The following is a 117,268-nucleotide window of genomic DNA, read 5'->3' on the forward strand; positions in this document are numbered from 1 at the left end:
CGGCCCGCGGGAGGTAGACCCAGGACGGGGGCTGCGGTCCCGGAACCACCATAGGGCCGGAGGGGGCGAGGAGGTGCGGCGGAGGAGCGAAGGCGGAGACCATGGGGTTCCGCATGAAGGAAACGGCGGCGTTCCGGCTGGCTTGCAATTGAGCTCGCTTCAGCTGTTGCCTTTCCTTCTTGTGGGCGTTCTGGTGGCCGCCCAGAGCCTGCGAGTTGGCGAATTCGCGGCAGCAGTACTGGCACTCGTATTTCCGGCCGTCAGGCGGCGGAAAGCAGGCAGATTCCGGCGACCCAGATGGAGTCTTGTTGGAGTCCACTTCTTCGTCTTCTGAGACGTTGAAGCCGAAGAGCTTTAAGCGTCCATTACTGGCTGTTGTATTAGGGTTCAGTTCAGCCATGAAGAAAATAATTCAGAAGCAGTAATCAAAGAAGAGAAAACTGTGAGAGAGAGAGAGAGAGAGAGAGAGAGAGGTACGTATGGTGATGAAAGTGAGACAGAAAGAGGGAGATGGAAATAGGGGACGGATGTGTTCAAGGGAGTTGTTGCATGTGTGAGGTATTTATACAAGTTAAAAAGGGATTAAGGTTAAAAGTTTCTCGGGAGAGAGAGAGAAACAGAAGGAAAGGAAAAGAAAATATATAATGATATGGAAAGAAAGCAAGATGGTTGCGGACATCCCAAGGAGAGGAAAGAAAGTGAGAGAGAAACAGGGAACAGGACCCAAGCAAGAGACCACTTCCACTTGGGGACCCAATGGATTGCACTTGTCTTCCAGTATCATCTTCCTTCTGTATTCGCTCTCTCCAGCCATCTCAATTTACTCATTTGCCCTTTTGACAAAAGTTTCATCTCCCTGTTCCCACTTCATTCAATCTAGCTCCTTATTTTCTCCATCCAATCCAAGGTTAAACAAAGATTACTAAAAAAAAATCAGGACGAATCCAAGAGCAGATCTCGGGGAAAGACTAATCTTCGATCCATAGGTCATTTCAATCCTCCCAAAAAATCCGCCCCTACAAAATTGTCTTTGATATTATATTCTTTTATTGCCTAAGTTTTGAATATTAATTATATCACAAACTCTTTTAACTCTTAGCTTAATTAGGATGGATGAGATGAGATGGGAGTACTTCTGATAAAAGCCACTGGCTTTGTTTCCAATTAGCTCACATGATTTATTAATTAGGGGTGGGGATGGGATGGGATGGGATTGGATTGTCACTTCATTGGCCTCTTCTTTATTAGGTTTTCTGGGGGCTATTAAACTTAGGGTTAAGAATGTGATGCATGTGAGTGTTGTAGGTTGTTGATCTATCAAAATGATTTAAGTTTTTGTACACTCTTTCCAGCAAACTTCGTGCTTTAGTTTCTTGCTTCCTCTTCTTCAAATCCATATCATTTCCATGACAAGATTGATTAGCTTCCTAATTCATTCATTCGTACACACAGGCTGGAAAAGTTTTTTTTTTTTTTTGGTTTGTTATAAAAGGGCGAATGCTTTAATTAGAATAAATTAAACAAGCCCCCAAAACATCCAATTTTCATATATTATTATTATTATTATTATTATACTATGAACACAAGTACAGCATTAAGAAAGAAATTGAAATGTTGCTTTACCAGACAAATTAATTTCTATAAAAATGAAGTTAATTATAATGACAATTTTCAACACATTATTTATAATCAATGTGATGGGTTATTTACTTTAAAATTATAGAATTCCTGCAGTCGAATGGAATCTTTGTATTATTACTGGCATTGATCATTCTCTTAACATTCTATATTTAATGTCTCTTGATTTGTTTAATTCCAAAAACAAAAATGCATGTTCACAATGTCATGAGATCATAGGCTCTTGCTTTTGCATTTGCCAGATGAAACACCAATAGAAAGGAACCAGAGAAGCATCCTATGACCGTATACATACACATATATATATATATATAGGTTGGCATTCAACCATTATCAAGCTCCACTCCACTGATTAAGCTTTTTGTTGCAACAATTAATATTTAAATCTTGTGTCCTGTATGCCCAAAAGAATTAATTTTTGTTCATGAAAGAAAAAAAAAAAAAGATTCTTTGCACCATCGATCGATCTTAATAAAAATAAATATGCTACTGCAATGTGTTGGGAACATTGGCCACATTTAATTAATTAATTAATTAATCAGTGATTAGCCAATTGAAGAGATATTTGCATGCCGAACCAAGAAGAAGTTGACATGATCATCCAACCAGTAACAAGCTTGAAGCTTTTGCCTCATCAGATGCCAAATTCAATGGAACACCAATGAATTTACTTTGCTTCTTTTTATTTTTACTACGCAAATTCAACTAATGCAGTTATTTGTAGATAAGGACGTTTCTGTATTTTCATATTCTGAGAGCTTGAGATAAAAAGGAACGAGCCCCAATGAGCTACTGTGAAGGCCATCTCTCTCTCTCCCTGCTCCTCGCTGTCTTCTTGGACTGCAAGTGCTTTGGAAATGTCTTTCCAATTATCTCTTATATATTTATTAATTCCCATATTAAAATATGATTATTTTATTTTTAATTTTAATAAAAGATATAGTGATTATTCATTTTGATGCATTTTGACTCGCAATTTCAACTGAAATACTCACTAAAATTAAAAAAAAAATTAAAATTATTATGGAAAACCTTGATGTTGTACTGTTGTTTGCTGGCATTTTCTCAGATCTTTCTGGCACTTTCACTCTCTCTTTCCTCTCCTATCCATGTATGGATAGAAAGTCAAAACAATCTATGCATGAATATAATGCATGGACAAGGGCAGTGTCTGAAAATGAATACCCGCCGTGACACAAGTATCTAACCTAAGATACTGCCTTGGAGATCACATCACAGCCATTGGATTATCCCAGCAGCTTAATCATCTCTCCGTAGGCCCCGCGTGTCAACATCATAACGGCGGTGCAATTGCATTTGCATTTGCAAACCAACAACTACTAGTCCCCCGTGTTTCTCGCTATCCGAAATGCATAAAACCCAATCCCTCTCTCTCTCTCTCTCTCTCTCTCTCTCTCTCTCATTTTATAAACATAATAATAATTGATTTCACTAACTAATCATTATTTTTCCAAAAAAGAAAAAAAATTAAGAAAAAGGGTTGAGACTAATTATTTAATTTCAAGAAATACTAAAAATGGTAACTTGAATTAGTTTGAGGATAAAACACAGTGCCGGCCCCCCTCTCTCTCAATCTATCATTTAAGAGATCAATCATTCACGTCATCCTTTTAAATAATAATAATATTATTTACTCGTTCATTTTTTTTTAAATAGAAATTAAAAATTTTCATAAGAGGAAACTAACTACTTAAGACTTTGAGAAAACATTTAAAAATGAAAAAGACTCAAATGGGGATGCCACCTACGGCCCATCCCATTATTTTATGGATATGATTTTCATCGACGGAGTTGCAGCAAGAGTAATATTGTTCAGGTGTTACAACTTGGAAGGGAGCCCACCATTACGTGCTGATGATGAACTTTGCTTGGGATGTTTGCGTGATTGACGTTGAGATCTAATATTAATGTATGGTTTTCTATGGCAAAGAGATCTCTCCGAATCTTACTAACTACAAGTGAGAGAGAAAAGCAGAGAGAGAGAGAGAGAGAGAGATCGGTCATCTTAGAAAGCATATACATAAATATATATTTATATATGCATCCATGTCCATGTGTTTGTCTGTCCAAAATAAAAAAAAAAATTTGAATCATTCGAGAGCCCTTCCAAAGTCTTCACCAAAACTCCAAATGTGGCCCATCTTGTCCCCCTTTTCTTGTTTGGGTTCTATTCATACCTTCTCTCGCCCAAGTCAAATTTTCCCATATAAGAAAGAAAATTTTGATCTTCTCCATGATTAGATTATATATATATATATATAGATGTTTGAGAGAGAAGGGAAAAAAACAAAAAAGAAAAAGCTCATGTTCTTTTTAGTGGTTAAGACTCTTGATCATTTATCATTGCCTCCATTATCCTTAATTAAGCCTCATTTTACCACTAAATAATTTTAGAATAATTAATCCATTACCCCCAATTTTTTTCTTAAATAATTTATAAAAATAGAGATTATAATAAGGTGTTATTAATTAATTTACCACTGATTTCTTAGCAATTACCAGTTTCCTTCTAATTTAAAAACACGTCCTGTATATTCTATCATGTATAAAAGTTCTATTTCTGTACCAAACGTTAATTAATTATGTGGCTAGCTATTCTGCTATTGTGCATATGATGAGGGAGAAAATATATATACCAAGTCAACCTCATGTTGATAATTATGCTTATTTAGACTGTTCCATAGTGCTCAAATTACACATTGGATATATTGAGCCAATATTTTATTAACAATAGATTCTGAATAATTCAAAGAAGATAGAGGAGATGGGATGGTTATGACACCAATTCATGAATGATATATTTTGTGGGACCAAAATGGGGTGGAATTTTGAGTCCCTAAGTAGGCTACAAGGAGACCTGAAATGATGGCTATGGATGATGAGTTAAGAGTGGGGATCTTACAAAGAAATCAAATTCATGAGTTCAGTTAAGAAATTGAATGGATGTTTTCCCAAAACACAGCCACCTTTTTGCTTTATCGCGTGGATCCAATGATTTTTGTCCTTGGCTTCTTATTCTTTGGGAACTAGGGTTGGGCCACCAACACCCACCGTGGGGGGGCTCAAGGAGTTTGGTCTGACTCATAAAGGAAAATTGCATGAAGTGACTGACCTTAGTTCTCTCAATATTAATGTTAGTCCCACTCACAAGCTTTGCAAGTTCACTCACGTATGTATAGGGGTTGTTGAAACTAGCTAGTGCAAATATGGCTAAGATTTCTTCTTCATTTTTTCAGCCAAAAAGGGTGGAGCTTGATGGGTTGAGGCATGTATGATGATTGTCATATATATAAAATATATAGCAAATTTTAATTATTAATTATATATTTAGATGAGATGGTAGGCTAACTAATAGGTATTAATTAAGTATTGATGAATTTAATGTCCCAAGTTTAAATCTTATAAGTTTCATAACTCTCTTCCTTAAGTCGCCTCTCACTATTGCAAATTAACTTTTAAAATTAATTAATTTACTTAGTAAAAATGGATATAGTAGAAATGGATAAATAGTAATTTCCTCTACTATTAAGGTTTAAACCTCTTGAACGAATGTACTAATAATTACAATTTTACGTGTTCAATGCACATTATTTATAAATGATTAATTATATGTATCCAATTTAAGGATTATCTTTGCTTTATATAACTATTATGGTTTATTTTTTTTCACTCTGTCCATATTTTGTCAAATATAATATAATGAATCATTAATTTATATTTTTTTTCAAGATTTGTAATATAGTTTAATTTGTGTTGTCTCAAAGAAGTTAGGCAAAAACATGGGGAATTTTCCATTTGGAGATGCCAAAATTTCATATTTAGTGATTGGCAATTAATGTAATTAAGGCATCCTAATTAAAATAATTTAAATATAAGACAACAAACTTGGCCTAAAAAACAACCATCGGGGCCAACCTAGCTAGTGGGTGAGAACTTGCAATCCTAGCTAGGTAAAACCACTCTTCTCTTCTCTTCTCTTGTAATTTAAGAATAACGTAACTTCTTATCAATTGGAGGGCAAAAGAAGTTGGCCTAGAGAAAATTATACGGCCAAGACTATGGATTAAAATGATGAAATCTAGCAACTATATATATATATATATCCAAACCCTAGTGTTTTAGGGTTTTCATGCAAGCATTGAAAAATTGTGGATCTTGGATCTCCCCTTGTTAATTAGGCAATCATGTAATAAGGAAATGGAACAAATTCCACTAAAGCGCATTGACTTTGCATATATGCTTAGACACAAGGGGCTGTTACTGATTAAAAGAGCTTGCTAAAGCAAGATTGGTGGGAGATAAGAGAAAGAAAATGCACATTATTGTTAGATTAACCACCATGAATATACATATATATTTATATATAATTAATTAATTAATTCTGGTGGAGAAACCTTGAGTAGTAATTGCATGTGTCAATGGTATAAACTAATAATCGTATAATCCAAATAGAGATATATAAGTAAATCCTATATATGCATTAAGTCTCCCGAACCCACAAATTATAATATCAAGATATATATTATGAATCTATCAAAAGGGTAACCTAAGATATCTAAGGCTCTGATCCTTTGTTCTATTTAGATACTTTTTCATGAACTTATATACGATTCATAACTATGACTTTGACTTAAGTATTGGACCCTTTCTAAGGTAATACCCAAAAAAACTCTCTTTCCTAATTGCAAATAGATCTCAATCAACAACTGTTAGCGCAAAGACACATATATCCACCAAACATCCAACCACATTAATTGATCTAATAATAAGTATAGTCGACTTGGCAATTTTTGCACGTAGCTAGGTCATAAATAAGCTAGCCCAGAAAGATTAAAAAAAAAAAAAAAAACAACAAAAAATAGCACATGGTGAGTCCATTGATGTAGGGAAAAACACATGTGAGTGTGCATGGTCCAAACTGTTGAAACACACATTGTAGATTGGGGGATGTTGGGACCACTTGTGCTAGATTTATGGTACTCTCTCTTTCTCTCTCTCCCTTGGTCTGATAGAATTTAAAGGGGGTTGGGCAATGAAACTTTAGAAACCCTTTTGTGTTGATTCATCAACAACACCAACAACAATGGTTTCTTCTTGTAATGGTTTCCACCACCACCACCAAATATTAAACTCCTTGTAGGAAGCTTAATCATGCTTTTTCTTTCATGGTTGATTGAAGTGATGCCGATGTTATCATTTTAAGATCGACCGAATCGCGATGATGGCCCGCCAAGTTGTGCTTATCAAGGAAAATCAAGGAGTGGGGGATAGGGGATTATAATAAACTATGGAGATTTAATTATAAATTAATTAAGCATTAAGATTACATGAGACATGCATGATCCCCCCGTAATCCCATTAGTTAGCTTTCTAATCATCTTTGTTTTTCGTTTGTAGCCATTGCTTTGGAAGGATCCAAAAGGGATCAAAAGATGAGCCCAAAAATGTGACTTGGTTTTCAATTAAGCTGGAAATCCCTTTTTGGAGATATGTTTCAAAGCATTTTTAAACTAAATTAATTAATTAAGTGAAAGCCCCTCCATGCAATATGCATTCAAAGTGACACAACCTACTTCTTTTTATATTCAATTAAAGGTGGAGATTGGAGATTGGGTAGACTTAATTTGCTTTTAAGTCATGTGAAGTGACTATATATTTTTTTATTTAATATTTTTGTATATACCCAAAAGAATTAATTAATTTAAAGGACGACATACCAATTTATTAACTTTTATTTTATCCCATAATAACATGTATCTGTTTTTTTTTTTTTCTTTTTAATTTTTCTTTTTCTGAAACATAAGTAAGATCAGACTCTCTCTCTCTCTCTCTCTCTCTCTATATATATATATATATCACCCCAGTGGCAGTGGATATCTAATTAAGGACCATCCATAACCATAAGACCAACTGTAACATGTAACATGCCAATAGATTATTATGTTCCTTGATTAATTAATTAATTTAAAAAATTAAATGGCATTCATTGGGTTTAGAAATATCGTTTGGGTTAAGTTAAGTTATTATTATAATCATATAGTCCAAAGAAACATGAAGCCTACCCCTAGATTGCAGTCTAGAACGTCTAGATTTTAATAAGCAATATTTAGCAAGCAAGTCTCATCAAACTTTTGGAGTGATGAGTTTAATTAATTAATATATATATATATATATATATATAAATGTATGTGTAACACAATTGAAGTCCCGTGAATTGAGAGTTTAATTGGGTGCTGGTCAATCAATAAGACAAGCTCAAAGTGCTTTGGGTTGCCAATAAAGTAGACACTTAGACGGCTACATAAGCACCACATAACGTGTAATATTTCTAAAGCTGCCAAAATCCCCATTAGTTGGCAGACACTTAGCACATGACAACCCATCTTCTAAACCCCCATTTTTATTGCTTCAATCATTCTTTTGTTATTATTTTACTTAATTAACTTCCCCCGCCATTTTTTAGCCACGTGGACAAGTTCAACCATCATGTAATCCACTTGGCAAGCTTCCATCCGGCTTCTTCTACAGAGCCAGACATAATGGCAGAGGGACTTACCGAATGGAGATAAAAATATAAAAATGCCCTCGCTCACTTTGCAAATTTGCTAAGTGGGCCACTGCCTTACACTCTCCTCTCCCTTCCCATGGCCCCTGCCTTCGCCTCGCCGTCATCTCCTCGCTACCATCGTTGCCTCGCTTCGCCTTGTCGACCGTAAGATGCAGCGACTGTTGACGAGACAAAACGAGGCGAGACAACGATGGCAGCAAGGCAATGGAGGACAGGCGAGGGCAACGAGGTAGCGACCATAGGAAAGGGAGGAGAGAGCAAGTCAGTGACCCACTTTGCAAATTTGCAAAGTGGGAGAGGACATTTTCATATTTTTACCCCCATTCGATAAGTCCCCTGGTAAGTCTTTCTGGCCCTCAAGACTTTTTCGCTTCCATTCTATTCCAAGTGTACAAATGGCTGTCCACATCAACTCATACATATGGCATATGTATTTCAAGTTCTCCCCACTATTTTGTGGAAAAAAATAATAAATTAGTAATTGAATCACTCAAATCAATCACACATACAAATTAGTTAAATTTGTAGTTTCCTCACCCATAAACAAGTAAATACTCTTAGCAAGAACATAAAAAAAAAGTAAAATATGATATAAAAATAATAATATAATTTGATCTCACTATCTAAGTCAATAATTTCTGAAACAATAGGACGACTAGCAAAATTTGTGGTTTTGTAAGAGAAACTACACTTACAAAACTACAAATATCCCAACTACAATTATTCTATAGAGAACTAGTCATACACTCCCTAAGAATTCTGTTTATCTAGTTGTGAACACACATGTATATTAGATAACTACAGTAATTAATCTATTATTTTATATATTATTGGTGGGGTTACTCTACAACTCAATTATAACATATGATGATAAATTAAACTTTAAATGGATTAGGTTTTCAATACGTGTCTCTATTCCCTATCCTCATATTTGGTTTTATTTAAGAAACTCAATCTCTAACTATTAATTTGATATTGAGTTATAACTATTACAAAATAAATATTTATAAACATAATTGTGTGTGTGTGTTGTGTAAGGTAACCATAGCAGTTGGCTCAGGGTAACAATCACATGAAATAATGAATTTTTCGTTCTTCAAAACATAAAGTGATTAAAAATGTACTGATTCTAGCTAGGACCCCTAATGTTGGGTATTGATATATAGTAAAAAGAATTCAAAGACTTACAACTAAACACAGAATCTAAACATGTTTGAAGTATGATTTAAGATCTAAACTTATTTATATATATATATATATATAGAGAGAGAGAGAGAGAGAGAGAGACTATAGTATAGTATATAGATGGGGGACTAGGTCATATATAGAATGTGGATAGGCATCTCCTTCTCAACATGATGAGATTACTTTTAAGTTAGCCAGAGCTTGACATAATAAATTATTTTTGGGGCTTTGGGGGTATATGTCTTCTTAAAGAATCCAAGTACATGCATGTATATATATATATATATATATAGTATGGTTAGCTGCAAAATGGTTCAACAGAGGTCAAGACAAATTGTCTGGAACTAAAGAATGAATGGCCTAGGTTGATGAGTTGTTTGCACAGATTAGGTAAGCACCTTAATATTCGTGTAGAACCATAAATATATGGATGTTAACGTTGGGATCTAAATCAAGGCAAGACAATTTTCATGGAACGGATAACCTAAGATGGCCCATTTGTTATTAATTGCAAGTCAATAAAGAGTATTTGAAGCCACGAAAGAATAAAATGGACCAAAGCTGATTGCTGATTGCTGATTGCTTAAAGAAGTGGACTAGTTTTTGCATGTTGAGCCAGTCGATCTGCTGTTAGGTTAATATAAAATGGGTTGGGCGGCCGGCCGAGTTGCTTTGTTTTTTTTAAGGTCTTAAGAAACTATGGGGAATCTATTTTTATGGAACACACAGAGAGAGAGAGAGAGAGAGAGAGAGAGTTATACTGCATGATTGAGGTGGTTGCACATCTAGTCATTGCTCATTACCTTCCTTGCATACAGGGTATAAAATAAGCCTGCTTGTCCCTTAAACCTAGAGATTGATGGACCAAACAAACTGCTAAATCATTCATTCTTTATAAGGAGTTTCAATTTTTCCTTTCTTTTCTTTTGTCTCACAACACTCAAAAGTTTGATCTCCATTTAAGTAGACTTTTAATAAGGCTATGTGCAATCATTTACAGATCACAAGTGTCGACTACAGAATCAAAAATTTTGTAAGTTAAAGAGTCTACTCCTAGTCCTAGGGCTAGGGCCACTCTTTTTAAAGTTTTTGTAAAGAAAATATATTTATATACCAACAATACCAAGTTGTTTGACCGATTTAGTATCACTGACTAATAATAGTATGATACATGTGCTGTTTGTTCTTTTCAGATACAATACTACACTTGCACTACATCATGGGTGTTGTTATTCTCACTCTGAAAGGAAGTACATGGAAAACCACAAAACAACCAACTCAGATGCTACCGTGAAAACTTGGAAGAGTAAGTAAATCACATCACAACTTCTGTTCAAGCTATTCACTTCCTTGAAAAAATAAGAAAATATGAGGCTGATTCTGATACAGATACAAAGATGAGAGTGTTTGCAGATACAGAGCAGGACAAACTGTAAAGAATCCACTTGGGAGGTATCCACAGGGAAGATATCCAATAGGGGGTATACAAGAGCAGGCAGCATCAAGCATGCAAAGCAATTCCAAATCTTTAAAGAAGAAAAGAAGACTATCCAAACATTCCCTCCCCATCAACCCAATTTCTTATCAGATCCTTTCAGGTTGAGATTGAACCATTTCTTCTTGGATGATTTGTCCTTTCCATCGGAATTTCCATCTTCCCCTGGGCTCTCGCCCTTAAAATCTTCGCTAGGGACTTTACTACTACTGCCGTTGCTAACACCACCGAGGATGATTGATCTAGCCACGGTGGTGAAGGAAGAGTGGATGGTGTCGCGCTGTTTAAGCAGCTCGTCAACCTGTAGCAAGAGTAAGTGGAAGTTAATTTTTCAGAAATAATAGAATTGCTGAAATAAGAGGAATACATTGGTAGCTGGTGTTGGATATCCGTTCGAATGAAATTAAAAAAAAAAAATAATTTACTGCAGAAATTTCCTAGTCATTTGGAATTACAAGAAAGGACGACCTAATACTACGGGCTCTTAAAATGTTTCGCAAATGTATTTAGACCCAAAAATTATACAATTTTGTAAGGTAGCATGATCAGTGAGTGCAATTGATAAAAAGATGTCGATAACAGGCTGTTGTCTTTTTCAGTACTACAATTAACCCGTTCTATTTTGTGTGCACAAAACTGTTATGGAGAATCTTCACAAGCAGCAAGATGCATCAGCAAAAAAAAAAAAATCAGTGCTAAGTGCTAAGCTTTAAAGTCAGAAAATTCTATCGAAATATGAGGCTGTCTAGAAAGACTTACTGACTGCTTTTCCTGGCTGTATCTATTTGTCACTTCCTGAAAGCGTGCCAATGCCTGTAGGACATTCAAAGATGCATCCATAAATAAAACCAATAAGAGGATTAACTAGAAATCAGCTGTTGTATGGAAAAGAAAATCAGCTGTTATTACCTTTCTGTATTCGGTCTCAAATTGGCGAAGCTCATTTCTTTTCCTTAAAATCTGAGCCTCAATATCCTTGAGCTTATGTGTAGTGTCTTCATATGACTTTGCACATAGAGCCTCAATGGAATAGCTAGCAGTTTTGAAGAAGTTGTCGCCTGTATAAATCAGACTATTAAGTTCTGGGATAGACTTCATTCCTCTAAGAAATTTGCAATTATACTAGCAGCACCAGAAACCAAAACACAAAAGGAAAAAAGTAAGCAGGAGTAAGAGCTATTCAAACCATAAACAGCAAATATGTGAGTGCCAGCTTTTAGTTCTGAGACTTCACAAGGTTGAAGGCCTTCCAACCTTTTGAAGAAAGCAGCTTCAGGGTCCTTAGCCATAGCCAACTGCACCAGCAAAGTGACAAACTCATTATAAAATAAGTCATTACATAAACTTCTTTGGAGTAAAACGGAAAGCAACAATGCCAGTCCTTACTGCATTCAGAGTCGAATCCATTCTGTACACTTGAAAATGTAAGAAATACATTCCTGCAGATGTCACTTTCCCAGTCTTCTCACTATCTTCCTGCATGCAGACGTGATATATTGCATTAACCAGTTCAGCCACACAATGTCAATCACAAGATTACAAAATGCCCCGAGGCAAAACATAGACTCAAGGATATGGCAATAAAAATAGGTTTCAAATGAAAAGGGGGGGGGGGGGGGGGGGGTTAGAGGAACATTAGCGCATGGAAGTAAATTCATAAACAATCTCCCCAATACAATAAAGAAGCAGATAAACTTTTAAACATAGTTGTTAAAGGCACACCTAGGCTCAAGGCTCAGCTAAGGGCACCTCACTCTATAAGGTGCATGCCTAGGTGCTAAGGTGAACCTCACCCTGAGGTGCAATTCACAAACCATTTGCTTCTTTTTTATTTTTTTCTTTTTATTGACTTGTTAAAAGAAATTTGAGAAAACAATAAAACACCCCATTATTTCATTAAATACTGTTGGTTATTTGTTATTTATAATTTTATAAGTTTGCATTCCTCTTTATAGGTATATATTGAAAATAATGATGTATAAAAAATTTTATACTTTTTTTAAATTTGCGCCACACATCCAAAGGGCTCGCATCTGCGACTTGCACCTCATGCCTAGGCTCCAAGCACTCTTGCACCTCAATACACCTTGTTGATACTTCATAACATCAACGGGATTTGATAGGATGCACATCTCATCTATATATACAATTATCTTGAAAAATAACAAAACTCTCTATCCTACTTAAAGGGTAGTACTAGGAACAATTAAGTTTGCTGCAATCACTTTAGGAAGACAGTAAGGACATTAAATATCAATTCAATTCAATTCAAATTAAATAGAACGCTAGACAGAGAACCCTCTCACTGTTTGTACCCCAATAAATGAAGGGGGAGGAGAGAATTTTATGCTCAGGTCCAATTGCTAAAGAATGATAAGTTCAGAAGCTACTACATGGACTTAATATGGGGTTTGGGAAAATTTTAGGTGAAGATGTAATGCCTAGCACATTGCCCAAGCTCTAGTTCGCATTCTGCAATGGCATCTATGACAACATGAATCATGAAAAAGTGAACAAAGTGTCCAAGAGGTATAATTGTGAGGCAAAAAAAAAGTAAAATCAATTTTGGCAAGAGAGGTTTTTCTTTTTTCCTGTAAATTTGGCCAGAGAGGTTGGCATAGGACCAAAAGGATTAAAAAGATGAAACGGAAGAGAAGAGAAGGATGAGGATGCTTTTGGTCCTTGATAGGATATTTAGATTTTATCTTCTATTTATTTTGTTAGGATAATTACAGATAGGATAATATCTTTTAGTTGGGACTTCAATCAGAATAAGAGACTAAGCCTTGGATTGATTTTGATTAGTTCCCTTCCTTCCCTCCCTCTACAGTCCTCTAATTAAATTAAACTTCTTCATCTGTTATTCTTTTCTTCACCAATTCTTCTCTTATTCTCTCGTCATAAAATAAACAACCAAGAAATATCTGATACTTCAAAGGTTGCCAAGATATACTTTAGTAAAATTGTCAAACTATATTGCCTTCCTACGACCATAGTTTCTGACTTAGATGTTCAATTCACTAGTTATTTTTTAAAACCACTATGGCATCTAACGGGCACCAAGCTGAAATTTCCACTGCTAATCATACGCAAATGGAAGATGAAATTTGTTGAGGTGCTTAGTGCAAGACAACCAAAGAAAGTAAAGAAAGTGGGATTTCATTCTCTCCACTGCACAATTTGCCTATAATAGCCCTATCAATAGGTCTACTGGTATGACTCCATTTTATGTTTACAACCCTAAACAGCCTTTAAACCTCACTCTCATGTCACCCCATGTCCAAGTGCCAGAATTTATTGAGATCTTTGCAGAAGACATTAGTGTTATATGTTAAGAAAAAAGGGCAAAGTGCCAAATAAGCCACTTAATGATGTTAAAAAGACATCAATCATCATGGCTAGTGTGGCCTCAAATTTGAAAGTACAATGGCTGGCTTGGCACTTTTTAAAAAACAGTGGCCAGATTGGTCCCAAATCTAAAAGTAGAGTAAGTTACTTGGCCCTTCTTAAAGTACAGTGGCCAATTTAGCCTCAAGGCCAATGTACAATGGCTTATTTGGCACTTCGCCATAAGATCAATAAACAACTTGGGGTGAGTAATGAATTATACAGACCTCGAGCTGACACTCACATACATCAAGTTAAATTCAATATTGGTGATTATGTGATGCTTTATCTTAGGCAAAAGCAGTTTCCTCCAAGACTTTTCTCCAAGTTGTAGTCTTGAAGTGTGGATCCTTTTAAAATTTTAAAATGAGTTGGAGCAAATGCTAAGGAATTGCTATACCACATAACTTTGGTTTTAGCTCCACATTTAATGTTGAGACTCTCTCTCTCTCTCTCTCTCTCTCTCTCTCTCCATATTTGAGATATATATATATATATATTCTTACTTCTTGGCCAATAGATTGGAGAAGTTATGGAACGGCTTTGCTATCCTTGAGGACCATTAACATTGAAACATTTGGTTAGTCAAGATAAGGTTTTCACTCTCTTCATAGGAGATAAGCTGGATATCAAGAAACTCAACTTATTTAGTAAAGGCCATAAAAGTAATTGGTTTGTTAAGTTTTGCTTCTAACTGTTTGTAGAGGGAAGTTGTTAATGATAAGTCTGGGTATCTTGGGGAGACTGGGCCAAGGATAGGGTTAGGTAGGGTCATTGAAAGATATTATTGTTATCTCCCAGTGGCAGTTTTGTAATTTTTTTGAATGAACTTTTGTAATAATCAATAGCCCACATGGGCCCCTTGTGGTAGCGGGAACTAGAACTTTCCTAATGGTTATAATATTAACCGTAGGAAGGGCCTATATAAGGCCGATTCTAGGAGGATGGGACTTCTATGTTGAATGAGAAGATCTTTCCCTCTTGAATTATCTCATTTCCCTCTCAAGACGATTCGAGGGGAGCTACACGAAGATATGGAAGCCTCTAGAGAGGGAGTCCAACGAGAATTAACGAGGAACCGAGAGAATATGGAGCAATTTGGACAGAGAATCAACAACAAGTTTAACATGCTGTCATCCTTGCCTCAATTTCGCTTTTCCACCGAAATTCCCTCCCAGAACGAGTTCTGAGCAGGGATTGGCGAGACCAGGAATCTTCCCTTGGCCACAAAGAGTCAATGAAGTGGGAAATTCATCCCACGAGGAGACTAGTGTAAGAGAAGTTAATTCCCCTAGATCCAATCAAGGCCCCATGCCGAGATTGGAGATCCCTCTCTTTGAAGGATCCAAACCATGGTGGTGGATCTAAAGGTGTGAGAGGTTCTTCTAGTTTTATAGTGTAATTGAGAATCAAAGGATCAATCTAGCTACTGCCTATCTAAATGATACGGCTGATGCATGGTTCCAAGGGTGGTATAGATCGAGGGGGATGAATGCTAGGTGGATAGATTTTGTTGAAAAATTATGTGTAAGATTTGGTGAGAGAAACATGACGAATATAGTAGAAGAATTTAACAAGCTCAAGCAAGAAGGATTAGTGACTAAATATCAAGAGAAGTTTGAGGAATTAGGGGCACTGATGTGGAATACACAACCTACCTTAACGGACCAATACTTTGTGTCTAGCTTTATTAGCGGCCTCAGGATGAATTGAGGTCAATGGTAAAAAAGATAATGCCTACCACAATTAGGCAAGCTACTGAGAAGGCTAGACTCCAGGAGATGACGTTGGAGGCAATTTACAAGAAGAACAGGACAATGGTCAGACCCCTACCACCTAGCAACCCTTCCTCAATGGGAAATACCCAAGCCTTAGTGGCTAGAAGGGCAATAGGAGGGCATAGGGCCAATCCAAACCCCCTACAATCCCCTACTATGGAGCAAAGGAAGCTCATGGGGTTGTGTTACAAATGTGGAGAGAAGTTTGGGCCGGGGCATAACTGCAGGAGACAATTGTTGAATATGGAAGCGAAGGAGAAAGACAAAGGTGAAGAAAGGGAGGATGGAATAGAAGGAGGGCCTAGGCAAGACGTAATAGCAACCTCTACCATCAAAGAAACAGAGCAAGAAGGGGTAGAAATCTCATTTCATGCTCTTAGAGGGGGTACAACAAAGAAGATCATCAAAGTGCAAGGACAAGTGGGAGAAAAGAAGCTACTAGCGCTAATAGATAGTGGCAGTACACATAGCTTCTTAAATGAAGCTACTACCTTGGAGTTGAGATGCAAAATGATTGCCACAACCCCATTATCAATGGCAGTGGCTAATGGGAGCAAAATGTACAGCCACAACAAGTGTGAAGGGTTTAAGTGGTTCATGCAAAGGCAAAAGTTCCAAACTGATTTGAGAATCCTTGAACTGGGAGGGTGTGATATAGTTTTGGGCATTGATTGGATGAGAACAGTAAGCCCTCCCACATTTGACTTCAACAAACTAGAAGTCACATTGGATATGGGGGGTACCAAATTGACTTTGAGGGGCATCATGGAGCAAGGAGAGTGTAAACTGATAAAAGGGGGTAAGTTACAAAGGTTAATGCAAAGCAAAGGGGGGTAGATTGCTGAATTATTTTCTATCCATGCGCGGGAATGGAATGGATAGGAAGGAAGGGAAGTGGAGTATGAACAACTGAAGGAAGGCAACACGGCCGTCCTACAATCCCCTACTAAGGTACTACTTCCTGATAGCTTAAATTTACTCTTGCGAGAATTTCAAGACCTATTTGCTGAGCCCCACTCACTACCACCCAAAAGAGCCCTTCACCATTCCATATACCTTAAGCCAAACTCACTTCCCATAAACCTACGTGCATATAGATACTCACCCATCCAAAAAGTTGAGATAGAGAAGCAAGTCTCTAATATGCACCCTACTTCTATTATCAGACCGTCTCAAAGCCCATTTGCCTCCCATGTTTTACTTGTTAAAAAAAAGATGGATGCTAGAAGTTTTGTGTTGATTATCATCAACCCAATGCCAACATCATCAAAAACAAGTTCCATATATCCCTCATTGATGACCTTTTAGATGAATTGAATAGGGCACAGATTTTTTCCAAGCTAAACCTGAGATTCGGCTATCACTAGATTCGGGTGACCCCTAATGACATACCAAAAACTGCATTCGCTACACATCAATGGTTGTATGAATTTGTGGTGACTGGTGATGCCCTTTGGACTCACCAATGCCCCAGCCACTTTCCAGGCCCTAATGAACCAAGTTTTTCAGCTTGCCTTGGGGAAGTTTATCCTAGTTTTCTTTGATGACATCCTCATATACAGCCCAAACTATGAACAACACCTAGACCACCTTCGTACCACCTTTGAGGTCTTGACTTCTTACAAGTTGTATGTTATGCTATCAAAATGTACTTTTGCTGAAAAAGAAGTGGAGTATCTAGGCCATATTATATCAGGAGAAGGGGTGAAGACTGATCCCAATAAGGTCACAGCCATGGTGGGGTGGCCTAGGCCATAGACAGTAAAAGAACTAAGGGGCTTCCTAGGGTTAACAGGGTATTACCGAAAGTTCATACAAAATTATAGCCCCACCAGTAAGCCCCTAATTGAACTCCTCAAGAATGACAACTTCCAATGGAATCCAAGGGCAAAGTCAACCTTCTTGACACTCAAGAAGGCCATGACAAAGGCACTGATGCTAGCTCTCCCAAACTTTTCTAAGTCATTTGTGGTAGAAACAAATGCATGTGACAATGGGATAGATGTGGTGTTAATGCAGGAGTGAAGACCCCTGTCCTAAATCATTAAAGCGTTGGCTCCAAAACACTTAGTCCTAAGTGTGTATAACAAGGAGCTATTGGTCGTGCTAGGAACTATTGAGAAGTAGAGGCACCTAGAAGCAAGAGCCTTCATTATCAAGACTGGCCACAGGAGCCTGCAATTTTTATCCCAACGAAGGTTGCACACCCAATTGCAGAGGAAGTGAGTATCCAAATTAATGGAGTTGGATTATACTATTGTGTACTATAAGGGAAAGGAAAATGTGGTAGCTGAGGCCCTGTCAAGAAGGAAAGAAAAAAGGGAATGTCAATCTATAACGTCTGTAGTGCTGGAGTGGGTTAAGGAGGTGTTAGGAAGCTATGACCAAACCCCATGGGTGCAAGACCTAATAACTCAGCTTGCAGTTCAGTCCACAGAAAAGCTAGGGTATTCCCTTTCCAATGGACTAGTAAGATTCAATGGTAAGAGTAGTCGTGGGAGAGGATGAGCAACTCAAAAGGCGAATCATAGCCTCTTTACATGTTTCTCCAATAGGCGGCCACTCGAGGATACAAGGCACTTATCAAAAGGTGAGGCAAATGTTCAATTGGCTGGGACAAAATAAAGTAGTGGTAAGTTTTGTGCTATCGTGTGAGGTTCGTCAAAGATGCAAACATGAGAACATGGCTTATCCAGGTTTGCTACAACCCTTGGTAGTGCCAGAACAAGCATAGGAAGGGATCTCTATGGACTTCATAGAAGGGCTACCCAAATCAGAGGGCAAGGATGTGATTTTGGTTGTGGTAGATAGACTGACTAAGTTATCCCATTTTATCAATCTAACCCATCCCTTCTCAGCACAAAAGGTAGCAAGGAAGTTCATGGATTCAGTGGTTAAGCTACATGGGGTTCCTAAGTCAATTGTCTCGGATAGAGACAAGATTTTCACATGTATGTTTTGGCAAGAATTGTTCAAGAGCATGGGGGTAGGGCTGCACATGTCAACAGCCTACCACCCCCAAACTAATTGTCAAACCGAGAGAGTTAACCAATATTTGGAGGCTTATCTGAGGTGCATGTGTTTCAATAGGCCAAGGAGTTGGAATCGGTGATTGTCATTAGCTCAGTGATGGTATAATTCCAGCCACCACAATGCCATCAACAGGAGCTCTTTTGAAGCAATGTTTGGAGATAAGCCACTCCTCATCCTAGCCCTATCAAGTTTTACAACTACTATGGCTTCAATGGAGCAGTACTTACAACAAAGACAGGAGGTTTTGAAGGTATTGAAGAGGGAGTTGGCCACAACACAAAACAGGATGAAACAGAATGCCGATAAGAAGAGGAGTGACTGGACCTTTGAAGTAAGGGACAAAGTTTATTTGAGTGTGAAGAGGTCTTTGCAACAGCCATTCACATCTACCATCCAAGCTAAAAGCCCAAAGTACTTTCGGCCATATACTGTGGGGAGGGTTGCCTACAAGCTCAAACTGCCACCACGGGTCCACATGCATCCTATATTCCATGTATCTCTGTTAAAGAAATCCATTGAACCACGGGCAACAGTTACTTCAGAGATCCCTACTGTGGATGAGGAAGAGGAAGTGATAGTGGAGCCACAGGCCATTTTGGACAAGAGAGTGATCTACCAAGGTTCTTTGCCCCTAACACAAGTGCTAGTCAGGTGGTCGCACATGGATCCTTATCACACCACCTAGGAGTATCTATCGGATTTGCTGACCCAACTTACATATTCTTGAGGACAAGAATGCTTTCTAGGGGTGGGGAATGTTATGTCCCAATGGCAGTTTTGTAATTTTTTTGAATGAACTTCTGTAATAACATTAGCCCACACGGGCCACTTGTGGTAGCGGGAACTAGAACTTTCCTCATGGTTGCAATATGAACCGCGGGAAGGAATAAGGCCAGTTGTAGGAGGATGGGACTTATATGTTGAATGAGAAGATCTTTCCCTCCTGAATTCTCTCATTTCCCTCTCAATTCTCTCATTTTCCCTCCCAATTCTACCCCCTCCTCTCTCTCTCGATCCTTCTAATTTTTTGTACTAAAAGTCTCGTGTCTAAGACTTGACAATTATAATGATGAGGGATGAGTTTGTTGAGTTCCAACTCGATAAAGGCACAAGATTTAAGTTTTTGACGAATAGTTGGAGTCGTTTCCTAACTTATTCCAGCCAACCAATAATGAGGAGGCTGTCATTAGTGAGTCTTTCCATTTCACAAGGTGTATTGTTCCCAAGTTCATTTGCAATCATCAGGATTTGAGAACTAGATTCTTTATCGGATTTTCCTGCCATACTGTTTAATTACTACTCTTCAACTTATTAGATGGGGTAGCAACTAATTGCATGTGGGGCCAGTTTCCCTCAACCCTTTCGTAACACAAATATGAACATCATTCCCTATACCCAACCCATACGTTGGCTTTTGTCTTGAGTACCAATTTGTCTATTTGTTACTAGAATCCATATCCACTAATACAAGTTAAATGGGTTCCAAGTGGTACGGGGTCGAGTAGAATACCAGACACTAACAAACGTAATAGATTGTAAGAAGTTTTAATCTCATATTAGGGGAGCATCTTGGCCTTAACAATAAAATATAAAGATAATTTATAAATAAACACTTAAATCTGGTCATGTTTGGAAAAAATAGGTCATACACATTGGATTTTACTAAAATCCTCATAACCCACCCCATATCCATATGGTGAACTCCTATTTGCAACCAGAGGGAGCAAGGCTTCTAATGATAATAAGTTACTAATTACGAATTTTTAGACTTGCATGCAATTGCTCTTTTTTTCTGGGATGTGGTATCACGATTCAGGCTAGTTTTATTTTATTTTATTTTTTGCAAAATTGTACTAGTCAGTTATTTACAGATTAGAGATAGTTGTGTAGTGTTTCGAAGCAATTACCTCTAGTGGGGGAGTGAAAATTGCCACAAATAACTATTGGTTAGCCTCCTAAATTAAGTTGTAACCTCTTGGCCAATTTTATGCTTTTGGATAAATTAAAAGTTATTCCCTTCTCTCTAAAATTCTCCCTTTCTCTATCAGTTTCTCTTTAACTCTCTCTATCTTCCTGTCTAATTCCCCATCTCTCTCTCTATTATTCTCCCTTATTCTGAATGGTCCGTCCTTCCTTATTTCTCCATATTTCTCCTATTCTCTTGATTTAATCTTCAAGGTAAACACAAGTCAGGCTCGAGTCCTGACATGTGGTGGTTCCCAAGAGAGAGGAATATGAGGCCTTTGTCACAATCCAAGGGCAATTTTGAAATTTTGTTGTTAAGGCAGTAGCCACTTGTATTAGTTAGTTGTTGCTTTGTTGATTGTTTCCCCCTACAGGTATGCTATTAGCCGGTGGGAAGAGCCTCTATAAGGCTAAGATGCAAGAGGATGGGAGTTAATGTTGAGAAATAACAAAATTATTTCCCTCCTATTTCTCTACCCTCTCAATTCTCTCTTTCAAATTCTCCCTCCAAAACTCTCTTCTCTACCTCGATCTCCTTCTAATCTCTATTTTGTTCAAGTCTCATCTGAGAGACTTGACAACCTTTAAGTGTGCCAAAGTAGTGATACATTGCTTGAGAAGAACCTTTTCTTTTGGCGGGTAGGAAAAATTCTTTTGAGAAGAATCTTTGATATCCTTCTTTTCATGTTCAAAGAGAATACTGAATTTTCTCTTTCTCTTAGGCAACGTTTGGATAGTTGTAGATGCTTGTAGAGGAATGGGCGTTATTATCGTTTGTTGTTCAGCAATCATTATATTGGTTTCCCCTTCTCGTATGGTTTTTTATAATGGATGTCGTTGTGTGAAATATTTCTATGTATGTAAATTATAAATTAGTCTTAAAGAGTGAACTTCAAAGGTTAAAAGATATAATAAACTTTCGGTATACAAAAGAAAAAGTCAATTCTTTAACAGATTTAATTAATATTATTGATTTGAATGTTAAAAAATAGTTTAGTAATTCATAGATCATAGAAAATGGAAATTCAATAAAATAATGAAAAACAAAGACAAAAAAGATCAAATAGATGGGGTAGGCAAAACCCTGTTGTTGGATGAGTGGAGGAGAAAATAGTTCAAACCCTTATTTAATTACACACTAAATCCTGCATGGATCAGAATAAAATGCATAGTTAGTTGTTTATAAAACCCTTCCAAAATAGGAACTATCTCATGAATATCAAATAACAAATTAAAATAAAAAGATAAATGGAAAGTCAACTTCAACTAATCAATGACACACATTTTAAAAATATGCAGAGTACCGTGTAGTTGCCTCTTGGGAGGGAAAAATGTTACAGGCAAGCACTACCTTTTCCATGTGTGTATTAAATATATATTGCAATACTATACAAGAAACGTAATACTTTAAGATTTTATTATGTAAATATCCTCATATTCATGTCACGAGCAGACACATTGAATCAAGTGACATAAAGCCACTACGAAACTCAACTGAGGTATTAACTGGCTCAGGGACAAGGATCTACTAGCTCAATGCTTCGACCATCAAATCAAGTGGTTAAACTATTGCACGTTGATAAACATTCGACATTGCATATTTAGACTTATATTAGTTTGTGCTTCAATATGTCACTACTCATTACTAATTTGAGGTGTCTAATCATCAGAGGGGGACCTAAGGGTAGACTGGACATAGTTTAGACCAGTAAGTGCATTGCTTAGGAAGATGGAGCCAAGAAAACAAGTGCAGAAATCCAGTGCCAATCCAAATGAAACAGAAAAAAGTTCAAACAGTGTCGATCAAACAAGTAGCTATAGGGTGTGTAAACAGAAAAAGAGATGTTCAAACAGCACATTTGACCAAGCAATAAACAATATGAACCAAGGCAGAAAATTTGCTATCCAAAGATGGTTTATTTGTTCCAAAGCAGACACAACCATCTTGGCTTATCCTTGAGTTTTCATGTGTGTATAGCACCTAATTATATCATCAGGATGATTATTCAGTATTACAATCTTCTTGTTTCTTTTCTACCATCAAGGGTCTAGGTTTCTGCCTAGACTAATAGCTCATTTGGAATCAATTCCAACGGAGTCAATGTTCTAATTCCATAGTTTTAATGATGCCAACAAAATTAGAATTCTAATTATTTCGTTTAGAACAAAGCACTAAACATTAGAATTGAAATCAAATTCTTATGTTTGGACTCAAGATGGAAATGGAATTAAATAAATAGTTTCACCATATTACCCCTTAACAACTCAAAGTGAAAAGTTAATATACAATGTTAAATAATTGGTTTTAATTTAAATGTATTCTACAAAATAAATAACGAGTTACATACTCTTATATTGATAATCTAACGAACTACACCACTCAACTACACAAAACAATTAAGGCTAAACAGTGACAATAAAAAAATATAAAAATCAAATGCTAGATATACTTAAAATTGTATTACAAACAAACAATATGATTGCCTTTACACATACCTTAGATGTGGCTATTTGTTATTCCACAATGAGAAATCTACTAGGATGGAGAAGGAGAATGAAAATATAAAAAATAATAATAAGTGAAATCCAAAATTCCAATTATTTATCTAACAATTCCGACCAACTTTGATCAGAATTCTAAACCAGAGTTTAAGAGTCAATGGAATTCCATTTCTTACCCTTTTTTAGTTCCAAACACAAGAATTCACTAAAACTTTGGAATCAGAATTCAAATTCCACAGTTTTTGAGGTTTCCAAATGGGCTAAAGGGTTGAAGCCATTCAACACCATTGCAAGTATTTGATTTATTTAACCTCAGTACAATATCAAATGTACTAATCTTCAAATTATGATTGTTCTCCTGTTCACAAATATGATTGAGTGAGAAATCAGAGTTAGGAGATTAAGGGTAAACTACTGATGTTCCATTTGGAATTTTGTGTGATTTTATGTTTGTCTAAAAGGGTAATGAGGCCAGTTAGCTCTTAGTAACAGTTTCTTAACTGAAATTGCCCCTTATGATTGGTAAGGGTATACATGTAACACTATTTAAATAAGGGGGAATCAATTCTTGTTTGAAGTTATTAGTTTTATTGACCCTTAATTCTTACAAATTTTTTAACATGATTAAGAGAATGGGCTTGGTCATCTTTAAAAAATACATATGTATAGGAGCTTACAGTGTTCAAAATGCGGCCTAGGCGGCTACCTAGGCCCCATCTAGGCATTAGGCAGCCCTTGGCCACCCCGATTAAGTGCAAATCGACACCCCTAGGCACTGGGCCCGATCGGCGCCTAGCCACCTGGGTCGCATGCAGCCTGCGCCGATTAATCTTTCCCTTTCTCTCTCTCATCGGTCGTCATTGTCCCGTTCTCTCTCTCGTCGCGCGCCACCTGGGTTGTCTCTCGTGGCCTTGTCGCCACCGCCGATCTCATTGTTTCTATCTCTCATTGCCGATCTCATCGATTCTCTCTCTTGCTGCTAATCAGGCCGTTCTCTCCCTACTGGTTCTCACTCTTCTTCTTCCAGTACGTATGGCCATCTTCCTCCTTGCTCTTTGTTGCTTGGCGTCGCTTAGGCACCCTAGGTGCTAGGCCCTCGTCTGGCGCCCAACTAGCGCCTAGCGCGTTTTAGAACACTGGGAGCTTATAAGCTTTTTATAACTTCTAAGAGGCTATTTGCTATAATTTGTTAAAGGTTTAGATAAAGAGCTTTAAATGAGGGTAATTTGAACATTTACATGGTCAACACTAGTTTATTTTGATGTGGAACTACCAAAAAATAAGGTAGGATTACAAATTACAAGCTTACAAAGAAACTGTTGGAAGAGCTCATTAGCTTGGTAGCTTGTAAGCTCTTCATAATTTGCCAAACAGGAAGAAAAACTTTTAAGCTCTTGAAGAGCTTATAAGCTCCCTATGACCAAAATTTATGCTAAGCCAAACACCCTCTAAGAATAGTGTCCAATTAAGGTCAATAAATATTAGAACCTCTAAACAAAAGGTTTAAAGGGAAATGTTTGCTATCATGACATACTGACAACGCTACTAGCAAGGATGAAAAAAGTGAACACTAATAAAATCAATTACCTAAGATATCTCCAATGACGAAGCTGAAGAAACGCATGGTTTATCCTTATCCTTGTGTCTCTCATCTTCAACTTTCCACTTTTCTGTATTCACCCGTATATTCTAGATTTTTGTTGTTTCCAAATCTTTGCTGTTAAAAAATGGTAACACTGTTTTGTAATAGGTGTGGGCACAACTAATTGTTTCGTAATATTTATTGTTTTAGTGATTTCGATGTATGTCAATAAGTTTTGGTGGTAAACATTAAAATTTCATTTTTCCACAAATGTTTCTGGTCAGTTTCTCAAGAAACAGAAATATTTCAGTTGTCCCAAATGCAAGAAAATTAAATTTTGTTCCTTGAATCATAAGTTCATCCTACAAAGTGGGAAGCAACGCCTGATTATTTAGATCTATAAGTAATATTTCTTCAAAATAGATTAACACAAGGCTACAAAGTTGAAGGAAATTAAGCACTAATTACCTTCAAGCATACTAAGATTAAGAATAGCACATTTTTTGTTACTCCTCTTTAGCAAGAAGGCAAGTATAATAATTCAAGATCATAACTATACATGTCATCCATAATATTCAGTTCATACTTTAAAAAAAAAAAAGAAAGAAAGAAAGAAATGGTCGATATGTGAATGATATTTCCAAATATAGAGCCTAAAAAATAATATATGAACTTACTAACTCCAAAGCCCTCTTTCTTACCATCTCACAGCAATGAAAAGCTTTAATAGTAATTTGACATGCATGCCATGGATTACAAGAAGATGAAAGAAAAAAAAAAAGAAATGATTGTCTAAATACAGAAGAATATTCCTGAAATCAGAGAAGGTGGCTTGAGCATATTGCACACGTGGAAAGGAAGAGCAAGAGGGGTAATGTTTAAGAAAGCATAGACCACGGCAAAATAAAAATAAGGGCATTAAAATTAAAAACCCTGAGGTTCCTTAGTAATGCAATCTCCTCCATCTAGTACTAGAAATTACAAATACACTCATCAAAGTTTCACATTAAGTGGAGCAATTGGAATCTGATGTGACTACCCTAGAACTTAAGAAAAATATAAATCTATACATATATGTATACTCACAAAAATGGGAAGCCTGGTGCACTAGGAGTGCCTTTTATATTGATGAATAAATATTTGTAAGTTAGGCCACTGTATAAAAACCATTTGACTCAACCTCCTATACCCACGTGTGTGTGTGTGTGTGTGTGTGTGTCAATTCCCTACTACCACCATCACTTTTCCCTTTTATTTGATAACTGCCACCAAAAACACTTTTAACTCCCATGACCAAATACCTTTACCACTATCACCACCATTACCATCATGAACCTACCACAACTCTATTACGACCCTAGGGTTTGGCTAGGGTTTGGATGGTAATTTGGAAGAAATGGAGGGAGATTGGACTGAAAGGGGAAGAAATAGCAAGAATTGGAGAAGATTTACACAGAGAGAGAGAGAAGAGGGAAATTGAGAGGGGGAAAATGGAATTCAATTATCATTCATAAGCATACCATTCTCTAACTACTCAAGCCTATTTATAGGCTTACAATTGGATATACTAACAGCTATAATAGCACTACAATCAAAATAAGAAACTTATAATTCATATGACTATTATATCCCTGGGGATTCCTTGGGGTCGTGACAATCCCCTCCCCTTCAAACAATTCTTGTCCCCAAGAATTGGCAGCTGCTCACTCTATTCTTCAGCCAATTCCAGCCTTAACAATCTTGATTTATTCTTCACTTGTTCTTGTTCTTATCTCTTATCTTCCTTTTCTTTTGCCTTTCTGTGTCTTTTTCTTCAAAAAAACCAGTATTATGATTTGTTGCAACACCTATTTCAGCCATCCACCCATTCCTTCTTGCTCTCAAAATTAATTCTAATTGACCTGTCACACCTTCCACCATATCCTCTCCAACAATAGGGTAATTCCAACTGCTCTGTAGGCCAAAACCCGATTCGATGCTGCCGCTCTCCAACAGAAATGTGAACAAGCAAAGCAGCAAGAGTCTCATTTCCTTCCACAAAAAATTCCTCCACTTTCTTCCCGACATCTTCTCCCTCCTCATCTTTAGTAGAGGTATCCTCAATTGGAGTATCTTTTACTTCTTGATTGCCAGTGTACACCAAAATCCCACTTTCAGTAGATTTTTCCTCCAATAGAACCTTGATAGCTTCTTCAATAATTACCATTACTTCCTTGGCAGCCTGAATTGCCTGATCCAATTCAGGTTTTTTCTCATGTTTTGCAACTACCATCCTTATACCTAGAACCTTATCAGCCTCATACTCTTCCTCAGCTGCAAGGACGCCATCACCATCGCAATCCTTCTCTTCCAGTGCTAATACATCAACCTCCGACAAGTATGAACAGTGATCCCCACCGATATCCTTGTCCGAGATCTCTTCCTTGCCAAAGTCTTTCGTTACAATTGACCGGTCCAACTCCAATTTTTGTTCAGATTCAAGCTTGACATGATTTGCAACCTTAGAAGCTCCTTCAATCAGTTGGTTTCTCTTAGTAGAACTATTGGGCTGCAGCTCTTGCTTCCTAAAAATGGTTTCCAAGGTGAATTCCTGCAACCTCGCTTTCTCGGTCACCTCTTTCACGGTTGTAGGCATCATCATTTTAACCATTAATCTCAGTTTGTCCTTCAAATCACTAACAAATCTCGATACAAAATAGTGTTCTATGAGCTTTATCCTATCTCGAAAGTCATCATGAGTACTTGCCACATGTCCCTAGCTTGGAGACTAAGCAAACTTGGAGGCTAAGTCTTGGATTCCAAAGTGATTCAAAGGTGGATTTAATGTTGTTTGAAATCCAAAGTTAAATTAAAATGTAAACTCACATACGCACCTTCTCAGCCATTTACACATTTGCCCTGCCACCTCATGCTTTAATTCGTGTCTCATCATGACTTCTAATGGTTAGTTGGCCTAGTTCGTTACCCTAGTGGCCCAGTCGCGAAGTTCCAAAAATTACACTTTGGCCCAAACTTTTTAAGTAATTGCACTTAGATCCTTTTCAACTTGGTCCCGGGCCAATTTTTAATTACATTTTAGTCCCTGGAGAAATGATTAATTACGCTAATACCCCTAGTTTTTAAGTAAATTACACTTTTACCCGAACCTCAATAATTATGATTTTGCCCCTGATTCAAAAACTGAACTTTTGTCTCAAGACTTCCACAATCCCTTGAAATGTCTTATTTCTTCAAATATCTAAATCTAAAAATCTCGAGTATTACATTATATTTAAGTCTAAAAATCTCAAGTGTTACATTATATTTGCCTCAAGATTTTTATATTTGAGTATAAAAATCTCGGTGATAAGGTATTCTTAAAAGTTACACCCATAAAAAGAGTCTTACGATTTGGGAAGAAAGAAAAGCTCAAACCTCGGTTTATAGGCCCATTTGAGATCCTAAAGAAGGTTGGGAACGTTGTTTATCAGCTAGCCTTACCACTAGAACTTTCAGCAGTACATGATGTTTTCCACGTATCGATACTCAAATATAATATAATACCTGAAATTTTTAGACTCAAATATAATATAATACCCGAGATTTTTAGATTCAGATACTTGAGAAAATAAGACATTTCAAGGGATTGTGGAAGTCTTGAGGCAAAAGTTCAGTTTTTGAACTAGGGGCAAAATCGTAATTATTGAGGTTCAGGTAAAAGTGTAATTTACCTAAAAAGCAGAGGTATTAACGTAATTAATCCTTTCTCCAGGGACTAAAATGCAATTAAAAATTGGCCCGGGACTAAGTTGAAAAGGATCTAAGTGCAATTACTTGAAAAGTTTGGGTCAAAGTGTAATTCTTGGAACTTCGCGACTGGGCCACTAGGGTAACAAACTAGGCCAACTAACCATTAGAAGTCATGATGAGACACACAAATTAAAGCATAAGGGGGCAAGGAAAATGTGTAAATGGCTAAGAAGGCGTGTATGTGAGTTTACATTTCAATTTAACTTTGGATTTCAAACAACATTAAATCCACCTTTGAATCACTTTGGAATCCAAGACTTATAGCCTCCAAGTTTGCTTAGTCTCCAAGCTAGGGACATGTGGCAAGCACTCATGATGACTTCAGAGATAAGATAAAAGCTCATGATGACCTCGCAAGGTGCCCACGCATGATTGGCTATAGAAGTTTGCTTAGCCTCCAAGTCTCCAAAATCTTATTCTTAAGAACATGTGGCAAACAACCATTGGATTTCTTGGAAGCAAAAATAAGGCCTCATGATAATGCATAATGACTCTCTTGAAGTGGCAGATAAGACTCATGATGACCCTTGAGGTGGCAGATAAGACTCATGATAACCCTTGAGGTGGAAACATGTGATTGGACGGAAAAATTTATAGATAGGCCATGGGTGGATTTGAACTAAAGTATTCCAATTTGGTTTTCCTTGGAATTTCAAATCCATGGCTATAAATACCCTTCTCCCTTCCATTTACTCCTCCAACTTTCTTCCTTGCTACAACCTAGACAACAAGGTGCGACGGTTTTGTTAAGAGAGGAAGCATTAAGATTTACTTTCTCATCCAACTAACTTTGAAGGTAAGTACACAATGAACTATCTACGATGTTTAACACGCTCATGAATCATATTTATGTGGTCCCTCATGTTCTGTTTCAAGCAATTTTCATATTCTCAAACAAGTTACTGGACCGAGGTTTAGTAGCACTATGCATGAAGGTTCTTACCCCTGCAAGTTGGTAGAACATATCGTGTCCCCTTATGTTATACGTTTATATTTCAAGTTCATGTCATGTCATGTTTAAATACACCTGATGGTTCTCTTGTACTTACTGAGATTCGCATAATCTCACCCCCTATGTTTATCTCTCCCCCCCCCCCCCCCCCCCGGGTGATAATGAATAAGGAGATAGGGTCGTGGAGGCGGAGCGTGGTGGCTTGTTAAAAGGAATTTTCAAGAATTTAGAATATTGATTTCTCTGTTTTGTTTTAAAAAGATTCTCAGTATTGAACTCTTATGTTATATGTACACTATTGCTTTATCGTATGTCTTTAAAGCTTATACAAGTTTATGAAAACGCCAAGTCTTGTTAACTTTACTTAAGTTTATAAAAGTCTTGTTTTCTGCACTAAACCTTGGAGTTCATATAAATATTATTAATATTAAGCATGTTATTAAGTTTCGGGTGTCACAACTAGAACCTCACAAAGCAACCTTGAACATCCCTATCCTGATTCGCTTAACTCCCAAAGCAGCCACCTAGATGCAGCCGATTGATTGCACCTTCAACAATTCTAAGTCTTGCAATGAAGACATGCCGGAATCAAAGTGATTCCAAGATCGCCCCAACCTCACCCAATTACGGACCTTTGTTTGGAATTCCCCTTAATTCTTGAATCGCCCAAGGCTCTACTTCAGTCGTTCCTTCCTTCTCACCTTGGTCACATGCAGTGACCTAGATCCAATTGCTTTGGAACAATAGTTGAAGATGCCTGAGTCAGCGTCACCTTCACACATCTTCAATTCCAAGTCAAATTTTGCCTTGCTCTGCTTCGCCTTCCAAACTCTATTCAATTTCGATTAACTAAATCAACGATGGACCTTGATTAATTGGATCGACTCTACTTCAATTCGCCCTCAGCTTCACCTTTCAAATTTGATTCAATTCCAACCGACATTTGCTTTGCTCGACTTCTCCATTCAAATTCCAGTTTAATTCCTCCTTGCAACTAATCGCTTTCTACCCTGATCAATGTGAATCAAACTCCCCAACAGAGTCGCCACCCAATCACCATCCAGTGTCTCGCTTCCAAAACAACTTTCGCTACGTAACTCCTTTTCCCACCTGATCTAAGTTCGTCATTGAAAGCAATTGCAATTACGGTAGGCTCCGATTTGCTTCTCTTCGATGCCTTAATCTTCATTTAAATCGTTGTTCGATCAATTGCCAAAAGTCACTTACAACTCTGGCCACTTCGATCCACTTCCACGCAAGTGGTGGCTTCCGATTCGCCTCTGCTCACCTAGATCAATACTCGTTGCAGTCTCTTGAGAACCAATTCTCTTTGTTGATTTGCTGAATTAACTTCACGAAATTGCTACTCCGATGTGCCTCAATATTAGCCGAGAATTTCATTGCTCTGCTTCGCTGGATCAACTAGTAGAAAGTGTCGAAATCACATTTGAAAATCACCTGGTCTGCTTCTACTTCAAAAGTCAAACTAGAATGGCTAGAATTCACCGCCGATAATCATCGGAATTACTCAACAGAGAGAATCGTCAAGGAATGATAGCTCTGATACCAAATGTTATGACCCTAGGGTTTGGCCAGGGTTTGGATGGGAATTTGGAAGAAATGGAGGGAGATTAGACTCAAAGAGGGGAAGAAATACAAGAATTGGAGAAGATTTACACACACACACACACACAGGGGAGGGAAATTGAGAGGGAAAATGGAATTCAATTATGATTCATAAGCATGCCATTCTCTAACTACTCAAAGTTATTTATAGGCTTACAATTGAATATACTAACAGCTATAACAGCAATACAATCAAAATAAGAAACCTATAATTCGTATGACTATTGTATCCCTAGGGATTCCTTAGGGTCGTGACAAACTCAAAGTTTGGTTCCAACTTCACCCCTACTCCCCCCTTCCCTACTTGTAAAATGACCTCCAAGATTCAACCCTACCACCACCTTTATCCCTGCCTTTTAGGAACACATACTCCCAATTCTAATGACATGGATACTGGTTTAGGGAGATCCTACCATAACACCTCAATCCTCATTTCCATGAATAAGCAACCCCAAGGAAAAGCCATCATATTGGTCATCAAGCTAAACAGATTTGAATGCATGAGACCCAACAACAATAACATATCAAGCCTTTATCCCACTATTTGGATCAGTTATATGAATTCTAGATTTCCATTCATTTCTATCCATTGCCTTTACTTTAGTATTGTCCATATACTTGATATATTTGTATGCATGAGACCCAATTGAATAAATTTGAATACAAGGTATCTCTTGTTTACATGGGTTGGGGTGGGCTTGCAGCCATGGTGATAAGTTCATGCGAATTGTGGCCATGGGGATAAAGCTATGAAGGTAGTGCCAGCCATGGTGGCTAGTCTTGGTATGTTGGTTAGCAACAATAGGTGTATGAAGTCAGTGCCATCAAGTGCAATTGTTTGTATGCGTGTGCATGTGTGCATGCGAGTATGTGTGTGTGTGGAGAGAGAGAGAGAATTGGTTCTAATTTGGTCTAAGAGTTTGGTGCATGAGAAAGTTGACCAAGTATGGGTGGGGAGTGGTGCATTAACAAAGGTGGTCGAGAGATTGATGGAGGTAACAAGGACCACCTCTGTATTTTCTTTGCATTCAATCTCCTTTGTTTTCTTTTACGGGAGCTCCCAAAGATAATAGTGGTATCTTGAATTAATTGCATGATATCTATAATGCACGAACATTTCCTAGGAGTTGTATAGGTGTCATCGACATGTCAGACACTGTGACACGTATTGGACACGCCCATGTGGTGTGTCCAACACTTTCTGAAGCTTCTTTAAAAGGACATGCATGTCCCCTATGTGGACACTTCAAAGACTAATAAGTAGGGGTTTTCTTTTTTTACTCTTTAGTTTAACAACTTGGTAATCACATTATTCTTTTATTTTTCCAGTTTTTTACTCTTTAGTTTAACAACTTGGTAATCACATTATTCTTTTATTTTTCCATGTTTTAATTGCATGACGGTTCAGTTTTCATACCCTTCATGCTTCTATTCTCTATCTCTTTAAACATCAACTAGATTGTGAGAGACAAAGACAACTAGATTGCAACATGGGGACCAAGAATAATGATCCAAGAGCCTATATAATGTACTTTTTATCATACAGATACCCCAGCTCAGCACATGTTATGCAGTTTTGGGATTCCGCCCTGCATTTCAACCAAAGGTAAAAATATAATTGACCTTTTTACATCAAGATAGTCTCAGGAAGACAATGACAATATTTGATAATGAAGAACCACTGAACCAATAACTATTTTAGGTGGCAGCCTCTGCCATCCCCTGAGGTGCAATACAATATAGCAAATATACATTCTATCACATGGCCATCCAACTCAGCAATTCTTTATGCAGTTTTGAGTTTGTTGTACAATCAGGGCTCTGGAATACATTTCTAACAACAGTTACTAGACTAACCTTCTTCACATCCACTCTCAGGAACTCACAATATGTGACAATGAACAGCCACCATATTTGTAATGCCCCAATTTAAAAGAAACAAATATATATATATATATATATATCCTTAAGAAGAAATCAAAGGGATGAGTCTCGTATGCGATTATGGGATAGAAGGGTTAACTATATCAATGTTGGAAACATGTGTGTATATATGTGCGTATGGAATAATATGATAACTTGAATCAAAGGATAAGATAGATGAAGTACATGTATATAAAAAATAACATAATAAATTAAATGTGACTCAGATTAAATCAATAAAATTAATTGGAAATTTAAAGGATAAATTTTTGCATAATAATGATTACTAAGATAAGATATGGTAATGATTAAGGGCCAAATGCAATTAATTTTTAAAATATCTTGAGGATTTGCAGAGAATTTTCAATTTTTTTAGGGTCCGCAATTTTTATAACTGGAGAGGGGCAAAGTGTAATAAACAGAAAGTTAGTTGGGGCTGAGTGTGATAAAAAGGGGACCGAAGTGTAATTTTTGAAAGTCTTTACTGTGTGAACGCTGCAACACTGAGTTACCCCCTCCAGCAACCATGGCACCACTTGGAGGGCTGAAACATGGGGCAATGATGGCCCTACAAGCCAACCATGGCTTTTGATTGGTGGATTTTGGCTGGGGTTTGGCTATAAATTGAAGGGTCTACAGCCAAGCTTTGGGCATGTAACTGGTTGAGTTTTGAATGGATTTGAGAGCAGTGGTTAAGGAAAGAGAGGAAGTGATTGGGAAAAAATTGAGAGAAAAAGGTGAGTTTTGGGGGTTGTTGGGACTTTGCTAAAAAAACCAGTCCAGCAAGGCACCAGCGTTAGCATCGGCGGCATTTTGACTAGAGAAGAAGAAGAGAATAAAGGAGGAAGAAAGAAGAAAAAGAGAAGAAATCAAGGTGTTGCATGTAGGAGGCAGCAAACAAATGGTCGGAGAAGACAACAAAGACCGTTGGCAGTCGGGTGCTTCCATCACTCACGTCAAGCTGAAATGCACATGAATCCCATGTGACAGAAGAAAAAAAAAGGGGGGAAAAGAAAAAGAAAAGAAAGACAAAGAAGAAAAATAAGAAAGAAATAGAGAAAATTTCTGGAAAAATAGAGAAACATTCTAGAAAATTATTTTGAGGCTTGGGACACATACCAAATCAAGTTCAAGGTTCGAGGGACATTCCAACACGCAAAACAAGGAATAACATGCATGTTGAGATAGTTAATTTAACACTTCATAAGGTGAATGGTTTCCCCTAAACCTTAAAAGACTAATGTGCATGATTCATCATTTGAGTTTCAAGAATCATATTTCATTTTGTGATGCTCATGCCATTTAAATTGCAATTTTGTCATGTTATTTCTGCAAATTGTATTTTTGTGGGTATTAATGGCATAAATACATGAATGGTGGTCATACCTCATATTTTGTGGCTTTGTGTGTAAGGATGGATTAAAATTTATTTATCATCAATGAATGAAGGGCTCTCACCATGATCCTGGTGTATCGAATTGTATAACTTGATAAATAAAGCGGTGGATCCCCTTAAAAACACATGGTGATGTTGGATCATATAGAGTCTCATATTTGTATATTTTGCATCCCATATGCAAGAGAATAATTTTAACCCTCACGAAGAGGTTTATCTCTTACATCAACATATTCAAACAAGCTAAGCAACTTGAGCTATAGCAAAGGTAAGGAAAGGGCTTTGAAAGATTAGTTTCTGTTGCTTACTTTCACTTTATGTTTTATATAAAGAAAGTTATGTATTATTGAGACATTAAAACCTTTTTGGATGTTTTAATAATTTCTATCAGAGAACTATACTATTTAAGATAGAAGTTTTATGACATATTGTATAAGTTTGAAGTTATATGCCTCAACAGATTTCAATCTAAACCACATTTTGAAAGTTTATGTTATTACTTATGATAATTATACTTCAATTTAGGTTCAATCTAGACCACGCTCCATGCTAAACTCTATTACCTGCCCTAACTTTACTTTTGTTGAGATTGTTATGTTAAAACAGGATTTTGGAAAACTTTTAGGTCAAAGTGTAATTACTGAAAAAATTCCCAAGGGAATAAAAGGTTTGGAAAAGTGGGGTGTTGCAATATTTACTTTTAAATGGCCTTACTTGCCATCCACCGAGGTGCCTATTTAATACACAATCTATCATACAGCTACCCCAAGTCAAAAATTGATAGAAGTCGCAAGTTTCTTAACAAAAGCAATTCTTACATTGCAACAAACATATACCAATGCAGCAACAAACATATACCAATGCAAAAACCAAATTTATCATGTTAAAAAGAAAAGAAAAAAGAAAATCATATCATTTTTTTCTTCAGTTTCTTTTTAATGTTGAACAAAACTTGCACCAATCAAACCACATTGTAAAGTTTTTTAAAAAAAAAAAAGTACATATAGAATAAAAGCGAACAGAATGAGAGAGTATAGTACCTGTAAAGCCAAACCATATCCACCATTGACATCTTGTTCGAAATACAGTAGCTGCACATTAGAAACACAAACGTTGTTTAGTGATATTGCAGATAATGCTTTGAGAACATAGAGATCACAATATTATCAAATAAGTGGTTCTATAACAATAAACCTTAAATTTGCTTTGTGCAGCTGAAGTAACTCTAACTACAATTCCTGCCTCAGCTTGTTCCTCATTAATAGTTACACCAAAGAAATGAGCGCATTGCTTCTCTACCTGCAGTCAAAAACTAAAACAACTGTGAGAGGCAGTAAAACAGAAGCAACTATGCACTATACAGGTATAAACCAAGCAAGCACCTTTCCACTAACAGATGTTCCAATTGGGAGAGGTCTGACTGTGACAGTTCCATTCAAAGCTTCTTCTAGAACATTAGCAGAAATAGTAGTCTTGATAGGGACGCCTAGCTTGCTATAACCAGGATTAAAGGATAACTGATACATACACACTAATAAAAGAAACTTACATTTCCAATCAGATAAAATAAAAATACATTACCTGAATAATGCTGCAAACATTGTGTTAACTGTTCCAAGGTTAGAGAGATCAATTTCCATATCCATGCCTTCACCCTCTAGAGCCTGTTCATTTAATTTCAAAGTTTATTGTTAACAGCATAATGAATAAGCATTCAAACTAGTTAGTTAAAAATTTTGAAAAAAAAAAAAAATTGAACTTGTAAAACACAAAATTAGTACACAAAATGTTAGGAGTTAAAATATGATAAATGGACATGAAAAAGATAGAAAGTGAATTTTGGACGGAATATGTTAAGACTGGATAAATGATTGATGCCCTCTTCAAAAAGAAAAAGTTATTAATATATGAAAATTACGACATCTTCTAACAGAGAAACTCTACCTAATTTTCACATGCATGGAGATCATTCCCAACAACCAACATTAGAAAGAGAGTTACATGAACATGCAGGCCATGTTTTCCCCCGAATGCTCCAATTTATAGGGATGAAGAAATACCAAGTATGAAGAGAAATAGAACCACATGTCCACGGACAAAAGACTTTCATAACTTCTGCAAAATACTTCCATTTTGTGCAGGAGGAACCAACAAAAAACATCACAAACATCAGATGGTATTGATGTCACATGGTAAACAGAAACTAAAATTATCTCGGTTAAAGAGGGAGAGAGGGAGGCAAAGAGATGGTGTGTGTAAGAGTTCAGCATTCTTGAAAAGGTATAATGTCCTTTTGTACTTGAGATTTTAATGTAGCTACATTAGGAGGCTACATAAATGTCACATTAACAGGCTGTTTAGCTGTTGTCGTAGTGGCTGCTGAGCCTTGTAAAAATAAAACTGTGTTTGGCATAGCTGGAGAAATGTTCCAGCATGCCTTTGGACATGTTGTAAGACCAAGTGGGCAAGTTGGGTAACTGTTTTGGCACCCAAACTTGGCTCCAGATCAGTATAAATAATACTAATCCGCGCCTAATCCCACATGATGAATGAAGTAAGGAAATCAATTTCCCTCCTCAATTCTCTTTCTCTCTTATTTCCCTCCCTTTTCTCTAAATTCTTCCCCCTAAATTCCCAATTCTCCCACTCGATCAATTCTCTACGATTGAGAATTTCCTTTGTCAGATCAAGGATATGACACATTGGTATCAGAGCCAGATTCTAGCCGGTGAATTGTGAAGGGCAATCAAGCATGGCAGACAGTACCCGAATGAAGCACATGGAAACTCAGCTACAATAGATGTCCGTTTCAATGACGGAGATGCAAAACAGAGTGGATTCAATGGAAGAAAGGATGGAGATGGCGATAGACCAGAAATTGGAGACGATAGTAGGAAGATTGCGCGTAGACTTACGCAAGGACATGCGAGAACAGATAAGGGAAGAGATGCAAGAGCAGGGGAATCTATTGCGTGATCAATTGCAACAATTCATGCTCATGTTCTCGAGCCAGAATCAGGTAAGGATATCTCTTGATTTTCCCCCTAGAGATAGGATGGATGTGATCCTTCCAGGGAATGGAAATAACACCCGTAATATGGGATCATCTGAGTTGGAGGGAGATCCAGTAGTGGTGGGAGAGAATCAAGTGGAAAGGAGGCGAGAGGCTCAAATTCCTCCACACCAAACTGTTTTCTAGAACCAAAATTGGAATTACCAGTGTTCCGAGGGGCAGAAGCCTCGTTGGTGGATAAGGAGGTGTGAAAAACTGTTTAGCATCCACCAGGTAGCAGACGATCAAAAGGTGACTCTAGCATCAGCCTACCTTAATGGTGTGGGGGATGTGTGGTTTCAGGGGTGGTCCAAGGTAATGGACAATTATACTTGGGATGATTTCACCTAGGGATTATGTGGGAGGTTCAATATGGGGGGGGGGGGGGGGGGGGATGATGGACACTGTAGAGGAATTTAATAGGCTGGAGAAGGATGGTACCGTGCAAGAGTACCAATTAAGATTTGAGGAACTGAAGTCCCTTATGCTAAGTAGGAACCCCTTTATGACTGAGGAGTATTTTGTCTCTAGTTTTGTGTGTGTGTGTGTGTGTTGTTTGGGGGAGGGGTGTTGAATGATGAGATACAATCGACAATTAAGATGTTGAAACCACAAACAATTGAGGGAGCCTCATTAGAGGAGTTGATAGTGGAGGCCTAAATGAAAAAACAAAAGAGTTAGAACAGAGGGGCCAATCCAAGGGTAGTGCTATCTGGAGGGAAGATGTAGGGGAAGGATATCCTAAGGGGAGGAACTGGGGTGAAATACTTGACATCTACACCCCCTAACATGAATCTACAGCAGAGGGAGAAAGCTTATCGAGCAGAGGAGAGTAGTAGGGTTATGTTTTAGGTGCGGGGACAAATACTCCACAGGACATCAGTGTAAGAAGCAGTTGCTTCTTTTAGGAGGAGGAGGAGGAGAAGATGGAGGAAGAATTGGTTGTGATAGAACAAGAGGAAGAAGAAGGCGGTGGTGCTATTTCCTTACATGCAATTAAGGGAGTAGCTAGCAGCAAGATCATTAAGGTGGAGGGAAAGGTGCAGGACGGTACCCTAATGGTCTTGATTGACAGTGGGAGTACCCACAGTTTCATTGATGAGGGAACAGCTAAGAAGATGAACTACCAATTAGCTAGCACACAACCATTTGTCTGTCACAATGGCTAATGGGAATAAGGTGATCAACAAATCCGCATGCCTAGGGTTCTGTTGGGAAATGCAAAGGGCGGATTTCCAGGCTGATTTAAGGTTGTTCAAGTTGGGGGGATGCCATACTGTGTTGGGGGTTGATTGGATGCGAGAAGTGAGTCCAATCAGCTTTGATTTTAACAAAATGGAGGTAACTCTAGAAGAGGGAAGAAGAGTGGTGTTGCAGGGAAACATGGAGGTAGGAACATGCAAACTAATCAAAGGGAAGAAGCTGCAACAATTATTTAAGAAGAAAATATCACAGGCAGCACAATTGTTTTCAATTGAAGCCACTAAGCAACAAGAGACAAAGGGGGGAGGAAGATCTAAACTAGGGGTTCCAAATACCTACAGCCAATTGGAAGGTACATGAACTGGCCCTCCTTGATTTATTACTTGTTGAATATCAAGATCTTTTTGTAGAATCTAAGTCACTACCACCCAAAAGATCATTGGACCACACCATACCCCTCATTCCTAATGTGGAACCAGTAAACATCAGGTCTTACCGATACCCACCAAAACTGAAATCTAAGATTGAGAAACTTGTAAAAGAAAAGTTGAGCTAATCTATTATCAAACCTAGCCACCGCCCTTTTGCTTCCCCCGTCCTATTGGTTAAGAAAAAAGATGGCACCTAGCATTTCTGTGTTGACTATAGATAGCTCAATGCCATCACTATTAAAGATAAATTTCCTATTCCAACCATTAAAGACCTACTAGATGAACTTAAGCATGCCTCAATATTCTCTAAACTGGACCTACGTGTCAAGTCTCGGACACGAGACTTGTAGTGCAAAAAATTAGAAGGATCGAGAGAGACAAATAGAGATAGAATTGGGAGGGAAAATGAGAGAATTGAGAGGGAAATGAGAAAATTCAAGAGGGAAAGATCTTTTCATTCAACATACAAGTCCCATCCTCCTACAACCAGCCTTATTTACGCCCTTCCCGTGGTTTATATTATAACCGTGAGGAAAGTTCTAGTTCCCACTATCACAAGTGGCCCATGTGAGCTATGGTTATTACAAAAGTTCATTTCAAAAAATTACAAAACTGGCGCTGGGACATAACATTCCCCACCCCTTGAAAGCATTCTTGTCAGTCCTGTAGCTCGCAGGAATTGGGTCATCAAATCCGGTAGATATTCCCCCAAGTGGTGTGATGAGGATCCATGTGCAACCACATGACTAGCACTTGTGTTAGGGGCAAAGAACCTTGGTAGATCACTCTCTTGTCCAAAATGGCCTGTGGCTCCACTATCACTTCCTCTTCCTCATCCACCGTAGGGATCTCTGAACTAACTACCGCCAATGATTTAATGGATGCAAGCATAGATGTGAATGGTTGTTGTAAAGACCTCTTCACTCTCAAATAAACTATGTCCCCTACTTCGAAGGTCCAGTCACTACTTTTCTTATCGGCATTTTGCTTCATCCTGTTTTGTGTTGGCTAACTCTCTCTTCAATACCTTCAAAACCTCCTACCTCTGTTGTAAGTACTACTCCACCGAAGCCATAATAGCTGTAGAACTCGATAAGGCTAGTATGATGGGTGGCTTATAGCCAAACACTGCTTCAAAAGGGATCTTGTTGATGGCACTGTGGTGGCTGAAATTGTACCACCACTAAGCTAAAGATAGCCACCGATTCAACCTCCTTGGCCTATTGAAACACATGCACCTCGGATAAGCCTCCAAACAATGGTTAACTCTCTCGGTTCGGCCATCAGTTTGGGGATGGTAGGTTGTGGACATGTGCGACCCTACCCCCATGCTCCTGAACAATTCATGCCAAAACATACATGTGAAAATCTTGTCCCTATCCCAGACAATTGACTTAGGAACCCCATGTAGTTTAACCACTGAATACATGAACTTACTTGCTACCCCTTGTGTTGAAAAGGATGGGTTAGACTGATAAAATGGGAGAACTTAGTCAGTCTATCTACCACAACCAAAACTACATCCTTGCAATATGATTTGGGTAGCATTTGCCTCACCTTCTGATAAGTGGCTTGTATCCCCGAGTGGCCGCCTATTGGAGAAGCATGTAAAGAGGCTATGATCCACCTTTTGAGTAGCTCATTCTCTCCCACAACTACCCTACCATTGAATCTTACCAATCCATTGGAAAGGGTATACCCTGACTTTTCTGTGGACTAAACTGCAAGCTGAGTTATTAGGTCTTGCACCCATGGGGTTTGGTCATAGCTTCCTACCACCTCCTTAACCCACTCAAACACCACAGACATTATAGACCGAAATTCCCCTTTTTCTTCCCTTCTTGAGAGGGTGTCAGCTACCACATTTTCCTTCCCCTTGCGATACACAATAGTATAATCCAACCCCATTAATTTGGACACTCCATTCCTTTGCAACTGGGTGTGTAGCCTTTGTTGGGCTAAAAATTGCAAGCTCTCGTGGTCAGTCTTGATAATGAAGGGTCCTGCTTCTAGGTAGTGCCTCCACTTCTCAATAACTCCTATCACGACCAATAGCTCCTTGTCATACACACTTAGGCCTAAGTGTCTTGGAGCCAACGCTTGACTAATATAGGACAGGGGTCTTCTCTCCTACATTAACACCGCACCTATCCCATTGTCGCATGCATTTGTTTCAACCACAAATGTCTTAGAAAGGTCTGGGAGAGCTAGCACCAGTGCCTCTGTTATAGCCTTCTTGAGTGTCAAGAAAGCTGACTCTGCCCTTGGATCCCATTGGAAGTTGTCCTTCTTGAGGAGTTCAATTAGGGGTTTACTGATGAGGACATAATTCTGTATGAACTTCCGGTAGTATCCTGTTAACCCAAAGAAACCCCTTAGTTCTTTAACTGTTTGAGGCCTAGACCACTCCACCATGGATGTGATCTTATTGGGATCTGTCTTCACCCTTTCTCCCGATATAATATGGCCTAAATACTCCACTTCTTTTTCAACAAAAATAAACTTTGATAGCTTAACATACAACTTGTTAGAAGTCAAGACCTCAAAGGAGCTACAAAAGTGGTCTAGGTGTTGTTCATAGTTTGGGTTGTATATGAGGATGTCATCAAAGAAAACTAGGATAAACTTCCTCAAGTAACGCTCGAAAACTTAGTTCATTAGGGCCTCGAAAGTGGTTGGGGCATTGGTGAGCCCAAAGGGCATCACCACAAATTCATATAGCCTTTGATGTGTAGCAAATGCAGTTTTGGGTATGTCATTAGGAGTCATCCAGATCTAGTGATAGCCAGATCTTAGGTCTAGTTTGGAAAAAATCTATGCCCCATTCAATTCATCTAAAAGGCCATCAATGAGGGATATACGAAACTTGTTTTTGATGGTGTTGGCATTGAGTTGACAATAGTCAACACAAAACCTCTAGCATCCATCTTTTTTTTAACAAGTAAAACGAGAGAGGCAAATGGGCTTTGAGACAGTCTGATTATAGAAGTACGGAGCATATTAGAGACTTTCTTCTCTATCTCAACTTTTTGGATGGATGAGTATCTATATGCACGTAGGTTTATGGGAAGTGAGTTTGGCTTAAGGTATATGGAAATGGAATGGTCAAGGGCTCTTTTGGGTGGCAGTGAGTGGGGCTCAACAAATAGGTCTTGAAATTCTCGCAAGAGTAAATTTAAGCTATTAGGAAGTAGTACCTTAGTAGGGAACTGTAGGACGGCCATGCTGCCCTCCTTCGGTTGTTCATACTCCATTTCCCTTCCTTCCTGTCCATTCCATTCCCGCGTGTGGATAGAATATAATTCAGCAATCTGCCCCCCTTTGCTCTACATTAGCCTCTGTAACATGCTCCCCTTTATCAGTTTACACTCTCCCTGCTCCATGATGCCCCTCAGAGTCAATTTAGTACCCCCCATATCCAAGGTGACTTCCAATTTGTTTAAGTCAAATGTGAGAGGGTTTACTGTTCTCATCCAATCAACGGCCAAAACTATATCACACCTTCCCAATTCAAGGATTCTCAAATCAGTTTGGAACTTCTGCCCTTCCATAAACCACTTGAACCCTTCACACTTGTTGTGGCTGTACATTTTACTCCCATTAGCCATTATCATTGATAATGGGGTTGTGGCAATCATCTTGCATCTCAACTCCAAGCCAATAGCTTCATTTAAGAAGCTATGCGTACAACCACTATCTATTACCACCAACAGCTTCCTTTCTCCCACTTGTCCTTGCACTTTGATGATCTTCACAGTTTTACCCCCTCTAAGAGCATGAAATGAGATTTCTACCCCTTCTTCCTCTGTTTCTTCGATGGTAGAGGTTGTTGTTATGTCTTGCCTAGGCCCCCCTTCTATTCCATCCTCCCCTTCTTCACCTCTGTCATTCTCCTCCCCTTCCATATTCAACAATTGTCTCCTATAAATATGCCCCGGCCCAAACTTTTCTCCACATCTGTAACACAGCCCCATGAGCATCCTCTACTCCATAGTAGGGGATCATTACGAGGTTGGGATTGGCCCTATGCCCTCCTACTACCCCTCCAGCCACTAAGGCACGAGTAATTCCTACTGAGGAAAGGTTGCTAGGTAGTAGGGGTCTAACCATTGTCCTGTTCTTCTTGTAAATCACCTCCAACGTTAACTCTTGGAGTCTAGCCTTCTTAGCAGCTTGTCTAACCGTGGTAGGCATCATCATTTTTACCATTGACCCCAATTCATCCTGAGGCCGCTAATAAAGCTAGACACAAAGTATTGATCCACTAAGGTAGGTTGTGCATTCCACACCAATGCCCCTAATTCCTCAAACTTCTCTTAATATTCAGTCACTAATCCTTCATGCTTGAGCTTGTTAAACTCTTCTATTATATCCGTCATGTTTCGCTCACCAAATCTTACACATAATTCTTCAGCAAAATCTATCCACCTAGCATTCATCCCCCTCAATCTATACCATCCTTGGAACCATGCATCAACCGTATCATTTAGATAGGCAGTAGCTAGATTGATCCTTTGATTCTCAATTACACTATAAAATTGGAAGAACCTCTCACACCTTCAGATCCACCACCATGGTTTGGATCCTTCAAAGAGAGGGATCTCCAATCTCGATATGGGGCCTTGATTGGATCTAGGGGAATTAACTTCTCTTACCTGATCGTCAATCTCCTCGTAGGATGAATTTCCCGCTTCAGTGACTCCTTGAGGCCTAGGGAAGATTCCTAGTCCCACCAATCCTTGCTCTGAACCCATTCTGGGAGGGAATTTTGATGACAACCGAAATTGAGGCAAGGATGATAGCATGTTGAACATGTTGTTGATTCTCTGTCCAAATTGCTCCATATTCTCTTAGTTCCTTGTTAATTCTCGTTGGACTCCCTCCCGAGAGGCTACCAAATCTTCGCATAGCTCCTCTTGGATCATCCCGATCTCCTTTCTGCTATGGGCCACAGCTTCCTGCGTCTGATTCATCCCAAATTCCATCGCCTCCGTGCGATTTTTTAACTGCTTCATTCGAGTTCCTTCCACCATCCTGATCACCTTTTGGCCCGCCTCAATTATACCAATCAACACACCGCCTGATGCCAGAATCACAACCGAGGACAACCGGCTCTGATACCAAAATGTCAAGTCTCAGACACGAGACTTGTAGTGTAGAAAATTAGAATGATCAAGAGAGAGATATAGAGATAGAATTGGGGGGGAAAATGAGAGAATTGAGAGGGAATGTAATGAATGAGCTAATGCAGAGATTAGGGCACAAACGAAGACGAAGAAATGCTCTGAATATTACTTCAAGTGAAGAAGAGAGAATCAAGACAAGATAAAATAAGACTATGCTGATTATATACTCAGTAAGAGCCTAAGCTACCGACCTAACAAAGGCGCTAACATAAGCGCAAGTCCAAGACTAACTACTACAACATACAACAACAAATACAACATAATTAAAGAACAAAAACACCAAATACAAAATTAAAGCTAGAAAGTCAATTTCATGTAATATTTTCTTTCACATTCCCCCTCAATTGAGACTCCCTTTTGACCAACTACTTTTCTGTAAAAGCTTGAGAAGTTGAAGCTGCTTGAATAGGTGATTCCTTTAGGTTGATTCTATCACACAAATACTGAAACCTGCTTCTTGGCAAACCCTTAGTGAAGATGTCAGCTAACTGATGTAAAGTAGGCACATACCAAATTTCAACCTCACCATTTTCAACCTTTTCTCAGACAAAATGGACATCAATCTCAATATGTTTAATGCGAGAATGAAATACTGAATTTTCAGCAATACTTTGAGCAGCCATATTATCACTCCACACTATTGGTGTTGGACCACACTTATACCCCAGCTTTGAAAACAGAGATTTCAGCCATAATATTTCAATCACCCTTTGCGCCATAGCTCTATATTCAGCCTCTCCAACTGATCAAGCAACCATTGTTTGCTTCCTTGAACTCCAAACTATCAAATTGTGCCCAAGAAATACACAAACACCACTAGTAGATCGCCTACTAACCTAACATCCGGCGTGATCCGCATTAGTATATATAATCAGTGGTAAGTCAATAGGTGCTAGTGAGAAAAAGAGGCCTAAACCAGGAGTGCTCTTGAGATATCTAAGCAGCTGTTTACAAGTTATCCAATGTTGTTGTTTTGGAGAAGATAAAAATTGATTGAGCTTATTGACTGCAAAAGAGATATCTGGTCTAGTGTAGGTCAAATATTGTAAGGAGTCAATTATTGTACGATATAAAGATGGATTGTCAAAGGAATCACCATCATTGGTTAGTGACACAGCAGAATTCATAGGGGTATCACATGTTTTACAGTCTTACATACCTGCTTTCTTCAATAAATCCAAAGCATATTTAGACTTTGTAAGATAAATCCCAATTTGATTTCTGTGAGCTTCAAAGCCTAAGAAATAATGAACAGATCCTAGAGTTTTTAGAGCAAAGTTTGTGTCCAAATCATGAATAAAGGCTCCAAGGGTTGTAGAATTAGAACCGGTGATCAATATATCATCAACATACACTAGTGCAAACAACACAAACTAAGAAGTACGTTTAATAAACAGTGAGGCATCAGATACAACCCTTATAAATCCCCATGACTGCAAAGCAACTCTCAATTTAGTGTACCATGCTCAAGGCGCATGTTTAAGGCCATAGAGAGATTTCCATAGCTTACAAACATGGGAGGGGTACCAAGCATCAATAAACCCTTCAGGTTGGGACATCTAAACTTTCTTAGTCAAATCTCCATTCAAAAAGGCATTATTAATATCTACCTGTTGTATGTCCCAACCAAAAGTAATAGCCAAGGTGAATAAAACTCGAATAGTTAAGAGCCTTAACAACTAGACTGAAAGTTTCAACATAATCAACTCTTGGTATTTGAAGAAAACCCTTGACTACCAACCTAGCCTTGTGCTTAAGCACTGCTCCATCAAGATTATACTTAATTCAATACATCCACTTGCAGCCAATGAGGCTCATATCTTCAGAAAAGGGAACTAAGTCTCAAGTATGGTTATGCTACAAAGCTATGAACTCTTCCTCCATAGCCTTAACCCATCGTGAGTTTAAAAAGGCCCCATGAACAGAACTAGGCACTAGGGAACTAGTTAGGGCATGAGGAGATGTAAACTGAAACTGCTTAGCCTTGGACCTGGTAAGCATAGGATGAACAAAAGAAAGAGGTGAAGCACTATGTTTAGTGTTATGTGTTGTGGGTTTAGAAACAGGCTGAGGAAAAACAACAGTAGTAGGATAATTAATAGAGAAAGAATATGTGGATTGTGAGGGAACTGCAGTGTTTGATAAGGAAGAGGACGCAGGTTGTGCTATTGTAGAGGAAGCAGGCGCAGAAAGAGACTCAAAAAAGAGAGTAGAAAATCCATTTGGACAAGGTTGAGATACAGTAGGAGAAGAAAATAATCGATCAAATGGAAATTCATCTGGATTAAATTGCCCATGTCAAGAGAAATAAATTCAACCAAAAGAATGCAAACATTTATAACCTACTTGTACATGACTATACCCAATGAAAATGCATTTGGTTGAATGAAAAGCAAATTTGTGCTTGTTATAAGGGCGTAGATAAGGAAAACAAGCATAGCCAAAAGGTTGTAACATCAGATAATTGGGCTGCTTATGATAGAGAAGTTCAAAAGGTATTTTAAATTTGAGAGAAGAAGAGGGAAGCAAATTGATAATATGAACAGCTGTTTGGAAGGCTTCAATCCAAAATTTTAATGGCATGAGATAACAGAGTGAGCCCCATTTCTACTATGTGGCTATGTTTCTTTTCGGCAACACCATTTTGCTGGTGATTATAAGGACAAGTAAACTGTGGTTGTATGCCACAGTGATGAAGATAGGTAAAAATACCTTAAACTCTCATCCATTGTCTGTTTGTAAGGCCTTTAATTTGGTTTGAAACTGAACTTCAGCAAGTTTATGAAATGTTACAAATGTGGACAGGGCATCTGATTTAAATTTCAAGGGGTATAGCCATGTATATCTTGTATAAGAATCCACGAAAATGATATAATACTGATGTCCTTCACTAGACAAAGAAGGAGAAGGACCCCATAAATCTAAGTAAATCAATTCAAGAGGTTTCTTTGTTGTTATTGGACAATTAGCAAAAGGAAGTTGACCAAGTTTTCCAATCTTACACGAATCACAAAAGGAGACATTTGAATGAGAACAAGGAAGACGAATTTTATTAAGAATCAAACGCAGTACATTAGATGATGGATGCCCTAGCTTGGCATGCCATTGATGATACATTCTTTCATTTTGTGCTACATGAACACTAGGTGACAGTCCATGACATAATGGAAGATGTCCCTTACATTTATTTGAAGGAAAAACATTACATTCTAACAAAGATGCACTGCTAGAAATAGAATTAGACTCAATAGGCTGGGCTGGAGCACTGGAAACAGCAAAATCAAGTGTTGAACTCAGTTGATATAGCCCATCCTTATGACATCCTTTGAGTAGCACTTCCCCGATATTCTTGTCCTTAATCAAATAAGAACTAGTGTTAAATTCAGCAACAAGATCTTGGTCTCTTGTAAGTTGCGAGACACTGATTAGATTCCTTTTCATGGTAGGAACATGGAAAACATTTGGTAAAGAAATAGTGGAAATAGGTGTGGTTTGAGTACACAAATGTCCAAGACCAACATTAGAAATAGTAAGTTGCTTACCATTACTAACGGAGACTTTATCATTGTCGTTGTAAGGAGCATGAAGGGAGAGATTGTTAAGGTTTGAGGTTATACGGTTTGTAGCTTCGGAGTCAACAAACCAAGCCAGATCTGTTAAAGAAAGTTGTGACAAAGGTGTATTATCAACAAGCTAAGAAAAATGATTATAATGAGTTCCTTGAACAGAACCTAGATCACTCATGTAGGCCTCGTTAGAATCACTAAGGGAGGCTAGAAAAGCTCGTGAATCTGATTGGGAAACCATTGGTGGCCTTCCAAAACTTGAACTAGACATAAGAGAATTCCACTGAAAGTTTCTATCAAACCGATGATAACATTTATCACCAAAATGCCCTGTCTTGCCACAAAGCTAACAGTAAATCCTCTTTCCTGATTGTTTGCCTCTACCTCTTCCTCCTCGATTTACAAAACCACGTCTATTTCGAGCAAAACCTCCTCTATTATTCATCGAATTTCCAAAACTCCTCAGTGTGTATGCAGTCATATTTACATGCATATAAGATGGCATAACTGACTCAACATTGACAGATGAAGTATGTGCCGAATTCTTAGAATTTAATCTTTGCTCATGCATCAGTAACAAGTACTGGACCTTCTCAAGGTCTATATCGTCCATTTGGTAGGTAATAAGACTAACTACTATCTCATAGTCATAATCCAGTCCATTCAGGATTGCAAGAAGCAAATCCTTATCACTTAGAGGTTCTTCTATAGCTACAAGTGAGTGGCCTATAGTCTTGATCTTAAGAATATAGTCATTTATAGACAAAGAATCTTTATTAATTGACCTAAACTGCTGCTTCAATTAAAAAGACTTGGCAATTGTTTGGCAAGAGTATAAGTTTTCAAGTGCCGACCATACATTCGCAGATGATTCGCAATGAATCACCCGTGCCAAGACTTCATTGTCAATTGTCGAGAAAAGCCACCTAAGCAGCAGTTGATCCGATTGCATCCAACTCAAAAATTATGGATACATCATAGGCACTCCATCTTCGCTAGCATTAGGATCTATTACATACTTAGTTGGAGGCGGTGATTTATTGAGAAAAGTTTGAAAATCAAATGCTCGGATTGTTCCTGAAATCTACGCCTTCCAGAAAATGTAATTGTTCAAATGAAGCTTGATAGGTATGTAGCTAAAAGCTTTCGCCATCGCAGGAAAATCTGACTACGAGGCAGAGGACAAAGATGAAGACGATCAAGGAGGAAGAAAAGCATAGGCACTAATGATCTGTATTGAATGCCATTGACCTTGGTCATAGCTCTGATACCCTGTAATGAATGAGCTAGGGCAAAGATTAGGGCACAAACGAAGAGGAAGAAATGCTTTGAATATTACTTCAAGTGAAGAAGAGAGAATCAAGACAAGATAAAATAAGGCTATACTGATTATATACGCAGCAAGAGCCTAAGCTACTGACATAACAAAGGCGCTAACATAAGTGCAAGTCCAAGATTAACTACTACAACATACAGCAACAAATACAACATAATTAAAGAACAAAAACACCAAATACAAAATTAAAGCTAGAAAATCAACTTCATGTAATATTTTCTTCCACAAAGAAATGAGAGAATTCAAGAGAGAAATATCTTCACATTCAACATATAAGTCCCATCCTCCTACAACCGGCCTTATATAGGCCCTCCCCGCGGTTCATATTATAACCGTGAGGAAAGTTCTAGTTCCCACTATCACAAGTGGCCCACGTGGGCTACAGTTATTACAAAAGTTCATTTCAAAAAATTACAAAACTATCACTGGGACATAACACTACATTCGAGATACCATCAGATTAGAATGGATCCTAATGATATACCCAAAACAACATTCAAGATACACTATGGCCATTTCGACACAATGATGCCTTTTGGCCTCACAAATGCCCCTGCCACATTCCAAGGCCTTATGAACCTAATTTTCGAACCACACCTCAAAAAATTCGTATTAGTCTTCTTTGACAACATCCTAGACTATAGCCCTTCCTTTGATCAACACCTAGACCACCTTAGGGCTACATTTGAGATCTTGAGATTCAACCAGTTGCATATCAAGTGATTAAGTGTGTTTTTGCACAAAGACAGGTGGAATATCTTGGGCATATTATTTCAAGAGCTCGGGTGGGCACAAATCCCAAGAAAATAGAGGCTATTGTGGCTTGGCCTAAACCTACCAACATCAAGGCACTAAGAGGGTTTCTAGGGCTCATCGGTTACTACAGGAGATTCGTGAAAAACTATGGTATGCTCAACGAGCCACTGACAGAGCTAGGAGGGATTCAGATAGAACCCCAGGGTAAAAAAGGCTTTTGAGCAACTAAAAAAGGCTCTAAGTGAGGTCCCCATACTAGGCTTGAAACGAAACCCTAGGGCATAAAACGAAAATGCAAGAGAGAAAATTGAAGAAGAAAATTTGCACGAAATTTCTTAATTCTGGAAAATGAATTCAAGAGATATAGAAACTGAGAGTGAGTTGTATATATATATGCATAGCATGCCTTTTCTCTTAACAAAATAACTACCAGCATAACTACTTGAATTTAATACAGCCAAACATAACAACATAACACAACAAAAATAGCAGCAGCTAACTGCTGCTTAAACATGACATGCTTCCACATTCCCCCCCCAAATCAAACTCCATATTAGAAGACAAATCTTTGATCTTTGTACTGCTTGTAGAGTCAATAGAGCTATTGGGCACAAAAGAAAATTTTGGCCCAAGCTTTCCACACAGAAACTGAAACCGATCTCTTGGCCACCCTTTTATAAGAATATCAGCTACTTGATGAGTTATAGGAACATATGTTATCTCTATTTCACCATTCTCCACCTTCTCTCGAACAAAATACGCATCAATCTCAATGTGCTTAATGTGAGCATGAAACACAGGATTTTTAGCAATGCTCTTAGTAGCCAAATTATCACTCCACACAATAGGTTTAGGAGCAGCACCACAGGGATATCCCAACTCTGAAAACAATGACTTCAACCATAATAGTTCAGTCACACCCTATGCAATTGCTCAGTACTCAGCCTCCCCAACTAATCTAGCTACCACTGTTTGTTTCCTAGAATGAACCCCATACAATCAGATTGCATCCAAAATACAAACAAAGCCCACTTGTAGATCTTATTGTAACCTTACAACTTGTATGATTAGCATTTGTATATACTGATAAGGACAAATCACTTGGAAATGGAGAGAATAATAAACCCAAACAAAAAGTTCCTTTAAGATACCTAAGTAAACGTTTGCAGGCTGACCAATGCTGCATTTTAGGTGCTGATAAGAACTAACTCAATCTGTTTACCGCAAAAGCAATGTTCAGGCATGTGTACATCAAATATTATAGAGAGCCAATAAGAGTCTTATATAATGATGAATTAGAGAAGGAATCACTCTCATCAGTTAAGGAAATACCCAAGGTCATAGGTGTGTCACAAGGTTTACAGTTTTGCATAGCTTCCTTCTTTGTTAAAGTTGTCTAGAGTATAGGCAAATGAAGTATTAAATAGAAGTTGTATCCCAAAACTGTAATTAGTAAAAGTTATGGGGTGAAACTATAAATATTTATATCTTCATAGGGATATCCACCCACTATTATAAATAGAGGGCAAGGGGTAGCAAGAGAGGGAGAGTTCTCTGTTTTTCCTGTTTGTAAGACTATTGGTCATCCTCTTGTGCGCTGAGTGCTGTGGGAAGAAGAGATCAAGATTGTGAGAAAAGTGATTCTTGGAGCGATCTAGTGGAAATCTCTTTGGTTATTTTCATTGTACTTGGGAACACTGCAACAGGAGGGAGTAGGGGACATTTGTACTGCTGTAATCACTCTCGATTTCTAGTGGATTTGTCTCGGAGGAAAGGCTGGATGTAGGATTGCACTTTGCAATCCGAACCAGGATAATTATGTGCTTCTTGGATGGTTTGATTGTACTTCTCTTTAATTTCTTTGATGTTTTCATTATCTATTTTGTTGTGAGTTTGATTTCCGGGTGAGGAGTGAAGAGAGATTAGCAAAACCTAAGTCTTGAATCGATTTCTAAGAGCTCCTAAACATAACAGATTGGTATCAGAGCCAAGAACCCTTTCAAGAATTGCCAAGAACCCTAGAAATCTTTAGTTTTAATCCTTGTTATGGCTTCTGCACCTTCTTCCGCTAGGTATGACATAGAGAAATTTGATGGATCAAATGATTTCGATCTATGGAAAATTAAAATGAGAGCGCTGTTAGGAAATTTGGGATTAGAAGAGACTTTAGAGGCAGAACAGAAATTGCCCAAGAATGCCTTAGAACAACAGAAAAAGGATTACAGTGAGCGTCGGAAAGAAATCAACAAGAGGGCCTATAATACTCTAATTCTAAGTTTAGGAGATAGAGTTCTTAGGGAAGTTTCAAGGATGGAAACAGCGAAGGCTTTATGGTCTAAATTAGAGAGTCTTTACATGACAAAAACCTTGTCAAATAGGCTGTATCTAAAGGCAAAGTTCTTCACATTCAAAATGCAAGAAGGGCAGAAACTGAATAATCACATAGATGAGTTCAATAAAATATGTCTTGATTTAGAGAACATAGATATTAACTATGATGAGGAAGATAAAGCCCTTGTATTATTGCATTCTTTGCCAAAAACATATGAAACCTTTGTTGATATATTAAAACATGGTAGGGAAAAATTATCCCTAGAAGATGTTTTTGGAGCATTAAACTCTAAGGAGTTGCAGCAGAAATTAGAAGGAACAGGTTCCGCTGGTGATGTTTTGACAGCAAGAAGCAAACCTGAGAAAAGAGAGTTTAAATCAAAGGGGAAGTCAAGAAGCAAGTCTAAGAATGGCAAGAAATAGTTTAAGTGTTATCACTGTCATGAGGAGGGCCACTTCAAGAGAAACTGCCCAAATAGGAAGAAAGAAACCCAGGAGGAAACCAACCCCGAATGCTCAAGCACCATGTGTGGCTTTAGCTATGAGAGTACGGATGTCCTATAGTTTTTTCTAGGTATGCAGTAAAAATAGCATGGGTCCTAGGGTTAGGGTGTTCTTCTCGTAGGAAAAGGGTTTTTTACCCATAGAGTCATGGTGGAGGGGGGAATGGTTTGTCTAGGCATCAAAGTAAGGTTAAGGGATTTGGAGATGGGAGAAATTAGGAAGCATGGTGGAGCTGTTCTAGAATATTAGAAGCTGTAAAATATGTCCCTGTTTTAATAGAAAACCTAATGTCCTTAGGAATAGTTAGATAGTGAGAATTGGAGTCCTAAGAAGTTGCAAGGATCTCTTAGAGAGATGGTAGCAACCCTCAAGAATGGAGGTTATGTGGTGCATGCTTGCATTTATATGTGGATAAGCTGTAGCCACTAAAGGATAACCTATGATAAGGTTAGGCTGTGTCATTTGTTGAGGATGGCTCACAATGGTGAGCAAGGACTAGGAAAGGTATCTAAGGCTAGGGATATTAGGGGAAGGGAAAATTGCAGGTGTATAGGAATAGAAACCATGTAGTTTGGTAAGGTCACCAAAGTAGAAATCTCCAAATCAGACCTTGTATATGTCAAAATCCCATTAGAAATCAGTTTCTAGGATGTTTTGGGAACCTATCTAGGCCTTGTCTCATGGTGGAGCTAGGTGAGGTGAACCTATTGAAGATGGTGTGTTCCTAAGGAATTCCCAAGCGTATATGAGCTTGCTGGAATTTAGGAAGCTTGCTGGAAATTGCTTCTGGTGTGAAGGGTTAGGTGTGTGGAGTTGTGTAATAGGTATACCTAGGTCTCCTGAAGCTAGGGTTCTTACCTATGAGGGAAAACTCTACTAATAGGACATGGAATTAGTTGATTCCAAGGGCAAAGGATGAAATCTGGGATGTTGTGTAAAGAAAACAGCAAAGAGAAACCTTTGGGAATGTCCTGAACTAACCTATGAATCAGGATATAGCAATAGGGAAATCTGGAAAATGTTTTGATCAGATTCATTGTGTAAGCTTGGGCTGAATTGTGAGAGGGAGGAAGCTAGTGTTTAAGATAGCTTTGGCTCTTGCAGTGAGGGTCCTTGTAAACAATGAGGGGAAAAGGGTGTGTGCAAGTGTTGTCTTGTATGGTGTAGTCCATGTTGATCAAAATCAGGATTAAGCAAGGAAAGGGAAATAGAATCATCTTGCGGGAAATGAGCAAGTGAATAGAAGGTTTAGAGTGCTGCCTAGGATGGGTAGTGATAGGTCTTAAGTTAGGCTCCAGTGAGGTATGGAATGCTGGGTTTAAGAAGCTTATGCACTGCCTTGAGTGCTAAGGATAGACTGGGATATAGAACCTCTTGTATAAGAAAAGGTGATGCACTCATGTCCAAATGAATGGCTTGGAGCCATGTAAATTTGGGGAGAGGCTTGGACTTAGATGAAATATCCCTTAGGTTAAAGGGGTGGAGTGCTGTTGCAGTGTCTATTTGTAAATTAAGGAAGTGCTGGGAAATGGGAAAAGTCTAGGGAAATGGCCAGACATGGCCATTGGTTATAGCAGCACACGAAGGCTTAATTTGGATCAAATAGGTGTCACTAATCAGTGAGTATCCATGGAAAATTAACTAAGGGAAAAGTGATCTTATAGAGTAGCCCAAGGGATTAGAGGTTAGAGGGAAAAGTAAGCAAGGTTTATTGCTTAGAAGGTCTCTCTATGAGTTAAGTAATTCCTAAGCCAAACTATTATAAGAATTGGAGTCTCTTATGATGGTCCAAGGGGTTAAAATTGAGTGCTTAGGAGTAGCTGTGTCAATTTCAATAGTATGCCTAGGAAGAGTAAGGTAGCTTCATTGATAGTTATCCAATGGGAATCTTAAGGTGTAGCTGAGGTGGCAATTCAATGTTTGAGATTGTTGGAAGGAGGAGAAACTGGAATGATAAGGCTATCAGATCTTGGGATCTGACCAGACGTTTTTCTAGAATTTTAGGTAAGGAAGTGGCAGGAAGAAGAAAATGAGAGCGAAAGGGAGAGAGAATGAGAGAGAGAGAGAATTGAGATTGAATTGGAGGGAAAGGACTTGTGGAATAATCTTCACATATCCTCATCCTCATGAGCAGCTTCTTATTTATAGGAGTTGGTTACACTAGAGACTTCTTCTAACTAACTCTCTAGAATCTCCAAGTAGCCATATGCCAACTAGGCTGCCATGTGCCAAGTGGATTATTACAGTTATAACAGCCTTTAATACTTGACTATATCCTTCTAATTACATACCAGCCCTTGGGCTGTGACACTCCCCACCCCTTAAAATATTTCTTGTCCCCAAGAAATTAAAGAAAGCTGGCCATCCGGGGGTAACGTTGAAGGAACTCCGAAAGGTATTCCCAGGTGGTGTTATCTGGATGTAGGTGCGTCCATTGGACTAGAACTTGAGTAATGGGCAGGGAATCTCTGAAAGTGACCCGCCGATCTATCACTGCCTTAGGCTCGACTTCCATTACCGTATCATCATGTAGCTCCGGTAAATCCCTGCTAGCATCAGTCGCAGTTCCCATTACCTTCTTGAGAAGAGACACATGAAAAATTGGATGTAACCCCACACCGTCAGGTAATTGCAACTTATAGGTGACAGTTCCGATCTTAGCCAATATTTTGAAGGGACCATAGTACTTGGGGCTAATTTTAGAGATAGGTCCCTAAAGAATTTAGGTAGAAACTTGAATGAAAACTACTGTGCACTAATTCATTCAATGGTAATTGAACTTTATACACAAAGAGTCCTACAAATAGTTAACTTTATCTCCTAGATATCAGCCCATCTATCTCCTAAATATTAGCTAACTTATCTCCTAGATATTCTCCTATAAAATAGGAAAAGATTACAACTCAATTTACAGCTAACATGATAATCTACAACTTTTAAATTCTAGAAACCTTCTTCTCCCGTGAGATTATCTTCCAAGACTCCTAATGGATTACGACTTCTTCCAACACCCTCCCTCAAGCTGAGGAATAGACGCTCATCATTCCCAACTTGCTTCTAAGGATTTCAAAACCCTGTTTTTGCATGGCTTTAGTTAGGATATCTGCCTCCTGATTTGCTATAGGGATATACATCAGTTTTATGCCTCCTTTTTCTATCTCTTGCTTGACAAAGTTCCTATCAATTCTGACATGCTTCATTCGGTCATGCTGAACCAGGTTGTTCACAATGTTAATGGCTGATTGGCTATCACTATATAGCACCTTAGATGATGACATAGGCATAGACACGTCACTCATTAATTTTTCTAACCAAATTACCTCACAAATTCCTTGAGAAATGGCCCGGTATTCCACTTCCGCACTACTCCTCGCTACAATTGGTTTTTTTTGCTCCTCCAAGTTACTAAATTGCCCCAAACTTTGGTGCAATACCCAAACATTGATCTGCTATCTTCAATTGATCCGGCCCAATCCGAATCAGCAAAGCCAACAATCCTCCTGTCTTGATTTTTCTTGAATAACAGCCATATCCCAGGTGTCCCTTTGAGGTATCTAAGGATGTGATAGACTGCCTCAAGATGTCTCTTGCTCGGTTGGTGCATATACTGACCGATAATGCTCACAGCATAGGCTATATATGGCCTAGTGTGAGATAAATAAATCAGCTTTCCTACCAACCTTTGATACCTCTCTTTATCGACCAAATAGTCTCCATTCTCTTCCTTATTTTTCCAGTTTGGCTCTAGGGGAGTACTTGCTGGTTTGCAACCCATTTTTCCTGTTTCTTGTAGCAAGTCCAGAGTGTATTTTCTCTGAGATATAAATATGCCTTCACTGCTTCTAGCTACTTCCAATCCAAGGAAATATCTTAATTCCCCTAAGTTCTTTACTTCAAACACTTGCCTTAGCTGTTGCTTCAACCTCTCAATCTCATGCAAATTGTCCCCTGTGATGATAATATCATCCACATATACTATCAAGATAGTTCTTTTTCCATTTCCTTCGACTTTAGTAAAAAGAGTGTGGTCAGCTTGGCCTTGCTTGTACCCGAGTGTGTATAGAGTATCACTAAACCTTTTAAACCAAGCTCTAGGAGATTGTTTAAGCGCATAGAGTGATTTCTTCAATTTACATACCTTTCCTTTAGTGCTGCCTTCTTCAAAACCTGGTGGAAGTCTCATGTAGATCTCTTCTTCCAACTCTCCATTTAAAAACGCATTTTGTACATCTAGCTGGTGTAATCTCCAGTCTAGATTTACAGCCAAGGACAATAACACTCGGATGGAGTTCAATTTTGCCACTGGTGCAAAGGTTTCATCATAATCTAGGCTATGGGTTTGGGTAAACCCTTGTGCAACAAGCCTTGCCTTGTATCGGTCAATTTTTCCATCAGATCTATACTTTATGGTGAAGACCCACTTGCTTCCCACTGCTTTCTTTCCCTCTGGTAGCTCAGTCACTTCCCAGGTATTATTTTTCTCCAAGGCTGTCATTTCCTCCATAACAGCTCCCTTCCAGTTCTTACTTTGTAGAGCCTGATTAATATTTGTAGGAATAACCTCCTGATCTAGACTTGCACTAAATGCTCGGTATAGAGGAGACAATTTTGAGTATCCCAAGTGATTTGAGATGAGATATTTTGTATAGGCTCTTACCCCTTTTCTTAGGGCAATTGGAATTCCAAGGTCATCTTCACCTTTGCTCTCGGTTGCCACCCTACCTTCTTCAACATTTTTTGGACTTAGCCCCAAGTCAGATGAATGTGTAGGCTAAGGATTCTGAGGTCTTCTTGAGTAAACCTGGAGAGGAGGTTTATTTTTAGCTTGATCTTCCCTACAGGTCTCAGTATTTTCTCCTTCCCTCCTTGGATGATCTGAGAGCGGATTGATAGAGTCAGTCTTTAGATTAGGATCATCTTAAGAATTCTCAGGTTTTTTGGATAGCTCACGAAGAGAATTGGGATAAGGATGACTAGATATAGGCAACAGAGTACTCCATATATCTTTTGGGTTGTTGGTACTTTCTTGAGGCTGATGGTGTTTGAAGAAAGGCTAAGATTCTAAGAAGGAGACATCACAGGAAACAGTGAACTTTCTGTTAGTGGGATCATAACATTTATATCCTTGTTGAGTAAGAGAATACCCAACAAACACACATCTCGAAGCTTTAGGGTCTAGCTTAGATTGGTTTGGTTGTTTTTAGTGTACAAAGGCTGTACATCCAAACACTTTTAGAGGCAGAGAATTGAGGACTCTAGAATGGTGAGGAAAGAAATCAATAAGGACGCTCAAGGGGGTTTGGAACTTCAGAATTTTTTAGGGTAGCCTATTGATGAGATAGACGTATGTCAGGACAGCTTCCCCCCAATAGTTGTTAGGAATTGATCTAGCAAACATCAAAGCCCTGGCTGTTTCAAGAAGGTGCCGATTTTTTCTTTCGGCAATCCCATTTTGCTGAAGGTTGTAAGGACATGAGCTTTCATGAATAATACCATACTCATCTAGGTATTGATTGAATTCGTTTGAAAAATATTCTCGGCCATTGTTTGTTCTTAGAACATGAATGGAGGTTTGGAAAACATTTAAGACCATTTGATGAAACCTTTTGAATACAAGATAGGTTTTAGATTTGTCTTTCATAAGGAAAACCCAACACATTCTTGTATGATCATCAATAAAAGTGATGAACCACCGGGTATTTGTTATGTTGGATATCCTAGTTGGTCCCCAAATGTCACTATGGATCAAGTGAAATGGTTTTGATGGTTTGTAAGCATGTTTAGGATGAGAATTCTTAGTTTGCTTTGCAAGGATACAATCCTCACAATTGAAAAACTGAAGTTTATTTCTGAGAAGATTTGGATACAAAAACTTGAGATATTCTAAGCTAGGATGCCCTAATCTTTGATGCAATAACATCAATTCTGACTCTGAAAGTGAAGCTAACATGTTTTGAAAAAATAACCTAGATTCTGTAGGAGATTCAAGCTGATTTATTTGATATAATCCTCTTCTTTCCTCAGCCTTGCCAATCATCATCCCCGAGGATATGTCCTGAAAAACACAATAAGAGGAGAAAAAAGTTACTGAGCAATTCCTTTCTGAAGTTAATTTGCTTACTGATATCAGGTTGCATCTCAAATTTAGTACATAGAGTATCGTATCTAAGCTTAGGCCTGATATGTAAGCCTTTCCCTTTCCTTGGGCTAAGGATTTTGAACCATCAGCTAGCAAAACTATTATTTCTTAATCCACAGGTTCAAAATTAGATAAGGTTTCTAGGGATCCTGTCATATGGTCAGTAGCTCCCGTATCTACAATCCAACAATTAGTATATGATCTTTTAGATAGGAGAGAGTAGCATATATTACCTTGCTTTGCCAAAGGCATCTTAAGATTATCCGTTACTTCCGAACTCCCTTTTCCTTTAGAATGATTTAGTAATTGCCGAAGAGCCTCTAACTGATCGTCAGTAAAGGTAGGCATATTTGAGTTACTTTTCTCCGTTTCTGCAACATATGCGGATTGACCACCTTTTCGTTGATTCTTTGGTTTCCACGAAGCTGGCTTTCCATGTATCGTCCAACAGGTTTCCCTAGGGTTTATTGCAGTGGTCACACCACTGTTTTTCTTTGTGTATTTCACCTTTGGAGGCAGAGGCCTTTCCTCGTGACATACTCAATGCTGAGTATCCTTCGTTTCCTGCATGTCCAGCATAAGGCAGCATCACTCGTTTCTTACTTTCTTCTCTTCTTACTTCAACAAACACTTCTTTTAGAGATGGGAATGGTTTAGTACCAAGCAACCTGCCCCTTACTTCATCTAGATCCGAATTTAGGCCATATAGAAAATCAAATACTCTCTTTTTCCATCATTTTATCATACTTCATTCCATCCGCTGGACACTCCCAAATGATCTCATAAAAGAGATCCATCTCTTGCCACAATTCAACTAAGGTATTATAATACTCAGTGACCGAGTTATTACCTTGCTTTGTGGTTCGAATAGTGGATCGAACTTGAAAACTTTGTGCTGTGTTCTCAAGATCCAAATATATCTCCTTGACAGCCTTCCAAATCTCGCTCGTCGTTTTGTAGAACAAGTATGTCCTACCAATCTTTGGCTCCATGGAGTTTATTAGCCATGCCATGATTGTGGCATTTTCTGCTTCCCAAACTCCATAAGTTGTTGCTTCTGCACTCGGTTTTTCTATCCCTCCGGTTAGATAGCCCATCTTGCCTTTCCCTTTAACCACAAGCATAACTGATTGGGACCATTCACGAAAATTGGTTCCATTGAGCTTATGCACGGTTATTTGGAGAGTATGGCTATTGAGAGCTGTTGTAGAGACTGGAATCTGATGATTCCTAACCTGGGAGGGAGGATCAGAGGGTGAACTCTCACTTGGTGTAGAGTTCTCGGCCATCGTGATGATAAATGAGTTCTAGTTGAAGTAGAACTTCTAATATACTCCCACAAATCGTGGCTCTGATACCATGAAGAATTTAGGTAGAAACTTGAATGAAAACTATCGTGCACTAATTCATTCAATGGTAATTGAACTTTATACACAGAGTCCTACAAATAGTTAACTTTATCTCCTAGATATCAGCCCATCTATCTCCTAAATATTAGCTAACTTATCTCCTAGATATTCTCCTATAAAATAGGAAAAGATTACGACTCAATTTACAGCTAACATGATAAATCTACAACTTTTAAATTCTGAAACCTTCTTCTTCCGTGAGATTATCTTCCAAGACTCCTAATGGATTACAACTTCTTCCAACAGTCCCTTCTGAAATAAGTGTTGTTGGAACCTTTTTACCTTCAAAAATACTTCGTCACCCACCTCAAAGGTCCGATCAGTGCGGTGTTTGTCGGCCTGTTGTTTCATCTTTTGCTGGGCCATGCTAAGTCCCCTCTTTATCACCTGAAGAGCATCTTGTCGTGCCTGTAGGTAATGGTCAGCTGATATTTCTACTGGAGTGTAGTGCATCACAGCAGGAATTATAGGAGGAGGGTAGCCGAATAAAGCCTCAAATGGGGTTCTTTTGTGGGCTGTATGGAAGTTGGTGTTATACCACCATTGAGCCAATGATAACCAACGGCTCCAACTTCTGGGTTTTGTAAAACAATGGCACCTGAGGTAAGTCTCCAAACACTGGTTGACGCGTTCAATTTGCCAATCGGTCTCCGGATGGTAAGCTAATGACATTTGCAGCCCTATTCTGAGCCCTTGACACAGTGTTTTCCAAAATTGGCTTGTAAATATTTTATCACGATCTGAAACCATAGCTTTCGGTACCCCATGAACTTTAAAGATGCCATCCATCAACTTTCTGGCTACTTCAGTGGCTATGAATGGGTGAGCAAGGAAGAGGAAGTGACCGAACTTAGTTAGTCGATCTACGACTACCAGGATGGTGTCAAATCCTTCCAATTTAGGTAGGGCCTCAATGAAATCCATCGAGATTTGTTCCCAAGCTTGGGAGGGTATCTCTAATGGTTGTAAAAGGCCGGGATATGGAACTTGCTCATGCTATGGGGCATTGCAACACATGCTGAGTGGTGTCCTTCTTTAGACCTGGCTAATAGAATAATTGTCTTACCCAGCGATATGTAACATGTAACTCGGAATGCCTCCTTATGGGAGAGTCATGTAGTGCTTGCAAGATTCTGCCTCTCAATTGCTCATCGTTTCCTATGACCACTCGGCCTTGGTATTTCAGCAAGCTGCCCTGGAAGGAGTATCCCGTGTCTCCTTGAGGTTGTACTGTCAGCCCGGTTATTTTGTCCTTAATCCAAGTCGTGTTCTCATAGCTGTTAGTTATCTCCTGCACCCAATCTAGTACCAAAGCTGAAATGGCGTGGCAACTAACCGGTTCCTCCTTCCTGGATAACGCATCTGCCACCAAGTTTTCCTTTCTCATTCTGTATTGGATGAGATAGTCATATCCCATTAATTTAGTAATCCCTTTACGTTGCAGTTGGTTGTTCGCCCTTCTCTGAGACAAGAACTTCAAGCTTTCATGGTATGTTCTTATGATGAACTGCCTGCCTTCTAGATAGTACCGCCACTTATCCACTGCCATTAGTACAACCAATAATTCTTTATCGTATATGCCGAGGCCTAAATGTCTGGGTTCAAGGGCTTGGCTCAAGTACGATATTGGTCTGCCCTCTTGACTTAGGACAGCGCCTACTCCCACATTGCAGGCGTCCGTCTCCAACACAAATTCCTTCGAGAAATCAGGAAGGGCTAGTACCGGAGCTTGAGTCATGGCTACCTTTAGTGCTTCAAAAGCTTTATCTACCTCATGGCCCCAATGGAAATTATTCTTTTTAAGTAGAACTGTCAAGGGTTTGCTCAGTACCCCGTAGCCCCTGATGAATCGTCGATAATAGCCAGTGAGCCCCAAGAAACCCCTCAATTCCTTCAATGATTTTGGTTTAGGTCAGTTCTCCATAGCTTCCACCTTTTGGGGGTCTATACTGACCCCCTGACCAGTAATTATATGGCCTAGATATTCCACTCTTGGCTCTGCAAAGGTGCATTTAAACTTTTTCACAAAGAGTTGATGGTTTTTGAGGATTTCAAATGCCTTTCTTAGGTGGTTGACATGTTGGTGTAGGCTGGGGCTGTAGATCAATATGTCATCAAAGAAAACCAGCACAAATTTTCGAAGGTAGGGAGCAAAAATGTGGTTCATGAGAGCTTGGAAGGTGGCTGGGGCATTAGTAAGACCAAAAGGCATTACCAAGAACTCATAGTGTCTTTGGTGTGTCCTAAAGGCTATTTTATAGCAGTCATTTGGGTTCATTCTGATTTGGTGGTAACCAGAGGTGAGATCTAGCTTTGAAAAGATGGCTGCTCCTGTTAGTTCATCTAAGAGGTCCTCAATGATAGGAATGGGGAATTTGTTCTTGATGGTGAGTGTGTTTAGCTGCCGGTAATCGACACAAAACCTCCATGATCTGTCTTTTTTCTTTACTAACAGGATTGGAGAAGCAAAGGGACTTTGGCTGGGTTGAATAAGGGATTTGTTCAGCATGTCTTTAATAAGTTTTTCAATTTTTTCCTTTTGGACAGGTGAGTAACAGTATAACGGTAGGCTCTTAGGTTAACTGGTTCAACATTGGGTTTGAGGTGGATGGAATGGTCAAGGAATCGATATGGGGGTAAGCTAGTAGGAATGGCAAACAAATCCTCAAACTCCATCAACAATGTGTGAATAGGGTTTAGAGAATGTACATGGTTGTGACTGAGATCAGCCGAGTGGACTGTAGGTTGGCCTCTTGTTCTTAGCATGACCTCTCCGCAGTAGTTGCCCTTCTCCAAAGCGTATAAGGAATGCAATTGTCCTACCGATGTTCCCCCTTGATCCAGCAGCTTCTGTAATCTTTTGCATGATACTGCTTTGCACTTCCCTGTCTCCTGACATCCTTTTAAGGTGATTTTTCAACCCTCCTTATCAAAGGTGACCTCTAGGGTGTTGAAGTCAAATACCAAATGGCTTACCGTCCTCATCCAATCTGCCCCCAACACAATGTGGCATCCCCTAAGCCTGAGAATTCTCAAATCCACTGAAAACTCATGACCCCCCATCTTCCATTTGAATTCCCTGCACTTGTAGTGACTTACCATTTTGCTTCCATTTGCAATCATCACCGACAAAGGGGTAGTTGCCTACATTTCACATTGGAGGGTGGAGGTTGTTTCCTCATCAAGGAAACTGTGGGTGCTACCGCTATCAATGAGTACCACCAGGCTCCTCTCTCCTACTGTTCCCCTTACCTTCAATACTATGCCCGATGCATGACCTTGCAATGCATGCATTGATATTTCCCCTCCTTCGTCTTCTTCCTCCTGTGCCTCAGGGTCCTCCCCTCCGTCATGTTCCTTCTCGTCTCCTTGGTGGCCTTCCATAGTAAGTAACATACGTTTGCATTAGTGTCCTGGGCCGAACTTCTCTCCACAACGAAAACATAATCTCAGTTGCTGCTTCTAATCTAGAGTGAGATCCTTAGTCTGGTTTGGCGCTGGCTGAGGTCTTCCTGCCATCCCGGTCTTCTGCCATGGTGGATTGCTACCCTTACTAGGAGTCCCATGTAAATTCTCTTCCCTACTCCCTTTAGGGAATAACCGATGCCTCTTGACAAAGACGTCCAATGCCATCTCATGCAAGTATGCTTGTTCAGCAGCTTGTCCCACCGAAGTAGGATAGAGCATCTTAACCATGGGACGGATTTGTTCATCCAACCCGCTGATGAAGCTGGATACGAAATAAGCTTCATCCAAAGAGGGGTGAGCTAAGGATAACAACGATCTCAGCTCCTCAAATTTCACTAAGTATTCCTCCACCGATCCCTTCTGCTTAAGTTTATTGAATTCCTCTATGACGTTAGTCCTTGTCTTCTCCCCAAATCGATTGCATATGTCGTTCACAAACCTAGGCCAACTCAGCTCTTCTCTGCCCCTGCTCCAATTCTGGAACCAGGCATTGGCCACATCATCCAAGTAAGCCGCGGCCATATTCACCTTATCCCCCTTTGCTACCCGGTATTGGTAGAAGACCCTCTCACAACGTCTTACCCACCATCCAGGTAGATCCCGCTCGAACAGGGGAATGTCCATCCTCGACCCTTGAGGATTGGAGTGGTTGATTCTCCCTCCTCGGTTCGTTGTATTGTCCTCTGTTTCTTCCCAGTCCCTTACCTCCACTGGTCCATCCGACCCTTGCCTAGCTCATGGTGTAGTCAGAATTGGCGCTGAAGAGGCCCTCGGGGGAAAATCAGTCGACAGACTGGCCTGGGGTTGCCGAGCAAAAATGCCCAAAGCAGCACTTACCTGTTGGCTTAGCTGTTGGCTTAATCCTGCGAATTCTTCCCAGATTCCGTTAATGGCTCGATCGAAGTTGGCCGCGTATCCCACGAATTCAGATCTAATTTCACCCGCTACCCGGTCCAAATTGGCCGTGTATTCCGAACGACTTCTATTAATCTCTTCCTGGGTATTCCATATGCCTAATATCAAAATTTCCAGGCGATCCTCTACTTGTGCGTGGTTCTGGCACAACTCGGCTTCCATGGCATCCACCCGCGCCTCCGCTTACTTTGCTCGCGTTCCGTCGGCCATTCTACCCTCCGTTAGGTTGCTATCTCTGATACCAAATGTCAGATCTAGGGATCTGGCCGAACTTTTTTCTAGAATTTTAGGGAAGGAAGTGGCGGGAAGAAGAAAATGAGAGCGAGAGGGAGAGAGAATGAGAGAGATAGAGAATTGAGATTGAATTGGAGGGAAAGGACTTGTGGAATAATCTTCACATATCCCCATCTTCATGAGCAGCTTCTTATTTATAGGAGTTGGTTACACTAGAGACTTCTTCTAACTAACTCTCTAGAATCTCCAAGTGGCCATGTGCCAACTAGCCTGCCATATGCCAAGTGGATTATTACAGTTATAAAAGCCTTTAATACCTAGCTATATCCTTCTAATTACATACCAACCCTTAGGCTGTGACAAAGGCATAGAGGTTAGAATAAGAATAGGACAGCTTATGGCAGCCTAAGTTACCCTAGTCTTAAGCATATCTTGGTAGACTGATGGGTAGAGAAACTTAGTCTTAAGCATATCTTGGTAGACTGATGGGTAGAGATGAGTAGTCCATAAGCTGTCATATTCTTATTCTAACCTCTATGCCTTTGTCACAGCCTAAGTTACCCTAGTCTTCAGCATATCTTGGTAGACTGATAGGTAGAGATGAGCAGTCCTGTTTGTTTGAAGCAAACATTAGAGAAAGTCAATGGTAAATCCTAAAGGCCGATTTTGGGAGCTAGGAGGAAGTCTAGTAAAGTTAAGGCCAATCCAGGTAAGGTTCATTGTGTTGTGATGTTGTATAAAATGTTTGGACACTTTGGATTAATGAGTAACATCATGTATGGATTTGGTTTATGGTGGAGTGTGCCTAGCTGGAAATTATGCATTTAGGGTGTATATGTTGCATTTTGTATGCAGCAGGAACCCTAAAATATAGTCTAGGTAGGAGGAGCTGAAATAGCCAATGGGCAATCCATTTGTCTTACTCTTTAGTCCCACCATGGAGTATATCAATCATATTGATGTTAGGAAAAGTTATTCATTAGGAAATCCCGTGAGAGGATAATATCTAATGAGAGTTGCAGGTTTAGTTATTGCAACTGAAATTTATCCAAAAGTGATCCATTGTTATGTTTTACAGCATTGATATGTTTTCTTTGATATGTTTGTGTTTTTGAGTGATCAAGGGCAGCAAGAAGATCCATGTGAGAGCAGGTCAAGTTCATCTATTGGAAGGCCAAGGTTTTGATGGATGAAGGTTGAAGTATACTCAAGACAATGGTGGTAAATTGTTAAAGTTGTCTAGAGTATGGGCAAATAAAGTATTAAATAGAAGTTGTATCCCAAAACTGTAATTAGTAAAAGTTATGGGGTGAAACTATAAATATTTATATCTTCATAGGGATATCCACCCACTATTATAAATAGAGGGCAAGAGGTAGCAAGAGAGGGAGAGTTCTCTGTTTTTCTTGTTTGTAAGACTACTGGTCATCCTCTTGTGCGCTGAGTGCTGTGGGAAGAAGAGATCAAGATTGTGAGAAAAGTGATTCTTGGAGGGATCTAGTGGAAATCTCTTTGGTTATTTTCATTGTACTTAAGAGCGCTGTAATAGAAGGGAGTAGGGGACATTTGTACTGCTGTAATCACTCTCGATTTCTAGTGGATTTGTCTCGGAGAGAAGGCTGGATGTAGGATTGCACTTTGCAGTCCGAACCAGGATAATTATGTGCTTCTTGGATGGTTTGATTGTACTTCTCTTTAATTTCTTTGCTATTTTCATTATCTATTTTGTTGTGGGTTTGATTTCCGAGTGAGGAGTGAAGAGAGATTAGCAAAACCTAAGTCTTGAATCGATTTCTAAAAGCTCCTAAACATAACATTCTTCAACAAATCCAACGTATACTTAGCTTGGGTCAAAGTAAATACCACTCTCATCTCTATATGCCTCAAATCCTAGGAAGTAATTGACTAATCCTAAGATTTTAAGAGCAAAGTGAGTATCCAGATCTTGAATACACATCTTTAGTGCGGTAGAATCTGATCCGATAATGAGTATATCATCAACACAAACCAAGACAAACAGCACATATTAAACAATCCTCTTAACAAACAAAGAGGCATCAGATGTAGCTTCAGAAAAATCCCAATTCTGTAAGGCAGCTCTCAACTTTATATACCAAGCACAAGGAGCTTGCTTAAGACCATATAGGGACTTTCTTAATCAGCACACATGAGAAGAAAATTGGGAGTTCACAAAACCCTCAGGTTGGGACATAAAAACAACCTCTGTCAAGTCAACATTAAGAAATGCATTGTTCACATCCACTTGTTAGATATCTTAACCAAAAGTGACAGCTAGAGAAAACAACACCCTAATTGTTGGTGTCTTTACAACCAGGCTAAAGGTTTCTGCATAGTGTATCCCTGGTGTCTGGAGAAAACCCTCGGCGACCAATCAAGCCTTGTGCATAAGAATAGATCCATCATATTTATACTTGACCCAAAGTACCCATTTGCAGTCAATAAGATTCATGTTCTTAGAAAATGGAACAAGGTCTCAAGTGTGATTACGCTGTAGGGTTGAGAATTTCTCCTCCGTAGCCTGCACTCATCGTGAATCTAAAAGAGCCTCATGAACTGAACAAGGTTTAAAAGTACTCACTAAGGCATGTGGTGAGGAGGTTACAAGTTGTTTAGCCTTAGATCGAGTGAGCATCGGATGAACAGATGGAGCAAAAACCAGTTTTGATTTAGGCAAAGAAATGGGAGTTGCAGGTAGCTGAGAAGGAATAGGTTGTGGCTCATGAGTAGGAGACAAAGAAGCAGGAGATAAAACATGAGGGCCAATAGAAATGGAGGGTGACAAGCCACGAGTTAATGGTTGTGCTACTCGAGGAGACAGAGAACTTGAAGAAAAAGAAGGAAGAGATTGAAAGAAATTAGTAGAGAACCCATTAGAAGATGACTAAGAGACAATAGGAGAAGAAAACAACGAAGGAAAAGGAAACTCATTAGGATTGAACTATACATGCCTAAAGACATAAACCTTTCCCGATAGATGCAAACACTTGAAGCCAGCTTGAAAATGACTATATTCAAGAAACACACACTTGACAGAATGGAAATCAAAACTGTGCTTGTTACAGGGTCTAAGAAAAAGAAAACAAGCACAACCAAAAGGTTGAAGTAAGAAATAATTGGGTGATTTTCTGTAAAGTAACTCAAATGGGGTATTAAATTGAATGGGAGAAGCTGGTAACAAATTTATGGTATGAACTGCAGTTTGGAAGGCTTCTACCCAAAATTTGAGAAGCATATGAGCATGAGCCAATAGAGTTAGGCAGATTTCAGCAACATGTCTATGTTTCCTTTCTGCTACACCATTTTGTTGGTGAGTATAGGGGCAAGTAAATCAAAATTGAATACCATGGTTGTGTAAATAGGGTAAAATGGCTTTAAATTCTCCCCCATTGTCAGTTTGTAAAGCTCTAAGTTTGGTTTGATATTGAAATTCAACAAACTTGTGAAACATAACAAAAGTAGACAAGGCATCAAACTTGAGTTTCAAAGGATATAGCCAAGTATATCTAGTGTATGCATCCACAAAAACAATGTAATACTTGTACCCTTCGGTAGATAAAACAAGAGATGGTCCCCACAAATCTGAATATACCAATTCTAAAGGTTTGGTTGACTTAATTTCACAATCAACAAATGGAAGCTGATGCAATTTACCAAGTTTACATGAATCACAAAATTGAAGAACTAAAGGAGAGCAAGAAACATGAATTTTATTCAATATAGATTGCAATAAACGAAAAGATGGATGCCCCAATCGTGCATGCCATTGCTGACAGACACTGGCATTAGTTTGAGCTACATTAACACTACTAGACACCTCATGACTAAATGAGTTATGTCTATTACATGTATTCAAAGAAACAACAAGTTTAGAAAACAAAGTTGGCTCAATGGATTGGACTAAGTGGCTGCAAGCAGCAGGATCAAGTGCTGGAGCCAGCTAGTAAAGTCCATCCTTACGGTGTGCTTGAAGTAGCACCAGTATTCTAAAACGCGCTAGGCGCTAGTTGGGCGACAGACCGAGGCCTAACGCCTAGGAAAAATGTTGTCTACCTGCAAGCAGCAAGCCATCTTATTGCTTGCTGCAGCAAGGAGGAAGAAGGCCATATGTACCAGACGAAGAAGAGCGAGAATCAGCAAGGAGAGAATGGCCCGATTAGCGACGAGAGAGAGAGAGAGAGAGAAACAATGAGATTGGCGGTGAGAGAGAGAGACAACGAGATCGATGATGAGAGAGAGAGAGAGAGAGAAACGACAAGATCGGCAACGACGACAAGTCCGATGAGAGACAATGAACGAGAAAGCGGCGAGAGAAAGGAAATCAGCCCAAGCCGCGCGGGACCCAGGCAGCTAGGCGCCAATCAAGCCCGACGATGCCTAGGGGTGTCGATTTGGACTGATTCGCGATAGCCACCTAGGCCGCCTTTTAGAACACTGAGTAGCACCAGCCCAAAATCCTTGTCTTTGACCACACAAGAATTAGAATCAAATTTAGTCACAACATTATTATCACGAGTAAGTTGTGAAAAACTAATAAGGTTTTTCTTCATACTAGGAACATGAAGAACATGAAGTAATGAGGTGATGAGATAATAGATATAGGTTTGGGTAGAGTGTACAATTGACTAAAACCAATATTAGATATGGGAAGAGGCTTGCCATTGCCAATGGTCACTTTGTCACCACCATTGTATGGAGAATGCAAGGATAGGTTGTTGAGGTTGGAGGTGATGTGGTTTGTTGTGTCTGAATCAACAAACCAGGAGGGATCGGATAAAGGATTTTGAGGTAGGTTTTCTAATGGCTAAGAAAGAGTGCCATGGTGAGTCCCATGAACTGACCCTATTTCATTCAAGTAGGCTTCATTAGAATCACTAAGGGAGGCCATACAAGCACGTGGATCTATCCGAACAGCAAGATTAGGTCTTCCAAAACCTTAACTAGGTGTTCGTTGGATGTTTCTATCAAATCTATGATAAAATTTGTCTACAAAATGCCCTGGTTTCCCACAAAGTTGACAGTAAATTCTTCTTTCAGATGTTCTACCTCTACCTCAGCCTCCTCTATTAACAATACTACCACCTCATGAAATATAACCACCTCTATGATTATTAACTAATCCAATACCATTTCTAGATGAGTATGAAGTCACATTAATATTCATGGATGAAGGCATAACAGAATCAAAATTGGCTAAGATTTGTGACAAATTCTTGGATTTTAACCTTTGTTCATGCGTCAATAAGAGTTACACCTTTTTTAAATCAATTTCATCCATTTTGTAGGTTATAAAACTAACAACTGTTTCATAGTCATAGTCCAATCCATTTAGAATAGCAAGCAACAAATCCTTATCATGTAAAGGCTCTCCAATGACTGCAAGAGCATGCCCTATCGTCTTGATTTTTAAAATATAATCATTAATACAAAGGGAATCTTTCTTAACCGATCTCAATTGCTGCTTCAATTGGAAATATTTAGCTATAGTTTGGCGAGAGTAGAGATTTTCCAAGGAAGACCATACCTCAGTAGAAGATTCACAATGAATCACCTGCGCCAATGATTACATCACCAAACTATATTTAATGATTACATCTTGAAAATTAAGACTATCGATCATTCACTTGTTGCTATTAGTGAATCATTGAGTGATAAGGATTGGTTGCTTGCTATTTTAAATGGTCTAGATCATGAATATGAGACGGTCGTTAGTCTGATTACCTATCAAATGGATGAAATTGATCTAGAGAAGGTGCAATACTTATTATTGATGCATGAACAACGATTAAATTCTAAGAATTTGGTGCCACAATCCTCAGTATATTTTGAATCTGTTATGAATACTCCTGTGAATGTACATGACTTTTGTTATGCCATGAAATGGTAATAATAGAGAAGGTTTTGTACAAAGAGGAGGTGGATACATGAATAGAGGGGGAAGAGGTCGTGGTAGATCATCTGGTAGACGAATCTACTGTCAGTTATGTGGGAAATCAAGGCATTTTGTTGATAAGTGTTATCATAGATTTGATAGAAATTTTCAAAGAAGTTCTAGTCATGATTTTCAGAACTTTCAAAGAATGCCTTCTACTACTTCACAGTCTGATCCTAGAGAATATATAACTGCCTTTAGTGATTCTAATGAACCCTACATGACTTATATAAGTTCAGCACAAGGAACCACTTATGGCCAGTTCTCTTAACCTGCTGAAACATTATCTCAAATCTCCTTACTAGACCATTCCTGGTTTGTTGATTCTGTAGCAACAAACCATATCACATCAAATCTCAACAATTTGTCTTTGCATGCTCCTTACAACGGTTGTGACAAAGTCTCCGTTAGTAATGGTAAGCAACTTCCTATTTCTAATGTTGGTCTTGGACAATTATACACTCAAACTAAACCTGCATCCATTATTGCTCTCCCTCATGTTCTTCATGTTCCTCATATGAAGAAAAATTTAATCAGTGTATCACAACTTACTAATAATCATAATGTGATTGCTGAATTTCATTCATCTGTGTGTTTGATTAAGGACAAGAATTCAGGGCCGGTGCTACTTCGAGGACATCTTAAGGATGGTCTCTATCAGCAGCTAGTTCCAGCTTTTGATCAAGCTACTAGCACTCTAGATCAGTCTGCCAAGCCTAAACATCCTCAATCGTTTGCTGCCAATTCAATTTCTTTGAATAAGTGTAACGATTTTTCTTTGGGAAATTGTAAAAGACAGCTTCCATTTAGTCCTAGACTGTCTCCTAGTGTTAGTATAGCTCAACAAAATAAGACATGCCAACAATGGCATGCTCGATTAGGGCATCCTGCCTTCAATGTACTGAAATTGATTCTAAATAAAATCCAAATTCCTTATTCTTCCTCAGTCCTTCCATTTTGTGATTCTTGCAAAGTTGGGAAACATCATCAGCTTCCATTTGTTACTCATGAAATTACAGCAAAGAAGCCATTGGAATTGATCTATTCGGATTTGTGAGGTCCTTCCTACTATTTCTATTAAGGGATTCAGTTATGACATCATATTTGTTTATGCATACACAAGATATACATGGCTATATCCATTGAAATTAAAGTCTGATGCTTTGCCCACCTTTACTAATTTTCATAAATTTGTTGAACTTCAATATCAAACCAAGCTTAAGGCTATCCAAGCTGACAATGGGGGGAATTTCGAGTCATTTTACCTTATCTTCAAAGCCATGGAATAAAACCTAGGTTTACTTGTCCTCACACCCACCAACAAAATGGACCATAAATTTGCTACCATCCTCTTCTCTAAATTTTCGTACCCCCTTTGAACTTCTCTACCATAAAAAACCCAATTTCCTATTCTTACAACCTTTTGGATATGCTTGTTTTCCTTACTTGAGACCCTATAATAAGTGCAAGTTTGACTTTCATACTACTAAGTGCATATTTCTCGAATATAGCCATATACAAGGTGGTTACATGTGTTTGCATCCTTCTATAAAAGTTTATGTTTCTAGACATATGCAATTCAATCCTAATGAGTTTCTATATCTCACTTTATTTTCGTCATCACAGTCAGTACCAAACAGTTCTTCTACATTGTTGTTGCAATCTCTTCCTTCACGTTCTTCCATTCCTTCAGATTCTCAAGTAGCACAATCCTCTATTCCTCCTATGTCAACACCAATTTCTACCAGCTCTTCTAACCCATCTCTAGTTTTTACTGCTCCAAAGGACAACCATTTACAGTCCACAACACTCAAATCTTTTGTTCGCATTCCTAAACACAAGGTTGTTCCAGCTCCTTCTGTTCATCCCATGCTTACCAGGTCCAAGGCTAAACACTTTTTGACCACATCTCCTCATGCCTTAATAAGTTCCTTAGAACCTAGCACAGTTCATGAGACCTTATTAGACCCACGATGGGTTAAAGCTATGCAAGAAGAGTTTTCAGCTTTACAGAAAAATAATACATGAGAGTTGGTTCAATTTTCTAAAGACATGAATCTAATTGGCTATAAATGGGTGTTTAGAACTAAGTACAATTCTGATGGAATTGTTCTAAAGCACAAGGCTCGATGGGTAGCTCTGACCCCTGAGTGCCCGCCTAGAGGAGAGCTATGTAGTGCTTGCATTATCTTGAATTTTAATTCTTTGTCATTCCCCAGAACTAATCTGCCCTTACACCTGATTAGACCATTGGAGATAGAGTACCCTTGTTCATTGGTATGCCTGACTGCCAACTGGGTCTGCAGGGATTTAATCCATTCAGATTTCTCATAGCTCTCAGTGACTTCTTTAACCCAATCGAGTACCACTGCTGTAATAGCTTTACATGCCCCTTATTCTTCTCCTCTCGACAAGGGATCTGCCACAATATTTTCTTTGCCTTTCCTATATTGCATCATATAATTCAGGCCAGTAATTTTGATACCCCCTTCCTTTGTAGATGTGTGTGCAATCTTTGTTGTAGAAGGTGTCGCAGACTTTCATGGTCTGTCCTTATTATGAATGTGGCTCCCTCCAAGTAATGCCTCCATTTGTCGATGGCTATGATCATTGCTAGCAATTCTTTTTCATACACACTCAGTCCCCGATGCATAGCAGCTAATGCTTGGCTAATGTAGGATAAGGGTCTTCCTTCCTGTATCAACACTGCTCCTACCCCAATGTCACATGCATCTGTCTCAATCACAAAGGGCTTAGAAAAATCGAGTAGGGCCAAAACCAAGGCTTGTGTCATCGCCCCTTTTTAAGTGTAATGAAAGCAGCCTCAGCTTGGGAATTCCATCTGAAGTTGTCTTTCTTGAGTAACTCAGTCAAGGGCTTACTGATTACCTCATAGTGTTGTATAAACCTCCTATAATATCCTGTTAGCCCTTGGAATCGCCTCAACTCTCTTATAGACAAAGGCCTAGGCCATTCCAGCATGGCTGCAATTTTACTGGGGTTTGTACCGACCCGAGATGATATGTCCTAAATATTCCACCTCACTCTTTGCAAAGGAACACTTTTGAGGGTTTCACATATAATTGGTTGGCTTTCAGGATTTCAAATGTGGTTTTAAGGTGGGTTAAGTGTTGTTTAAGGTTGGGATTGTAAACCAAAATGTCATCAAAGAATACCAGAATAAATTTCCTTAGGTAGGGGGCAAATAGGTGGTTCATAAGCATGGAAAGTGGTTGGGGCATTGGTGAGCCCAAATGGCATCACTCGGAATTCATAAAGGCCCTAGTGTGTTCTGAAGGCCGTTTTTTGTATGTCTGTAGGGTTCATCCTAATTTGATGATACCCTACACATAGGTCCAATTTAGTGAAAATGGCTGCCCCATTTAGTTCATCGAGCAGGTCTTCAATCAAGGGAATAGAAAATTTATTTTTCACGGTAAGGTCATTTAGTTGTTTATAATCTACACACAAGCGCCAGGTGTCATCCTTCTTTTTGACAAAAAGTACGAGAGATGCAAAGGGGCTCTGGCTAGGCTAAATAATTGAAGCACTGAGCATGCTTTTTACTTGTTTTTCAATTTCAACCTTCTGGTAAGGGGGTAACGGTAGGCTCGGAGTTGGGTTTCAAGGGTATGGAATGGTTAAAAAGTCGATTTGGGGCAGCGTGTGTGATTCAACAAATAAGTCTTTGAATTCTAAGAGTAAAAGATGTAATTCGATAGGGTAAGTTACCTTTGCAAAGAGGTCAATGACTAGAGGGCCCTCATGTTCTCCTCCTTCCATCTCCATGGCTTGGATGGAAAACATCTGAGATATCAACCCCTTTCCTTTAGATAACAGCCTTTGTAGCCTTTTGCCCTTGATCACCTTACATTCTCTTGCCTCTAGGCTCCCCTTTAATGTCAGCTTCTTTCCTTTCAGATCTAGAGTGACTTCTAATTTTTTGAAGTCAAAAGGTTAGAGGACTTATTGTCCTCATCCAGTCCACCCCTAGGACTATGTCATAGCCTCTTAGCTCCAAAATTCTCAAGTCAGTAGAGAACTCCTCCCCTTGCATTAGCCATTTAAACCCCACACTTTTATAATTGTTGTACATCTTACTAGTGTTGGCTACGATTATTAATAAAGGGGTAGTATCCATGAGTGTGAACCCCAATTTAGTGGCAGTCACTTTGTTGAGGAAGCTGTGGGTGTTGCCACTGTTAATCAATACCATGATCTTCCTCTTGCCCACTCTACCTTCCACCTTAATGATTTTCCCTGCGGCCCCCCCTTGAGTGCATGAAATGAAATTCCCCCCCCCCCCCTCCCTCGTCAGCAAGGTCATGTTAAAGGATCTCTTCCATCGTCTCCTTACCATCCTCTTACTCTTCCCCGACTATCTTCTCCTCACCTCCTTCCATGTTCAATAGTTGCCTTCGACATTGATGGCCAGGACTGTAACGGTCCCCGCACTTGTAACACAACCTCATTTGTCTTCTCTGCTCCATAGTAGGATTTCTGATGGTCGGGGCCTGCTAATTTCCTCTTAATGGGCCTGAAGCCACTACAGCTCCCACCTCCCTTGTGTTTCCACTAGGAGCTAAACTAATCAGGGGAACAGTACAAGGGGAAGCCCTATTTCTCTTGTAGATTGCTTCCAACATCAATTCTTGTAGCCAGGCTTTCTCTGTCGCCTGCCTAACAGTGGTTGGCATCATCATCTTAACCATTGATCCCAACTCATCCTTAAGCCCACTAGTAAAGCTGGACACAAAGTATTGCTCAGTAAGTGTTGGCTGAGCATTCCACATTAAGGCTCCTAACTCCTCAAACTTTTCCAAATACTCTATTACAACTCTTGTTTGAGTTTATTGAATTCTTCTATCACATCCGCCATGTTCTTTTCTCCAAACCTCCTACACAACTCTTTGGCAAAGTCGATCCATCTCACCCCAAGCCCTCTGGACCTAAACCACCTTTGGAACCAAGAATTAGCTGTATCATTAAGATAGATTGTGACCAAGGTAATTCGTTGTGGCTCAGCCACACTGTAGTATTGAAAAAAACGTTCACACTGACGAATCCACCACCTCAGCCAGGTTCCATCAAACAATGGTATCTCCAGCCTTAGCATTGGCGTGTGATTACCAGATTGGAAATTAAATTCCCTTACCTGAGGTTCCATCTCAATTCCTTGCACACCTTCTGACTATGTTTCAACTGGAGGCCTCGAAAGTAAACCAAATCCGTTCGAGTTTGGTCCATCTCTGGATTGAGGGGGAAATTCAGGGGGTAAACGAAATTGTGGTAGAGACAACAGCATGTTGAACATGTTGTTGATCCTTTGGCTGAACTGATCCATCGCATCCCTGTGCCTCTCCAATTCCCGTTGCATATCCTCACGAGAGGTCGCCAATTCCTCCCGCATTCCTTCTTGAATTACAGCTACATTTTCCCTGTTGTTGTTGTTTAAGACAGTTAAACGGAGCCAACCCAAAGAGAATTCCCTCTCGAATTCTTAAGAACTCACAGAACTTAGAAACCAAATTAAAGAATTAGACAAAACAGCAATGGAAATGAAAATACTGAAAGGTAAAACAAACCAACAAGGGGCAAGAATTATCCTGGTTCGGAATGCCTTTGGCAAACCTACATCCAACAGCCAACACCCACACAGAGCAGCATTTTATTTGGATGAAACCGATCAGTACATCAAGCCTCTAAACCCTCATCTATATCCCCGAGTATAGGCACACATTCTCCCAAGAATACACAAGACTAAAACCCGTCTTTCTCTTCTCAAGAATGGAAACCCAGCACTCGATCATAGACAATAGTAGAAGCTCTCTCAGAATGACTTTCGACTGCCTCCTCTACCCTCTTATTTATAGAAAGGGCGGATAACCCAAGGTAACTAACTACTATGGGAATATTACAATTTGGCCCCTCAAATTTCTAAATAATTACACTTATAATTTTAAGCCCTAACTATTCAAATCTTCCAGCCGATAGTCTTCAATACTTTACTGATCTTCTACCGCACAAACTCTAGGCAAACTCAACACCTGCTTTGAGTGATAGCTTTGTGTGTCTACGTCATCCCAAACTCCAGCACTTCAATTCTCGACTCCAATTGTTTGAGTCTCATTCCTTCCACCATCTTTTGCTCACAATTCACCACGCTTCCACTTGCAAAACGTCGCCGAGGGTCGCTGGCTCTAATACCAATTGTCAAGTCTCAGATCTGAGACTTGGACAATTCTAAGAGAACTAAAGGTTTAGAGAGGAAACGGAGGAAGAATTTGAAGTAGAGAGGGAGAAAGAAAGAGAAGGAAAGAACCAAATGTTTTTCATTGATAGTTTACATCCTCGTGTACAATGCCTTATATAGGCTAGCACCCTTGATTTGTTAATGTAACCGACTAGGTACAATCCTTCTAGAGGTAACCACAAGCCACATGCTACTATCCATTTTTTTTTTTTTTATCGAATCGATAAATATGTATAAATGATCAAATATACAAACAATCACTGGGCATACCCAAGAACCATGGATAACATCCAAAAACTATAGGCCTATAGCTAGGCTATCAAAAAGGACCAAAACATGAGGATACATAGTAAACATTACTTTGTATACAAAGGTTTTAATCCTATCAATGAGCCCTCCACAGAAGGCTGAACATTATCAAAAATAAGGCAATTCCTTGCTGCCCATATTTGATAGACCGAACAAGCAAGGGCGATTTTCTTAGCATTGCATATCCAAGAGGATCCTCTAACGTCTTTCTTCAGCCATTTGAGGGCACTAGGGATCGAAGTCATGGCTCTGGAAATGCCAAATCACGTTCTTATAAGCTCCCAGACTGTCGAACTGACCGGGCAATGAAAATATAGATAGCCGACAGATTCCTCAGCCCCATTACACAAGGGGCAGGTGCGGTCAATGTCCAAAAATAAGAGCTTGTCACGAGTTAGGATGCTGGACCTAACACATAACCATAACATGAAGGCATGCTTAGGAACAAGGTAGGGATGCCAAACTGTCTTCGCCCAAACCTTAACATGTCCCTTCGGCCGAAAGAACTCATAAGCAATAACCATAACATGAAGGCATGCTTAGGAACAAGGCAGGGATGCCAAACTGTCTTCGCCCAAACCTTGACATGCCCCTTCAGCCGAAAGAACTCATAGGCAGCATGAACATCGAAAGTAGGACCATTGACCCAGCTCTCAAGCAGGATCCTAGCAGCCTCTGCTAACCCTCACGCCTCACACATGGCATCCCTAATAAGCATCATCCTTTTCATCAAAAGGGAGTCGTCATTCCGAACCTACCTCTGCCAAATGGAAGTCGTATGCAAGAATTCCTGATGGATCCACTAAACCCACAAAGTGTCCTTTTTCTGATGAATGTCCCATAAGTTCTTGACAAGCAGCCCAAAATTCCAGCTACTACTATTCGTTTATTACAGCTATAGCTATGCTTCTATATGCTTATACAATTATGCCTTTAGGCTCATGACATACTACGACAAAAACTTCACACACATTTGCAAAGAAAATGGATGACTAAATTGATGGGCCTTGATTATGTCATTCAATATAAGAGGAAGGAGAACATTGCAGCAGATGCTCTATCTCGATGCCATGAAGAGGGAACAGCTACTTCAATCTTAGCTTTAGTTCCGGAGTGGTGTCAGGAAGTGGCCAACAGTTATGAGGGTAATAAGCAAGCCAAGACCCTCTTGGAGCAATTAATAATTGACCCCATAAGTAAGAAATGATATACACTGGCAAATGGGGTGATGAGGTTTAAAGGCAAGTTGGTTGTGAGAAACTGCACGGAGTTGAACAAGATACTATGAGCCCTACATGAATCCCCAATTGGAGGCCACTCAGGGGTACAGAACACCTATCATAAGGTGAAGCAATTATTTTGTTGGCCTAAGCTCAAAGAGGAGGTGATGAAGTTTGTGTTAGCATGCGATGTGTGTAAAAGATGCAAGCATGAAACCGTGGCCTATTCGAGGCTCTTACAACCTTTACCGATACTGGGGCAGGCATGGGAGAGTGTATCGATGGATTTCATTGAGGGATTACCAAAATCTGAAGAGAATGATTGCATATTTGTAGTGGTGGACTGACTCACCAAATTTGCCTACTTCCTAAGTCTTACTCATCCTCACACTACACAAGAAGTGGTTCAGGTCTTTTTAGATCAGGTGGTGAAAGTGCATGGGATCCCAAAAACTATAATTTCTGATAGGAAAAAGGTGTTTACTAGTCTCCTGGGGCAATCATTGATGAAATCCTTGGGGGCTAAGCTTAACCTATCTTCCGCCTACCATCCCCAAATTGATGGACAAACAGAACGAGTCAATCAATGCCTGGAGACCTACCTGAGATGTCTGTGTTTCGCACACTCGAAAGGTTGGCACAAGTGGTTATCTATGGCACAATGGTGGTACAACTCTAGCCACCATAGTGTCATTAAGATGCCAATATTTAAGGCCCTCTTTGGTTACAAACCACCCCTACTACCAGCTCCACCAAGTCCCACAAGTGTGGCAGCAGTGGATGAACATTTGCAACAGAGGCAGCAGATCCTCCAACAGCTTAAAAAAGACCAATTAGCTGACAGGGGTGGGAATGAAAGGGAGTTCAATGTGGGAGAGACAGTTTATTTGAAGTTGAAAGCACCCATCTCAAGTCTTTATCCCCTAGCCCAGTCTCCAAGTTGAGTCCCAGGTATTTTGGCCATTTTCCTATTGTGTCTAAGGTGGGCAATGTGGCCTATAGACTACAATTACAAGAAGAGACACAGATCCACCTGGTATTTCAAGTCTTGTTATTGAAGAAAGCTATAGGGGCACAACCGGCCAGTTCTTAGCTACCACAAGGAGCCATGGACGCCAACCTTGCCCCAAAACCAGCAGCCATTGTGGACAGATGAGTGGTCTATCAACAAAGAGCTCCAATCATACAGGTCCTAGTGAGGTGGTCCAACTTGCACCAGGACAACGACACTTGGGAGTATCTCCTGGACTTGCTTACTCAATTCCCGAGAGCAGCCAGTCTCCTAACCAATTCTTGAGGACAAGAAATGTCTCAAGGGGAGGGTATATTATCATGTACCTATGAGGGAGATAGTAGAAGTAGAAATATTGTAATAAAACATAATTCAGTTAGAGCAATAGAAGTTTGTACGCTAGTAGAGCTAAGGCGTGTAGTACATAGGCGGTTATGAACATTGGGCAGGAACTTATGCACTTGTACGGGAAGGCTATAAATTGAGGCCGACCCTTCTATTGGAGGTATCTAGAAATTGAATGAAAACTCTCTAATTCTCCCTCCATTTCCCTTTCAATTCTCTCATTCTCTCTGTTCACTAACTCTCTCTCCCTCACTTTCACGAGAATTCTCTTGTTTCCCAAATGATCTCTCTCCCTTCGGAAGAGATCAGAATTGACAATTGCTAGATCTTTTCGAATCTGACAGAAGCCAGATCATTATAGAAAAGGAAGAGGAGTTGTCAACAAGAAGAGAGTCAATAGCGACTGACGGCTAACAATTCTTCTTCTTCGTCATTCAATTTTTTTATTTTTATTTGTTGGTTTTGTTTTCAAGTAAATTTAATTATATATAATTTAATTAAATATATTAAGAGAAAAACGACGTGTTTATAGACAACATTAAGTCTTATAATGGACAAATGGGATGTGTGTGGAAAGAATTGAAAGTACAAGGACTTTTACAACCAATTTTGAAGTTGGGGGGGGGGGGGGGGGGTTGAAAATGGGTCAAACCACGGGTGTATAAAATTTACCCAAAAAAATAATATTAAAGATAAGTTAACCCTTTGTCTACCAAGTTAAACTTTTAGATGAGATGGTGGTGAAACTATTCAATATGGTACAGACCAAACAAAGGTCCTTGAAATCAAACCTCACTAGTAACCCAATATTTAAATAATTACACGTGTTTAGACCAGCTATGCAATGAAGCTTCGCACATGTGAGGGAGTGAGTTGAGAGTAAAAATAATAATATTAATGATAAGTTACACTCTATCTATCCACTTAAATTTTGAGATGAGATGGTCGTTAACAATTCAATAGAAAGCATAGAACTTGAGGTAAGAATTTGTCCCCATACATCAAAGTTGTCAGGTAGGCAGCTCAAGACCATACAAAGATTGACAGCATAGATTACACTTGGTTGGCCAAATAGCTTCCTGAGGTAATATGTGATTAGCATAACTCTCAGATCTCATAGAATGAGCTAGCATCAAAGCACCTCCCAGCCCCTTAAGAGTCTTTCCTGCACCAACAAAACTCTGCTCCATGCAATTATGAACCATTCAGCAACCAAGAAAGAATCACCAACTATTTACACAGCATCCTGTATTGTTTCACTGAAACAGGAACTCAGAGACAATACAACCATCAGCCTTCTACCATGGTGAACAACAAATGCTCCTTATCCATTACCAAGTGGAAAATTCCGGAAATCTCAAGATCAATGGTCCCTCTCCAGTCTCCACACCATTTATTTTTGGCTTCTTTAAGTTGTACTTCCTCAAATTCACTTACAAGTAGCAATATTCTTCCTTCCCAAATGTATATAATCTGACTCATAAATAACAATTAACGTAATAAGTACCACCCTGACTTGCAGGCCAATATGCTGAAGTGCATTGTTCTATAGGTCTCTCCCCAGTAAGCTCCTAGCAGAACTTCTACATCATTGCTGTGCACAATTGGAACATTATAAGTATATTCCAATGGACAAACCTACTTTACTGCTTTGCATATCCCCTTTACAAAAGAACAATCCCAAAACTCCTAGTACTTTTTCATCCTTTTAACAATTAGCAGTCAATTATGAGACCATGTGGGTGATACATCAATCTCTAGGTGGTAAATTCAGGATTCCAGGAACCTAGTATCCTTCTCACCTTTGCATCAGTATAATCCAGAGCAATTATGAGGTAACATGGTTGGGAAACACAGAATCTAAGTGTCAAATTGTAAATAAAACAACATGATTGAAATGCAGGACATCAAGTTTCACAAACAAACTGAATTGGAGATCCAGAATATTACAGGTGAACTATTTACATATATAGTAAGTATGCTCCGAACAAAAGGAGAGAGATGCACCCTCAAATTTCCAAAGGATTCTCCAATAAGTTTGAGGGCTTTAAACTAAAACCTGGAGTTCCAGAATCCAGATAATGATGGGATTAAATTGACACTAAATTAAATAAAGGATAGAAATAAAAAGTGCTTCTTGTCATTCCTTGCCCAAACCAATCTACACCCTTCAGTCACGAAAAAAGGCAAGTAAAAAAAGAGAAACAACAGACCTAAATTAAGACTGCAAACAACATCGCAAAACTTTACACAACAGAATATGTAGCAAACATTGAAGGATGAAGCGGACCTCAAACCCAGAACTATCATATTGTCTTCTTTTCTCTGGATCAGATAAAATGCTATAAGAATATGCAACCTCCTTGAACAGTTCAGAAGCTTCAGGATTACTAGCATTTTTGTCTGGATGGTACCTGCACATTATTAACCAGATCAATAGGCTACCAAGTACAGAATTCCTTTGTATTTTCAGAGTCACCGTGTTCATTGACATCATATTCAGAATAACATATCTTATTAAGAAGAGGGAGAAAAAACTGCAGTATTGCCAAAGACACAAAATGTTTATAATTGAGACACTAACAATATGTTTGACAACTCGTTTGTGACCCACGCACACCATTCTTCTAATTCCAGCAGCCCGTTCATGATTCATTAGGACCATTGAAGGTCAAATAAAGAGTAAAGAGGATTGCTCTTGTCTGCACTGTTTACTACCATTGGAACACAAGGAATAGGAAGATTTTTGAAGACAATATGCCTTGTATTGATTCTGTCATCTGTAGGATCAAAACACAAGTATACAGGGTCACTTTTACTTTGTATCCTCATGTTTTGATTCAGTTTGAGGCCCTCTCTATGGGTCACTGATTGTTTTCCTGGGTATGCCCAGTGTACTTGTACAGTTCTTTTGCTCTTTATACATTTACCTTTTGAGAAAAAAAAAAAAAAAAAGTAAATATTTCACTCGTTTTTAAACCCTAACTTATCATTTCCGTATCCCCAATAAACTAAGCGAACAAAAATTGAGCGCCTATCGAATTAAATTGCATTTTACAAGGATTAAAATAATAATTTTAACAAAACTGTAAATCAAGCTACAGATATAGATTAAGCCCAGAAGAAGAAGAAGAAGAAGAAGAGGAAACAATGAATTCAAATTCCATTGTAACTTACTTGAGAGCAAGCTTTCTGTAAGCAGTTTTAATCTCTTGGTCAGTTGAATCTCTAGAAACGCACAAAACCTCATATGGATCTCGACGAACAGCCGGGGCAGAGGGCCCTTCCATTTTCGAACCACCCATGCCCTTCCCCTTCTCTCTTCCTGAAAAGCCCTATCCCAATCTTCTCTTTGCCTCCCAAAAATCCAATTTATTCCCTCTGCAGATCCCGCAGAAGTACCAATTCACGATTGCCTCGAATTGCCACCATTAACCCGCAACGTAGAAAGCTTATCGACACCTTCGCAACGGAAAATCTACAATCAAGGAGAATTGGAATTGCAAACCCGTCAAAATCAGGGAAATCAGACCAAGGAACAATCAAGATATCCGCAAAATTCAAAGCATTGGATCACTTTCTTTCCTTGGGATAAATGCAAAAATATATTATAATAGTGTGGAGAGTCGAAATAGCTAAGATCCGATCGGGCGATGGAGAAACGGCCCGGCATGTGAAGAGCTAGGGCTTTTTCAAATTAGAGGACGCGAAGAGCGAGAGAAAGAAAAAGTTTTAGGGGACCAATAAGAAGCTTTCTCACTTTGGTTTTCTTCCTTTCTTCTTCTTGTTCGTCTTCTTTTGTTATTTTCACCTGCTTCGTGAAAGAACAACGTGTACTCAGATTTCAGCCATGGCTAAACAGAACGATGTCATCTTTACCTTTCCACAGATTGGACCCCAATCTCTCCCTCTCCTTCTCTCTCTCTCTCTCTGAGTCTCTCAGGCTAAGTCAAATCATTCAAGGTAAATTTACATTCCAGCCTTGAAAATTTAATGAAATAACAAAGGTTTACTACATAAATGTGACGGTTCAACAATTAAAAATATGATATTTAATTTTTTATGTATAAAATATTAAAATTTTGTATTTTAATTATTAAAAATTATTAATTTAAATTTTTATCGTGGTAAAATATTAGCACATGTATAAACATATTCGTTTTAGTAAGTAACACGTTATGTGGATGACCGGTTAATAATATTTAAGTAAATTGATTAATTAGTTGTATTTCCTTAATAGTTAAAAAATATGATATTTGGTTTCTTATGTGTAAAATATTAAAATTTTATATTCTAATTATTAAAAATTATTGTTTTACATTACCTCAAGACAAAAAAATATATAAACAAAAGAGTAAAAAAACAATGGAACCAAATTCAATAAAAATAAAGGATTGAGATTAGTTCAATCATAATTTGTGATTAACAATAGAAGAATATAGCATTTTTTATATTAGTGATTCAGAAAAACTTAGACATTTTTATGACATTCTCTTTTCTTTGTATATATCTTACATGGCATAAATAACAGTTATATTTTTTAATAGTTGAGATATGAAATATTGACGTTTTGTACATTACATAGCAAATACCATATTTTTTAATTGTTGAGGAAAACAAAACAAACTAGTCAATATATTCAAATATTGTCAATTGATTATTCACATGGCATGTTATTTGTAGAAACATATGCGTTCATACATGAGATAAAGTTCTGTCACGATAAGGAATTAAAGTAATAATTTTTAATAATTGAAATATGAAGTCTTGACATTTTGTATGTCAAAGACTAAATGCTATTTTGTATAACATTTTTAATAGGAATTAAAGTAATAATTTTCTCCATATATTTAACCTTTTTAAAGTGATTGATTATGCTTTATTTTTCATTATTATGAATAATTCTATGTTATATTTTTAAAAATATCCAAAATAGCCCTTCATCTTTTCTCTCAACTATTCTTTTCTCTTTCATAAGTAGAGATAAAATATATTTAACCTAAGTTTCTCATGTTACTTATATGAAAGAGTCAGACTAGTTTCTTTATTTAAGCTATGAAAAAAAGTTTAGATATAGGTTCTTTAACTTTAGTGGAATAGAGAAAGAATAAAGAATGAGAGAGAATAAGATAAACCTATCAATAATCAAATTCAATCAATGATAAATTTCTGTTAATAAAATTGGGAGAAACCTTAAAAATGGAAAGAAAGACAGAAAGAGACACACACAAAAAGAAAGAGATGAAACTCATTAGGGATCGAGTTCAATTGGCAATGAGTTTTGGGCAATGGGGTTAAGAGAAACCCCTATCATTATTGGCTGAGAGAGAGAAAGAGTGTGCATGTGTGTGTCGTCACAAAAAATCATTATTGTCGTTATAGAGAATTCTCACTAACATCGTGGAGTTTCTCTCTCTCTCTCTCTCCTTTCGACCCACTAATCAAACCTTAACATTTAGGATTCGATTTGTAGAGAAAACTCTTTCTTTGAAAATTGAAAGGTTCATGCTAATCAAAGAAATCGAATTTGCAAATTGAAGCAGTCAATTTGATTTTCAAATACAGTGAGAGAAAGAGAGACGGTGAAGAAGATAAAGTTGATGCCATTTCTTGAGAAAATGACTGTTGTCGAAGAAGATGGACAGTTACTAAAGAAGACTAAATTTGTGAAGGAGAAAGAAATAAGAGAGAGTAGAGACATAAATACCAAGGACAAAATCATCAATTCACACAATAATTTAATGGCATGAGAGAAATTTTTTATTTTGAAAATGTCAAAGAGGTTTATGTCATTTTATTAAATTTCAAAGGTGTTCAAAGTAATTTACTACACACATGAATATGTGCTACATGCAATGCAACTGTATCAATGTTCAAAACCACATAAGGTCCAAGAAGAAAATGATGAACTAGAAATCAAGTGCTATAATATTAACTCTCTAATTCATGTCCAAGCAATAATAAGCAATTGAAGACTTAAAAGTTTAAGTGGTTTGGGAGCACTGGTTAGCTGTTGCACTTCTTTAAAGATGAATTAAATTTTTATTCAAGTTTAAGAATTGATTTGGGTTCGTGGTTATATTATTTGTTTCTCTAAAATCATCAACCGACACTATTTTTTCCACTTAAAGGTAAGTTTTGTTTTTTAATTTTAATCGATTCATAAAAATAGAATTACATGTAATTATTTAAAATTAATTAAGACGTTATGGTTATTTTCTTTTTCTAGCAAATAAATCTACTTGCTTTTGTTAGAAAAAAATAACAAAAGTGGTTCTTTGTCAAACATAAAACTACAAGAGAATTAAGCATCTCAAATTATAATTTAAAAAAAGAATTAGTAGAATTTAGCCTTAATCTTCAGTGATTTTTTTATAAAGTCTAATTAGTTACCTTAATGTTTTATACCTCCATTATTGACTTTTAGCTTTAACCCTCTCTTTGTTCCTAATTTTCAAAACGTGTTAGTCCATTGCTTCATATCCATGTAGAGTTTGTATTACACCAACTAATTAATAATAGGCTAAATTATATAAGGTATCGTCGAAATTTGACAAAAAATATGAATACTTTCCATATATTAGAAATGACGTGGGCCTCTCTACTAGTGTTAGTCTCCTAATGTTTGACTTAGATGACATTTAGTATGTGTGTGATTGACACCGAATGATAATCTTGTATGTTTTATAAATAGTCATGATAGCTCTTCAAATATAACATTAATAAATCTTTATGTATTCTAATGATCTTATTCTTAACCTGATAAGAATATGTGACAGATCTATAATACATAATTTCTTAAAGTGATTCCTATCTTAAGATTTTTTTAAAGGAGGACTAAGATTAATTGATTACGTACTAGTACATAGACTACTACCTTTGATTAGTATAAAATACTAATAATAAAGGACGGTGAGTCATATGTGTAATACCCGAGATTTTTCTAAAAAACTCAAGTGTAATTTATCTTGGGCCGTAAGTGAAAATTTCAAAAGTTTTGAGATTATAGTGTAATTTCTCACAACTATAAGTGACCGAATTGACTGCAAGGAATGTCCGGTACGTAAATATCCTAGAAAAAAGAATGCTATTGACGAGTGTATGGAGATGTGATTTATAGCACTAAAAGTAGTCAAATTGGAGATGATTTTCGATAGAGTTATAAGTTAGCCTGAAAAACTGAATGATAGTAAAAGACTACTAGAAAGTCAATGGAATCCTAAGAAGTTCATATTTTGCATAAGAAACAACCCTTAAGTAGTTTCGAGATAAAACAAAAGGCTTTATAGTCAAAACATACATTCAGACCTAAGTGTAAATTCTTAATTTTGTTGAATTTTCGAGGGTGAAATGAAGATTTTAGAACTTGTGAGTTTTAATAAAATTATTGAAAAACTCAAGGGCTTCCTAGAAAGAGTCAAAATGCAATTTTGAAGCTTGAGGAGGGTAAAAGTGTAATTTTTCAAAAGACTAGCAGTATGAACACTGTCAACTGCCTGACCACCTCTCTCATCGCCGATTTTGGTCGGGGAAGGCTACTAGAAGGGTTGCAGAGGCTTCAGGGCTAGGCCTAGGGCCATCATGGACAGCCTTTGGGTGAGAATCAACCATGAGGATGGCCGATTTGACCATTTTTCAGCCGTGAGGTCATAAAAAAATTTAGTCAAATTTAAGGCAATATCGTATATCTCAAGTCGATTCGAGGCCGTTAAATGGCTGAAATGATGAAAGGGGCAAAATATTTATTGGGATTAGACGGATTTCGGCCAAGAATTAGCTATAAATAGCTGGGTATGGTTGAGGGTTTTTGCAACACCCCGTCTCGTCGGGCGTGTCACTATAAGGGATTACTAAGATTTCTTTTTCCATACACTGCTCGGCACACACAGTGTTTCAAAGAAAAATCTTCACATGCTCACGAAATCCCAGAAAAACCCCAATCATGCCCGTTTAACTAAAAAGGTCAATAGACTTAAGCTAAACAAAACATAATATTATGCAGCGGATAAAAACATTACTGAATATCATAAATTACTACAATCGTTCATACACGGTGTCTTCTCATCAAACAAGAATTACATAACTTCAAAAATGTAACCTACGACTGTCCTGCTTGTACTCTATCAGCTCTAACTGACTATGTCCTCGCCCCTGCTGTAACTCTCGTCTGAAACGTTTGAATATTCTAGTGGCATAACCCAGATTAGATGCTTAATCATCTAAGTGATGGCATAAGTACAGTTTACAGAATGCAATTATGTTCATGAGCATGGCATGTAAAAACGACACAACACGTCAACCCTAAAAAATCTCCCTAACATCCACAATCTCTCGGGGAAACTCCAATTCCCATCGTACGACTCAGATTGACCTTGCCTTGGCATACTTAACCTTTGGGTGCACATCAACGTCACCTCTAACTGAGATTAATCTTGCCCCATTCTCAGGATGACCCCATCTCGTCCTACCGAACATCATAATAACGACATGATTTCAGAAATAATAACGTCATGAAAGACTCACATGCCATGTAATTTACAAAGCGTAATCAGTTGATGCAATATGTAGTAAATTCAATATGCATAATATGCTGACAAATCAAAAGCAATTGGAAAACATTCATAAAGATTAGCCTAAGTTCTGGAGGGTAGAACCACTCACTGGAACTAGCTAACACATGCCAAAAATCATTTATGGAAATAAAGTAAATATTGGATCGGACCACTCACCATAACTTAGCTTCACAGGTCTCCTTGGTATGTGTGTCTTGATCTTGAAATGCGTGCTTGGATAATTTCCTAGCTTCAGCATGCTCTTCAGACCCCAAATTTTCTAGGATTTTTCGGAAGACTTTCCCCCATTTCCCCCTATTTTTCCTCATTTTCCTCTATTTTCTCCATTTTCATTTTTCTTTCTTTTTGTCTTTTTTCTTTCTTCTTCTTCTTCTTCTCCCCTGCTTCCCCTGCATACGAACAGCCTCTCGGGCACTACCACCCACGCTTCATTCGTTGTCGGCCTCTCTTGTCGCCTGTCACTACTTGCTACTGGTTACAGGTGGCTGCTGCTGCATCGCCACAACAGCTTGTGACCATGGCTATCGCTTGTTGTTGTGGCCTGCTCCGGCCATCCTCGTGGCATGCCTTCGGCCACCAACATCGCCCCCAGCTCTCTCTCTCTCTCTCGATCTTTAGGCCATTTTCTTGCCCAACTTCAGCCTTCATTTCTGCCATTGCTCCCAACTTCTCTCGGCCAGCTTCCATCTTTTCTTCCCTCAATTTCTCTCAACTTATCCCTCTATTTATAGGCAACCCACTGCCTTAAGAGCCTTGGCCACCACTCCTCGAAGCCACGTTAGCCCCTGAGCTGACAAAAGCTCAATCTTGAAACTTCAAGAAGACAACTACCTTGCACACATACACACACGTGTATATAAATATATATATCTATATATTACATTATAAGTTAAAGGAAATTACACATTTAAACCTTAATTTTTATCTTAATTTCACTTGGGTAATTCCCTAATTACAATTGCATCCTCAAATCTCAAATTAATTCGCATTACGATACCGAAAATGCAAAATTAATAGCTTCAAGTTTACTCGATAAGGATGATTTCACCCCAGCATCCTCACCAGGATGTTGCTTCATCATGAAACCATCTCAGGGTTGTTCCTTATCAAAAACCAAAGCCCCTTTAGATTCTGTTGATTTTCCGGAGGTCTCCTACAACAATTCAATTTTTTAGCCTGAACCGAAACTCCACCGAAAATTGTCTTGATTCTGATTTTTTTTTTATACCATAAATCCTATCTTAGAACACTCATAAATACCATATCATTTTTCTTAGATATCTAGGCTCTAGGGCACTCCCTTATAGTCAATTCGATACTGATATCTGTATGAGATTATACTTAAGTCTAAATCTTTTGAAAATTTCACTAAAGGCCCAAGTTAAAATTACTTTTGACTTATTTGAAAATTCTCGGGTATTACAGTTTTTCATTCAAAACTTGGGTTTAATTCATGCGTTTGAGAGAGATTCAAAGGAAACTGATAAGGGGCTTTTGTTCTTTAGTGTATTGGGACAAATTATGAAAATTTTGGTGAGGTTTCATGATGGTTTGAAGCTATTTTGAGAGGTAGCCAGAAAATCGAGAAAGACGCTGAAGCTGAACTTGTAACTAGCAATCGAGGGCTTTTCGATGGTGTTTTCAAGCCAATGAGATTTCTGTTGGTCCCTTAGGGTATGGCCACTCAAGAGGGGGGTGAATTGAGTAATTAAAAATTTTCACAATTTTAATAAATATTCTTGATTAATAATTTTATTAAAAAATATATATTTGATAAATATAATAAATTGTATTTGAGATTAATAATAAATGTAAGCCACAAGATATAAGAAAAATAAATTATATGAAGCGCAGCACAATTTATAGTGGTTCGGTGTTTCCACACACACCTAATCCACTCTCCCAAGATCTAACCACTCTTGGGGTTCCACTAAATCAAAATCACCAAGGTTTTTAGACTATCTCACCTTGAAAACTAGATACACATCTAGATTTCAATGGGTTCTAGACAATCACTACACCAAGGTTTTTTTCCTAACTTACCTTGGAAACTAGATTCACCTAGATTTTAACAAATCTTGAAAAACTATACAATACTCAATAATAATTTAAATGTTACAAATAATTTGTCCACACTTGGACACAAATAAACAATTAAGAACAAATTATACAAGGCAATAATATTTAAATAAATAAATAAACAGTTATCTCAGTTTGAATGGAGAAGATCGGATTCGACTTTGCGATCTCTTTTTATCGTCTTGTCTTGTGATTCTTCGGTAGATGAACAATGAATCTTTGAGAGTCTTGGAATGCTTGCAAATTAGGTTGAAAGCTTTTGGGAGTTTTGGATATGCAATATGTGCAATGGATACTTAAAAAATGAGTTTGGGGGGTATTTATAAGCATTTTAGCCACTAAGGAAAGGGTTAATATGAAGTTTGAAATTCAAAAAATGTTTAAACTTTCTCAAATAATAAGAAAACATGTCTCACCTTTAATTCAAAATAAATTTACTTTTTGTATGAGAAATCAAGATTTGAAAATTTAAATATAAGTTTTTGAAACATAAATGATTAAAACAAGAAAACATGTCTAAAAGCAATCTCTTTTAATTCAAAATAAATTTAATTTTTGCATGAGTAAGAGAAAACATGTCTAAAACTAATTCTTTTTAATTCAAAATAAATTTACTTTTTGTATGAGAACGAGAAAACATGTCTAAAAGTAATTCTCCTTTAATTCAAAAGAAATATACTTTTTGCATAAGTAATAAAAGCATTTATCAATAAATGAAAATTCAAACATAAACTTTTGAGACATAAATGATCAAAAGAAGGAAACATGTTTAAAGACAATCCACCTTTAATTCAAAATAAATTTACTCTTTGTACCCACTTTTAATTCAAAATAATTTTTTTTATATGAGAAAGAAATACATTTATATCATAAAAATATTTTTATTAATCATCAAAACTTAATTAATATGAGCAAGTTGGCTTAACAGTTTCCATCAGGGTCGACTTAAAGAGTACCTCAAGGGGGTGGGGTCAAATCGACCATCAGAGCAATCACCGACGGCCGAAGAAGATGACCGATGCATGTGGTGCATGCGCTGGTCATTACGCACAGTACATGCACTAGGCGCGTGATAGCGCGTGAGGTATGAGTTTTTTTTTAAATTAATTTTAATATTTTTAAAAATTTATTTTATGAATTATGGTGTTGAAAAAATTGGAAAACTACTTGAAAAGATATTTATTTTGGAATTATCGAGAGAAAATAGGATGAAAATAAAGGAAAATTATAAAGAAATTATGAAAAAATAGATATTGATATTCCTTTGAATGAATATGATGTCTAGGGTATGTTGAGGCTCAAGATTGAGTAATAGTACAATTGTTGAAGTCTGGTACTAAAATTGAGGTTGGGCACGAGAATCGAGATGATCTGAGTTATGTTCAAAGGTGAGTGGTTTTATCGTAAAAATGCTTTTGTTGCATGTGGTTTCTCCCCTAAAAACTTATACGTGATATGTTTTGCCTATGTTGAGTATGATATTCACAAAGATTGCTAAGTTATATATAATTTATGTGCATTTTGACATATCTACACATATATTATTGCATAGATAGTTGTGGTCTTTCATTCAACATGATATTGTTTGCATATCGATATATGTGAATATGATAGGATGTTACCCTGATAGTGTAACCGTAATTCCCTAAGGGTATTTGCCGGAATAACATCCAGGGGTCTCTCGTGCCATGTGTGCATGCTAGGATGACTACCTAGGGTTCTGTGCTGGGCTGGATTGCCATGGAAGTTACACTAGGGTATTTGTTTGTTCATGTATGTGCATCATGCATTCATGTAACTGTTTTGAACTCTCACTTAGATGATTCAACATCTAATTTCGGCTATGCCCCTTGGAACATTTAAATGTTCCAGTTAGGACTTGCAGCTAGGGCAAAGAAGTGGTTGAGATGTAACGGCACGAGGTGACGTGTCCGATGGGTTGGACAAGTTATTCTAGTGTTTTTCTTTTTCATGAGGATTCGAATATGTTTTAGTCATGTTGAGAAACTTATATTCCATTGATGAATAGTCATGTTAAATAAAATAATGTTACGTATTACGAATGATGTTTAAAAGTCGATCCTGTAATACTGTTATGGTTCAATGTTATTTTAAGGTATCTTTTGATTATATTTGAGGTACTCAGTTGTTACTTCTGATAGATGGCTCTCCATGTATTTTGTTTGAAGATATGAAGTTATACTATGGTACGGTTTCCATGTTATGAATAAAGTGAGTTCGATTAAGTACCATATCAGGTTTCGATTCTTGCTTCCGCATTTGTAATGATATGTTGGGGATTTTCTTTGAAATACGGTACTTGAGGTGTTAAGAAATGTATAGTGGAAAAAGAATGCATATTTTTATGTTGAGCCCTAGCATAGTGACACGCCTTGAAAAAGCGAGGTGTTCAACATGCCATATTACATGAGCTGCAAATAATAGACATATGGGTAGGTGTTGGTTGAATATCCACTAAGTATGATGCTTATGACATATCACATGGCTGAGAAGAGTAATAGTCTGTTGTTGGTTTTCGACTGTGTATCTAGTCTTCAAACCAAAATGTGATAGAGTTGTCTTGTGCACTAGTGTCGAAGATTTGCCATTGAGCGGAACCATCCGGTGTGAGAAGTCAAAATACTCTCCGTGTGATCTCTGCACAGTGGTGTATAAAGCTAAATATTCACTGATGAGATCCATTGAGCTCTGGCATGCAGGTAAACATCCTATGCAATCTCAGTTGGTTGGTAATTATAAGAGCCCTTGACTAAGTTACGTATAATCAAAAAGGAGTTTTTGATGTTGGAAGGAGTTATGATACGTCAACTTGATCACCCAAAACTGAATTTTGTCATAGTTACCGAGTCTTGTGAGTTTAATCAGTCCATGGCTCTCACTCGGTTGGGATGTTATTCAATGAAAGGATTATAATGCACGGTAATCAAAAGCTCAAATAGGTTCATTTGAAGTATTGACTTCATTACTAATAGAATCGTCCTAACATAGTGCTAGTTGTAACTTAAAACCTTTAGGGGTGCTTTGAGAAGATGGAAAGATTTTCATAATAGGTCAAAGTATTTGATCGTCGTCAAAGAGTTTGATGTCTTTTGATTGTTACTCAATAGTGAACTTAGAAGATTGCACACATACTAGGCATAGCATTGGGTTAGTGATATATGGTTGCATGTGTTCTCAATCATCATTAAGAGTTAATGATGATGTATGTTGTAAGGAGTTAACAACGAGATCAAAGACTATTAAGAGTTAACATTGGAAGGCCATTAAGAGTTAATGTATATCGTTAAGAGTTAAAGGGAGGTTTGGTTCCACTGAGAGTTAGTGGAAAGGCTATTAAGAGTTAATAGTGGATCTTGATACAATTTGTTGAAAGTAGTACATGGAAGAACTAAAATGGTTGACAATTTGCTTGAAATTGTCAACCGGTTTGGCAAAATATCTAGAACGATCTATAATTTCTCTAAGCAGCTTTCTGCTCACATACTAGTCTTTCGTCGCTTTTAGTGACAGATTAATCAATGCTCTATAGCGTCTTCTTCAGAGACCGAAAGAAAAGAGAGAAATTGGGAGAAAAATAAGAGATGGAGAAGGAGTTCTCCTTTTGGCAAGCATCGGTCGTGAGATGCAATCGATGCTGATTACATGAGATGTTTCTCTCTACTTCAACTTCTTGTGTAACTCTTTTTCTTGTTTTTTGCTCTTTGTTCTTCTCTTGTTTTGTCTTCTTTCTCCTTATATGATCCCATGACCATGAGATGGTTTTTCATCATAGTTGAGAACCCAAGCCCAGCCTTGTGTGACTTTTGTACGAGCTCGTTTAGCACAAGGGTCTGGCAAAGGGTTTCGATAACTATTTAGGCATGGAACAACTTGGTCCCCTACACTTTGAGGGTGGCATCGGTTCGCCAAGTTGTAGATCTTGAGCAGCAAATGGCGGTTTGCGAATAGCTTATGAAAGGTTTGCAAGAGCTTGAATGATAGGCCAAAGAGTTCGACAGGAGACGCAACTAACAACAACATCATCGGAAGAGGTAATAGTTATAGTTTCATTTTGTTTGATATTTTTATTGTATGCAAATGGTTTTATTCATCTATGTCTAGCAATAACTGATTTAATTCGACTATTTTTTTTTTTAAAGTTTTAAAAATTAGTTTCCGTTCTTACATATACCACTAAGTGTTAGTGCTTTCCTTTCACTCTCTTGTCATTAACTTTTTATATAAACTAATCAAGCACTAAATTTATATCAACAAATTTAGAATAACAAAGCAATTAATAAATTATAAATAATATTAAATTTAAATTTAATAACAAAGCAATTAAAAATATTAAATTTATTTTTTTTAAAAATTGTCTATGAAGCAAAATCATCTATGATTGTATCTATATTAAATATTTTGTAGTTTCTTTCTCTTTACATACCAACGAGCACAAACAAAACCAAGTCTTAATTCAATCTTCAATACAAATGATATGATCTGAAAATCAACACCGTGTAAAATCTTCTACTTTGAAGATTTATGGAACTTAATGCATTACGTTAGCTAAAAAAAATATATATATATATTTTCAAGTTCTCATTAGCCCTTAAATTTACAATACATAAATTTGAAATACATATATTTTATCATTGCCTATACTTGTTCTCCTTATTTTCATTATTACGTTCTTTATTCTCTTTTTTCCTCTCATCTTTCTTCCTTTCATTCTACATTGGATGTTAGTTAGGTTCTTTTTGTCCGACAACGAGGTGAACTCTATCTTCTAGTATTCTTCATATCTTTTCTTTTTTTTTTTTATAGTTTACTAGATTTTTAAAGAAACCGTGAAAGTTAAGCCTGTGAAAATTTCGAAAATAAAATTTCTTTAAGTAATATTATATGTAATATCTAAAATTTTTAAAAATTTTGGATCTTTAAAAAAATATTTTTGAATTAATGAAAATTAAATCAAAAAGAGTTTTAGCTATAATAAAAAATTTTAAGATTCAAGAAGAATTTAAGAAGACCCAAGGTGAATTTATAAAGAAATAGGGCATGAGTGTAATTTTTCAAAATTATTTAAATATGCCATTTCCATTGATTTAAAAAGCCAACTTTGAGCCCAAACTTTGACCAAACTAAATCAAATTGGATTGGGTCCAATATTGGGTATCATAAATAAGGTTATAATGAACTTATGGGACTCAAGTTGGACAAAACTTGGTGAGTGGATTAAAAGTTATTTAAATCCAAAGTTTAATGAAATGCATGGTGGCTAGGTTAGATAGTTTGCTTTGAATGCGAAAAAAAATAAAACAAACTCAGGTTAAGATGAACCAAAAGATGGTTGTCCAAGTAGGCATAATAAAAAACACAAGAGTAGTTGGACTTCACAATCAACCCTTAAATTAAAAATAATAGAGCCCAAAAAATTGTAGAAAAAGTTATTTAAGACATGATGAACAACGTGGGTAGGGCACTTTGAGCCAAAATTTCAAATAAATAGTTATGAATTAGATTGAACTATTTTACAACACTTAGAGGCAATTAAGTTATTGAAGTCAAGAGTTAGCGAAATAAAAACCACAACAAAGCTAAAGGAAATCACCAACGAACCCTTGGGATAATGTAAGAAATGATCAAATTTGAGTTGAAAATCTCTTGGATTCGACCACAATTAATAGGAATCTAGAATGCTGAAGAACTTTGAGGAAAAATTGGTGAAAAATCCACAAATATAAAGCAAAATTGGAAAAAAACCAGTAAAGAAATTGGGCATACATATGCATATATATACAAATCTAGAAATTAGATTTGAGGGAGACAATAATAATAGATGGACATGGCTATGTAATAGTGATTATAAAGTCGATGGAAGTGATTATAAAGGCGATGGAGTTATTGGATGACGGGTGGTAATAGTGGTGAAGTGAGGCTGGCATGTTTGTGTCACCAAAAATAAGCTATAAAGTCTAGTTTTTCTTTCGTTTTGGATACACTAAGGAAGAGAAAGAAAAGATGAGGAAAAGAAACTAAGGTTTTTGGGTGGTTGGAAAACTAGTCTGACGAAGTGGGTCATCAAAAAAACAAAGAGACGGGATGGTTTTGACAGTTTTTAGTGTTAAAGAGTGGTGAATTGTGACCAACAACATGGTAAGGAAGTTTTCGTCAAGAAATATGGTTGTTTGAGGTAGTTGGAGACTAGTCGAAACATCGTTGATAGTGAGTAAACTAGCAAAGAAGAAATGAGAAAGAGTAAATTTTCAAAAAAATTAGGTTTTTGTGTAGGTGACACTTCTACCCTTAAAGTTTTGAGTTATTGCACATAGACTCGTTATTTTCTATTTACTATGCATATGCTCTTTAACTTTGTTCAAATTGCACCATTACTTAAAAATTATATTTTATTGTGCAAGAGACTCTTTACCTGACATAAATTTCACTATATGTTTGAAAATTATGCACGAATGTGAAATTTGCAATGTTTGCATTAAAACTTGTTTTTAATATCACACATACATGTATGACCATATCCTTACCAATTATGAATCAAACAATATAAGTTCGCTTGATAAAAATAAACAATGATTACTACCAAATTGTTTATTATAAATAGGTGTAGAAATTTTATGCAAATCATATTTTTGATAATATGTATGAAAAAATATTTTTGATTTGTGATTAGGTAGTTTATCAACTAACTCGATATCCTTAAACATGCAACAAGTGATCTAAGTGCTTCAAAGAGAAAAAGAAAATGGACAATAAATTATAGTCCTTTTTTATTAATTTCATATTTAAAATATTTTTTTTTATGTGAGTAAGTTATATTAACAGAAAAAGAGCAAAACGTCTACAATCACAGATAGGGCATACCCCGCACACAAAAATATATATATAAAAAAGAAAAAAATCTAACAACTTAAAGAAACCAACTCCTCAAAACAGAGAACAAAAACAAAAATAACCTATCCAAATAGAGACGAAGCAAACACCAAAATCATTGATGATCCGTGATAACTACACCTTCTGCATGCAACTTCTACTTGGCCCTTTCAGTAGCACGTTTATTTGTCCTCTCGTGCCTTAGTTGGGATTTGGTCTTCACTGGGGCAAATCCAAAACTCGAACTCACGGACCAATCACTAGAAATCACATAGTCATTCTCCATCTAATCCCTCTTACCCCTATCCCCAACATCCATAGCCTTCTCAACTACCACTACCTGACACCCCACTTCTCCTGGAATATGTAGCTCATTTGGATATGGAATATCCCTATCCTTCTCTCACAACGAACATAATCGATTTGCCATCGACACCTCCATATCACTCGACGAAATAGTATGGGCCTTAGAAGCCTTCTTCGCAATCTTAATAATAGAGACTAGGGAAGGGCATCTTGACCAGATGATCCTTACTCACATCTCCCAAGGACATTACCGAGGTTGGAACCAACTTCTAAACATCTGGTTTCGGTTGATGCAAACATCCGGTGAGATTATGACCAAACATTCTATAATGAGAAAAAAATGGATGGGACCCATTGATACTCCACCGGCATACTCAACAACTTAGGCTCATCGATACATTCATCGAGGCCTTTATACAGATTAATTGACTTCAGAAACTTCAAATAAACATCCATCTCAACACAAACATGAGCAAACCTCTTTCGAGACCTATCATCTGTAGTAACATTTGCATGAATAGGCTTACCAAGAGCGCTTGCAACTATAGCAATCCCCTCATCACTTTATCCATGCAAAGGAATATTAAAAATCTTGAGCCATAACGATAAAACTGTATGAACCTCTAAAGATAAATCCATCCCCAATTCCCAAATTTTTAGAATTAATGGACAATGAGCAAAATGGCAAGGGCTTCCATTAAACACTTTCATCATGTTTTTTTATCATCATTAAAAGGAAATAAAAAAGCAGCCAGAAATTTTGTAAGGTACCTCCACAAGATCAAATCAATGCCACAAGTGGTTTGCAATAGACCTCTCCACCAAAAAAGACAGATGCTTGTCAACAAAATAGCCAATAAGAATATTACGCCAATACTTTAGGCCTTCTTCAATCACCTCATCCGAAAAACGCACAATTGGAATTTTAGCTAAAAAATTCATGGGATGGTAGAATCCCAATTTCTTGGGCATACAATTACCCCTTGGCCCAACCATATCAGCCCATGTATTTTTAATTCCCTCAGCATCCTGGGAGATAAAAGAACTTGGCTGCCGCTTGCTATGATCCCCCATCCCCTCCAAGCTTTGATTGTGCTCTAAATAAGGTCAACCCACCCTCTATGAAGCTCCTGTTCTGGAATTGGACTATGGATACCTCAAAGCCCAACACTACCTATAATCCTCACCCACAACAACTGTACCCTTAACTCCATCCACATCCGACCCAATTTCCCTATGCTCAACCCTCGGTCGGCCTGCACATTTAGGTCCTTGCCCACTAATATTGGCCCGAGTTGAATGACCCTGTCTTGGCCCACATCAATTTTAGTGTATCCCATATTCTTGTTGGCCCCCTCGAACTCTTCCATTAAGCCCACCATCAGACCCATGCAAGCAACTAGTCACCCATGGTTTATTAAGCCCCAACCAATTACATTGGGCGTTCTGAACTAGCTAACCCATTCTGGCCCATCCCTTTCAAAGTAACATAGGGCCCACATCTCATATCAATGGGATAAGCTTGATCTGGCATTGCCATCACTGAAACACGATTGTCATGGATGGAGTTTGATGGGATTGCATCCATCATGTCCATCTTTTGAGGCGACATTTCTGGCGTTATTGGAACCAAGATTCTCGTCGAAGTCATTGAACCGATCATCACCATTCCCTGCAAACCCTGCTGACAATCCTCATCATTGGTCATTAACGACGAAGATAGTGCCATAGGTTTTGCCAAAATTTACGCCTCATTATCCCTAAATTCCTGGACAGATCCCTCGCCACTCTCACCCCCAGTCATACCTCCAGCATGCTCTGACGACCCTTGATTAACGAAGTCTGCCCAATACCTCATGCCTGATGCTAATGAAGAATCTGGTTGGTAGAGAACTAATGACCGATCTCCCCCTTAAACATTCTCCATTTGAACCTCTGTTACAGCCTCCGAAGATCCATATTTAACCTTCAAAACACATCATCTAACACCTTGATCAATGGAAGAAAGAGAAGAAGACTCCACTAAAGCCACTTACACACTATTAGAGTCTTTAAGGAACCATCATGGCCTCTTTCCATAATGCTTGAGAAATTTCTTCACCATCTTCTCCATCATCAAACAAGTCTTCTCCATCATCAAACCAGTCATCACCACTCGTAAAGCTCTCTAGGCCATGTAAATGTGTCCCACAAGAAGCTCTTCAGGAGGGGCATAATTTCTCAATACCAAACGAACAACCCTACGTGACCCATTAGATACCCCATGGGAAGAGGAACAACCTTCTGAATCCATATCCCTTCCTGAAGATGCATGCAAATCAACCACACCATGCAATACCATCACGTCATTGCTTGAGCTAGAACCAGAGCCTACATCACCGCCACTTCGCCCAGTACCACCTGGTGAGTTTGTACATTCTTGCAAAAGAAGCCTAACCCCCTCAACTCCAGGTTCTAAAGGATATGTAGAAGTATCAGGTAGAGTATATGAAATTCATCTGGGGGGGAGATCCCTCTTGGGATCTTCCAATATATAGCACATGCCCATCTCATCGAGAGCCATCTGCAACAATCTTTCTTGCCTAGCAAAAGCAACGTTAAATCTTCTAAAACCCTCCTCATCTCAATCTCTAGATCTCTTCGCCTCACAATCCCCAGCTTTATAATATGCCACCACTTATAATTTTTTTTTGTTTTCATTTATCTATAGTGTAACGCTCCAGAATTTTGAGGAAAGCAAGAATAAGTGGAAGAGAGTAAGCTAAATGGCTCTATGTCAGTTTAAGTGTGGCTTGCTAGCTAAATGAGGGTTAATTGAAAGGCCACATGAGGTGTTTGATTGTTGAAGAAACTAAATTGGATGTTGGGAGCTAAAATCAAGGAAGGGATGGCTTCTGGTAGTTGACAGGTTGAGTAAAGCTGTCGACATATTAGTGCAAGGGAAGAATTTGTCGACAAATGGTGGGTATTTGTCGACCGATTGCAAGGAGAAGAAGGAATCTGTCGACAAATTGGAGAGGGTTAGTCGACAGATGATGTGGGTCGGTCTTGTGTAGTCGACAGATACTTTTGAATCTATCGATCGATTATGGCTTGGCTCGATTTTTTAGGCCGTTTGTATTTAAGTCGGTGGGAGAGAAGCCTTGGGAGTCTTGTAGATGCTTATGGAAGAAATGAGGAGGTCGAGAGGTGGTGAGTTCTTCTCCTCATTGCTATTTTTTCTTCTCTATTTTTTCTGTGGTTTTGATGTTTTAAGAAGGGGTTTTGTGAAGTGATGGCTGATCTCCATCATCTTTTTCCTTCCCTTGAGTGGGTTTTTCTAGGTTAGGGTCATGTGAAAGCTTCTTCAAGCTAAGAGTGAAAGTGGAGCATATAAAGGTAAGTTCTACTTCCTTTTTTCTTTGTGTAAAAGGTAAGTTCTCATCCTCATTGATGGCTAGGAGTTTGAAGTTTCAGCCCTTAAAATGGTTTTTACAAAACCCTTTGCTTTGAGAACACAATAGCTACGTGATTGTAAAATATTTTCATTTCCTTATTTAATGTCCTTGTAAATGCTTCCAAAGGGATTTGTTCTTCCTTTTTTTGTTAGGAATGATGCTTGGTTTGGTAGGGTGAAGAGTTGGCAAGGTTTTGGTTGATCTTGGCATAGTTTCGAGATGGTCTGGGTTTTTGTCTATAGACAGATTAGGGCAATTTGTCAACAGATACTGCTTTTGGTCGATAGATTGAGGGCATTTGTCGACCAATGCTTATGAAACTATTGACTAAAGCTTGGATCTATCGACCAATACTATGGAGTTGTCGACTAAAAGCTTGGTTTTTCGGCTCAAATGATTCCTTTAAGCCTCAATGCCCCCCCTCTCTCTCTCTCTCAAATCATGTTTCCCTATCTTTGGGCAGGTTTCATGCATATTGATCATGAGTATGACATTATGCTTGGCGTTGTGCATTATATTGGTAAGTGGTGTTACGCATGGGCTTGTGGGAGGTATATTACTATGGCTTATTCATGATATTGGTTGTAAAGCTTGTAGAACTGAAAGCACAGAGTGCTACTATGGGTATAGTAGGGTTTGTCGTGAATTATGGGCATAAGCTGAGGGTGAGCAATAATGTGGTCCAAGTCCATTAAGAGGCTAGTAGTTGCCTATGTGGGTGTTGTTAGTGAGAACATGGCCATAAGAAGCCTTTGCATATGTGTTAAAGTGTCATAGTTCATATATAATTCTAAAGAGTGTTGGCTTGAAAGAATTATTAAAGACGTGACTATGCACAGGGAAAATGTGCAACTATGCTTAACATGCTTCTAATATTCTCCCAAACCATCACATGAAAGGGAAATGGTTGTTCAATTACATGTATGCACTTATACAAATATTCTATGAGAGTGGGAATTGGATGTTGTGGCTATAAGGAAGCATGAAAGATAATAATATCTTCATAAAATGTTGCTAAGGAGATAATGAAATTAAATTCATAATCATGTATGTTGGTGATTGTTGTTGTGAGTAGGTGTATAAACACCCATCATCCTATAATGGCAGTGTGTCTGTTGGAGTCTAGTCTGCACACTCCTTCCATGGCGGTGAGTCCGTTGGCAGTTAGCCCATGTATTTCCAAAGTGGTGTGCCCGTGTATTCTTATATTGGTCATGGGTTTATTGGCAATGAATACTTATATCTTCTATGGTGGTCTATCCGCGGACAATGAATTCGCATATCATCTATGGCGGTATGTCTGGTGGTTTGTCCCTTGGCGGTGAATCCGCATATCTTATAACACCCTGTAACACCCCACTTTCTCGGGCGTGTTATAAATTGGGACAATTTTGGGATAATTTTTTTTTCTTCAATACTACTAAAACTAAACCACATCATTCCTCATATCTATCCCAAAATTTCTATACATCTATCTCAAAAGAGAATTATCATATACATCAAATGCGGAAGATAGAATCGAACCTAACATGTTAACATTAATCATAAATCAATTCATACATCCTCATTAACCATAAATAAGTTTATACATCATGATTCCTCAAAATGTTCAGAATTCAAAGTAGCATAACTTAAATACATGAGCTACATAACATATATTCAATTCATCATGCAATTTGCTAAGTGTCATTTCATGCCTCATACATCCTCGTATCTGCTACAATTTCTATCTAGAACGTTTGAATAGTCCAGGGGCAAAGCCCAAGTTAGATGATGAATCATCTAAGTAAGAGAACAAAAAACATATTTCGTGCATGGATGCAAAATGTCCTTTCCTATTTTATTTCGGTTTGAGCCGACCGTATCTTATTGCTACTCCTCATTTTTGCAGCCTCATTTCCAGGTTGAGGTGTATGGGTGCACCCTTGGAAGAGCAACGATCTCGGCCTGTACTCTCAAACCCCTATGCGAATGCATGATCAACAATATCACCGGGTACATATACATATTTCATCAATACGTGTAAATGCAATCTACATGACATATTCACATCAATGCATGATAATATGATAAAATCATTTACGTAAAATCAGGTTTTGAGGTCGAACCACTTACAAGCCATTTTCATAAACTAAATCCGGTTGAATGGTACCACTTACCTTTAGCACGAAGTTCGAAATACCTTAAAAAATGCGTGTCACCTAGATTTGTGTGCCAACATGCATATAGCGCAAATCGTCAAGATCCTTTGGCCAAATAACTTCCTGGCCAATCATTTTCGAAGAAAATCAATAATCTAATTTTTTCAGATTTTCTTCTTCTTTTTCCTCTATTTTTTATAACCCCAAATTCTTTCAAAATTCAAAATAAATACCTAATCAAGTAATTTATTCAATTTTTCTTCATCAAAATTTCTAAAATAATATTTATATATCTCCATAAATTTTCTGGAAATTTTCCAAAACCTCTTCTTTTTTTTTTCCTTCTAATTAAGTTTCATTTCAAAAATTCAAAATAATTATTTTCTCACGAAATTCCAAAATAAAAATTCATAAAAGTAAACTATTCATTTTCCCTATATTTTTGGACATTTTTCTAGAATTTTATCCCTCTTATTTCTATTTTTACTCTATTTCCTTTATTTTCAGTATTTAAAAATAATAAAAATTACCTCTGGTCTTCTTCTCCAGCACCGGCACACCAAAAAATCAAATGGCCTATATCAGAAGATGTCCTACCTTGAGTTGATCACCCTAACCAAATTTGAGCTTGAAATAACACCCCGAAAACCTTCATCCGGGCAAACATCAGTCCGACTTCGGCGAGATTCGATTTTTCTGGCGAAAGTCCGATCACCCTTCAAATGAACTCCAAAATTCCTCAAAATTTATAGAAATGACCCTGATCTCATGGACAACAAAATCCCTATGGTTTAGTGCCTTAATTTGTTCAAAGACTTGGTTGATTTGAAGTTTGAAATTCTAAATTTTTTTGCCACTTTAGATCTCTATTTATACATAAATTCGAACCATAAAATGACTAACCTCGCACAACCCATGGCCACTAGGGTCCTCTCGTGTCATAGATTGGTCCAAAATGCACCGAAAGTAGCCCCAAAAGTCGATTTATAGTAGGAATTTTTTTTTCCATTTTCGACCAATTTTTGATCATTTTAATCGCTTTTGTATGCCATAACTCGCTCTAGGCCAAGCTCCGGTGTCGTTTATCCCTTTACCTCGTGCTTTCCATCGCCGAAAGTGGCGTTAGAGCGGATGCACGAAAGCTTGGTCAGTCATGGCTACCAAGCTTTTTCCAAAAATTGTACTTTCACCCCCCAAAACTTTGAAATGCATTTTTGACCCTTTCCATAAGGGCCTTGAGTTTTACAAAACTTTTGTGAAGACTCTCATGATCTAAACTTCTCATTTGACCCCCCGGAATTTTGAAAAAATCTAATTTCGACCCCCTCGAAAATTTTCAAAAATTACACCTTGGCCCGAATATTTTTTTTTTTTGCCATAAACCCTTTTGTTTCTTCCTGAAACCACTGAAGGGTTGATCCATACGAAAAATCGAAACCCCCTTTAGGGCTCCGTTGACTTTCCGGGGGTCTCCTACGATAATTCGATTTTTTAGTCTGAATCAAAGCTGTGTTTTAGCTATACCGAAAATTGTCATAATTCTGATTTCTTTTAATATCATAAATCCTATCTCGGGATGCTCATCGAGACCATGTCATTTTCTTTAGACATTTACACTTCGGGACATTTCCTACAGTCGATTCGGTACATAAAACTACTATCAAGCCAACTTTTCGGTATTCAAAACTTGCTTAAATTACATGGCAACCTCATGAAAATATGGGTTTTTACACACCCCACTTTCTCGGGCATGTTACGACTTGGGACAATTCTAGGACAATTAATTTTTTCCTTTCAAACTAATACTAAACCATATCATTCCTCATATCTGTCCCAAAATTTTCATACATTTATCTCGAAAGAAAATCATCATATACCTCAAATGCGGAAACTACAATTAAACCTGACACCTTAACATTAATCATAAATCAATTCTTTACATCACCATTTCTCGAACTTAATCCTGAATACAAGGCTATTCATCAATGGAACATAAGTTTTCAACTAGCATTAATACATGACATAAGTCCTCGACTAACATTAATACATAACATACGTCATTCACTAACATTAACCCCTAAATAGGGTTCTACATCATCATTAGCCATAAGGTTATACATCATCATTCCTCAAAACGTTCAGATTTCAAAGTACAAGAACTTAAATACATGGGCTACATAACATTCATTCATCATGCACTTTGTTAAGTGCTAGTTCATGCCTCATTCATTCTCGTTCTTACTGCAATCTCCATCTAGAACAGTTTGAATATTCTAGAGGCAAAGCCCAAGTTAAATGATGAATCATCTAAGTAAGGGTACAAAACATATTTCATGCATGTATGCAAAATGCAAAATGTCATTTTCCATTTCCTTCCAGTTAGAGTCGATCGTACCTTATTGCTACTCCCCATTTTTATAGCCTCATTTCCAAGCCGAGGTGTATGGATGCACCCTTGAAAAAGCAGTGGTCCTCGCCAGTACTCTCAAACCCTCATGCGAATGCATGATCAATAATATCATCGTGAACATATGCACATTTCATCATCAATACATGTAAATACAATCTACATGACATATTCACATCAAGACATGACAACATGATAAAACTATTTACATAAAATCGGGTTTCGGGTGGAACCACTTACAAATCAAGCCTTTTCATAAAACTAAATCCAGTTGAGAAGTACTACTTACCTCATTCGTATCTCATAACATCTTGACTCTCATGCCAGACTTCTAACATACTCAATTCGGATCCTCAACATACCCTGGCCATCATATTTATTCAATAATATCAATATTTTATTTCTCATAATTTCCCTCTATTTCTTCCTATTTTCCTCAATAAATCCATACTAAATATTTCTTAAATATTTTCGTCAAATATTTCTCTATAACAATTCATAAAATAACTTTTCTAATTTTCTAAGAAATTTTACTTACCTTAACTTAGCTTCTCAGGCTTCCTTAGTATTTGCGCATTGCCTCAAAACGTGTGCCCGACCTCAGTTGCCGTGCAAATCCTTGATTCTTGCACACCACCTCAATTCTAGCACACTACCTCGATTTTCATGCATCATCTCAATTTTTGTGCACTCCCTCGATTTTTATGCACCATCTCGAAATGCGTGCCCAAACAATGCTTCTCGCCAAAATCTCCAGAATATTACTAAATCTCCATTTCCCATTTTCCAGAACTTTTCTAGAATTTTCACCTTTTTCCCATTTCATTTCCTTTGTTTCCTTTATTTTCTTTTCTTCTTTTCTTTATTCTTCTTCTTTTATTCATCTTCTTCCTCTTTGTTTCTTCTTGCAACGCACTAGCGCCTCCCCTGTAACTCTGCCATCATGCTCGCGCACCAGCGCTATCGCATGCCATCACCTCGCTTCTGTAGTTGCCGCTCGCCACCGACTGCCTCATTGGCCATTTCCATCGCGACCATTAATGCACCTCGCGTACCCGCTTGTGCACAGCCGCTTCTTATCGGCCATGGTTGACCATCGAAGCTCCTGGTCGCCTTGCTGCGGTCGCCCGTTTGCTAGTTGGTTGCCTCTAACAGCTGCGTCACTGCCGCTGCCACCGCTCATGCTTCGCGTCGGCTTGCTGCCATGGCCGCTCGGAGCTCACTGCCATGGCTGAGTTCGACCATTTCTCTCCCAAGCTCGTCCTATGCTTCAGCCACCGGCTCTCTATCTCTCTCTCTCTCTCTCGTGCGAACTCTTTGGTTCCCCGGTCTCTCGGCCCTAGCTCCCATGAGCTCACTACCACAGTCGAATTCGGCCTCTCTCTCTCTTTTTCTCTCCCTGCAACTCTCTATTTTGGCCCTCTCCCGAGCCCTCTTCCCTCCTTCATTGATTCACTCGGCCCCTACTTCTATTTTGTTTTCTCCTATTTAGCCCATGAAACTTGGGCATCATTCTAGCAAACTTGGCCACCACTCTCGACAACCTCTCTGCCCAAAGCACCAATTGAAGACAACCCAACATGCTACAGAAATTGGTCTCCCACGCCTTGCGCATGCAGACAGAAATCTGGGGCTCCTCCCTACTCCTCACGCATACACGCATATATATATATTATATTTATATTGCACAATTAATCCCCACCACTTCTCCTTAATTGCACTTAGGGTTTTTATAATAGCTCTTGGACCCTCCAAGGCCTAAATAAATTACCCTTAAGCCACTCAAAATCTTGATTTCTCAAAAATTAATAATTGGCAATTACTCGATAAAATTGATTTCACCCCAGCGTCCTCACTGGGCTATTAATTCATCCCAAAACCATCTCAAGATTGTTCGTTACAAAAAATCAGAGCCCGCTCAACGTTCTGTTGACTTCCCGAAAGTCCCCTACGACAATTCAATCTTTCAGCCTAAATCTTAGCTGCATTTTAGCTGTACCAAAAATCGTTTCAATTCCGATTTCTTTTAATTCTATAAATCCTATCTCGGAACGCTCATCGAGACCATGTCATTTTTCATAGACATTTACACTCCGGGGCATTCCTGTAGTCGATTCGGGGATCTATTTTGCTATCAAACCCATTTTTCGATATTCTAAACTTACTTAAATTACGTGGCAACCTTACAAAAAAATGGGATCTTACATACCTTCTATGGTGATCTGTTCGTTGCAGGTGAATTCACATATCTTCTACGGCGATCTGTTTGTTGTTCGTTGGCAGGTGCGACCGCATATCTTGGTATCTAGTATGACAGTGTGTCCGCGAGAGACTAAAGAATTTCATAACACACCAAATAGTGCGTGAGATGACTTTGATCTTGATGTAGATGTGACAGAGTATTGTTATATTAGCCTTTAGGTCATTATGACGGAGTTATAGACATAAGATATATCCATCATATTAATTCTTATAACAATACGATTACTTTGTTTATATTCGCCTAGTGTGTTAATATGGTTGACACATGTTGCGACGGGACATGGAAAGGGGAGGTGCGATGTTGTGACTTATTTGGACTTATTGTACTTATGTTGCTTTATTCACATTATAATATATGTTATTTCTAGCATACCTTGATTATACTTGCTGAGTCTTATGACTCACCCCTTTGTTTTGCATCATTCCAGGTGAGGAAGATGGCTAGAGAAAAGAGCTAAATGCAGTAGAGCCTGGGTCTTAGGTAGCTTGTGTATAGTGACACCTCGATCGAAAGATCTGTGGGCGTGCTGAGGGTGTGAAGATAGATTTTAGGTGTATTTTACCTTTTTATTATGCCCTTTGTGTTGTGAGTTATATGACAAGCTAGGCCATGAAGGCTAATATTTTGAGTAGGAGTTGTAATAAATTTTGTAGCCTTGCCTTTGGGGCGACGGTAATGAAGGTCGTTTTGATTCTATTGTATCCGTATCATCTAGTTTAATGTTTCACTTCCTGACTCTCCCTGGTAGTGGGTTTCTAGAAGGCGAGCGTTACATTTAGTTATATAATAGAGAGAAATAAATAAGAGATAGAGGAAAGAATAGGGGTATTTTGGTTATTCGTGAATATTATTAATAATAATTTCTTCACAATAGAGGAAATTTGGTGCACAATCAACAATCTCAAAGGATATATCCCTGTCATTTTTAATTTGTTAAGAGTGTTTGTCTTTTTGCCCAACATCAAGGGTGTCAATATAATTTACTCAAAATATTATGATAAATTAGTAACAAAAATAGTAAATTGTACTAAATATATAACTTCCAAGCACGTTATTGTGTGGAAAATTTAGATTTTTTTTAAATTTACATTTACACCCACGTTATTCCATGTGATATGCCCTGTAAACTTGGAGAATTACAAGACCTAAAAAAGTCGTGAGACATGGACATGAAGCCCAAAGGCCCAATGGGTTGTAGGAGATCAAGGACATAAGCCGAATGAGCAAGAGGTCAAGCCGAGACCAAGTGGGGAGGGACCACTCGGTTATGCCGAGTGGATACGATACTGGTTTGGTTTTTCAGACATAACTTTCTCATATGAGCTCTGATTGAGATGATTCAAAGTCCTATCGAAAGATAAGAGAATTATCTACAACTTTCGTGTTTTGAGTTTTAAGAGATTCAAGCTGAATCAAGGTGTAAATCGGGCATGAAGTTGATGCACCTTGCACTATCAAGGCTCAGAGTCAAGTATTGAAGGAAGATGGATCTGAAACAAGGCAAAAGCCAAAAAGAAGGCATGAACGAGTGGACCCCCACTCGTTCATGACCGAGTGGCCCCTCACTCGGTCATGGGGAGACCAATTTTCCACAACTTTTCATGACCCCACTCGGTTATGCTGATTGGGTACGACATTGCCTTAGTTTTTCGGCCATAACTTTCTCATACAAGCTCTGATTGAGCTGATTCAAAGTCCTATGAAAAGATAAGAGAATTATATACAACTTTTGTGTTTTGATTTTTGAGATTTTCGAGCTGAATCAATGTGAAAATTGGGTTTGAATTTGAGATATGGGAACAACTCAAAATCGAGCCAAGGAAAAGGGCAAAAGAAGGCATGATCGGGTGGCCCCCCACTCGGTTATAACCGAGTGACCCCCCACTCGGTCATGGTCAAGTGGAATTGGGCCAATCTCTCCTCTTTTTCCTCTCAGATGGGCCGCGAGATTCTCGCACGTCTTCTCTCTCTCTTCCGCTATAAATATGAGACCATGCCTTCATCAGGTATGTAATTTTGAGTAATTGAAGTATAATTTTCTCATTTTCTCTTGAGATCTAACTTAAGCATCGGAGGGTTTGCGTGGGGACCCCCATCCGCGTCCTAACGGTGCTATCGTTTTGTAGGCCACTCGTCACCCTCAGGTCACTCGGTTAGCAAGGCAACTCGTCGCCCTTAGGTCACTCGGTCACCTAGGCCACTCGTCACCCTTAGGTCACTAGGTCAGCAAGGCCACTCGTCGCCCTCAGGTCACTCAGTCACCTTGGCCACTAATCACCCTCAGGTCGCTCGGTCAGCAAGGCCACTCGTCGCCCTTAGGTCACTCGGTCACCTTGGCCACTCGTCACCCTCAGGTCACTCGGTCAGCAAGGCCACTCGTCATCCTCAGGTCACTCGGTCACCTTGGCCACTCGTCACCCTCAGGTCATTCGGTCATTTTGGGCCACCAGATCATCAGCCTTATCAGACCATCAGGTCTATCGGATTACCAGATCTGGACCTCTACCAGATCCAATTGCTCGTCAAGATTCTCATCAGTGAAGGCACGACTCCCAAGACTCTTGCATCTGTCCGCAATTAAAAATAGATTGTTGTATTTTGGCAACAACACCATGAATTATTGTTAGCCCTTTAACAATATATAATAAAAATGACTAATAAGAATTTTTTCATGGAATGCAATCTAGATCAAACCTAATTAATGCACAATAGTTGAAATTTAAATGTTGAAATAGAATTATTATATGTACAAGTTGGGTTTAGTTGGCTGTGAAAATTGGAGAAAATTAAGGTATAGGAAATTAATACTAAAGAACAATTTTCTATTCAACCACGTTTTCCTTTCTCTTCCAATGTGCTTGGAATAAATTGTCAATCACCCTATTAATAACAATGCTACCCCCCTCCCCCTTACATTTATCCACCAAGTTATAACCACATATGCATACATGCTAAAAAAGGGGTTGTAACACAATAATAATTAACTTTCTTCATGCATAAATTCAAGGATATAGTGTAGTTTATGCCAATTAATTAGTCTTATGCATAACAAAATGTAAATTGGAAGGTCTTGGCGTAATTTAAACTAAATTAAACTCAATTGAAGGTCATATGCATAAAAAACTAAAAATAATAGGTCAATATGCAATAACCCTAACATTTGGGGTAGAAGTGTCACTGGCAAACATGGGAATTTTCAACAAATTTTGCACAAGTCCATTTCTTCTCACTCTTCAAGTTGCTTGCCATCAATAAGCCTTTAATCACCTTGAAGAACCTCTATTTCATGCCAATTTCCATCCACCACCACTTGTCACTAAAACAACATCGAAAATTGACAAAATCATTGCACATTGCTTTGTCATCTTTGGAAAATCTAGGTTGCCAAATCCAGGTTGCTGCTGTGGAGAGGACGAGAAGGTGAACTGTGTGACTTTTATGCTGCAAGGTGAAGTCGGACGATGGTGGAAGGGACTGAAGAAAGCTATGGCCGCCCCAGCACCAGTGGGTACACCCTATGTCAATTATGAGCAATTCAAAGAGCTATTCAACGATAAATATTTTCCACTTAGCCTGGGGATGGCAAAGGTAATGGAGTTCATGGATCTGAAGCAGAATGGAGACATGAACATGGCTTAATATGAGGACGCTTTCACTCGACTGATCAAATACATGCCAATATATAAGTCGGACGAGAGATCAAGGTGCAGAAGTTTCTAGGAGGGCTAAAGCTAAGGATTCAGAAGGCCTTTAATAATATAAGTGCGGAGTCCTATGTTGAGGTGGTACGACAAGCAATGGCTGTCGAGGCTAATTGGGATTGGATTGACTTTATTCAAGGAGCCAACCAATAAGCCTCCAAATTTAAGTTAAGTTTCGAAAAGGGATTGGATTGACTTTATTCAAGGAGCCAACCAACAAGCATCCAATTTTAAGTTAAGTTTCGAAAAGAAATTAGACCCCAAGAAAGTTCTGTTCAAGCTCGGCAAGCCCTGTTTGAAATGTGGGAAACAACACCCTGGAAGGCCCTGCAGGCAAGGGATGAACGTTTGCTACAGTTATGGAGAAGCATGTCATCTTAACCACAATTGCCCAAAGAAGGGACTCGTCTACTACAACTGCAACCAACTAGGACATTTCTCGAGGGATTGCCCAAAGCCCAAACAGATGGGACAGCTGCTAGGGCCAGCAAGAAATCCAAGAATCTAGCAAGGGAGAGTATTCAACCTGACGCGGCAAGACACGGCTGATGATCCGGCCGTCATTCAAGGTACCATGCTTATCTCTGGTTTTCCTACGCAAGTCTTGATAGACTCGGGAGCAAGTCATTCATTCATTTCACATGCATTATCCGAAGTACTAGGGAAAGAACCAGAAAATCTGAATTGTCGTATGATAGTAGCAACCCCTATGAGAAAGTCTCTAGAAACCTCGGTAGGATATAGAAATAAGAAAATTCAGATAGGGGAAACCGAGTTCTTGGTAGATTTAATCCTTCTTGAATTTCGAGATTTCAATATAATTCTAGAGATGGATTTCCTAACCAAGTACAATGCCACTTTGGATTGTAAGGCCAAGGTAGTTAGTCTCATGAATGGAAACTCAGTTATTAAATTTTGGGGACAAGGTGGAATAAATGAAAAGAAATGGGTCTCAGCCCTAAAAGCAGATAAAATGTTACGAAAGAGAGCTTTCGGGTATCTGGCACACATTCAAGAAAATATAGAAGTCCCCGCAGAACTAAGAGATGTGTTAATTGACGAATAATTTGGAGATGTGTTTCTTGAGGAATTACCAAGATTGCCCCCATAGCGAGACATTGAGTTTTCAATAGAAATTATGCCAGGGGCTAACACCATCTCCATACCACCCTATAGGATGGCTCCCGCAGAATTGAGGGAATTAATGATCCAGCTTCAAGAATTGTTGGATAAAGGATTTATTCGACCCAGTATGTCACCTTGGGGAGCGCTTATCCTTTTTGTCAAGAAGAAAGATGGAAGTCTAAGAATGTGCGTAGATTATCGGTAGTTGACTAAGGTGACCATCAAGAATAAATACCTACTACCAAGAATTGAGAAATTATTTGACCAGTTGCAAGTTGTGAAGGTCTTTTCAAAGATTGACCTGAGATCGAGGTACTATCAATTGAGGATCAAAGCTAACTATGTACCCAAGACAACTTTTCGATACGGTCATTACGAATTCCTAGTTATGCCTTTTGAATTGACCAATGCCCCAACGACATTCATGGACATGATGCACCCAGTTTTTAAGCCACATTTGGACAAGTTCGTAATAGTGTTCATAGACGACATTTTGGTTTACTTATCTTCCGAGGAAGAACACGAAAACCACTTGAGAATTGTACTACAAACATTGAGAAAACATAAGTTGTTTGCCAAGTTTACCAAGTGTGAATTTTAGCTAAGTTAAGTGGCTTTCTTAGGGCATGTCATATCAACTAAAGAAATATCCGTTGACCCAGCAAAGGTATTGGCAGTAAGAGAATGGAGCCAGCCCAACACCGTCACCGAAGTTAAAAGTTTCCTAGGGTTGGCCGGATATTATAGAAAGTTCATAGAGGGGTTCTCGAAAATAGTCTCACCCCTTACGAAGCTAACTCAAAAGGGCGTGAAGTTTGAATGGAATGAGCAATGTGAAAGGACTTTTCAGATGCTCAAAGAAAGACTCACAACTGCTTCGGTTCTAGCCATGCCAAAAGCATCCGAAGGTTATAAGGTGTACACTGACACTGCGAAGAATGGATTGGGATACGTGCTAATGCATTACGAAAAGGTAATCACCTATGGATCTCGGCAACTGAAAAGGCATGAACAAAATTACCTGGCCCACGATCTAGAATTAGCTGCTGTAGTGTTCGCCTTGAAAGTTTGAAGACACTACTTATACGGCGAGAAATTTGAAATCTTCGCCGATCATAAGAGTCTACAATATGTATTCTCTTAGAAAGATCTTAACATGAGACAGTGTCAACTGATGGAATTCCTAAAGGATTATGACTGTGCCATACAGTATTATCCTGGTAAAGCCAACGTGGTGGCCGATGCCCTAAGTAGAAAAGAATTGATGTGTATGGATGGAATGATGGTGTCCGAATGAGAGTTAGTTGAAACTTTCAATCTGATGACAGTAGGAGTTGCTCCGAAAGGAAATTCAGCCTCCGTAGCTAGTCTCACCGTCCAGTTAGAAATGATAGAGCGGATACGACAAGTTCTCCTTAAGGATCACAGAGTAAAATTATGGGTTGACGAGCAAGGTCAAGTAAAGACCTCAAATTTTGAATTAATAGACGACATACTTCAATTTTAGGGAAGAATATACGTGCCATGAATGAAGGAATTAAGAGAAGAAATTTTGAACGAAGCCCATCGATCTAGATATTTGATCCACCCAGGAGGTACCAAGATGTACAGAGACTTAAAGACTATGTATTGGTGGCCTAGAATGAAGAAGAGCATTGCAAGATACATTAGGGTAGTGTGATATATGTCAGAGGGTAAAAAGAGGGTAAAAATCGAGCATCAAAGACCAGGCGAAAGTTTACAACCATTAGAAATTCCAGAATGGAAATGGGAGCACATCACCATGGATTTCGTGACAGGTTTACCGAGAAGCCCTGAGGGAAATGATGCCATATGGGTTATTGTAGACAGACTAATGAAGTCTGCTTATTTTTTGGCTATGAAGGTAAGTCAACCTATAAATAAGCTGGCCCAACAATACGTCAATGAAATTGTTAGACTACATGGCATACCAGTAAGCATTGTCTCGGACCGTGATCCAAGGTTCACCTCATGGTTTTGGGGTAGTATGCAAAAGTTCTTAGGCACTCAGCTTAGGCTAAGTACGACACATCATCCCCAAACTGATGGTCAATCAGAAAGGACCATTCAGACCTTAGAAGATATGTTGAGAGCATGTGCTCTAGATTTTTCAGGAAGTTGGGAAGAGCACCTGCTATTAGTAGAGTTCGCCTATAATAATAGCCATCACAGTAGTATTGGTATGGCTCCCTGTGAAGCGTTATATGAACACAAGTGTAAATCCCCAGTATGTTGGACTGAAGTTAGAGAATAACAAGTATTAGGTCCCGAGATAGTTCAGATAACTACTGACAAGATAAAGACCATACAAGATAGAATAAAAAAGGCTCAAAGTCGTCAAAAGTCTTAAGCTGATGTCAGATGAAGAAACTTAGAATTCCAAGTCGACGACAAAGTGTACTTGAAATTATCCCCTCTAAGGATGACAACTCAGGGGTCACAAGAAGGGTAAGTTAAGTCCCAGATATATTGGACCATACGACATCATAGAAAGAATCAGGTCAGTGGCTTATCGACTCGCTTTGCCCATGACCTTAGCCTAATTTACAAGATGTGTTCTACGTGTCGTAGCTCCGAAACCATGAGCCAGATCCATCACAAATAATGCCAACAGAAGCCACCGAAGTATAGGAGAATCTTTCTTACCTCGAGAAACCAGTCGAAATTTTGGATCGAAGAGACCAAGTTCTGATGAACAAGTCAATTCCACTGGTGTAAGTGCTGTGGAGAAATCTAGTAAGCGAGGAGTTGACGTGGGAACGAGAAACGAATATGAGAAGTAACTTTCCATTTTTGTTCGAAGAATCAGTAGGTAAAATGGATGTAGAATGAGCAAATTTCGAGGATGAAATTTTTGTGAGGGGAGAATGTAATGTCTCGAATCAAAATGAATAAATATATATAATTATTTCACGAAATATTGCATATTTGGTGGCGATAGCGGAATCTAGGAGACAGTCTAATGGTATTGAATAGGTCAAATCGATAGAAAGGAGTACCCCAGGACGTGAATGTTTTAAAAGAAATAAATATCCATAGCAAGCATATTAAAATAAGATTTTTAGTGCCGAGAGAAGTCAAATTTGAAACAATTTTTGGTATAGATTTGAATCAGACTGAAAAACCAAACCGTCGTAAGAGACTTCTGAAAAGACAACGAACCTTTGCAGAGGAAAAATATAGCATAAGGAACAACTCTTCAATAGCTTCAGAGAGAAACAAAATGGTTTACGACAAAAAAAAAAAAAAAAAGATTTAGGTCTAAGTGTAATTTTTGAAATTTCTCGAGGGAGGTCAAAATTACATTTTTTTCGAAACTTTGGGGATCAAATGAGAAGTTTAGATCATGAGGGTCTCAACATAAGTTTTGGAAAACTGAGGGACCTTATGGAAAAGGCCAAAATACATTTCAAAGATTTAGGGGGGGTGAAAGTGCAATTTTTGGAAAAAGCTTGGCATAGCCAACCAAGCTTTCGGCCATCCACTCCATCTCTGTTTTCGGACACGAAAAACTCGAGGTAAAGGTCTAAGGGAGCTCTGAACTTGGCCTGGAGTGATCCATGGCCGAAAAAAGTGATCAATTTGGACACAATTCGGCCGAAAGTAACCAAAAATTTAGCCACTGTAAATCGACTTTTGGGGCAACTTTTAGTGCGTTTTGGACCGATATGGGGCACAAAATGACTCTAGTGGTCTTGGGTTGTGCGAGATTAGTCATTTTGTGGTTCGATTTCGGGTATAAATAAAGATCCAAAGTGGCCAAAAATCTTAAAAATTAAAGCTCAAAATCGGGCTAGTTTTAAGGCAAATCAGAGGTTGTGGATAGAGGGCTTTTGCTCTAGAGGGTGTGAGGATCATTTCTAGAAAA

General features: G+C 38.4%; 2 protein-coding genes across 2 annotated transcripts in view; both read right to left on the reverse strand.

Moving 5' to 3' along the window:
- The window catches only part of LOC127806488 (zinc finger protein GIS3), a 1,172-nt gene extending 419 nt beyond the window's left edge, over window positions 1-753 (reverse strand). The window contains exon 1 of the mRNA XM_052343828.1: window positions 1-753. This exon is cut by the window's left edge and continues 419 nt beyond it. Within this exon, the coding sequence (XP_052199788.1) occupies window positions 1-400 (400 nt within the window). The 5' untranslated portion in view covers window positions 401-753.
- A 9,945-nt stretch (window positions 754-10,698) lies between these two features.
- On the reverse strand, window positions 10,699-84,425 carry LOC127805504 (chaperone protein dnaJ 15-like). The gene is made up of 12 exons (XM_052342264.1): window positions 84,220-84,425; window positions 83,637-83,937; window positions 82,750-82,873; window positions 36,422-36,504; window positions 36,223-36,334; window positions 36,035-36,139; window positions 35,881-35,931; window positions 12,294-12,383; window positions 12,094-12,202; window positions 11,817-11,965; window positions 11,667-11,720; window positions 10,699-11,208 (listed from the first exon to the last, which is right to left on the reverse strand). Exons 2-12 carry the CDS (start codon window positions 83,762-83,764, stop codon window positions 10,981-10,983), a joined length of 1,233 nt encoding a protein of 410 aa, XP_052198224.1. The 5' UTR covers window positions 83,765-83,937; window positions 84,220-84,425; the 3' UTR covers window positions 10,699-10,980.
- Between the last annotated feature and the right edge of the window lie 32,843 nt (window positions 84,426-117,268).

This window comes from Diospyros lotus, chromosome 7, assembly GCF_014633365.1.
Source record: "Diospyros lotus cultivar Yz01 chromosome 7, ASM1463336v1, whole genome shotgun sequence".
Lineage (NCBI taxonomy): Eukaryota > Viridiplantae > Streptophyta > Magnoliopsida > Ericales > Ebenaceae > Diospyros > Diospyros lotus.

Coding starts and splice junctions, on each gene's coding strand:
- LOC127805504 (XM_052342264.1), bottom strand. CDS start 83,764: ATGGGTGGTTCGAAAATGGAAGGGCCCTCTGCCCCGGCTGTTCGTCGA. Junction 36,335..36,421: donor ATGTTTGCAGCATTATTCAG/GTAATGTATTTT, acceptor TCCTGGTTATAG/CAAGCTAGGCGTCCCTATCA. Junction 35,932..36,034: donor CTGCACAAAGCAAATTTAAG/GTTTATTGTTAT, acceptor TCTAATGTGCAG/CTACTGTATTTCGAACAAGA.